Source organism: Gouania willdenowi, chromosome 18 (assembly GCF_900634775.1).
Source record: "Gouania willdenowi chromosome 18, fGouWil2.1, whole genome shotgun sequence".
Classification (NCBI taxonomy): domain Eukaryota; kingdom Metazoa; phylum Chordata; class Actinopteri; order Blenniiformes; family Gobiesocidae; genus Gouania; species Gouania willdenowi.
Window position 1 is genome coordinate 27,579,734 of NC_041061.1, and position 106,887 is coordinate 27,686,620.

The 106,887-nt window shown below is 37.2% G+C and overlaps 2 pseudogenes; both read right to left on the reverse strand.

Moving 5' to 3' along the window:
• Positions 1 to 42,166: 42,166 nt before the first annotated feature.
• On the reverse strand, positions 42,167 to 69,286 carry LOC114480397 (E3 ubiquitin-protein ligase TRIM21-like; annotated as a pseudogene).
• A 17,959-nt stretch (positions 69,287 to 87,245) lies between these two features.
• Positions 87,246 to 104,089, reverse strand: LOC114480186 (NLR family CARD domain-containing protein 3-like; annotated as a pseudogene).
• Positions 104,090 to 106,887: the final 2,798 nt, after the last annotated feature.

The window sequence follows — 106,887 nt, forward strand, 5'->3', positions numbered from 1 at the left end:
CAACAGTCCGATAATCTGAAACAATTTAAGGAGAAAACGAGGAGGACATTTCTACATGCATACAGATCTCAAGTCAACTCTCCATTGATTGGAGAGTTGGAGGAACGTAAACAACGACTGGAAAAGAAAGCTCGTGGAAATACGGAGGAAAAAGACTGTGAAGAGGAGTAACAGCAGGAACAATGACTGCAGACGAGAACACATCACAAAAAAAAAAAAAAAAAAAAAAAAAAAAAAGGGAAGAAACGAGGTTGGATGTAAAATTATCTGTGTTCAAATTAGGGGACAGATCTAGATAAGCATAATGCTTTTTTCCGTCGCCCTTTCCGGCATGAAAAAAGGACAAAAAAAACAAAAAAAAAACGATGTGATTTTGCTCTGAATGTCAAATGAATTTCTGTGAATGCAACCATGTCGGAAATGAACTGAATAAATAAAAATAAAAAATAAATAAATAAAATACATTGTTTGTGTAAAATGTTTTCCAAATATCATCAATTTGATACATATAAATTCCACATCCTTGTCCTTCAAAATAAAAGCAAATGTAACCAAATGCTAATCAAACCCAGGTATCACAGTGTGTGTGAGCAGCCAATCATCAACTCTTTCCTAAAACCTCTTCACCACAGAACAGGAAAAAAGACGTGTTGTTGAGTTTCATTATTAGTTTGACTAAACATGCAGCTGTAATCATCCATATTAAACCTAATCATTAAACATATATTTACATGGATAAACATTATTCATTGTTTTAAAATTAATCTAAAAAGTAAACTGCTGGATTAGTGAAAACTTCCTTCAACTAAACCATGACAGGATGGAGGTGATTGTCTTTGGTAACAAGGAAAAGAGGACTGCTGTCAGCAATTATCTTGTGTCTCGATCTTTAAAAGCTAAAGACCAAGTCAAAAACCTTGGTGTTCTGATTGACTCAGATCTTACATTCAGCAGTCAGATCAAATCTATCACAAAAACATCTTCTACCACCTAAACTACATCTCCAGAGTGAAAGGTTTAATGGCTCAGAAAGATCAGGAGAAACTGGTCCATGCTTTTATCTCCAGCAGACTGGACTATTGTAATGGTCTTCTGACAGGAATCCCCCAAAAGAGCATCAAACAGCTACAGCTGGTTCAGAACGCTGCAGCTCGGGTCTTAACCAGAACAAAGAGGTCAGAACACATTACTCCAGTTTTAAAGTCTTTACACTGGCTCCCAGTCAGCCTCAGAATAGACTTTAAAGTTCTGCTGCTGGTGTATAAATCTGTGAATGGGTTTGGTCCAGAATACATCAGTGAGATGTTAGTCAGGTATGAACCCAGCAGGTCTCTCAGATCTATGGACACAGATCAGATAGTGGAGCCCAGAGCTCACAGTAAACATGGTGATGCTGCTTTTAGTTGTTATGCTGCAAAGAAGTGGAACAAACTGTAGCAGAGCTGAAGTCAGCATCCAATGTGAACATTTTTAAATCAAAGTTAAAGGCACTTTTTTTTCTCTACTGCATATGATTGAGAGAGAGATTTTTTGTCATGTTGATATCATGATGATTTTACTGATGATTTTAATTGATTTTACTGATGATTTTAATTGATTTTACTGATGATTTTAATTGATTTTACTGATGATTTTAATTGATTTTACTGATGATTTTAAATGTTCTTATTGATTTTAAACAATTGAATGTTTTATCATGTAAAGCACAATGAGTTGCCTTGAGTATGAAACGCGCTACACAAATAAATTTGCCTTGCCTTGCCTCTTTCATTTTAGGAAATAAAATAAATGATTAATATCTGTCCTAATTTTGATAATATCTGTTTTTTAATAGTTTGAAGATAATATTTGTCTCTTTACTTGAAGATGAAAACATTGTTTAATAAATAACAGTGTCTAAAAAACAATAACTTCCAATGAACAGTTTATTGATCTTTGTGGATATTGATGAATACTGTAATATTCCTTTAATGAAATGAATCAAGGCAATAGGAATAGCCCTGACTACTAATGAATGTGGTTTCTGAGAACATTTATCTTTAAAATCACAATGATTGTAAATATTACCATTGTCATCCATTAAATGTATTATTGTCCCTTTTCAATTCAATCTTTAAAGAATAAAGTTTTCCTCTTGTATAAAATACAGCTGATTGTAGCTTTATGTGGACTGAAGTGGTGATTATAAAGCATTTTATAATATAATAACACCTGCATATGATCATGTGATCACTTAAAGGATGAAAATCACATGTTAGAAGAAAGTGATTGGTCCAACCCTTTGACTAAGATAAGCTGGTATAATGTAAAGCATATATCATTTTCATGTTTAACTAAAGTTTGTAAACACCTTCATGTGATTTCACCGTTTATTGTCTCACAGTCAATGACATTCATAACGTCCTCTTCTACTGACTTTATAATATCACTTTTTATTATAACATGTGTTTTATTATTACACATGAAATTAATAATAATTTGATTATTTTATTCTGGAACAGATAGAGAATATACTGGTAGATTCATCTGGAAATACCTTCAGTTTTTATTACCAATATTCTATCAAATATTTTATCTCATTTTTGACTGAAATATGATCAATTAAAGTGTGTGTTATTATGATTGATCCAAATTTCACATTTTCTAAATATTTAAATATAGTCCTGAAGCCTCTGAGAAAGTGGACACTGCTTTCAGGTCAATGGGAATTTGGACAGAATTAAAAATGATATAATGCTATGTCATCTGCTAATTATAAGATTATATATATGATATATGATATAATGATATTATATTATAATAGCATTACCCACAACATGTAATGGGTTCATATCATCATCATATTTAATATATAAAGCTAATTATTCTGCTGCTATGATAAACAACAGAGGACTGACTGGGTTTCCCTGGTGTAAACCTCTGTCTATATTAAATCATTTAGAGACACCAGATAGACATAAAACTGCATTTGTAATTACATTATATTGCATTGCAATAATCAATTATTATTATTATTATTATTTTTTACCAAATCCAAAATAATGCAGTGATAAAAGTAAAATAAATTGGTGTCTGTCTGTTTGGCAATAGCTTTAAAGAATTCTATAAAAAGTATAATACCATAATCTTCTACGAAATGTGCATAATCTAATAAATCTAATACAAGTCTGATATTATTATGAATTAATCTATTTTGCTGAAAGCAGATTGTGTTGATTCTGATGTAGCAGACACATGTTAAATTGTTTTCAAATATGTTTAACTCATTTAGAGAATGTGAAAACAGCTTTAAATATCTACTTTTGTGAATGAAAAATTTAGTTTTACAAAAATAAAAAATAAAACTTTACTTTTTTCCTTAAATTTGAAAAACAACTTAATCTGAAAACCAGAATCCAGACCCAGAATATAATCCTGTAATGAAATCTGTAACATATTTGTGTGCTTACATGTAAACAAAAACAAAACAAAGCTCTTACTATAAATATAAATATAAATACAGTATACCACTCCTGTCCTCCATGTTATATGTGATTGTGTTTTCATGATTCTTGGACGGGGATTTGATATAAGAAATCATTACATGTTTAGATATTATTCAACAGTTTAAATGACTTTCTTTAGCCTTCAGAAAACACAAATATATCATTAGAATATTTTTTTTTTTTTTACTAAAATCAGAGTTAATAACTTGTAAATATATATTTATTTTCAAATGAAGAAAAAAAACATTATGGTTCAATGTCTGCTTAAATAATTTATTTTCCTTTTAAATAAGGTAAATGAACAGTAGATTTAATGTGATCTACAGTGACTTTGCTTCCACTGCTCATTAAATATTTATCGACAATATCTATAGTTTCAGAGAACAAACCAATAACAATTTAATCATAAAATAATTTCTACCCAACAAATTTCCTCTGAAATCCATTAAATCATCCACAGACCAAATCCTTCAGGCTGTAACTACTTTATTCACTCTTAAATCACCATTAAACACATTTATTCTGACTGGTTTGTTTTAAAAGTTTATTTAAAAAGTTGGTTGTGACGTCAGCTCAAAAGTTGAGAGTAGTTGCCAGGTTGAATATTTTCACGCTGATTGTGAGATTATAAAATAACTAACTTAGTAAATGAAACAGTGTAAAGTTGGTTAAAGGTGATATTTCTGTTTTATTTGGGTGATAAACGGAAGGTTTTTAGGGCATTTCTGTGGATATTCAACATATTTCATGCGGGGAATCTTCGGTTGTATCTGGCAACCAGCTAGGGTCAGGAACAAAGCAGTGAAATGGCGGACGGACAGAGCTGGACGATGACTACCGTTAAACTAGAAGAAGAAGAAATGCTTCGTCATCCCGACCATGTGTGGGACGGAACGTTTGCTCCAAAGATGGAGAAAAGCGGAGAAGAAGAAACGGAGGAGTTTTCAGATGTGTGCTCTGTGAAGGAAGAGGTTAGAACACTCCGTGTGTTTCCATTCATTCACTCACTCACTCACCACATTCATCCGCTGTTACACACACACTGGAGACTAGTTTAACTGGTGACCCACTTCATTCACACTCACATTTCTCTATCAATATGTGACGATGTAAAGGTGGAACAACCTGTGTGTACTCAGTGGAACACAGAGAACAAACTACAGAAAAACACACTTTATGTTAATGAGCTAAGGAGTGGGCAGGGACCGTCTACAAAGTCACACACCCAAAGGAAGCGTCAACAATAACACCAATAACCCTGTGGACAGTCTTTATTAGGGCTCTCTATTTACTACAGCAATTATAGTTAAGAAGATACTTTATCTGATTTATGTTTTCATAAATATCCAGTATTAATGTCATTAATAAGCAATAGAGGGTTTTCATGGCGTCATCAACCCGAAATTGTCATCTTGGAGGTAAACAGCTGGTTTACAAATAGCACACAAACGAGCAAATCCCGAATTTTGAGAGGAAATTGTGAACTTTTGCCATGTTTTTGGCTGTGCTGCTCAGTCACAACGTGAAATACATGTGGAGTTTTATAGACTGCCAAAAGTTATAACAGATCATGGAAGAACAATGTCTGCATTTTATAGTCAGTAGATCTACATCAGAGGGGTATTCCATAAAGGCGGGTTAACAAACTCTGAGTCTATCCATAAACTCTGGGTCAACATACCCCGTGATGGGAAACTCTGGGTATCGGATTACATTAAAGCTGGTATGAAGTGGGTTAATCAACCCTGAGTATGTAAACCTTGGGTTACTTAAGTGCACGCGTGTGATAAAAAGCCATCATCAATGGATCAAAGAATACTCAAACTGCCATGACAACCAAACGGAAGATAGTGATTTATTCACCCCGATGGGTGAAATAAGCTGGTGTTTGATGAATATGAGCCTGTTCTAAAGGTGCGTTCAGTCTTCAGTGATTATAGTGGCCTAAATCACCCGTAATTAGTCACATTTTTGGTCGCTTCATCACTTTATTGCTTCAGTGACGTGACGAGCGGTGAATCATATGAATAAAATGTGTCTGAGGAGACGTGTCAGCAGCATAGGATGTCTGCATAGAGAGCCCTCCTGTTACACTGGATTTAAAGACAGTGACTGATGCTTGATATCGATCAATTATATTGATTTTTAATGTAATATTGTCGCCAGAGTCATCTCAACGTCCTAAAAAATGTCATAAAAAAACACTGAAGCGGGACGCGAACCCACGACCCAACGTTTTCAAGAGCAGCATCACTTCACTGCGCCATCATACCTTCAAGGATGTATAATCTACAGACTTAACTGTATAACAATATAAAACAACAATCGAGCCCTAAAAGTTTTTTTTAATTAAATTATCATCTCTTCCTTTATATTATCCACAGGTTTTTATCCAGTGAACTTTACTACAGACGTCAGTAGATGTTTTAATGTAGATCAACCTCTCAGTGACTTTCACTTAATGATCTACATCTACAATGTTATAAAGAAAACTACCGTTATCACAAAAAAAAACCAAAAAAAAAACGTAAAGCAACACAACATTAGTAATGATGTGAACACATCTGTGGTGTGTGATGTTACTAATGTGTTTCAGAGAAAAGTGTTAAGGTTTATTAAAGTGTTAAGAAACGGTGTTCAGGTGGGCGGAGCCAGGTTAGAAACCCAGGGTTTCTTTGATAAAACCTGCCAGCAACCAGGTTTAGTTCACCGACAATGTTGCCATGGTAACATACTCAGAGAAGAACATACCTCGCTTTTTGGAATGGGATACTCAGAGTTTCTCTCATTTGAGCTTGAACATACTCAGAGTTTGAACATAACCCGCTTTATGGAATACCACTCAGGAGAGCAGTGACATGAGACGAGCTCACCGTTGTTGCACCAGTTGTTATTGGTGTATATGCAAACACCGCCGCCCTCATCTCACGTCTCGCATTTAAATCCAGCTTCAGGTAGTCCAGTTTGTTCTCCAGGGAGCGTACATTAGAATGCAGGATGGAAGGAAGTGGTGTTCTTTGAGGATTAGCTTTTAGCTTGGTTGCTAGCCCCGCTCGGCATCCCCACTCTTGCTTCTGATCACACCGCTTACGTCTCCTCCGCCGACGGACACCGCTGGTACGAGGCTCATGCAAATAGTCTATGAAGTGCTGTTACTCAAAATATGAATCATGGACTCCTTATGGAAAATTAGCTTTTTATTCTACATCAAAGTTGAGTGAAATATCCTTAAATTTGTGATCTGTATATGATTTTGACAAAGGATTACTCAAAAAGTACACAGTAAAAGTACTCAATATTATTCATGCATGTGGTGTATGAAGTGTTCAGTTACTCAAAATATGAATCATGGGCTACTTATGGAAAATTTGTTTTTTATTCTACATCAAAGTTGGGTGAAATATCCAGAATTTGTGATCTGTATATGATTTTAACAGAGGATTACTCAAAAAGTACACAGTAAAAGTACTCAATATTATTCATGCAAGTGGTGTATGAAGTGTTAAGTAAATCAAAATATGAATCATGAACTACTTATGGGAAAAAAGTTTTTTATTTTATGTCAAAGTTGGGTAAAATATACTTAAATGTTTTTTTCTCTCGTCCAGCAGCTCTGCAGGGCGGTCTCATTGTGATTACCATAAGTGTTAGTATATTCGCGCACAAGAAAACAACGTGCGGCTGATTTGACCAGGCAAACGCGAACCACGGCTGGCTTGACCGCAGTTAAATCACGACCCACTTTTTTTTTTAGAATTCAACCAACCAAATTTAGTCTTTCAAAAATAGCTGTCGACAACACACATATATAATATTTTTAAAAATATAAATCTATATATTTTCCTGTGCAACATGCATTTCACAGCATGCCTATCAAAAGAAAAGTTTCTTTCAAAATAAAAGACATCATGAGAGACATTAACTTAAGTATTTATTTATGTTGACCAGCTGTCTGCAACCCACTTTTGGGTCCTGGCCCAGGGTTTCCCCCAGAAAACATGCAAAGTCTGAGAGTAATGAAGCTCACCGCCAGCCCACCGTGTTTTTGTAAAAAAAAAAAAAAGAGAGAGGAATTGTGAAATAATGAGTATTAAGTGATATTATAAGCCATTTATTAATGATACTTAAACGTAGAGTCTTACAAAAAGGCACACTCTTGAAATACGGTTTGAACAAACACAAAAAAATACAATTAAAATAAATAATTACAGTTGTTTTCACTGAAGTGAAATCCTAGTGAATCTTAAAAAAATAACTACAGCAGTGTTTTTATTGCTGCTGAATCTAGTTTCTTTTATATCTAATAATGATTTACATAAAGTTATGGTTAATAAATATCTCACTGATTTACTATAAATAAACTAAATAACACTTGATGATTTACTCCTTAATATACTGAGATTATTACTAATGAGATATTCTGGTGTAGTAATCACAATATTTACATTATTGTCTAATGGGACCAGCTTTGTCTGTAAACACGTGAAATATAATTAAAAACATTGCGTTTCAAGGTGGGACGGATGAATAGTGACGATAGTTTTATGCCAAAATTTATTTCACACAAAGTGTGACATGTTAGCTTTTATCCTTCCATACAAGTGTTAAATCTGACCATTAATAAATATGTGGCTCTCTGTGGTTTAATGACAGTAAGATGTGTAGTTTTTACTATAGTCTCTTCCTTTTATGAAGTGGTTAGCGTTAGCGCTTAGCCCAGTCTCATGTGTCGATCACATTGTTGTTACCGGGAGCTCCCGATAAGAGCGCTGAGCTCCCGTTAACAAGGACATATTCTTACCTAGGGTTGTCACAATACTAGATTTTCAAACTCGATATCGATACTCATTTCATTTCATTTTATTTGCACAAATAAGACAAAATGTATACAGTGGTTAAAAGAACGTAACTGTGCAGGAGAGAGTGAGAAGACCATTAGAGGTCTTATAAGACCACCTCCCCAAAGTCAATTTAAACAAAAACAGGCATGAGCCGGTAGGTCAATGTTTTAAATATATATACACATATTTAAAGATTACTTGTGTATTAATATTTTTTTTAGCTGTATTTTAAAAGAGTCAAAAGTGGATATAGACTTTAAAACAAGAGATAAATGATTCCAGAGTGAAGATCCTCTATATTTGAGTGTATTTTGTCTGGCTGAAGTTCTGCAGGTGGAATAGGCATGAACATCTGAAGTATATGTGAAAAACATGCTACAAGCCCTGGGCATAACATTGGACATATGCACATATGTATACATGAAGAGACAAATGCAATAAATATTAACATTATATATTGTCAAAACATCTATTTGAAAAATTCATAATTCTTAGAATTTTTTTTTGTATCAATAAAATCTTATTCAGATAAGTTTTACATGTAGCACCCAAATCATATTACAGTAAGTTATATGTGGATACATTAAACTATAATACCGTGTCATCATACATTTAGGATCTATTAAGGATCGAATTCTACTCAAGATACCTATAGATTTCATTATTTTTTTTGACAAACATTTGGAGTGTGAGATTTCCAGGTTAATTTTTGGTCTACAATGACGCCTAAAAATTTAGTTTGAGTCACCTGACTAATTTTGTTTCCATCAATTAATAGCTCTGCATCTTCTTCACTGAATATTTTGTTTTTTGTGCCGAATATCAAAAAATTAGTTTTTTGTATATTTAGACAGAGTTGATTTATTTTAAACCACTCAGAGATATTTGATAATTCTTCATTTGCTCCTCTTATTAAACTATTATAATTTGAATGAGATAATAAAAGACGTGTCGTCAGCAAACATAAGAGGCAGGAAAATACTTCATACAATTTCGATACCACGGGGCAAAAAAAGACACTTAGCCCAGTCTTATGTGTCGATCACATCGTTGTTACCGGGAGCTCCCGTTAAGTGCACTGAGCTCCCTTTAAGTGCGCTGAGCTCCCTTTAAGCGCGCTGAGCTCCCGGTAAGTGCTCTGAGCTCCTGGTAACAAGGACATATTCTTACCTAAATTAAGTGAAATGTAGTACAACATTTAACAACACGTAAACAACAAAAACTACACTTTTTTGAGAAAGTAGAACAAAATTTAGCAGCACCTATAAACAATAAAAACTATAAACAAACTTTTTTGAGAAAATATAACAAAATGTAGCAAATTTATCTTCTCATTTTTGACTAAAACTGGTTGCTCAGGCCCCCTAGCAGCAGCACTAGCCATGCTGCAGCCGTGCTGACATCAGCTAACTCAGTGTTATGATGAGTGCACTATACAAACCAAACAATATTAATTTTTTTTCAGAAAAAAGTATATAATACAAAATAAATACTAATAAAAAAAACATAATTAAAAAAATGTATATAAAAAATAAAGTCAGATATATTTAAAAGGGAGATTTAAGTTGTAATGACATTGATTATTCTGACTGCTCATTTTTAATTATTTATGTCATATAAAAATGTATGAGAACAACGTTATTGTCACAGTCACCATATTTCCCCTCAGGGATCAATGGTTTGCTGAATCTGATCAGGTTTAATGTTTAGGTTCATTTAAATTAAGATTATCAAAACTTAATTTAAGTGATGACATCATTCCAGACCATAATAATTACACAAAAACAAATGGATGCAAGGATGCATCAGTTATTTCACCACTAGGGGTCAGAATATTTTACAGTATCAGAAGTTATCATTAATCTACAATGTTTCAGACTCTACAATCCCTGGTATCGATGGTCTCGTCTACAACAACAGAACAACTTTATCCACAGATCGTCTGTAGCTCTGATGAGATGTTTAAACGCTGCAGCGCTACTTGAGAAATGGACGGAGTTTCACAGACACAGCAAAGTTAAACGGGCACTGGTGGCTCTGCGTTTAATAGTCAGTGATGAGATACGTAGTTTTTTTTTTGGCAATTTTTCACATTCTGTCCATTTCCATGTTTCACCGTTTTCATTGGTCGATTCCATGATTTATAGTTCCCTATTAGTGTTCAGCTGCAGCTGAGGGGAGGGGCTTCACGTGTGTCTGTTTGTGTCTGCAGCAGCAAATAAAATTGTCAATTGAAACAGGCGAGGAGGAAAAAACTAGAAATGAACCATAGATATATTAAGAGATGGACACGGTGCTGTTAGTATCGATATTTTTGCAAGAAAGTATAGTATCCGATACTAACTTTTTGGTATTGATATTTTATTCAGTATCAAGTTTTTTGACAACACTATTCTTACCAGTGGGAAAGTTCTTGATGATATATCTCTGCTAATCACGTCCGTAACGTGCATACAGCTCTGAGCACAGATATATAGAAGGTAGATGAGCCACTCCTCATGAAAAAACAATGTTCAGCTCCATCCACAGCTTGAAAAACATTATTGAACCATAAAAGAATTGCTGCTCTAAACAACTGACGGTCTGTAGTAGGTCTCCATCTACTACACCAAATATATTATATATTTTTGTGTTTTTTGAATAATTGTCATTATTGACGTCATTATTATTTATCATTAACTTATTCAAATATCATTCTCCTACATGAAAACAGCAGATCATCAGTATTAAGTCCGTCTCTAACTACTACAGATGAGATGGTAAGAAAATACTGTTTATTGGTTTTTAAATAGTTTTTATTTGTAAATAATCGTAAAAAATAGAATAACTTATCAATGATTTCTTTAAAGGGGACATATCATGGTTTTAAATCCTTCCTTTTTACATATAAATCATACAGTTGTGGTCTATATAAAGCAGAACTGCAATGCTTGGGTCTGAATTCCTCATTATTATAGCTCCACCCCTTTTCTACCCCTTTTCTGATGTTCTTCTGAGAGCAACTCGTTTTGGTGTGGTCTCTTTAAATGCAAATGAGACACTTCATACCCCGCCCCCTCTCGGTTCAACTCCACCCTGCTCGGCCATTTTTGTAGTTTGATAGAAGAGATACGGCTATGTAGCGGCGCATAAACTTTTTATTCAGAGGTTATTTGCAAAATGTCAACAACAGAAGACTTGTCCATCCAGCCTTACATGTTCCAGCCAGAGTCTGACCCAGTGGAGCGAGATGAAAATGAAGATGATGAACCTGCAGAACCCTAACAAGTGAGCTAACACAAGCACCGAGCTAACGCTAGCGCCAAGCTAACGTCACGAAATGCATTTTAATAGTCTTTTCGGAGACAAAAACGGCAAAATGAAATGACTAATGAAAACTTTAGACTTAAATTAAATCACGTAGGCCATATCATCAAGGATCTAAAACGAGCACACAGCTCTAACATATGAAGTCTGAAGACGGTGTAACTGCTAATGCTAACAAAACAATGACAGGGACGTCTTATCATCACACTTTTTAGCGTTATTTACAGCTTACTGAAGTGCTCTGTTCATCGTCTCCAAAGATAGAACGAATTGAACCCTCAATCAGACAAAGTCTTTCTGTAAATCCTTCTTTATACTGGCGGAGGTTGCAGAAGCTGTCATCCTTGAAGTGCTTAGCTCACACAAAAATGACCTTACCCACAGATGTGGGTACATTTGCATGAAAAACAAAACTCAACCGGGCACTTCGAAAAGGTTCTGATGCTGGGAGACGGCGTAATGAAGCGTGTGGGTTACTACATCCAACAACCGAACATTTTGACTTATCCTCTCGTAACTTCGGCATCCTTGAGCGAGAAATAAAAATGGCGGATTGCTCGAAGTGTTGGATCTGGAGTTGATGTACTAATTTGGCAGTTCCGCTGCAAATACTGTGATGTAATAGTTCAAAAAACGTATTAGAGAATAGAAAAATCGAAACAGATTGAAAAATATGACCAAAACAGAATATAAAGATATCTATGGAGCACCTGAAGAGACTAATTTGATTTTTTTCTGTACTTCTAAACACTCTAAATATACAACAAAATGCATTTAAGGGCTAAAAAAGTGGATTTAGCATGATATGTCCCCTTTAACAGTTACTGTGATATCCTGAAAACAACTGACAGTCTTTATTATGTCTCCCTCTATCCACTACAGCAAAGCTATTAATAATATTTATAAAAAATACTGATGGTTTTTATTTAATAAATAACCTTAAATATTGTCATTAATCAGCAAGGACTTCTTTTTTAAAAAAATTACTCTCGTAGCATGAAAATAACCAACAGTCTTTATTACATCTACATCTACACACACCTCTACTACACCAAATATATTCAGAAAAACCACTTAAATATGATAATAATAATTAATCAACTAAAAATATAATCTTTTTTTCATTTAAAAATTATCGTGTCAATGTTTTGAACCCAGTATATCGTATGGTATTCTGCAAATTAAATATGATTAAAAATTTGATTTATATTAATTAATTAATAAAAGAAGTATAGGAAACATCTCATTTTCTATATTCATAAAAAGATCATTTATGAAAAGATTTTTAGCTTGTGCTAGTAAGATAATTATTATCATTATGCAGATCTATCCTAGAATTTAATGTACTAGAGACAGACCTGATAAAGGTAGTTTATGGTTTTCATGTTAATAGAGTGACCTTTGAATAATTTATTGCTAATAATTATATTATTAATTAGTGATGCACCAAAAATCTGACCAAACATGATGTTATAAAGACGTGAGTAAACGACGCAGTCAGTGCACGCTTGTCTAGAAACAGACCAACTTGTCTGTGGACTCGTGGAGCGTCTGTATTTAATACATGTGAGCACTACAGAGTTGATGGAGCAGTAAGTGTGTTTTATGTGTGTGTGTCCCTTAGACACTGTAGTTACATGTAGCCCTCCATTAACACAGACCTTTAATACATCACAACTGTACTTGGTCCACGTTATAAACATCATTACTCTGATAGAATTAAACGGTGTAATCACAGCTTCAATGCATTTTGTGTTTTAATTAGGGCTGCACCATTTTCACAAAAAACCTAATTGTGATTTTTCTGACAGATATTGTGATTTTGATTAAATTTTACAATATTTAAAAATATTTCATACATTTAAAATGCATATGCGTTTTTTTTTTCCAAATTCTGTTTTCCACATCAATTTTTTTTAAATTTCGTTTTTTTTAGAAACGTAAATTAATTATTTCAGAAAATATTGGTTTTTAACTCCTGTAAGGAAACAAAATACTAATAAATTAAAAAAAATGTAATTGCTTTTGAGCACAATTATTTTAGTTTTGTTATTATGTAAAATAAGTTTGTAATATGCTGCTCAAATGAATAAATGAATGAAAAATAAAGTAGATATAATTAAAAGGAAGATATAAGTTGTACTGTGAGGAAACAAAATACTAATAAAAAAAGAAAATTATAATTAAACAAAAATGTATGTAAAAAATAAAAATGTAATTTTAAAATAATGAGTAAGATACAATTAAAAGGTATGTATTAGTTGTACTGACATGGATTATTCTGACTGCTCCTTTTTAATTATTCATGTAATATAAAGATGTATGAGAGCAGCATTAATGTCACTATATTTACTCTCAGGGATCAATGGTTTACTGAATCTGATGAGGTTTATTGATTAAGTTTTGATCAACTTAATTTAAATGAACCTAATTTAAATGATCCTGTTGACATCATTTCAGAACGTAATGATTAAACAAAGCTAAATGTGCAAGACATCACGTGTAAAATGTTTTTTTTACCACTAGAGGCTAGAATATTTTACAGTATCAGAAGATATCAATAATCTATGATGTTTCAGACTCTACAATCCCTAGTATTGATGGTCTAGTCCTCAACAACAGAACAACTTCATCCAGATCTTCTGTAGCTCTGATGAGATGTTTAAACGCTCTGAGCAGGTGAAGCTGATTAAAGGGGACATATCATGCTAAATCCACTTTTTTAGCCCTTAAATGCATTTTGTTGTATATTTAGAGTGCTTAGAAGTACAGAAAAAATCAAATTAGTCTCTTCAGGTTCTCCGTAGATATCTTTATATTCTGTTTTGGTCATATTTTTCAATCTGTTTCGATTTTTCTATTCTCTATTACGTTTTTTGAACTATTACATCACAGTATTTGCAGCGGAACTGCCAAATTAGGACATCAACTCCAGGCCCAACACTTCGAGCAATCCGCCATTTTTATTTCTTGCTGCGATTTTGTAGTCCAAGCTCAAGGATGCCGAAGTTACGAGAGGAGAAATCAAAATGTTTGGTTGTTGGATGTAGTAACCCACACGCTTCATTACACCATCTCCCAGCATCAGAACCTTTTCGAAGTGCCTGGTTGAGTTTTATTTTTTATGGAAATGTACCCACATCTGTGGGTAAGGTCATTTTTGTATGAGCTAAGCACTTCAAGGATGACTGCTCTCTGCAACCTCCGCCAGTATAAAGAAGGATTTGCCGAAAGACTTTGTCTGATTGAGGGTTCAATTCGTTCTATCTTTGGAGACGACGAACAGAGCACTTCGGTAAGCTGTAAATAACGCTAAAAAGTGTGATGATAAGACGTCCCTGTCATTGTTTTGTTAGCATTAGCAGTTACACCGTCTTCAGACTTCATATGTTAGCGCTGTGTGCTCGTTTTAGATCCTTGATGATATGGCCTACGTGATTTAATTTAAGTCTAAAGTTTTCATTAGTCATTTCATTTTGCCGTTTTTGTCTCAGAAAAGACTGTATTAAAATGCATTTCGTGACGTTAGCTTGGCGCTAGCGTTAGCTCGGTGCTTGTGTTAGCTCACTTGTTAGGGTTCTGCAGGTTCATCATTTTCATTTTTATCTCGCTCCGCTGGGTCAGACTCTGGCTCAAGCATGTAAGGCTGGATGGACAAGTCTTCTGTTGTTGACATTTTGTAAATAACCTCTGAATAAAAAGTTTATGCGCTGCTACATAGCCATATCTCTTCTATCAAACTACAAAAATGGCCGAGCAGGGTGGAGTTGAACCGAGTGTCACCTGAGGAGGGGGCGGGGTATGGGGTGTCTCATTTGCATTTAAAGAGACCACACCAAAACGAGTTGCTCTCAGAAGCACATCAGAAAAGGGGTAGAAAAGGGGCCTGTGGAGCTATAATAATGAGGAATTCAGACCCAAGCATTGCAGTTCCGCTTTATATAGACCACAACTGTATGATTTATATCTAAAAAGAAAGAATTTAAAACCATGATATGTCCACTTTAAAACTGAGTTATAGGGCGGGCCGGGCGGCTCTGGGCCGGCGAGCAGCGGGGGTCGCCTCCTGGACCGCTGGGGGATGTGGCTGGTGCCTGGCCGCGCCTGGGGGGTGGGGGGGTCCCGCCGTGCTCCGTGTGACCGGCATGGTTCAGGGGGGTTCTGTGGGGTGGGTCTCCGACTGTGCTGCTTGGCACGTACCTGGGGCCTGCAGTGCCGCGTGCCCGTCTGCGCCATCCACCCTCTCCGGTGGCCCGCCATGCGGACTGGCCGGGCTCATACCAGACAGGCCTCCTACATGGGCACTTCACGTCATTCACTCCCAGCTGGTCTGGCTCACCCACTTCTTGCACCACACTCACATACCCAACCCTTGGGGGGCTGGATGGTGGGGCTAGGGGTGGAGGGGGCCGCCGCCTGTGCTACTAAGTAGTGGTGCGGGAGCGGCACTGCCACCTCTGGCTGCCCTACTAATCCCTCCAATTTTAATTATACCTCAACACACCACCCCCCGGAGGGTGGGACCACCACTTCCACCCTCCGTAGCTTTTTCACCACATACACATATATACACATAGGTTGGATGGGGCGCACCACTCCCCTCCATCCACCTTTTTTTAGTAGCACTTCATACATTCACTAAACACTAGGGATGTAACGATGAATCGTAAGGCAGTTAAAAATTGATTCATAGGTATCATGGTTCATATCGATAGTCTGAAAACTCTTTCAAGCTGGACAAGCATTGTAGAAAATAATTTAATAAGTATCTCATATGGTATTCTGCAAATTAAATACGATTTAAATTTAGATTTTGATTAATTAATTGATAAAAGAAGTAAAGGAAGTTTCTCACTTTCTACATTCATAAAAAGATAATTTATAAAAAACGTGCGATTTCCCTGGTTTAATTTTATGGTAGGGCTTTTCCACCGGGCAGGAGCTGGTGCTAACTTGGAGCTAGCGTGTGTTTTGGCTCCGGGCCATTCTGTTTCCACCAACATAGCACCAGCTCTCGGAGCGAAAAACCAGCTGGCCCCACATAGCTTCTGGTCTACAGGCCAGCTCTGAAGTGGGCGGATGGTAGGCCGGGTTATCCACGGTCCTCCAAAAATGAAAAGCAGCCATTTTTTTAAGCTGGCGAGCGGCTGGTCACGTTAGCGCAAATCCGACAAAAAACATTTAAAAGTGAGTCCAAAGTAAGTCCAAGAAGACAGAGCAGTGGTCAGAGGAGGAGAACATTGTTTCCTGGTACTGTGCATGTCTGAAGAGATTCGGGGGAAAGAGGACGGAGCCCCACGGACCGAACAGAACTACAACCATGGAGGAGCTCGTCCTGTCGAACTGTTTCTAATCCTGGTAAGTTTTATTTCGCCCTGTTGTTAAACTACTACCAATATTAACTTGCTACAATATTCCCTCATCAATATTATGAATGTTACGTCTAACGTGGTGCAGGTTAGCCAGTTAGCCGCTGGTTAGCTAGGAAACCATAACAATGCTTTAATATTCCTGAAAGCAGCAGTAATATATCATTAACCTGTATTCAGAACTTCCCTTATTGTTACATAATGGTCATGTAATAATATTACTGAACTATGTGGTAACAACGGTTCTGCTAATTTCAGAGTTGGATTTGGAGGTTCATCTGTATCTCAGCTCGTCTTCATCGCAGAACAAATGCAGTTAGATTCATTCATTATATGCAAACATGTACAATATTATCTGTTGGTCCATCCTAAAATATAATTTGTTTATGAACAAATGAAACTATTATTATGAACTAATATTGTTTTCTATTCCTGGAAAAAAAGCAGGCACGTTCTTAATCAAAAAGCATTGCACACTCTTTATTGTACAATTGTTACTATATTTGAGTTACTATCTAGAGGTTTGGGGAGATACATACATGATGAACATCCAATCGTTATTCATAATGTAAAAAAGATCTATCAGACTCAGACATAACGCTGGATACAGAGAACACACACATGGATTATTGTTAAAAAAAACCAGATTTAAAACTCCAGATCTCATCCAACTCAAAACTGTCCAAATGATTTATAAAACAAGTAAAGGTTCACTTCGAAAAGGTTTGCAGAAAAGATTTTTAGAGAGATAAGGGAAAGTAATTTAAGAGAACTACCTTTCAAGATGAAAAATGCTAGAACAACAGTCAAAAGGATGAGTGTAACAATATCAGGGGTTAAATTGTGGAACTAAGGGATGAAATAAAACAACATAAATCAGTTTAAAAAGTTTTTTAAATCATATATTGTTAGTAAGTATAAGAAAGAAGAGTAACAATTTCACCAAGTACATGGCATATATACATTCTTGTGTATGTACTTATGTATATATGTTTGATGTGAATGTATACACTATATATAAAACTTGTGTAGAACATATAGTTAAAATAGTAATATATGCTAAAAAAAATTTGTGTGATTATCTAGAGAGCCTTGTTTAGTTTTATTGTTATAAGGTAGGTTTGTATAACTTTGCATCAACCTACACACTTTGGCTTAAGGATTACACAATTGAGTGTTTGTTTTTATATTTTCTTATTGTGGAGACTATAAATAAATTCAAATATTATTTTTAATGCTTCTATGCAGGAAAAAAAGGAGGAAGATGTTAATGCAGATTTTCTTCCACGGAGCAGTCAGCGACACTGTTCATGGACCAGAACCAGGACCAGGACTACGTCCATGGTCCATATCCAGCTCATGATGAACTCTACAGCACTGGTGTTGATTCTGGAGTAGATAGAATCAGGCTTTGGCCCTTTCTAATAGAAAACCCACAATCATTTTAAAGTAAATGTTAATATATATTGAGTTGATTTGTACATCTACAGTATTTTTATTTTTGTGTAAATAAAGTTACTTATTTTGTATTCTACAAGGACTTTGTTCATTGTTTGTTGCGTACTTGTAAGCACACACATGTATTTTATTTCTATTCAGTTAATTTAATTACTCTTTATATCCACTTTTTTGCCCTAAGATAGAAACATAACCTGCACACACTATTAGGTTTGTATTTTTTTTTTTATTTTGATACATTTATAGAATTGCAAAGTTCATATAATACTCACCTATTAAGTAGGACAATTAAATAGAATGCAATTAAGATTTCCTCAATTCAAAATGTATTGAAACAAATCAAACAGCAGCAATATGTATAAACAAATGTGGATCAATAAGGAGTCATTGATCATTAATAACACAAGTTGAACAACATGATGAGGACACAAACATTTTAATAAAGCATCTCTTCAGTCACACACACAGTAAGTCCTTGGTCCAAATATATATGAATGAAATGACATCAGGACGCGTTAGTTTGACAAACTTGAGCTGATTCTGGTTGTATTGAGTCCCAGCAGCAGCATGGTCACGGACGTGCACAGTCAGCATTAAGAGCATCTATAATGATAAACAAACATATCAAAATCAACTTATTGTCTTTATCTGCTGTACTTATGCAGGTGTAGTTGAAGCTAAGTAGCTTAGCAAATGCTAACACGGTCATTGTTAAGCAATAAAACGTCTTTGATAATTACCTGTGTTCACAAATGTTGTGTCGCAGATTCCTGTGACTCCAATGAAGATGGTTACATTTGTTCAGCAGAATCTTTACATAGGATAAGATAGCATTCATACGATGTCAACAGTCAAAACATGGGCTTCATTATGGCGCAAGTGCTCATGGGTAAACTGTTACGTAATCAGTGACATACTGATGTATTGTGGTGACGCAAGGACATGGCTCCAACTTGCCGCTGCTGCGGTGGAAAACCAAACCGGTTCTTCAGCGAAACAGGAGGAGCTCTGAAGTAGCACTGGCACCAACCCCAGCTCCGAAAAAAAACTCCGTGCTCTTGGTGGAAAAGCCCTATGGGACATGTGCTTGTTTTTTTTTTTGCTAGTTTTTATATTTTATTTTGTTTGGTGTATTTTTTTTGTAATGTATGTTTTTTGGAGTCGTGTATTTGACGCAAACACCATAAAAGTCCATGGATCACTTTTGGTGTCCCACTCCGTGCTAAAATAGGACATTTGTCTCATATTAAATTCTCTTCACTCTGTAGGGGGCACTGACGCGCCAATGTCCATTTTCCCGCATTGAGCTGGTTTAGGGCTGGGGGTTTAACAACTGATTCACAAATGTTTATTTGGTTCCTTCTCTGTGTTTAATCTCTAACTGTTCTACAGGACTCTGGAAGCCAGAACAAAGTGACACATCAACATTCTCAGGAAGATGAAGCTCAGCCACAACAAAGAAACAAATCTAAGAGAAAAACTTCAGAGCAAAGAGTTCAACAGCAGAGCCAAGCTGGAGTTAAAGCTAAACATACATGTGACCAGTGTGGAAGGACCTTTCGCTATAAATCAGACCTCATTAGACATCAAAGAATTCATTCTGGAGAAAAACTCTTCATCTGTGACGAGTGTGGAAAAGCTTTTACCTGGAAATCATCCCTCACTGAACATCAAAGAATCCATTCTGGATCAAAGCCATTTAACTGTGACCAGTGTGGAAAGAATTTTACCCAGAGTTCTACCTTAAAAAAACACAAAGTCGTTCATACTGGAGTTAAAAAATTTGAATGTGATGAATGTGGAAAGACTTTCAGTCGATCTGAACACCTGAGTCTACATGTCCTCATTCACCGTGGAATCAAAGCTCACAGATGTGAACAGTGTGGAAAGACTTTTACACATAGATCAAATTTAACGCTGCACATGAAGACTCACTCCAGAGCAGAGTTGTATCGCTGTGACCACTGTGGGAAAATATATAAACACAAACATACCCTCACTGAACACCTGAGATCTCACACTGGACATGAAGTGTGTCCCTGTGACCAGTGTGACAAAGTTTTTACAACATATCAACAGTTAAAACATCACCAATTCAGCCACTCATCAGAAAGACCTCATAAATGTGACACATGTGGAAAATCTTACAAGAGCAAATCTGACCTTAATGTCCACCAACGAGTTCATGAGAAGAATGTTTTCAGATGTGACGAGTGTGGGAAGACCTTCAGCACTTCATCTGTTCTCCACTCACATCTCTGTGTGGATGGAGACATGGAGCAGGAATCATCTTCAGATCCCAGTGACACACGGATGGTGACGACACCTTCTGGTTCCAGTGTTGGACTGAAGAACCCAGAGATCAGGCTGCACAGGATTCCAACATAAACCTGCTGCCAGCTGGAAAATGGACACCAACAGTTCAGGAAGTTGTTGATCTTTGAAGGTGTGGTCTGAAAGAAAAGATCAATACAATGATCAGTTGGAAAGGAAGCAGGAAGAAGTTTCCCTTTGTTCACTTTCTATACAGGATATACATTCTATAGCTTCTGTATTCATACATGATGTATATGAAGAATGATTCACATTATTATTATTATTATTATTATTATACACTAATGACAGATTCTATATCAGGGCTGTCAAACTCACTTTAGTTGATTGTTCAAATACAGACCAGTTTGGGTTCCAAAGGGCTGCAGGTTATAGGAAAAGCAGCCCTAGTTTATGAGTGACTTTGTTTTAATTTTCTCAAATGTTGTGGAATAATTTAGGAAAAATTGCATAACTTTTGAAAAATGAGAGTTCCTGCAACAATTTGAATTTAAAATAACTCCCATCATGTGTTATCAGCATGGGAAAACTCTGAGTTCTGCAAATATTGTGGAGTTCACTTAAAATTTTAGTTTTGAGAGGCTGAGATATCTACAACTGAATTAGTGAAAACATGAATAATTGTAGAAATTAACTGTCATTTTTACTTTCTCCTGCAGGCTGAATTAGATGCTCTAAAGGGCCAGATTTGGCCCCCGGTCCTTGACTTTAACACGGATTCTATATGAAAGACAGTCTATGATGTCCATCATGTGTTTGTATACTGTACATATTCATTAGTAGTTTTTTATAGAATGTAGAGAAGGTGACTAACATTCCAATAGATGTAATAATCAGATCCTAACTTGTAGATGAATATACATGCTGTGTTAATACAGAGCATCTTCATCATGTACCTTTGAATCTGTTTCTTTTCTCTGTGTTTATAAAGGATTCATATTTGTAATGAGTTTTAAATGAGTATCTAATACATCACATAATAGTATTTTCTTGATTTTAGATGTGATGTTTTATATAAAGTATGTTTTTCTACAGTTGAAGTGAATGTGATGAAATGGTTCCTGACAGGGAAACCCTGCCTAAAGCCTGTGAATGGATCATGCAGTGTGCTGAATGAATATCAGGGGAAGGGGAGCCCAAAGTGTCCAAACACTCCCATTTTATCACCATACTTACATTTCTATCAGCTCTGTGATTACAGCTCATAGATTTATTCTAACTCTGAAATGTTCTTTAATCTGTTCTTTAGCCTGTCCAGCCTTTCTTTAGAACTTACAATGTTCTATGTAACCATGATAAATCCTAAAGTTCTTCTTAAATCTTCCTTCTGACAAAGTTTGAATCAATGTAAATGTAATGATATCAAATGTCCAGTGAAGCTTTGTTCCTTTAAATAAAGACGTGTTATTGTCTGTGCTGGATTTCTTTGAACAGAGAAACATGTCAGAGAGAGGGAGAGCTTTTCATTGGATAGCACATAATCCTCCATCAAACACACATGGTTCCCATGAGAAGAACATCCACTGGATGGATCTAAGAACAGGAAGTGAAGGTTCCTCTGGAAACTGAGTGTTTAGTGAAACTGAAGGAGTTTAAAAATAGACTTTTAGAGTAACCGCTGCTTTCACATCTAGTCATGATGTCTTTCCAACAAATTCTGACAAAATGAGTCAAACAAGTGCAGAATTCTTTAGTTTGAGATTGTTTCTACATTAATAAGGCTTTTTATTTAAAATTAGTGTTGTATCAACATCTGAGACAGTGAAAGAGTTCCTGTTTTGGTTCTAGAAAGATATGAATTATTCCCAATGAACAGCACTGATTAAAAGGGGGCGGAGTCTCCCTGTATGTGGACTCAGAGTGGAGGTGTGTCCAGGTTAAGCACATGTCTAAGTGTAGAAATGAATATAATATAAAGTTGTATATACAGAACACCAGGGTGGTGCATTGACACACTGAAGAACACATTAGCTGACATGTTTCATAACTCTGATGATTCAATAAAATACAAAGTGTTTGGAGTGACTTCATTATTAATATTATGAATCCAAACAGACACATAAAGACTTGTGATGTTATACATCCAATGTACAGCTGTTGCCTGTTCTTAGTCATTCTAAAGCCAAGCAGAGTCACATTAGACACTGACACATCCATCATTAACATTTGGACACATTCAGCTGATTGGAAAGTAGATGGAGGATTATTTAGAAGTGATATCAGTGAACAGCTTCCAGTTACAAACCAGAGCTGGGCTTAGATCTATCAATGTGATCATCCAAACAATGTCCATGATGTCTTTATGTCCACATTAGTGATGCTACATGAGAAAACTGTCCTTTAAACAAAGAGCAGGAAGCAGATGCTTTGGAACAAGCCTTGGATTACTGAGGCCTTAGAGACTCTATGCACTAAGATAAATGTCCTGAATAAAAGCTTTATAAACCTAAAGAAGCAGAAGATAAGCATAAATGATATAAAAACCAATGAGTGAACATTATGACAACTTTAAAATAATATGATATTTATTAGGCAGTGGTTATCCGTACAGTTGACAAATCAATATACCGACATTCTATCCGTACACAGTGCCCCTCTTTGGCCAGTTTAGGTCATGTGACTAAGACTAAACTTAACACTAGCTCTAGAATTGTTGTGATATAGTGTTATAACCTTTTTTTTTTTTTTTTTTTTAAACGACATACAAGGACAAGACATACACATACAAACTCGAACCCCCACATCCTTACCCTAACATTCCCCGAGCACACCTCTTAAAGGGAAAAAAAAAACAAAAAAAAAACTAGATTGAATATAATAAAAAATTGACAGAATATTTAAAACAGGTTCTCAGTCAACATCAAGATGGCATTCTGTACTTTTGATATATGAAAAGAAAGGATTCCAAGTTTTTCCAAAGGACTTCTCAGATCCAGAGAGGGTCAGCCTGATTTTTTCCAATTTAAGGAAGTAGAGCACCTCTTTAATCCAATATACACTTGTAGGTGGAGCTGACGATTTCCACATCAGAAGAATCGCCCTCCTCGCCAAAAAGGATGAGAATGCTACCAGGTCCTTTTGGTTAGAGGAAAGGACCTGTGTGGCAACACACCAAAAAGAGCAGTTAAAGCATTTGGAACTATAAATTTCCCAGTGACCCTGGATAACACATCAAAAATTTCAGACCAGTACGTACTCAGAGAGGGGCAGTGCCAGAATGTATGTATATAATCAGCTGGAGCATGTTTGCACCTATCACAAAGAGAAGAAACTGTATTATATATTTTGGACAGCCTCACTTTAGTGTAGTGGGCTCGATGTAAAATCCTACACTGAGTGAAGCTATGCTTAGCACAAATTGAGGAATTGTGAACCCTCTGCAAAATTTTTTCCCAGGTCCCATCCGAAATATTATGTCCCAAATCAGTCTCCCAGACAGTTTTAAGAGTATTCAAAGAAGAATTTGAGCAGAGTTTATGAATATTAGCATATATGACAGATATTCCACCTTTCAATGAGGGAAGAGGCACCAAGAAAATCTCCAAATTTGATGATGAGGGGAGGATAGGAAAATTCAGACCCAAGTTACGAACAAAATGACGAACCTGGAGGTACCTGAAAAAGTGACTTTGAGGTAAAAAAATTTTTTCAACCAACTGATGAAAAGAGGCAAACGTCGAGTCTATATAAAGATCCCTAAAAGTTTTAATGCCGAGCCTACCCCACAATGAAAACACACCGTCTAACAGGGACGGGGGAAAGGCAGGGTTTGCTGAGATTGGAGCACGGACAGAAAAGGTTTGCATCCCAAAGAAGCGCCTAAATTGGTTCCAAATCTTGAGGCACGAGGCAACGATGACATTTTTTGAATAAGGGGAAGTGGAAGATAAAAGAGGAGTGTAAAGTAAGGATTTCAATGTCACCGGAAGTGCGGAATTTGCTTCGATAGCCAGCCATAATGGAGGGTTCTCAATATTATCAAAACAAAGCCAGTAGTTTAAGTTCCTTATGTTTGCTGCCCAATAATAAAATAAGACGTTTGGCAGAGCCATTCCACCTAGCTCTTTGGGACGCTGTAAGATCTGAAGTCGCAACCTGGGTGGTTTTTTATTCCAAATGAAGTTTGTCATAAGGCTATCTATCGATTTGAAAAAGGAAAGAGGAAGAAAGATTGGAACACACTGCAACAAATACAGGAAGCGTGGAAGAATATTCATCTTAATGGAATTAATTTTAGCAGCTATGGAAAGCTGAAGTAAGGACCATTTTTCAAAATCTAGCTTAATTTGTTCAAGTAGGGCGTCAAAGTTCCTCTTGCGAAGATTAATCAAAGTGTCAGCCACATATACTCCTAGATAAGTAAACCCTGATTTTGATGTCTTAAATGGAAACTTTCCCAGTGGATAATCCTTGGCTAATTTATTCACAGGAAAAATTTCACTCTTCTCCAAATTTAATTTATATCCTGAAATCTCACTAAAAGTTTTGAGGACTGAAAGAGCGGCGGGAATGGAGCGAGACAAGTCAGACAAGAACAGTAACAGGTCATCTGCATAAAGGGCGACCTTCAGCTCCACCCCGTTTCTTGTAATACCTTTGAGATCAGGATGGGACTTTAGAGTGGCTGACAAATGCTCCATAACCATGGCAAACAGAAGAGGGCTTAGTGGACAACCTTGTCTGGTGGAGCGAAATAACCGGAAGTATTCTGAGTTTGTACTATTTGTTCTAACAGAGGCTTGTGGAGATGAATACAATAACTTTACCCAAGAAATAAATTTTGCCCCAAATCCAAATTTTCCCAAAACAGAAAACAAGTAGTCCCACTCCACTCTATCAAAAGCCTTCTCAGCATCAAGTGCCAAGAAGGCTTCAGGGACAGTTTCTGAAGGAGGGTTATATACTACATTAAAAACCCTTCTAAGGTTAAAAAGGGAGTGTCTGTTACGAATGAATCCTGTTTGGTCTTGACAAATGATTGATGGTAGGACACCCTCCAAACGAAGGGCTAAAAGTTTAGCAAGCAGTTTAAAGTCCACATTTAGCAAGCTGATAGGACGATAAGAGCTGCAAAGTAGTGGATCTTTGCCTCTCTTCAAAAGCAGTGAAATAGACACCTGATTTAAAGTTTGAGGGAGCTCACCCAAAACAGAAGCCTCAATAAACATTTCTAACAAATGAGGGGCTAACTGCTTCCAAAATGTTCTATAAAACTCTGACGGAAAGCCGTCCGGACCCGGGATTTTGCCACCTTGTAAACATTTGGCGGCCATCTCAAGTTCGAGAGCTGTGATAGGACGCTCCAGCTCCTCACCCACAGTTGGATCCAAGACAGGCAAGGCAACCTTACTGAAGAAAGACTCAAGACCTTGAGGAACATGAGAATGGTCAGATGCATACAGTGATTTGTAAAACTCTGTAAACGATCTATTGATCTCTAATGGGTCTGATGTGACACCTGATGTTGTTTTCACCTGTGGAATTAATCGAGATAAGGATATTTGGCGCAAACGGTGAGCCAGTAATTTACTAGTTTTATCTCCCTGCTCATAAAACTTTGATCTTGAAAGAAGTAGAAGTCTGGACACATGGACTGTTGTAAATGAAATCATCAAAAAGAGCAACAGATTGTCCAAATAATTTAATCAAGAGTAATGATGTAGTGAAAGAATAACAGATATTAATCCTGAATTTAACAGGTATTTGGTGAATGTTGGATACGACCTCACTAAGGAGATTGTTGAGCCAAGAAACAAAGATGAATTCCAAATTAGTCGAGTCAGTAAATCTTTATATTCTTTGTTTGTTCATTCTGTAGATAAAAAAAAAATAGTTCACATTGTTAAAAAATACATCATGAAATGTCAACTATAATTGTGTCTTCAATAAATCATTCCAAAGTGGTTTATTTCTAATAAATAATCAAACAGTGAAAGTGTTCCATGTATTAGAGTGTTAATATAAGCAGCTCTAACTACAGACCAGTATCATTGCTTTATCAGCTTTCAAACATTAGAGAAAAAAGGCTTTGTTCATAGACTTGACAATCCATCCATTTTCTGACCCACTTCTTCCTTTTTCAGGGTCACGGGGAGACTTGATAAGTTGATTAAAAACACAAGTTGTTGAGCTATCACCAGTTTGGCTTCAGAATGTATCATAGTATGTGATTAAAAAGCTGTAAATGTGTGGTATCAGAGGAACAGCCCTCTTATTACAGTTTTTCTCGATTGTTTAAACACAAAAACTGGTACTTGAGACACAATGACCACAACATGTAACTCGTGCACCAACCCCCTGAACCAATTCTGCAAAACTACAAGCACAATTCCTGCTTTACACTCATTGCAATTCTAAAACACATTTTTTTCACAACACTACACACAATTCTCTGCATTTGGCACAATTTTCATGACGTAAATCTCTTGTTTCCACAAGGAACACACTACCATTCAAATTCTAAAGTTAAGTTGTCCTACTATGCACACTGACTCATCACATGGGTAAACACCTGTCACACAGGTTTACACTTAAAAATCAGAGCTTTAGCATAAAAAGGGCAACAGGTGAGCTCTGTTTTGGAGCAATGGATGCCAACATTGGAAACAGAGGGAGAGCCAGAGCCAGAGGAGTGAGAATAAGAGGAGGAGGATGAGAATGAGGACAAGGAAGGCCAAGGACTGTAAACTCTGATGAGATCCAAGCCACTTTGGTTGACCATGTGATCAACCATGGTCTAACAGTGAGGGAGGCTGGGCAAAGAGTACAGCCAAATTTGAGCAGGAACACTGTAGCATCCATTATCTGGAGCTTCCAAAATGAGAATAGGTAAGAAATCTACTCTCGATAGAAAATTACAGTACTGCATATCAATACAGTACTCAATGAGTACAGTAGTACAGAAATGCCTGTGGACTGTTCTATAAAAATAAGTATGTTTCAAGTATTTGGGAAATGTTGTTGAAGTCCCTGGCCAGCGCGTAGGGAACATCACAATGTGTGCAGCGATTACGCACCACGGTGTCATGCATCACCATGGTACCCTTAGCCCCTACAACACTGCCCATTTGATCACATTCCTGGACACGCTACACAACACACTCAATCCACCAGACCAGATAGATGGCCCATAGCAGCTCAGGTACGTTGTAATTTTAGACAACGTAAGTTTCCACCGGGCTGCTCTGGTTCATTGCCCACCCACGTTTTTTAGTTGTTTATCTCCCTCCATATTCCCCATTCCTAAATCCTATCGAGGAATTTTTTTCTGCCTGGAGATGGAAAGTGTATGACCGTAATCCACAAATGCGTATACCCCTTCTCCAAGCTATGGAAGATGCATGTAGAGATATAGCAGTTGATGCTTTTCATGGCTGGATTTGCCATGCTAGACGATATTGTGATGTGGATAAGGTGCTGTGGCCAGACCGAAATGGAAGACAGGATTTTTTTTTTTTTTTTACAGTAACTGTATACAGTAAATTCTTCTGTTTTGTATGTAGACCACTGTACAGTATGTGGAACCTTGTGTTGGTTGGTATGTACACTGTGTACATTGTTTTTGTGGGAAAAATAGAATATATTTATTACCGTGTATTTGTGTGTTCTGAGTATAAAAACAATATTCTAAAATATCCTACATTACAACATACTTATGTATATACTGTCTGTAGTAAGTGTAACACTGAACAAAAAAGGCCTAAGTCATTACGATGAATGTGTTTTACATTGAGCAAATGACACACACATTGGTTTGTGTGTCATTTGAAAATAAAATATCATTTTGAGAAGAAATAACATTGTTTTGAATGTGTTTAATTTAAGTTTAATTTTGCAGAAGAATTGAGAGGTTTTTGCCCATTGTGTGTGTGTTTTTGGATTTGTGTGTAGAGTTCTGAGAATATGAGGCATGCTTTCAGAAAATGTGTGTAAACAATCGAGAAAAACTGTAAAAGTGATCAGAATGAGTTTGCTGCGTGGCAGCAGCCTGAACTTGTTGCTAGTTCAGCATGGACATCACAAGCTGAGCTGCAGGAGGGAAAAGCTACCAAGACCTCCTGAAAACAGCAGTAGGTAGTGATCCAGCATTCTGTCCATCATCCATCAATAAACATTTCATTACTGCTAAACGTGTGTGTGTGTGTGTGTGTGTGTGTCTGTGTGTGTGTGTGTGTGTGTGTGTGTGTGTGTGTGTGTGTGTGTGTGTGTGTGTGCGTGCGTGCGTGCGTGTGTGTGTGTGTGTGTGTACAGTGGTTTGATCACAGGCTGACACAGGTTTAGTGTCTTTGTAGACGTATACACACCGTAAGCTCTGCTAACATCATGTGAACATCAGTAACAGTGGGTGCTGTTCTGCAGAGCCACAGTGCAGTGAGTGTGGAGCAGCCTTTGGAGCTCAGCTCATGTGTGGAACCCCTCAGCATGTTTCCACTGAACAGGAGAACAAGTCTGTTCGACTGAGGCTTTATTTGGATTCAATCCTTCACAAATCTGAAGATCACACGTTGTCTAAGACTCACCTACACACTGGAGACCATTCCTACAAAGCCTTTCCTCTTTCATCATCCACTGTTTGCTGAGATTTACATTAACACCACTTCAAATAACAAATATAGTCCATCAAAAGTGCTGACTCATGTTTTCTGGTGCTTTATCAGTGTGGAGTGTGAAGAACCAGGAGGGTATTTCAAACCCAGCTCGGGGATAAGTCCAGGTTAAACTTGAGAGTCAGACTCCGTTAAGCCAGGTTCTGACTGGAACGGCGGTTTCAACAACGAGAAAACACCTTGGTTACCATAGTAACACAGTCTGTGGGTCAAACCTGCTCCTGACCAGGTTTAATCTGCTGACTCATTCTCAAGAAACCACATCATCATGCTTTAAAACATTCAATAAAGATCTACAAAAGGAAAAAGGAGTCAAAAAAACTTGTTATACTTTTTTTTAAAATACCACTTTAATACGGTATTTTAAAAGGAAATTAAACAGAATATCATGGTAAATGTTTTAATATGATTTTAAATCCATACAAATGACAATATGATCATTGTCTTATTACATGTTTAATGTGTAACGTATTTTTAATGAAATATCTCCATGTGTTTAAACCATCAGTAATAATATATAAAGATATGTGCGTATCCATCGCCTCCGTTTACCACACGGAATAAATGTGTCCATTTATTGATCAGCAGAGATTAATAATGAGAAAGCTGTGGATATACAGAGAAGGAGGGGCTTCAGGGACAGTCACTGGGTGTGTGTGTGTGTGTGTGTGTGTGTGTGTGCGTGTGTGTGTGTGTGTGTGTGTGTGTGTGTGTGTGTGTGTGTGTATGTTCAGACAGTAGCAGTTTAATCCATTTTTTTGACTCAATGCAGAACTGAGCTAAACATTGACTTGACTTTCAAAACTCCAGGTGACACCAGATACCGAACAACACCTCATTTCCAAACATGGATCATCCAAATATTCCCTCAACTTCTGCTCTGTGAACTGCATGGTGCCATTCTCTCTACAACTATGTCATTAAATATACATCTCTGCAGGTCTAAGCTGGGCAGCTCACCGTTCCTGCTCATTGTGGTGGTGGTCTTTCCTTCATCCTCCCCCACTCTCACATGCGCCCCGATGTTTACCCTTACAGCAGGAACTCGAGGGGCCCCACATTCTCTGATCATGAACCCTCTTTTTCTTGTCCTGTGTCTCAATCTTTTAGGCAAAAAATTATCAAGTCCATCATTATCCTGTCATGATTTGGACATCTGCTGTGACGAGTGCAATAATTAGTTAGCTGTCAGAGCGAAGACAAACAAAGTGACTTGAACTGACATTCTGTTTATTAGGCATGTGCTTAAGTCTTATTTCGGGGGTCAAAGGTTATTTGGTCTCAGGCTCATCCTTTTTAAAGTGAGATCCAGGTGCTTGCGCTCAGTCCACCTGTGTGAGGTTACACAGGGAATAAATGCCTTCACAACATGCTGTAGGCCATGGGATGCGATAGCTATCCGTGCACAACCCCCGCCCCCAAACATGTCCGACACCATCTTTTTTTTTATGCTTTAGGGCAATGTTTCTCAAATGAGGGTACGTGTACCCCTAGGGGGACGCGATGGCAAAACAAGGGGAACTTAAGAGAGAGAGTGGGAAATGAACAAATAAAGTGTCAGTCATGAGTCATGAGATGACAAGAAATGATAAAAACTATAGAAATAAATCTACTGAGGAGCCACAAAATCAGTGTTTTTCAACCATGGGGTCAGGACCCCATGTGGAGTCACCTGGAGTTTAGAAGGGGTTGCCTGAAATTTCTGAAAAATTAAAATTGATTTTAGAAATTTGTTATTTATTTTTATTTTTTTTATTCTTAAACAACTGCATTTTCGAGACTCTCACTTCTTTGTTAGTATGAGTGTTGTTCATCAACAAAGTCTGTGACCACAGACCTCAACCCTTCTATTATTACATCAATGGAGGTGCAGGTACAGGAAAGTCACATCTGATCAAATGTATCCACGCTGAGGCATCAAAGATCCTGACCAGAATGTTGAGACACTGTGAGGACGTGGACCTGACTGAACCCTCTGTTCTTCTTACATCTTTTACTGGTACAGCTGCTTTTAACATTTCAGGAACAACTCTGCACTCTCTGCTCAAACTACCAAGAAGTCTGAAACCTCCATTTCATGGACTTGGAAACCAACTGGATGAGGTGAGGTGTGAACTTTTGAATGCTGAGATCATCATCATTGATGAAGTTTATATGGTGTCCAAGCCACTCTTTGTTTATGTGGATGCTAGACTGAGACAGATCAAAGGCATTCAGAGACCATTTGGAGGTATGTGTGTTATTGCTGTTGGTGATTTCTATCAGCTCCCACCAGTGTGTCAGTCTAAGCCTCTGTGTGTTCACGACCCATCTGACATTGACTTGTGGCAGGAACATTTTCAGATGATCACTCTGACTGAGATCATGCGGCAGAAGGATGACATCACCTTTGCAGAGATGCTGAACAGGATTCGAGTCAAACGTCGCTGTGATGACTTGTCTGATTCTGACAGATATTTGATTTCACAGGCTATTGCAGAACCAGCTCAATGTCCAAAAGATGTACTGCATATTTTTGCCACTAACAAACAGGTAGCAACACATAACTCTGCAGCACTGTCCCTAATGAATGTTGATGTGATTCAGATTGATGCAGATGACTTAAAAAAGGGCAAACAGACTGGCAGAATGACACGGCAGGACAAACCAGTGTGTGGAAGCAGAAATGACCTCCCTGATTCTCAAAAGGTTGCTGTGGGTGCTCGAGTCATGCTGTCCAGGAACATAGACATCAAAGCTGGTTTGGTTAATGGAGCTTTTGGTAAACTAATGAAAATAGTCACCTCTGACAGGGATCAACGTGTAACTAAGCTTGGTCTACAGATGGACAATCACTGCACTGCTGAGTCTTTGGTTTACATTAACAGAGAGGAGGACAACCTGAAGCAGAAAGGTGTGGTACGCAGACAATTCCCTATTAAGTTGGCTTTTGCTTGCACTATCCATAAGGTCCAAGGTATGACTTCACAAGCTGCTGTTGTGTCTCTGAAAAGCATCTTTGAACCAGGAATGGCGTATGTAGCTCTCTCCAGGGTCACGTCTCTCAGTGGACTGTACATCACAGACATGGATGAAAAGAAAATCTACTCTGACCAGGAGGTCACTGCATCACTTTCAGCTATGAGACAGCTCTGTTTGGATGATGTTATGCCTCTTTTACAGTTAAGAGAAACTCTGAGCCAGCCTGATGTTCTGACCATCATCCACCACAACACTGAGGGACTCACAGCTCACATCACTGACCTGAAAAGACATCACGAGTTGCTTCTTGCAAATGTTTTATGCCTGACTGAATCTCACCTGCAGAGCTCATTTGTTGCTGAGAGTCTCCACTTGGACGGTTACACCTTGTTCCAGCGTAACAGACACCTTTCTTATACCAACTTTCCTGAACTTGCAGGCAGACGTGGTGGAGGAGTTGCTGTTTATGTCAGACATCACATCCAAGTTGTTGAGAAGAAGTTTGTGCATAATGTGACTGACCTTGAGTTTCTGGTTTTAAAAGTTGTTGCTCCTGTGAGTTTTATCATTGCAGTAATTTACCGACCTCCAGATTATCATGTGACATCCTTCCTGTCTAACCTGAGAAGCCTGGTGGACTACCACAGACCTCAGACAGCCAGCCCATCATCATCTGTGGTGACTTTAATGAGAACCTGTTGTTGAAGCATCAAAGCCTATCTTTGAATTTTTCCAGTCCAGAGGGTTTGTACAGCTCATCTCTGCTTCAACTACTGATAAGAATACTGTGCTCGATCTGTTTTTTGTTTCTAAGCCACAACACTGTCTCCATTCTGGTGTCCTGAGGTCCTATTACAGCTACCACAACCCTGTGTACTGTGTTCTGTCCTTCGGTGACCCATAACAAGGTATGACTACTCACATTGTACAAATGGATGTAAATAACTTGTAAGGTAAATCATTCCAGTGAAGACAAGGTTTTAATGAAATACTGTAAATAGATGTAATGCTAAGTATTAGGTGTTACATTCCACTAACAGCTATACAATTCATATATGTTTTTGGTAAACAAACTTTAAGACAGAAATACTGCAAGTTCACATTTAAAGACACAATTTAGCATTTTTTCTCTATCTATATACATGTAAGGAACTTTTGAGTACTTTAACAAGGAATGTAAGCAGAGAAAGGAAACAGTGTATCCACAGGGTTCCTGAAGATCAACAATTGACACAGCAACTGTAGGAGAGCACGAATGTATCTGAGGTAAGATCTCCTCTCACATATCATACAGCCCATGTGTCTTATTACACTGTGGGATTTATCCTCTCTCTTTCTGGACTTTCCTGCAGGTATCCTGGAGTCAACTGCAGGAACAGTTCACTCCAGCTGATCAGCGTAATGTTATTTTGAATGTTCTTTGTCACTATCCTTTTCTGTTCTCTTCATTCTGTCCACTAACCCCAACCAGTAGAAGCAGATGACTGCCACCTCTGAGCCTGGTTCTGCTGGAGATTTCTTCCTGTTAAAAGGGAGTTGTTTCTTCCCACCGTCGCTGATGCTTGCTCATGTGGAAATGTTGGGTTTTTTGTCACAAATACAATTTAAATTTTTCTCAATTCAATATTTATGATACAAAAATTTAGAATGTAAATTGTATTAAATCCAGTGTGATGAGAAAAGTTTTTTGGCATTCATTCATTCCCTTTAATCTTGATATGTTTAAATATCATGTTATGCTATGATTTATCAATCCTGGTTTTGCAACCACAATACTCAAATAGATTGACAGAAATAATTTATCGACTACTTTTTACTACACGTTTATTGTCACATTACCTGTATTTGTTTACTTAAGGGAATTTGTAAAATGGTGTACATAGTTGTGTTGCTGCTGCTACCCTGTTTGTGGTAATGTAACCACCATGGCATGTCATTTGCATTATTCTCCTCTCTGAGTGAGACAAGGGGCTGCTACGGTGTTCGGGTGAATCTCCTCTTGGAAGGGCCGCTGCCTCAGGGAGCTGTTTGCAGATGAAGCCTGAAGCATGAAAAAGATCATCTTGTATATACTCCGACTACATGTGTTTCCGTCATCTGCTCAAGCATGTAGACTGTCCATGTATTTCCAAAGGATGAAAAAGAATAACACCTTTTAATAGTTAAAAGTTAGCTCAGTAACACAATTTAGTTTCATTTCTCATTACATAACCAGAAAGAGGAACATTGAAAGTAGCTCTGAAATTATTCAGCAAAAGCACAAACTGCAAAGTACACGAAGCAAGGTACACTGTGGGAATAATGACAGTAAAATAATACGTTTTATTTCTAATTTACTTTACATCAGCAGATCGCAAACATAAAGTGACATTGAATTGTCATTGGTGCTGAAGTTGTCATCTGCATTTGATAGCCGCGATGTGTTGTGTGTTCTTTCCGCTGCAACTACCAAGTTAAATTCCTTGTACAGTTCTAAATTGTACTTGATGAATAAAATCCTTGCTGATTCTGGTTCATCTAATTGATCTTAACTGTGCTGATTAAACACATTTCACTGAAGCATGTACATTTTGCACTGCTCATGATTTTAATGTTTTTTTGCTAAACACTTAGATACTAGCACTGATATAGATGTGGTGTTACTAGCAATATACTGTATGTACATGTCTACTGCCCTGGTGGTAGTTTTGCTGTTCTTTATTAATAACAGTAAAAATGTTGTCAAACAACTATTGTATTTGTAAGGTGCACTGATATTTCTTTATCAACTTGTCTGTAACACAAGTTTCCTCAAAAACATTTTAATTTAAGCGGTAAATAATAACATCAAATACCTTTCAAAATACAGTGTGCATTTAATAAAAATGAAAATAACCAGTTAGAAGTCCAATTTACACAGTACTATGTGTTAAAACCCAGTATGAAAGGAAAAACCAGTTAGAAGTCCAGTTTACACAGTATTATGTGTTAATATCTCAGTATGAAAAGAAAAACTAGTTAGAAGTCCAGTTTACACAGTATTGTGTTAATATCCCTGTATGAAATTAAAAACCAGTATTATAAGTTCAAATCTCAGTATGAAAGGAAAAACCAGAAAAAATCAGTTAGAAGTTCAGTTTACACAGTATTATGTGTTAAAATCCCTGTATGAAATTAAAAACCAGTAAAACCAGTTAGAAGTCCAGTTTACACAGTATTATAAGTTAAAATCTCAGTATGAAAGGAAAAACCAGAAAAAATCAGTTAGAAGTTCAGTTTACACAGTATTATGTGTTAAAATCCCAGTATGGAAGCAAAAACAGGTAAAACCGGTAAGAAGTCCAGTTTATACAGTATTATGTGTTAAAATCCCAGTATGAAAGAAAAAACCAGTTAAACCAGTTAGAAGTCCAGTTTATACAGTATTATGTGTTAAAATCCCAGTATGGAATGAAAAACCAGTTAAACCAGTTAGAAGTCCAGTTTATACCAGTATTATGTGTTAAATTCCCAGTGTGGAATGAAAAACCAGTTAAACCAGTTAGAAAGTTGAAATGGGTTGAAAAGATTAAAATGGGTTGAAAAGGTTGAAATGGGTTGAAAAAGTTGAAATGGGTTGAAGTGGTTGAAATGGGTTGAAAAGGGTTGAAAAGGTTCAAATGGGTTGAAATGGTTGAAATGGGTTGAGAAGGTTAAAAAGGTTGAAAAGGGTTAGCATTGGCATTGCGTTAGCATTAGCATTGAGTCAGCATTGGCATTAGCATTGCATTAGCATTAGCATTAGCATTAGCATTAGCATTAGCATTAGCATTAGCATTAGCATTAGCATTAATATTAGCATTGGCATTAGCATTAACATTAGCATTAGCATTGTTTTAGCATTAGCATTAGCATTACCATTACCATTAGCATTAGCATTACGTTAATATTGGCATTAACATTGCGTTAGCATTAGCATTGCGTTATCATTGTGCTAGCATTAGCATTGCGTTGACATTGTGTCAGCAATAGCATTACGCTAGCATTGTGTTAGCAATAGCATTGCGCAAGCATTAGCATTGCGTTAGCATTAGCATTGCGCTAGCATTAGCATTGACGTAGCATTAGCATTAGCAGTATGTTAGCATTAGCATTGCATTAGGATTGGCCTAGCGTTAGCATTAGCATTGATATAACATTAGCATTGCGTTAACATTAGCATTGCGTTAACATTAGCATTGCGTTAACATTAGCATTGCGTTATTATTATGTTAGCATTGCGTTAACATTAGCATTGGCATTGCGTTAGCATTAGCATTACGTTAGCATTAGCATAACGTTACCATAACGTAGCATTGGCATTAGCCTAGTATTAACATAGCGTTAGCAATAGCGTAGTGTGAGCATTAACCAAGCATTAGCATTAGCCTAGCATTAGCAATAGCCTTGCATTAGCATTACCCTAGCATTAGCATTACACTACCATTAACATTAGCCCAGTAAACAGTAACACCAGTAAAACCAGTACCACCAGTTAGAAGTCCAGTTTATACAGTAGTATGTGTAAAAATCCCAGTTTGAAGGGAAAAACCAGTTAAACCAGTTAGAAGTCCAGTTCACACAGTAGTGTGTTTAAATGAGCTGAAAGTGAACAAACAGCTGAACATGTCAAAGTTTGAAATGTTGAAATTGGTTGAAAAATGACTGAGCAATTAAAGATCTAAGTTGTAAGTGTTAAATGAGAACCTGCAAACCCCACACAAGAGGAGGTTTGGTGATGAAGAGGATGGGTGATGATGAAGAGTAGAATTTTTAAAACATTTCAAAGTTCAAATCCTTTGAAATGGTTTGAAAAAGTTGAAATGGTTGAAAACACTGCAAAGATTTTAAATGGGTTGAAATTGGTTAAAAAAGTTGAAAAGGTTTAAATGGGTTGAAAAGGTCGAAAAAAGTTAAAATGGGTTGGAGGTAGTAGCTGAACATGTGAAAGGTTGAATGGTTTGGATCAGTTACATATGGCCGACGATGAAGTGGTTAAAAGTTCCAGCAAGGGGAAAAATTGTTGGAACTTTTAATGTAAGTGGATGGGACCAAAAAGTTCCACGAGAAATAACTCAAAAAGTTGAAAGGTTACAAATTATAAAAGCGATAGCATACGAGTCCGGAATTTTCTGAACACTAATAATAATAAAGGACCGGGAATACAATAGTCAGGATGCCATTGCATCCTGACTAATAACAATATTAAGAATAATAAAGGACACGGAATACAAGACATAATTTTTTTAATAATGTTATCTGCTAATTACGATATTATGAAATAATTACCCACAACATTTAATGGGTTAATATCATCATCATATTTAATATATCAAGCTAATAACTCTGCTGCTATGATAAACAGCAAAGGACTGACTGGGTCTCCCTGGCGTAAACCTCTGTCTATATTAAATCATTTAGAGACACCAGATAAACATAAAACTGCACTCACAATTCCATTATAAAGCATTGGAATAATATTCATACTTTTTTTTTTTTTTTTCCAAATCCAAAATATTTTTGTTCTTGTTTCCGTGTTGTGTTACAGTAGAATAACATGTTTAGGCATTAGAACCGTTTCAGTTCTACACACGTTTTCAACTGAAGTTGACGATGAAATGTGAAAATGTTTGTATTCATTAGAGAAGTTATACATGGTCTAAGTTGCTGCTTAACATGCTAAATTATGTGCTACACAGGGCTACATAGTGTGTATGTGAGACACATCTTGCCACATTGTGTCCTAATCCTCACAACAACAAACATTATCAAAAGATAATTCTAGAAAGAAAAGAAAATGAAATGTGTGTCTTTCTAGTTTTTTCATTTCAGATGTGATTGATCCACTGAAGCAGAGGATGAAAGCTGTAACCATCACTGCTGTGTTACACATGGACCAAAGTTTCCTCTCAGCCTGTTGTTAATAGAAATAAAACACTTTCTCATCTGCTTTGCTTCACTTCATTTGGGGCCAACATTGTTGAATTGATTGATCACCACATTTGACTCTACACAGATATACAGTATGTATGAATAACGTGCTTCATTAGAGAAAATAACACACAGAGTATTAAGGAAATGAGTGTTTTTCTTCTTTTTTAATGTAATATCTTTATGTAGGTCAAACAGTCAAACATTGTTTTGGGTAGTACATGTGAGTGACATATATAACATTCTGTCAACTGGACCTTCCATGCTGTGGTGGGTGGGTGGGTGGGTGGGTGGGTGGGTGTGTGTGTGTGTGTGTGTGTGTGTGTGTGTGTGTGTGTGTGTGTGTGTGTGTGTGTGTGTGTGTGTGTGTGTGTGTGTGTGTGAGAAAGTCAGTTTGTGTGGGCCAAAATAATACTAATTTAGATCTACCTTGGTTGGTCACATGATTCACAAAGTGCTCTCACTCTGCCTTCACTGCACTGATGCTCCCAGACCATAGACATCCCCTGCTGCTAAATCATTGCTAAACTGTTGGGGGTGGGGGGTATTGCAAAACATCAGATAAATACATCAGGATTAAGGAGAATGTGTGGTTAGACAAAGTCTGGTCGCTGCTATTTTGTATAAATTGGTTGCACATTTTCCAGGGCAGGATAAAGAGACGAGGGTTAGTGAAGCTGGCTGTGAAGGTTTGCAATTGTGGTTTAGCTCAGTGGTTTAGCTCAGTGGTAGATTTTTTGCCTCCAGCGTGAATTTTCTCTCTGGGAGATTATACAATGTCTATTCTATTCTATTCTATTCTATTCAATGATAAACTTTTTAAAAAGTATGTCAGAATAATGTGAAACCTTTCAGTTCCAACAGTACAGTATCCATTTTCTTATTTTTAGGAGACACTTGAAAAAAATGTCTTCTATTAGTTCCATTGCAGTCATAATGAGTAAAGTCAGATTATTCTGTATCTTTTCTAACTTTTCAGTGTTGGTGTTTTATTAATAAGGAAAATATTTCTAATAAACCGTCTGCCTTCTCACTTTCATTGCTCAAATCTTGTCTTTTTAGGCCCGAAAAGAGGGCTGATCTGTGTTGGACACAGAGCTGGACTCTGGTGGCAGAATGACAGACCCTGGAGAAGACTCCATCCATCCTGGAGAAGATAAAGACCCTACTGCACTGGACCATGATCACACAGAACAACTGTTTAGTCTCTGAGCTGCTCCACAAACACTCAGGAAATATTTTTATCCCCCTGGACATAAAACTACAAGTGATCAATGTGTGACAGAGGGACATGATCACATTCACTATTCACTGTACAGTCTTATCTTAGTGCTGTATGTAACATTACTGGTGGTGTTATTTTGAGGGTCAGTAACTATCAAAGCTATTGTCTGCATCTGTAGGGACGAGGAAACGCTGAAAAACTCTAATAGAACCAGTGACGTGCCGTCAAGGTAGGCAAGGTAGGCAGTGCCTACCCAAGGGTGAATTGATATTTTGATTGTTTAATTAAATTTTTTTTTTTTTTAATTATCATATAATTATGTTATTTATTTTTCATTTCCAATAGCCTACAGTACCTACTGTATAAGTTTGAAAGTGTCCGCATTTTGTGTGTTTCAAAGCCCAAATTACTAAGCGCTATTTCCTGGAACAGCTGCACAGTCTTTTTTTTTTCGCTCTGCTGTAAGGCAGAGGGAGGCCACGCCCCCTCCCAAAGGCACGTTGCTCCTCTGCCTCCGTTCTCATCGCGTGATTTTACATGTTTGCGCATGCGCAGTCAGGTCCCCAAGATGAAAACCATTTACGTACAAAGGAAGCGTAGAGAGCTGCCTTTGCACGTAACCGCGCTATGCTAAATGCTATACGTAAGTTCACAGTACATTAGTGAATTGATATCACATGACCGCTGCTGCTACGTTCTCTAGCTAGTGGGCGGGATAACACTACAGTCATGATGACAGCGTAGAGATGATAGAGAAACTTTGTTTTGAGGAAAAACGACAGCTTTTAAAAGATGGAGACCAACACCTGAGTTACCAGAGCTTCAGCAAAGGTAAACATTTTTCATAATTTTCACAGTGAATGGAACAAAAGGAAGGATTGACTCTGTGGATGCTCCTCACTGAGGATGTTCTAAGTTGTTGTCATTTTCTCCATGTTTCTGTGTTTCCAACACAAACAACGGATGTGCTGCCGTGTCATGAGATATATCTTGTTGGGAGAGTATGGAGGCTATATTAAATAATTGTTTATGTTTCTTTAATGGCGTTTATGATGTTGATTTTGTTAGATGGCTAAACACTTGTTCATGTGGATCTTATTGGGTTTTTTCTTTCTTATTATGAATTTTATATTTTGATAAGCGCATTGAGATGACTTTGTTGGAAATTGCTTCATACAAATGAAATTGATTTGAATTGAATTAACACTTGACAGCAGAAACACATGAAATTGTCATTGGTGGTCTCGGTTTGCAACGTGCCTACCCAACCCTAGTGGTCACGGCACGTCACTGGATAGAACCATTTTCAAGTCCATGTACATCCATCGTATGAATGTAGTGTGTGAGAGAGTGTTGTTGGTGGTCAGAGGGACCGATGGTTCACTATGGTAGCCTCACTTCTGTCAGGCTGCCCCAGGGCAGCTGTGGCTACAATAGTAGCTTACCACCACTGTGTGTGGAGGGAAAGAATGATGCACATCAATGTAAAGAACTGAAACGGTTCTAGTGCATAAACATGCTATTCTACTGTAACACAACATGGAAACAAGAACGGAAATGATGGAAAGAGTTTTGAGTGTCTATGAAAAGCACTAAATAAAATCTAATGCATTAATATTATTATTATCCACCGGTATCTGTGAAGTTGCCCGTAGTATTGTAGTTGGTTGCTAAGGAATTCAACCAGGACTCTAAGCTATGCTTTACGACGACTGTGTCCTCTAGAACTAAAGAATCCTCTTTACCTGTCCGTCACTCATGTTAAAGTTGTGCCGACTGTAAATACTTAATATCTTTATATTCTAACTCAAAAAGTAAAAAATAATAATAAATGGATGAATATCCAGCACTGTGGATGACGCCATTGTGATGAACTCTGACCCAGAACTAGTCTCTGTGTTTAAAAAAAAAACAAAAACATGACGAGATAATCCCCACAGGAAAAAAAATAAAAAAATTAATTCGGAAAACGGATTTTTAAAAAAAATTAATTTGTAAAACGGATTAAAAAAAAAGAGTCAGAAAACGGATTTTAAAAAAAAATTGATTCGGAAAACAGATTGTTTTTGTTTTTTTACTGACTACAATGCTCCATCGTAGATTTCTGACACTTCTCAATCTTATTTCAATACCTATTCTGCACGTGATTCCACTTTCCAGACTTTTTCAGCCTATATAAACCCTTTCCACCACTTTTCCACCTATGTCACAAATGTTGACCAATTATTGTCACTTTTAACCTCTTTTCATCATTGTCCATGCTCATATTTTGCCAATTTAACCACATTCACCATTTGTCATTCCCATTATTAGCCAGTTTCAACTAAGTGTTCCAATATTGACAATTTGAACCCTTTTTAACACTTTTTATGTCAGTTTTTGCCCACTCTGGTTTGCTACTTTTAACCCTTAGATGAACTTACAAAAACTCCTTAGATAACCTGATCATCTTATTTTCATTACATTTCATAGAAAAATCATCATGTTCCTATTTTACTAGCCACTAACACCTTTTAACTGATCATAAAACATGTAACATGTTTGTACAATGAATAATTTTGTAAAATATTTTTTTTAATCCACTTTTATTTCAACACAATCCAAACACCAAATGTGAAACTTCTTTAATAAAATGTTTCCTCCCACTGTTGAGAAACATACATGTTAGGTTGGATGGAGTGTGTAACCAACCTGGAGAAGTGAATGGTTGCAGAGAACCATTGAATCTATTGTTGGTGAGACTTCATCATGACACTGATCATTCACTTTGATTGACAGGACAGATGATCAGAGGTGCTGAGTTTTTACCACCATAGTTTAAACAGGGACTAAAGAATGGGTGTAGTTTATGAGTGAAGCAGCAGTGAGTGAAGGAGTAGATCAGAGCTGCAGCATCTACATCATAAAAGGAGACCACACCCTCCTCATAGTCCACAAACACACCCACCTTCTCAGGAACACACTTCAGATGAAGAAAGACTGAAGGATCTTCACATGCTTTATACACATTTCCATATCTGAGTGCCACAGTCCATAAACCATTCTTAGGAGTCAGAGTAATATATCCCTTCCTGTTGATGGATTCTTTAGCCACTCCTAAATCCCAGCCAGTTTTTCCTTTAACCTGAACCTCAAAGTAAAATCTGCCTGAACTGAAACTCTGCTTCCCTAAAACACAGACACAAGGATAAAATCTCTCTTTGTTGTCTGGAAGTTTCTTCTTCACATCACTGTCATAAAATTGTTTTCCATCATCAGACAGGACGAGGTGATGATTAGCTGTAAGAGGATCAAGAGTCACATCTACTGCAAACTGCTGCTTCATCTTCATCATCTCGTCACTGAGTGTGTCCTCCAGCTGAGCCACAGCTCTCAGCACAGTCTCCTCATATGATGATGGATGGACCATGACCTCTGTCCAGTCCTTGGTGGCTGGAGGAGCTTTCAGGGAACAGATGTGTTGGAGGAGGTGGTCTTCAGAGTGGGGGAGCTGCTCCACCTCAGAGCTTCATCTGCTCAGAGAATACCTCCAGCTCTTTGATTAAGCCTTCAATCTCTCTCTCTTCTGCTTCCCATTGCTCCTCCACTGTCTCCATCAGCTCCTTCTGGCCTCTCTGATCAAGCTCCATCAGAGCAGTGAACACCTCCACACCTTCAGCTTTCTCTCTGTCTGCAGTAGCCTTCCTGATCTTCCCTGACTCTCTAATCTCCTCCAGCTTCTCTCATCTCTTCTGGGTCATCTGCTGAAGATAAACTTTCTTGTCTTCAAACAGATCTTCTCCCAGAGGGACTAACTGGTGATTCCTGTGCTCCAAAACAGAACACATCAAGCAGACACGTGTCTGATCGCGCTGACAGAACAGCTCCAGAGGTTTGCTGTGCTTTGGACACATCCTGGTTTCCAGGTTCTCCACAGGCTCCACCAGCTGATGTCTTCTCAGGCCTGATGCTGTCAGATGAGGCTCCAGGTGAGTCTCACAGTAGGAGAACACACAGTCCAGGCAGGACTTCAGGGCCTTTACTTTGGTTCCAGTGCAGACGTCACACAGAACTTCTCCTGGTGCTGCTGCTTTCTGCTCAGATTCACGTCTGAACTGAGAAATTATCTCACGCATCATAATATTGACCTTCAGCTGAGGTTTAGTGCTGAACACCTGATTACACATGGGACACCTGCTGGTGGTTCTGGTGTCCCAGTGTGTGCTGATGCATGTTTTGCAGAAGTTGTGTCCACATGGTGTGGTGACTGGATCAGTGAGCACCTCCAGACAGATGGAGCACAGGAAGGGATGTTCAGACGTCCCACTGCAGGCAGGAGACATGTCCACAAGCTGAGGGACAGAGACAAGCAGCACATTAACAGGACACTCTCATTGTTGTGGAACGTTCCTTTACTAATGTTTCTGAGTCCATCTCACTGAGATCACCTCTAGTATTTAGCATTGATTCAGTCATCCTGTAGTAATGTGGACAGTCGGCTGTGCCTCAGCAGCTGAATGTAAAAGTGCAATAGTTCGAATGTTTAAGGTTCAAATTAGTTCAAAGGTTCTCTTATATTGACACTGGAATTTTTCAAAATTATAGGTGAGATTTTTTGCGCACTTTATTTTAATGTACAATCTTGTTTTCTTTAAAATAACCAATATATTGTGTAATAACAGACTGAAGTTTAACATAGCACAAAACTTTAAAATCTGCATGGACCACACACTACATTTTACGGTGATTTTATTTGGGAAAACAAATGAAATTACGCATTCTGCTTCAAATGTAACTTACAAATACAAGTAATTTCTGTGCAACTTGCGATTGAAATTCGCAAGTTGTGATTAATTGTGATTATTTAGCCAGATTTGCAATTGATTGGTTATTTTTTTTTAATCCATTCACAGCTCATTTATATTTAAAAAAAAAAAAAAAAACGTTCCCCATGAGCAGTAGAGACCTTTCTTTGATGATATCACACATCACATGACTTTTAGTGGTGGGTGGTAAACCACTAACCACATTGGTAAACCAATGACAAACTGTTTACACATTTAATCTCTAACCCGAAAACTGTTTAGAAATATCTGCACTTCAATCCTGCTTTTTTTTTTCAAAATGAACATTACATTTATCTCAAACCTCATTTGGACTCGGTAGAATGAAAGTTAAAGATACAGAAATTGTCACGTCACCAAGTCTAAACTTTAGTTCGTTATTTTCACTGTTCCTCAAATAAAGATATCTATGTAGTTGTAGATATCTGAGAAGATGTTTCGACTTGGCAGAAGTAGAAAGTTGTTATTCTGTTTGTGTTTTATTCATTTTTATATTCACTAGTCACGTTTCCTGAGATGCAATTGCCGTTTGCTTAAAAGCAAAAGTGTTGATTGTCTAAAAAAGTTAAACAAATGGTTAATTCGTCCTTAAGTCAAATATGTTAGTTTCTAATGTATAATTATAATTTTTCTTTAACTAAAAAAATACGTTAATCGATGTAATTTTCAGTAGAATACTGTATTACAAAAATATTCAATAGCTACAGCCCTGAAACATATTGTATACAATTATATATAACATGTTGTTTGACATGAATCCCTGTTTTAAATGTTAACAAAGTGAGTTTAATGCTAAAAACAGCTAGAAAACCGTCACTTACCTTTGACATTGGACGTCCCATAATTAAGCCCTTCAATGTTAAAAGGTGTTGCCTTTCAGCAGCTCAATTCCAATGTCTCCTCAGTTGACAATCTATATCTTGGGATAAAACAAAATAATGATCACATGGTAAATGTGTCACATTAAAATGAATAAATACTTGATCCTGTTGATTTGAGGCCAGTGAAATATGGGCCTGTCATAATACGTAATAATAATAATATGTAGCTTTACATGCAGTGAGACATTCCATTATAGTTTCCGATGTATATATTACATGCCGCTAACACACACACACACACACACACACACACACACACACACACACACACACACACACACACACACACACACACACACACACACACACACACATACACACACAAACAGACAGGCACACACACATAAGTTACTTTTTGTAGGGAACCAAACCACATCAAGCCTAAAGACCCTCTTCCTTACAGGAATTAACCAAAGAGCCTGTTTCTTTATCACGAACTGTTTACAAAAAAGCTGCCCCAGCAATTTTGATGTGCATAGCTGACCCCACTATGCGACCTTTTGAACCCAGCCGAAAAGACTGGCCCAACACTTTGAAATGTTCAGTACGAACTCTTTTTACGACTCCACACGGGGGAAGAACATCCGTCTTCTCCCTCCTTTACAAACAGATACCTTTGGGATGCTGTAAGATCACAGAACTGTCCCACTGACCCCTGACCCCCTGTGGTGAAATGTCACAGGACACTTTCCAGGCCCCTTCTCTGAGATGTGTCCCAGTGAAGAAGTGAGAACAAAGAAATTGTATTATGTTTGAAAAGTCACAAATGAAAACATTATTGGAATGGTTTCTGCAGAAATTGAAATTGCAAATATTGTCTGTCCTATTCCACTCTTTTCAGATAATTTTATACCCACAGATAGCTATTTTAAATGTTTCATAATTTAAAAAGTGCTTAAAATACCAGAAAACATCACAAAAGTTAGTTTAAGGTATCTACTGCAACCATATAGTAAGGAAGAGGCATAACATGATTTTTGACATCTATGTTTACAAGTAATTACAAGTAAAATGAATTAACCGGTTCCTAAAGTAATACTAGCCTATTTTCCAGTCGTGTTTGGTATCAAACTCTTTCGTAATACATGATATTTCAAGATATGATGTCGAAAAGATTATTTGAACATGCTGAACTCATTATTATGGTTTATGTGCAAATCTAGGAATCATCTCTCCTGTTTGTCATTGTCTCACATATAGACACACCCCACACACACCCAAAGGCAGCCAGCTGAGATGCTGGCAACTTTAAACCAATCAACGAAGCTTCCTTCTTGGGAGGCGAGTCTCAAAGATAATCTTTTAAAAGGAAGAAAACCGCCCAAAATTTCAGTTTTGGGACGCTGGCGTTTCATTCTCAACGCGTTTCCCTTCCCCACCTTTTCATTTATTTTATTCTATTTTTAGTTGAAACAGTTAGATTTTTGGAACCAACAGCTGCTTGGTTCGGACGAATCCAGCATCTAGTGACGTGCGTAACAGCCAAAAAAGAAGCCCCGCCCGCGACCCATTGGGGTAAGCCACGAGCCATTCTCTAACCCAGCTGCGAAGGCCAGAACCGCTTGGATCGGCTGAAGGGCTATACTCTGTTGAAACGCAACAGAACTCAACAGTGGCAGGTCCGACTGCATTTCTACAATACAGAACCTCCAGGTCCAACCCTGACATCATCTTCAAGGTACCAGAACAAACTTTCATCAGCAAACTTCATCCACAATAGATCACATACATACTTCCATAACGGCACACTTACACACACTCACAACATGTTCCACACACAGTTCATCTCATTCACGTCTGTTCGTTCTCCCCTGTCAGTCTTCCTGTCTTTGTTTTATGAACTCTCTTTATGATTTTATTCTTTGATTTTATGATCTTATTATTCGAATATGTATCCTGCATTTTTATTCATTATTTAGTAGACTAGCATTCTCCTAGAATAGTGATTTCACTTACATATAATCCTCACTTTTATTAGCCTAGAAATGCATTTTATCATGATTTAATTATCCCATTTCAATTGATATTTTGACTGTGTTAATTGGTGAATTTTGAATAAATGGTTAAACGTAATCTTTGATTCCTCTGATTCATTAAAGCTGTGATTATGGTGTAGATGTTGCTGTTCGAATTCACTTTTCCCTGGTTTCACATTGATGGGTTTAGACATATTTCTCCTGTTAACAGGAGTGACACCCCGCAAAATTTGAAGTAATATTAATAATCATAATTAATATTCTTATTTATATAACCCATTATTAATAACTCATCCTCCTACATTTGAAACAGTGCAACTTACAGATGGGCAGAACAGAGTCAGTACGGAATCAGAATCCACAACAGTCAGTTTAGATGCACAGAAGATACACAGAACAAAAGAAAACTACTAAGTGCTCTATATTGTGCAGTATTGGATGCAAGACGGTGATCAAAGACAGAAAAGGCTCATCCACAGTAATGATGTCATCAGTTCTAACTCTACAGTGATGATGTCATCAGCTCTACAGTGATTGGCTCTTGCGTGCACGTGACTCTGCTGGGTCTGCTCCCCGGACAATTTTATGAAATAATTTACGAACGGTATCATTGCAGTCGAAAAAAATCTGACGTTGCACACCTTTGAATCAAGCAGCAGCCATGTTAAAATTCTCATGGCACCTTCAAGTGTCAATGGTACCGCACATGAGTGAACTCTGTCAGTCTCCAAGTCGGTAGTAAGGGTGTAGAACCACAGGCACAACACATCCAGGGTCTTCAGAACCTCAAGGTTCCCCAGCATGTCTCAGGCTTAAGAATCTTCCTTGGTATCTGTAACTACTCCAGGCAATTCATTGGCAATTACACCATTTAGCAAAGCCTCTTTACACATTCCTAAAGAAGGATGTCCCTTTCACTTGGGGTGAGCCCCAACAACACGCTATGTTGGCTTTAATTGATATGCTAACAAAGGCCCTGTGCCTCGCCTACCCAGACCACAACAGGGAATTCCATCTGGAAGTGGGCTTTTCAGCACGCTGCCTCATGGTCGGTGTTTACCAGATACATGACTCGGACAGACGAGTGGTTGTTTACGAAAGCAAAATCGTCGCCGACCCCAACCTCAAATACAATGATTGCGAAAAGGCTCCGTTAGCTACAGTATGTGCTGTGAAACATTTCTCCAACTATGTTGGAGGTCAAAAGGTCATTGTTGAAACACAACACCAACCAGTGGTGTTCTTCAACAGCCAGCGCCTAAAAGATGGCGTGGTTCCAAATGCTCAAGTTGCATCTTGGATGATGACCCTGCAAAGCGTCGACCTTGACGTCCATTATGGACAAAACCACAAGACGTGAATTTCTCTTGGAGATGAATAAAGTATCTATCTATCTATCTATCTATCTATCTAAGACGGTGTTAGGGATGGATTTGGCTGCATGCCAACTCTACCCCAGTGACTCCTCTGCTCAAGCCGCATCAGCTAGCACTCAGCCCTGTAGCACACACCTGCTTCCGATCCCAGCAGACCCTCTGTCTGACGTCCCCTCAAATCATAATTTCTTTATAATTATTTATCCATACCAAAACTAATTTTAGATTCAGTGCAGATAAAACAAGAGGCAACAACCGCAGAAATGCTCAGAAGTTGCGTTGGAGGCAGTGTCCAGCCTTTCACTGTTGGGGTCCCTATCCATAATCTGGACCCTCAGTGAAGGGGACGACATTATCTATTCAGCTTTGTCTTATTGTTTAGAAGGTCAACTGTACGCACCTTTAAAGCAGTAAGTGATTTGACTGTGTCTGTCGTATATTGTAAAGATTGGAGGAGAAGTCTGGTGATAACTTTTTTATTTCTGTGTAAAAGTGGAGTAAGAAAGCAGATAACACATGTGTTTGGTGGAACTTTTACAAGCCCAATCATATATATTAGTCAAAATCAGCATAAACAGTATATGTATCAGATCATTGAACAGATTTCTCCACTACCCCTGAACTAACATTCACACAAACACACATTCACTGTTAGAGTTTGTTCTGTTTCCTCTCCCCCTTGTTTTTTTGTTTCTCTGCAGGGCTGTTGGGTGACGGGGGCGTGGCTGGGACCTGCAGCAACGAGGCACACCTGATCCTTGTTGATGAGCCTGATACAAAAGCTCTGTTCAGTCCTCTCCACGCTGCCAGAAAATTCCGTCACGCTCGGTACTGTTAGAGCTGTTTTGTTTGATCACTAAGGATTTTTGATACTTACCTGTTTCCTCCTGTGCTCAGGATATCTTCTGTGCCTCACTGCGTTCCTGGGTCCGTCCGCTCCCAGCCAGCCTCCGTCACCTCAGCCACTTTGTTTTTTTTGTAAAATAAATTCTTAAAGCTTTCCTCTCTCCGTCTCCGCTTTGGGGTCCAACTTGAATCCTTAACAGATTTTTCTCGCCACTATGGACCCCGCAGAGATGGAAAGATTCAGGCAAGCTTTGGATTTGCAAGGGAGTCATGTTGGTCAACATGAAAAGACTCTTAATGAGATCGTGGATTCACTCTGTCAACTAAATACCAATTTCTCTGAGTTGAGTAGCCGTCTTGACCAAATTACAACTCACATTGCCGCAGCCAACCCTCCACCAGCTCAAGTTGAAGCTCCATCTGCTCCTGCACCTCCAGACAGTCACCATTCCGTACCTCATGAACCTTTCATCCCCACTCCTGCCAGATATTCAGGTGAAATAGGGTCATGTGGTCAGTTTATACACCAGTGTATGCTTGTTTTTAACCTACAGCCATTAACTTATTCCACTGATAAAGCTAAGGTTGCTTTTATTATGAGTTTGCTCGTGGGTAAAGCTTCAGCATGGGCTGTAGCTCTAGTTAATAGCAATTCTCCAGTATGTGATACTCTGGATTCATTCACTAATGAGATGCGTAGAGTGTTTGACCACCCACTTCAAGGAAAGGAAGCTAGTAGCCGGCTACTTTCATTACGTCAAGGTGCTGGTTCAGTTACCACCTACTCCATAGATTTCCGTATCCTAGCAGCTGAGACTGGGTGGGATGAAAGGGCCTTGCAGGGAGTATTCTTCCGGGGTTTGAGTGAAGAGATTAAGGACCAGCTAGCTGCCCGTGATGAGACCACCACTCTTGAGGAACTCATTTCCCTAGCCATACGTTTAGACAACCATTTAGCAGAGAGGCGTAGGGAGAGAGCAGCTAGGAGAAGCCAACCCCCTCCACTTCTCTACACCAATCAGCCTCGTTAGCCAACACCTGCAGCTCGTCCACCTCCACAATCATACTCCACTTGTGTTCCTGCTACTTCAACCCAGAGTACTGAAGAACCCATGCAGCTGGGCAGGATGACACTCAGTTCTCAAGAGCATCAGCGCCGTCTAAGCCTCGGACTATGCATGTATTGTGGACAAGCTGGACACATTGTTGCTTACTGTTCAGCTCGGCCAAAAAGACCAGGCTCATCTCCCTGAGCCTAAGAATGTCTATGCCCTAGATAGAAAACTGCTGGCAACTGTAACTCACCGCACCATTCCCATTTCTTTGCGACTTTCTGGCAATCATCATGAGACCATATCCTTGTACATCATGGGTTCGCCCTCCTCTCCATTAGTTTTAGGCCTTCCCTGGCTTAAACGTCACAACCCACATATAGACTGGTTAAAGCTGTCCATAGTAAATTGGAGTTTATTTTGTCACAATCATTGTCTCCATTCAGACATTCCTCCTAACGCAAGCACACCTGCAAGCCTCAAGCCCATAGATCTGACCTTGGTACCAGTTGAATATCATGACCTCCAGGAGGTTTTCTCTAAGGATCAGGCCTTATCACTACCTCCTCACAGACCATATGACTGCAGCATTGACTTGATCTCAGGTGCACCGTTGCCTACCAGTAAACTCTATAATTTGTCCAAGCCTGAGAGGGAGGCCATGGAAACGTAAATTTCTGATTCCCTAGCTTCTGGCCTCATTTGCCCTTCCTCTTCCCCTGTTGGAGCTGGTTTCTTTTTTGTTGACAAAAGGGACCGGACTCTACGCCCTTGCATTGACTACAGGGGGCTAAATGACATAATGGTCAAGAACAAGAATCCTCTTCCCCTAATTGATTCCGCTTTTAGCTCTCTCCAAGAAGCCACCATTTTTACTAAGCTTGATCTCCGGAATGCTTATCACCTGGTCCGCATTAAGGAAGGTGATGAGTGGAAGACAGCATTCAACACTCCTCTTGGACATTTTGAGTACCTAGTTATGCCATTTGGTTTAACTAATGCCCCAGCTGTTTTCCAGGCGCTCATTAATGATGTTTTACGTGACATGTTGAATCGCTTTGTTTTTGTATACATAGATGACATTTTGGTTTTTTCTCGCTCGTTAGAGGAACATGTCCAGCATGTACGACTGGTACTTCAACGTCTTCTGGAGAACAGACTTTATGTTAAGGCTGAAAAATGTGAGTTTCATGTACATTCTGTTGGTTTCCTTGGTTTTGTTGTCGAAGAGGGGCAGATTAAAGCAGATCCAGCAAAAGTAAAGGCCGTGGCTGATTGGCCAACTCCCACCAACAAAAAGCAACTCCAGAGCTTTTTGGGATTTGCCAACTTCTATAGGTGCTTTATCAGAGACTATAGTAAAGTGGCTGCACCTCTCAACAAACTTGGGAACGGAACGGAAGCTCTGGGAGTGCTGCAGGCACTCAAAGAGAAGCCTGCCTTACGGCTGCTGTTTTCTGGAGCCCCCCCTCCCCCGCTGACAGCAGAAACAGTCACAGAACTATTTAAAGTGACATTCAGTGTGGCAGGGAGCTCTCAGCGGTTGGAGGAGGAGAGAGCAGTTGGCCACTGGAGGGACTGGCTGATTGACGTAGAGGGTATGCACACACTGATAACTAGAAGGAAATAATTTTACACTGTAACAATGCAAAACAGATGATTAGTAATAAGCCAGAGAAAACCAAAGTATGAATGGTGTTGCAGTGTCTCCACAAAGAGCATTTCTATCTTGCACAAAAATATGTGAGCTGTCATATGTTGACATTGTACACAGGGTTTCCATGGGGTCTTGAAATCCTTGGTAATTTTTTAATTCGGAAAAAATTTTTGGAAAATAAGCTTTCAGATACATAGGTGATTCAAAGCGCTTTAATTCATACTTTGCCAAAGAGGTTTTGTGAATATTTTTTACATTACATTACATGACTCATTAGGTGACTTGATTACAAAGACAAACATTCGCAAGTCAAGGCAATTTTATTTTATAGCCATTTTGCCCTTAGACCCTCACATCGACTGAGGAAAAACTCCATAGAAAACAAAAAAATGGTGAAACAACAGAAGAGGATCCCTCACCCAGGATGGGCAGACATGCAATAGATGTCGTATACAGACAAGAAAACAAAAAAGAAATGTTAACAAGAGCTGATGGAGGGAGAAAAAGGCAGGGAGAGCAGGGCAGCTTAATGGGAGTACATTCATTAGAACAGGGAATGGCATTTAAGGAGTAAACATATGTTGTGACTCCCTTCATATCTAAATGTTCAGTGATAGCATTTATGTTGACATTGAGCATGACCACACCTTTAAACACTATGATAGTGGGAGGTGACCTGTGTAAAGCTGCAAGTTTCATCCATCGTGCTCTATGGACCCTCTGACAGCCTCGAGTTAAACATGCTGCATTGGAGCACCACATGCTCCTTATATTGGAGAGAACTGGACCTGGAAAGTCCTTGAAGTTGATGTTATCCCAACAGTGATAACCCTGTATACATTTAAAATTAGATAGTCAATTTTTGAGAACGTGGTTTCACAGCATCCAACATAGGTCCATTGCCAAAACGTAATCATAATAATTTTGCCTTCATTTGACTGAAGGGGCAGTTTTGATATTTCCACTTACAGATTTATTTGGGGAATATTTTGTTTATGCTTTGTTAATTGTAAAACAACACTAAACAGGAATCACTTGTTTTACACGTATCACATTATTTACATTGCAGGTGGAGATGCAGTGATGCTCCAGGATGGACTGGAGCCTGTCCAGGTCACACTGGAAGAGGTTCTCATGTTTGCCACTGGGACAGACAAAATCCCTCCTCTGGGCTTCAGGGTGGTCCCGTCACTGGCTTTCCTGCACGAGCCACTTAACAGCCAGAGGACGACATTTCCTGAGGCCAACACTTGCACCCTCATCCTGAGGATTCCTTTTCATGGCTCATACAAGGATTTCAGTGATGCAATGATATCAGGCATTAAGCAGTCCCCACAGTTCAGGACTGCTTAGTGCCTGAATTGTAAATATATAATTCTTGTTATGGTTATTAATGTTAGTTGATTAAGTGTTTACTGTTATTGTTCTTCCATCAAAGAGTGAGAGGGAAACCTCTTTTGTAGTGTCTACAGTTAGTAAAAGATAGTTAAATATTTGGTAAATATTGGTTTTCTGTTAAACGACAGTCCTTTCTCATAGTGTGCTTCCTTTGAGTTGATGTAAATGTAAACCAAGCCCCAGAAATCAACCAATTCATTATTTTATGTAGTGATATGTATTTTGTTAATTCACACTTTTCACAAAATAAAAGTTATACCATGTTGGATAATACTGATACATCTGTTATCAGCTAGGAGCTTTTTTCCAACATTTCTAATAATTTTAAAGTCAGTAAAGGAAAAAAAGCAGAAATAACAGAAAAATATACAAAATCACACACAATACAATAACAAAAGTACACATGACTCAAAGAACACAAAACTACAACAAAATAAAATGGGAAAAAAAGAAAATATACAAATGGCAACAGAAATACTGAAAATACACAAGTCAACTTCAGAAATAACAGAAACATTAAGATACAAAAAATAGACAATATTACTTATAACACACACAAAAAGAGCAAAAACATACAAAACAACAATAAAAATACTAAAAGAATTGAATGTATATTTACACAAAACAATAAAATCAAACAAACTGTTTTTGTGTAATAATGTTTTATTTGGTCATAATTCTTGTGGCCCTTGGATTAGACCATCAATTAGACATTACTAAACTATTTATCTCACCTGGTAAAAGTCTCATGACGTTTACACTGCTTGTTGTTGAGTACATTACAATCCATTCACACAGCAGACTTTCACCTCCATCACAACAAACCTTCAATTCATGAAACAAATATGGTAAAACAGGAAGATGTAGTCACTTATAATGGCTGCACTAACATGTTGAGTTGGAAAACACATTGTGAAGAAGCTTTGTTGGGTCTGATAGTATTTTAAAAAGGCAAAAAGGAGAAAAAGTTGTGGATCACCATGGTGACTCGCTGAGCTTCAGCGGTCTCAGTGAAAAAAAGCATTGAAGCTGGAGAAGTGAACATGAGGACAAACATGTCTGCTATGAGCTCCTTCTTTATTACCACTGTTATAGTTGTTTGATTGAGATTCCACTTGCACAGCAAATACATTTGTGCAAGGCATCAAACATGGGTGTACCCTGCCGGCTGAATTATATATATATATATATATATATATATATATATATAATTTTTTTTTTTTTTTTTGTTATTTTGCATTTCACGTGTTAAGTTATTTGTGGCAAATCAAACAACTAGAAAATTCTGTGAGTAGCAAATTGAATACACTTAGGTAAGCAATCTGCACCCTATTGCTAGTTATTATATTAAGACATTAACTTACACACAAACTGTCCACAAAGTTCAATAAACTAGACTCCATTTTTCCTCCTTAACTTTATTGCAGAAATTGATATACAAACGATGCAACAGTGCCATCAAGTGCTTAGAGAGCGCAGTACATTAGAAATGTTAACAAATGACATTTGACATGTTGTCTTGATCGTAACAGAATCAAAAGCAAACATTAGGCAGCTGGAAAGTCTTCCATAACATTTAACGGGAAGGTAAAAACAAACATTGACACACACACACACACAGTAAAATCCATCACTTTCCACAATCATGCAGCTTCTCTTTGGGCTTCACTCACAGTGTGACTTTCCAAATGTTTAGCAGTAATGAAATGTGTGTGTGTTTATTGATGGATGATGGACAGAATGCTGGATCACTACCTACTGCTGTTTTCAGGAGGTCTTGGTAGCTTTTCTTCTCCTGCAGCTCAGCTTGTGATGTCCATGCTGAACTAGCAACAAGTTCAGGCTGCTGCCATGCAGCAAACTCATTCTGATCACTTTTAATAAGAGGGCTGTTCCTCTGATACCACACATTTACAGCTTTTCAATCACATACTATGATACATTCAGAAGCCAAACTGGTGATAGCTCAACAACTTGTGTTTTTAATCAACTTATCAAGTCTCCCCGTGACCCTGAAAAAGGAAGAAGCGGGTCAGAAAATGGATGGATTATCAAGTCTATGAACAAAGCCTTTTTCTCTAAGGTTGGAAAGCTGATGAAGCAATGATACTGGTCTGTAGTTAGAGCTGCTTTTATTAGTTTTTTTGGATTGCTTGAGCACAATTTTCAAAACAGGGCCTGTGTTTTCAAAACACGACACACAATTACCACAACCACACACCCAATTAGCAAAACACTACAGATCATTTGCATATTCAAACACTTGTAAAAAATATACACTTCTTTTAAAAACCACACTTTGTTACCATATGAAACACACACGTTTCACATTACTGTACTCTGTTTGCACGAGTTACACTCTGCTGTGATAAACCTAAAACACTTATAGCACTTCTACTTCCCTATGATTAGAGTAGGCTACTATCAAAAAAGTACAAATATAATGTAAATTCACCAAACACTACACAAGACCAATGTTGCAGACTGAAGAAACTCATTTATTTCTTAACACACCCAAAATGTTGACATGGAGATTCATAATACTCAAACAAAATGTGACAAAAAACAAAAAAAAACAAAAACACAAAAAAAAAAAAAAAACTAGACTCTCGTCTAGACTCTTTGTCTAGCAGGATCTGGCCAGAGAATTTCATCTACATCGCAGGCAATGTCATCATTAGCAAGACACCTTGGAAAGAAACGCCTTGAATGATGAATCCACCCTTGCATTGCTGCTACCTCCATCTGGTCACAGGCCTCCTCCATGGATTGGATGAGGGGTACCTCAGCTTGGAAACGGAGGTCATGTACCTTCCACCGCCATGCAGAGAATAACTCTTCTATAGGGTTGAGGAATGGAGAGTATGGTGGAAGATATGACGGTGAAATGTGGATGTTGCTGAAACCAGTTCTGAACCAAAGCAGAGCGGTGGAAAGACACATTGTACCAGACAACAATGTATTGCATATGATTGATTTGATTTGCTGCTGTTATGTTGTGCAATTGGTCCAAGAATGTAAGTATGAGTGCTGTGTTGTACAGGCCCATATGTGCATGGCGGTGGAGGACCCCATTCTGTGTAATGGCTGCACAGTGTGTTATATTTCCCCCACGTTGCCCTGGGACATTGACTATAGCTCTGTGGCCAATGATGTTTCTGCCCCTCCTTCGTGTTCTCGTCAGGTTGAACCCAGACTCATCTACGTACATGAACTCATGCTGGATCTCCTCTCCATCCATTTGTAGAACTCTCTGAAGAACAGTATCAGGCAAAATTGTGTAGTTCAGTGTAGATCTAGTATACATATTACAAGGCAAGGCAAGTCAAATTTATTTGTATAGCGCATTTCATACACAAGGCAACTCAATGTGCTTTACATGATAAAACACTCAATTGTTTAAAATCAATAAGAACAATTAAAAACATCAATAAAATCAATTAAAATCATCAGTAAAATCAATTAAAATCATCAACAAACACATTACATCTACAACATCACCAAAAATCTCTCTCTCAATCATACGCAGTAGAAAAAAAAAGTGCCTTTAACTTTGATTTAAAAATGTTCACATTAGATACTGATTTCAGCTCTGCTGGCAGTTTGTTCCACTTCTTTGCAGCATAACAACTAAAAGCAGCATCACCATGTTTACTGTGAGCTCTGGGCTCCACTATCTGACCTGTGTCCATAGATCTGAGAGACCTGCTGGGTTCATACCTGACTAACATCTCACTGATATATTCTGGACCAAACCCATTCACAGATTTATACACCAGCAGCAGAACTTTAAAGTCTATTCTGAGGCTGACTGGGAGCCAGTGTAAAGACTTTAAAACTGGACTAATGACTAATGTGCTCTGACCTCTTTGTTCTGGTTAAGACCCGAGCTGCAGCGTTCTGAACCAGCTGTAGCTGTTTGATGCTCTTTTGGGGGATTCCTGTCAGAAGACCATTACAATAGTCCAGTCTGCTGGATATAAAAGCATGGACCAGTTTCTCCTAATCTTTCTGAGTCATTAAACCTTTCACTCTGGAGATGTTCTTTAAGTGGTAGAAGATGTTTTTGTGATAGATTTGATCTGACTGCTGAATGTAAGATCTGAGTCAATCAGAACACTAAGGTTTTTGACTTGGTCTTTAGCTTTTAAAGATCGAGACTCAAGATACTTGCTGACAGCAGTCCTCTTTTCCTTGTTACCAAAGACAATCACCTCCATCCTGTCATGGTTTAGTTGAAAAAAGTTTTCACTCATCCAGAAGTTTACTTTTTCTAAACAGTCACACAACACCTCAATGGGACCATAGTCATCTGGGTTCAGTGATAGATATAGTTGTGTGTCATCTGCGTAGCTCTGATAATCAACCTTACAGTTGTGTAAAATTTGCCTTAAAGGAAGCATATATAGGCTAAACAGAAGGGGTCCAAGAACAGATCCCTGAGGAACCCCACAGGACATTGGTAATCTGTCAGATTCAAAGTTTCCAATGCTTACAAAATAACTTCGCTCCTCCAAGTAGGACTTAAACCATTGCATTACTTTTCCATTTAGTCCAACCCATGTTTGCAATCTGTGCAACAAAATTGTATGATCTACAGTGTCAAATGCAGCACTGAGATCCAACAGAATGAGAACAGATGCTTTTCCTGAATCAGTGTTCAACCTTATGTCATTGATCACTTTGATAAGAGCAGTTTCAGTGCTGTGATGAAAACAAAAACCTGACTGAAATTTATCAAATATTTTGTTGAATGTTAAGAATTGACTTAGTTGGTTGAAGACCACCTTCTCAATGATCTTGGCCATGAATGGAAGGTTGCTGATTGGTCTATAGTTAGCGAGTATAGAGGCATCCAGTGTTCTCTTTTTTTAACAGAGGTTTCACAGCAGCTACTTTCAGGGATTTTGATACGGTGCCTGATTGGAATGAGCAGTTAGTTATCTGACACAAATTAGTGACAATTGACTTTACAACAGTTTTAAACAAGTTTGAGGGTATTGTGTCAAGGCAACACGTTGATGGATTCAGCTGCTGAACAGTCTCCTCTATTGTTTTTTGGGTTCACTGCAATAAACTCTAACATTGTAGTTGACTCATCCCTCAATGGTTGAAGCTGTTCAAGGTTTTTATTATTTTGCTGGTTTGTTCTGATGTTTGACCTTATTGATTTAATTTTTTCATTGAAATATACAGCAAATTCATTGCATTTTCCAGCTGACAGTAATTCAGGGGCTATCTGATCTGGGGGGGTTGTGAGCTCTTCAATTACAGAAAACAACGTGCGAGAGTTGTTGACATTTTTGGCAATAATTTCAGAAAAGTATTGCTGTCTTGCTTTGAATAAGCCATCATTGAATTTTCGCAGACTTATTTTGTACAGTTCTGGATGAATTTGGAGTTTTGTTGATCTCCATTTACGCTCAGCTCTTCTACAGTCAGATTTCAAATTCTGCATTATCTCAGTCCTCCTCCAAGGTGTTTTCTGTGTGTTTGGTTTTCTCTTAGTTTTGATTGGAGCCACCACATCTATGACATTACAGACTTTTGTATTAAACTCATCCAGAAGATCATCAACTGTCTCACCACTCAATGTTGGTGTCATTGCTATGGCTTCCATAAACTGTGCACTTGTGTTGTCATTTATGTACCTTTTCTTTAAACACACAGAAGTAGCTGTCCAGCTGACAGCAGGTTTATGTTGGAATCCTGTGCAGCCTGATCTCTGGGTTCTTCAGTCAAACACTGGAACCAGAAGGTGTCGTCACCATCCGTGTGTCGCTGGGATCTGAAGATGATTCCTGCTCCATGTCTCCATCCACACAGAGATGTGAGTGGAGAACAGATGAAGTGCTGAAGGTCTTCCCACACTCATCACATCTGAAAACATTCTTCTCATGAACTCGTTGGTGGTGATTAAGGTTATATTTCCACTTGTAAGATTTTCCACATGTGTCACATTTATGAGGTCTTTCTGATGAGTGACTGGTTCGGTGACGTTTCAAATCTTTATATCTTGTAAAAACTTTGTCACACTGGTCACAGGGACACACATCATGTCCAGTGTGAGATCTCAAGTGTTCAGTGAGGGTTTGTTTGTGTTTATATATTTTCCCACAGTGGCCACAGTGATAAAACTCTGCTCTGGAGTGAGTCTTCATGTGACTCGTTAAATTTGATCTTAGTGTAAAAGTCTTTCCACACTGTTCACATCTGTGAGCTTTGGTTCCACGGTGAATGAGGACATGATCTTTGAGGTGTCCAGAATGACTGAAAGTCTTTCCACATTCATCACATTCAAACTTTTTGACTCCAGTATGAATAACTTTGTGATTTATTAAGGTAGAACTCTGGGTAAAATTCTTTCCACACTGGTCACAGTTAAATGGCTTTGATCCAGAATGGATTCTTTGATGTACAGTGAGGTCTGGTTTCCTGGTAAAGGCCTTTCCACACTGGTCACATGTATGTTTAGCTTTAACTCCAGCTTGGCTCTGCTGTTGAACTCTTTGCTCTGAAGTTTTTTTCTTAGATGTGTTTCTTTGTTGTGGCTGAGCTTCATCATCCTGAGAATGTTGATGTGTCACTTCGTTCTGGCTTCCAGAGTCCTGTAGAACAGTTAGAGATTAAACACAGAGAATGAACCAAACAAACATTTGTGAATCAGTTGTTAAACTCCCAGCCCTAAACCAGCTCAATGTGGAAAAATGGGCATTGGCGCGTTAGCGCCCCCTACAGAGTGAAGAGAATTTAATATGAGACAAATGTCCTATTGTAGCACACTTTTCCTAGGGCATTTCACTGACAGGGCTCAAAGTTGCTGCAGATCATCTAAAGAAGTGGGACACCAAATGCGATCCATGGATTTTTGCTAACTTTTATGGTGTTTGCAGGGCAAGCCGTGAATCTTGGCCTATTTTTTTTTCTTTTTTTCAAATACACATAATGACTTCAAAAAACATACATTACAGAAAAATACACCAAACAAAAAAAAAAAAAAAACATTTATCATGCACATGTCCCATAGAATTAAACCAGGGAAATCGCACACGTTTTTTTTAAATGATCTTTTTATGAATATAGAAAGTGAGACACTTCCTTTACTTCTTCAATCAATTAATTAATTTAAATCTGATTTTAAATCATATTTAATTTGCAGAATACCATATGAGATACTTATCAAACTTATTTTCTACAATGCTTGTCCAGCTTGAAAGAACATGGATGGAGCACAAGTAAGACACGAGGTCAACTCGGCTTTTAAAAGTTTATTCAGTTTTGTAGCAGGTTGAAAACCTTAAAGAAAAGGGTGAAAAAGAGAGAAAGGAAGAATGAGTTCTAATCAAATGTTTTTAAACGAATGAACCACCTGAGCTTTTCATATTTTAAATATTTTATTTATTAAATAAATGAATATTCTGCTATTTAATGTTTTTAAATCAACCTACAATGTTTAACTATTTCTATTTGTAAAATTATATCATGTGCTTTGGTGTACAAATTTTAATCATTTTAATTAAAGTCTAACTTTTTAACAATGTATTTTACCCATAAACGTATTTATTAATTTTAGTATTTATGTAAATGTATTTATCTGAAACTCTTAACCAATATTTATTATTCTTAACATGTCTGTGATTTTATTCTTCATTGGTTTAACCTAAATTACACTATAAAATCACTATATATACCATACCTGTCAAATTTTGGATTTGAAAATAAAGGAAATTTTCAAGTGCCCACTACGAGACGTCACACCCGCCCACCCAAGCTCCAGTATCCCTTATATTTTAATATAGGTGTACAAGAAATCTAAAATACCCACTTGTCAACCACTTACTAAATACAATTATGTGATTAGAATCTGGTAGATCGACCTTTATTAACATTGAAATGCTGTGAACATTCCTACGAGGGCTGGGTGATATGGACCAAAACTCATACCTCAATATATTTTCTCTAAATGGTGATATACGAAAAAAATCTAGATAATTTTATCAAATAAAATCTGACCAGAAAGACAATTCTGGGTTAAATTTGCTGGTGCAAAATGCTACACAGGGACATTTATTAACAAACAGCTGCACAATATGTGCACACAGAAATTCATCTAACTGAGCTTTACATGTTGTTCTGAGAAGTAACAGCAGCGACTCCTAAAACTAGTATTTTGATACATAATGAGCTATAATATATATATGAAATATTATAGTTTTCTATATCACCAAAATAGAAAACTCGATACACCTTGAATCTCGATATATCGCCCAGTCCTAATTCCTAAATTATAAAACAGCTTAAATCAAAACATAAAGGTATATGAAGCACATGTGTTTATTTAATATACGTACAGTTTATATAAGTATATTTACAGTTAATTTCACATTGCTTGTCTTTAAGTTAGACATTAACATTTTATTTGATTACACATTTTCTTATAATTTCTCATGATCACTCATGTGGTTCTCTGGTATTCACTAATGACTTATTAGACACATTTGTTGCAGACTTTACATTCTTTAACACTTTTTAAAGCAGTGTATATCTGTGGCGCTTGTGATTGGCTGATTTTTCATGGTGACTTACGTGGTTCCTTCCGCTGTGGGAGACGTTAAAATCAGTTATTAATCTAACAGAACATGTAACTGTGTCACATCCTGCTGCTCTTTAGGAAGATAAACTCTCTGTAACATTTTACAAGGCATTTACACCAGTTCTTTGGTTTTTTCACCGGAACGTCTTCATTCATCATCTCTCTTCTGAGTTGTTTCCGGGTTTGTTGCTGCTGTCAGCACTAATCTCACGAGAACTGCCACTCAGGCCATTTCAGGTGGCAGTTCGTGCGAGGCTAGTGAAGGTGTTCAGTTTAGTAAGGCATCTTTTAATTATAATTACATTAAAATACGGGATAATTACGGGAAAATACTAATACGGGACAATGGTGGGAAAGAGGGGTAAAATACGGGATACTTGACAGGTATGCTACATATAGCAATTGGATCAAATAGTACCTTCATGTATTTTGACTAAGATGTCACTAAGCAATGTCACCACTCGGGAATGTTGTAATTAACAACTGTGCTTCAACATACTGAACTGAAAAAGTGAGTGTATTGTTCTGTATTTCATGTGTTAAACCTGAACAATGTTGAGAGTTATTGTTAATGAGTTGAATAAAGTTTGACTTATCTGACTATTTTATTTCGCTTAATGCGTCTTAATAATAATAATAATAATAATAATAATAATAACAACAAACCGGTGCGCCTTATAGTCCGGTGCGCCTTATGTATGAAAATAGACCCAGTCAGACCCATTCATTGATAGTGCGCCTTATAATCCGGTGCGCCTTATAGTCCGAAAAATACGGTATGTTGGGGCTCCATCGAGTGTCTAATTGTAGAACTACACCTACACCTGACCTCAGGTGGAGTGGACAGAACCAAGGGGTATTCCATAACAAACTCTGAGTCTATCCATAAACTCTGGGTCAACATACCCCGCGATGTGAAACTCTGGGTATCTGATTCCATTACAGCTGGTATGAAGTGGGTCAATCAACCCTGAGTATGTAAACCTTGGGTTACTTAAGTGCACGAGCGCGATAAAAAGCCATCTATGGATCAGAGAATACTCAAATTGCTATAACAACAAAACGGAAAATAGTGATTTATTCACCATAACAGGTGAATTAAGTCGGTGTTTGAGGAATATGAGCCTTTTCTAAAGGTGCGTTCAGTCTTCAGTGACTATAGTGGCTTAAATCACCCGTAATTAGTCACAGTTTTTGGTCACTTCATTACTTTATCACTTCAGTGACGTGACGAGCGGTGAATAATATGAATAAAATGTGTTTGAGGAGACGTGGCAGCAGCATAGGATGGCTGCATAGAGACCCCTCCCATTACACTGGATATAAAGACAGTGACTGCCGCTTGATATCGAATCATTTATATTGATTTTTAATGTAATACTGTCGCCAGAGTCATCTCAATGTCCTAAAAAATGTCATAAAAAAACACTGAAGCGGGACGCGAACCCGCGACCCACCGCTCCCAAGAGCAGCGTCACAATTCACTGCACCATCATACCTTCGAAGTTGCATGATCTACAGATTTAACTGTATAACAATATAAAACAACAATCAAGCCTTAAAAGTGGATTCATTTAAATTATCATCTCCACCTTTATATTATCGGCAGGTTTGTATTCAAAGAACTTTACTACAGACGTCAGTAGATGTTTTAATGCAGATCAACCTCTCAGTGACTTTCACTTAATGCTCTGTATCCACAATGTTATAAAGAAAACTACCGTTTGCACAAAAAAAAAAAAAAAAAAACCTAAAGCAACACAACATTAGTAATGATGTGAACACGTCTGTGGTGTGTGATGTTACTAATGTGTTTCAGAGAAAAGTGTTAAGGTTCAATAAAGTGTTCAGAAACGGTGTTCAGGTGGGCGGAGCCAGGTAGAAACCCAGGGTTTCTTTGATAAAACCTGCCAGCAACCAGGTTTAGTTCACGAACAATGTTGCCATGGAAACATAACTCGCGTTTAGGAATGAGATGCTCATTTGAGCCTAAACATACTCAGAGTTTGAACATAACCAGCTTTATGGAATACCCCTCAGGTGAGAAGTGAGAGAAGGTTGAGAGTGTTGGGAGAGGTGGTTTCTTCTGGAGTCTTGGAGCGTTTGGAGTGCCTTTGTCTCTGAGTGTGCTAACAACTACAAGAGGGTCCTATAAAATTCACTGTGATGGCACCAAGAAATTGAACAATAAAAACGGAATCTACTGTTGAACGCGGAAATGGACAGAATTGGGTTTAAATGTCGTCACCGTGAGGGAAAGGACATTTTTTATGCGGAACTGTCCTTCCAACTCTCTTCGTAGTCTTTTCAAACACCACCTAAACACCATCTAACCTGGCAAAAAACTACACATACTGTCAGAGCCACCAGTGCCTGTTTAACTTTAACATGTCTGTGAAGCTCTGTTTGTTTCTCATAGCGCTGCTGTGCTCCGTGAAAACATGACAGCTTTTTTTTTTCCACTTGTCTGCCAAAGGTCAACACTACAAGAAGTGCAATCATTATGAGACAGCAATGCATGTTTTGTTAAACTTAATTTAAATTAACCTAAACAATAAACCTGATCAGATTCAGCAAACCATTTTTTTTCTCTGGTCTTTGGAGAGAGCAGACGTGTTTTCATTCGCTCCGATAACACGACCTTGGCTACAGCTGGCTACAGCTGGCTACAGCTGTACAGCCTGAAAAATTGGGCCCAAGACTGAAGGAAAATGGTGAAAAAACCGCAGGGAGGCCCTTCAGAACCCAATTCGGGTTTGGAAGAGGTCAAGGAGATGATACGCGAGGGTCTACAAAACCTATCTACCGAGATAAAGTCGTTGGAAAAGACGCTGCAAAACTCACTGGAAAACCTACAAAGCGAAGCAAAGGTACTGAAAGAAAAGAATGAAAGAAATGCTGAAGAGATAAAATTGTTGAACGCCAGGGTTGAAGAGTTGGAACAAAAGGAAAGAGAGAAAGATGTCATCATTACAGGCCTAAAGATAAAACCCAGGAGTTACGCGAGTGACGAAGAAACAAAATCGATTGAACAACAGGTCATTGACTACCTGGAGTCGAAGGACATTGTCCTGAACCCTGACAACATCAACTCCTGCCATCTCCTGCCAAAGAAAAATGATAACAGAGCTGTAAAAATAACCTTCACGAATAAGAAATTCAAAGGAGAACTACTGAAGCAAGAAGAAAGCTGAAGGAAACGAAGGTTTTTATTAATGAAAGCCTGACAAAAAAAAATGCAAGCATCGCATGGAAGGCACGCCAAAAAAAAAAGGAGGAAAGATTCTAAAAACATGGACAAGGAACTGCAGGATTTACATCACACCACTGGGAGAAGAGAACGGAAAACCAATCCTCATCAAAACGATGGAAGACTTGGGAAAATACGAAGGATCCACCTAAACAACAACATTACTGATGGTAATCATGGATATGGACCCAGATCTATATAAACACTGAAACAAAACTCAGACTGTGATTATTTTACGGAGACTGAATTAAATGTGGAAACCAAGAGTAAAAAAAGGTCTGTCATTTATTCATTTCAATTGCTAGGTGGTGGGGTGATCAAGGATTACATTAAATTTAAATTCAAAATGTTTATTGTCATATGTGCAGTTAGAAACACGTTTTCCTGTACAATGAAATTACTACCTTGCTTATGAACTAAGATATAACAATGTGTTTATACAAGTTAAATCTAACAGTGGAAAATACAACACTGCCAATAGAACTAACAACAGCTGGATTAACCTTGATGTTGAGACAAAACAAGCTGCAAACTTGTGTGTCCAAAAGAGACATTCCCGAGTGGTGACATCATGGATGAAAAGGGAAAAACCTTCCAAACACCTTCGAAAGAGGAATTATTCTTGAACTGGAGGAATGCTAACAACGTCTGGCAGGGAACAAGGCCAACACGAACAACGATAGAGAGGAGGAGGAATAAAAAAAAAAAAAAAAAAGACAACACTTACGACAGATGAGAATACACAAAAAAGGACTGTTCAGAACAACTCAAGAATGTTTGACCAGAGAGACATGTAAACCCATGCAAACTTGCGATGGTAAAACAGGGGACGGGACCCAGATAAGCAAACTGCTTCTCTCGTCTCCTTTTTCGGCATGTACAAAAAAAAAAAAAAAAAAAAAAAAAAAAAAATGTAAAAAAAAAAAAAGTGAATGTAACCATGTCGGAAATAAACTGAATAAATAAAAATAAATAAAATTGATCCCTGAGGGGAAATATGGTGACTGTGACATTAATGCTGTTCCCATACATTTTTATATGACATAAATAATTCAAAATGAGCACTCAGAATAATCAATGTCACTACAACTTAAATCTACCTTACTTTATTTTTGACATACATTTTTTTTTTTAATTATGTTTTTTTTTTATTAGTATTTATTTTTTATTATATTTTTTTTTTTCTGAAAAAAAATAATATTTCTAAAAAAAAAAACAGAATTTGAAAAAATTAAAGTGGAAAACATGGAACTTGGAAAAAAATGAAACGGAATTTGGGAAAAAATAAAATGGATTGGATAGTGCCCTCATCGTGCTGCTGCTCGGGGGCCTGAGCAACCAGTTTTAGTCAAAAATGAGAAGGGAAAATTTGCTACATTTTGTTATACTTTCTCAAAAAAGTTTAATAGTTTTTATTTACAGGTGCTGCTAAATTTTGTTCTACTTTCTCAAAAAAGTGTAATAGTTTTTGTTGTTTACAAGTGTTGTTAAACGTTGCACTACATTTCACTTAATTTAAAAATACTTTGCATACAGTTCATTTGTATTCTCAACTTTATTAAAGGAAATTGCTTTAAATTTTTGTCTTTTGTTTGCCCCGTGGTATCAAAAATAGCATTGAGTTTTTTTTTTTCTCCTTTCTTTTTCTGAGTGTCGATATCGAGTTTGAAATTCTAGTATCGTGACAACCCTAGGTAAGAATATGTCCTTGTTACCGGGAGCTCAGCGCTCTTACCGAAAGGTCCTGGTAAGAGCGCTTTTTATTTATTTTCTAAAATAATTTTATTATAAATGAAGAAATAAATAGATGTTATACAAAAACACTAATAGAGAGACCCATATGTACAAACATGTTTCATGAAATATCAGCTCTATGAGTCAGCAGATATTGTAGCTTTTTTTAATGAGTAAATTAATGAAGCACATTCTAGTGATGATTTATTCAGTTTAATTTGTGTTTGTAAGGAACCTGTTTATACTTTAAGTTGGGAATTGTTTTATTCCCTTATGTGTTGTTGTTATTTGTCGTACTTTGACCCAAGGCAAAAGTAAAAGATTGTCGCAACATAGAGCAAATTAGTCGGTTAATTGTTTCAATAATCGATGACTAGTGGACTATTAAAATAGTCATTAGTTGCAGCCCTAGACTCTACACCATGGCACTAGCATTGAGATGGCATAAAGCAGAAGCAAAAGTAACCAATAAATAATGTAAATACAGTACACTGACTAAAATGAAATATATATATGATGAAAATAACTAATAACTTTCATGTTTTTCATGTTGTAGGCTGTCAATCACTGAAGCCTCTGAGTTTCCTGGTTTTACCCCTTGGCCATGTTTGCACTTTTTTATTTATGTTAAATTATTTTACTTTAAAATGTGACCAGCAATGGCTTGTTTTAAGATTCACTAGGATTGAACTTAAGTGAAAACAATTGTTATCATTTATTTATTTTTTAACTATTTGTTTTGTGTTTGTTAAAACTGTATTTCAAGATTGTGCCTTTTTGTAAGACTCTACGTTTAAGTATCGTAAATAAATGGCTTACAATAACATATAATAGTCATTATTTCACAATTCCTCTCAACTTTTAACATTTTTTTTTTTAAAACACGGTGGGCTTCAATACCCCTAGACTTAGCACATTTTCTGGGGCAAACCCTGGGTCAGGACCCAAAAGTGGGTCGCGGACAGCTGGTCAAAATAAATAAATAAATAAATAAATAAATAAAATGTCTCTCATGTTGGCTCGTATTTTATTTTATTTTGAAAGAAACTTTTCTTTTGATAGGCATGCTGTGAAATGCATGTTGCACAGGAAAATATATAGATTCATATTTTTAAAAATATTATATATGTGTGTTGTCGACAGCTATTTTTGAAAGATTAAATTTGGTTGGTTGAATTCTAAAAAAAGTGGGTTGTGATTTAATGACTGTGGCAAAATGTGGGTCCCAGGGTGAGACCAGTTGAAAACCTGGTTTAGAGGATAATAGACTAAATTACAATTAATTACAGTATTGGTTATTTACAAACTTTAAATAAAATAATAATAAATAAAAAATAATAAACAGTATTTTTGTTAATATTTCTTCTGTGGTAGTCAGATGTTGTTGTTTTCATGGCACTACAATTTCTTTAAGTTATTGCTAATTATTGACAGTAATACTGGATATTTATGAAAACATGAATCAGATAAAGTATCTTCTTAACTATAATTGCTGTAGTAAATGAGGAGCCCTAATAAAGACTGTTATTGTTGACGCTTCCTTTGGGGGTGTGACTTTGTAGACGGTCCCTGCCCACTCCTTAGCTCATTAACATAAAGTGTGTTTTTCTGTAGTTTGTTCTCTGTGTTCCACTGAGTACACACAGGTTGTTCCACCTTTACATCGTCACATATTGATAGAGAAATGTGAGTGTGAATGAAGTGGGTCACCAGTTAAACTAGTCTCCAGTGTGTGTGTAACAGCGGATGAATGTGGTGAGTGAGTGAGTGAATGAATGGAAACACACGGAGTGTTCTAACCTCTTCCTTCACAGAGCACACATCTGAAAACTCCTCCGTTTCTTCTTCTCCGCTTTTCTCCATCTTTGGAGCAAACATTCCGTCCCACACATGGTCGGGATGACGAAGCTCCTCCAGCACAGCTTTCCTCCTGCAGCCTTCATCATCATCATCACTGTCCGTCTTACTCATATTCAGCTTCATTTCCCTCCATAATATTTGTTCCTTTTCTTCTTCTTCTAGTTTAACGGTAGTCATCATCCAGCTCTGTCCGTCCTCCATTTCACTGCTTCGTTCCTGACCCTAGCTGGTTGCCAAATACCACCGACGATTCCCCGCATGAAGTATGTTGAATATCCACAGAAATTCCCCAAAAACCATCCGTTCATCATCCAATTAAAACATAAATATCACCTTTAACCAACGATAAACTGTTTCATCACTAAGTTAGTTATTTTATAATTTCACAATCAGCGGGAAATTACTCAACCTGGCAACCACTCAACTGTTACGCTGACGTCAAAATCAACTTTTTATAAACTTTATTGACATACAAGTCACAATAAATGTGTTTAATGGTAACTTAAGAGTGAATAAAATAGTTACAGCCTGAAGGATTTGGTCTGTAGACGATTTAATGGATTTCAGAGGAAATTTGTTGAGTGAAAGTAAAGTCACTGTAGATCACATTAAATCCAGTTTCTTTTACCTTATTTAAAAAAAAAGTTTTATTTATTTATTTATTTATTTTTTAAATCAATTATTTAAACAAGCAATGAACCATAATGTTTTTCTTCTTCCTTTGAAAATAAATTATATTTTAAAAGCTATTGCCTCTGATTTCAGTAAAAAAATATTCTGATGAGATATTTGTGTTTGCTGAAGGCTCAAGAAAGTCTTTTTTTAAATAATATCTACACATGTAGTGATTTCTTACATTAAATGTTTAACATTGAGTAACTGTTGGTTTTGTGATATTTATATTCATAGTAAGACATTTCAGTTTTTAGTTTTTTTTTTAGTACATATACTTACACAAATATGTTATGGATTTCATTATAGGATTATATTTTGGGGCTGGATTCTGGTTTTCAGATGTTTTTAGATTTTCTAAATGAGTTGAAAATATTTATAAACGATGTAAAATGTGTCTGCTCTAAACCTTTTGTTAAATTAATTATTTTAGTTTTAAGGATTGTTTTTTTTTTCTGTTTCTATCATGATTGTCAATGTTGTGTATTTGCCTTTGATCAGTCTGTACAGTGTTCATTCATATACAAACATCGCACCAATCCAATATCCAAGCAGCAAAAAATAATAATAAAATAAAATAAATAATAATAATAATAATAATAATAATAATAATAATAATAATAATAATAATAATATAATAATAATAATAATAATAATAATAATAATAATAATAATAATAATAATAATAATTGCAGGGGTACATTACAACTTTGAACAATCTAATAGCTCTTTTATTTTGTAATGTTTTCAATGACTTCAACACATTTTTAAGATCAATTTTAAAAGCTTTAACATATGGGATAATTTTAAAAATCTACATTTATGAATCAAATGTTTTCCAAATATCATCAAATTGCTACATATAAATTCCACATCCTTGTCCTTCAAAATAAAAGCAAATGTAACCAAATGCTAATCAAACCCAGGTATCACAGTGTGTGTGAGCAGCCAATCATCAACTCTTTCCTAAAACCTCTTCACCACAGAACAGGAAAAAAAGACGTGTTGTTGAGTTTCATTATTAGTTTGACTAAACATGCAGCTGTAATCATCCATATTAAACCTAATCATTAAAAATATATTTACATGGATAAACATCATTCATTGTTTTAAAATTAATCTATTTCATTTTAGGAAATAAAGGAAATGATAAATATTTGTCCTAATTTTGATAATATCTGTTTTTTAATAGTTTGAAGATAATATTTGTCTCTTTACTTGAAGACGAAAACATTGTTTAATAAATAACAGTGTCTAAAAAACAATAACTTCCAATGAACAGTTTATTGATCTTTGTGGATACTGATGAATACTGTAATATTCCTTTAATGAAATGAATCAAGGCAATAGGAATAGCCCTGACTACTAATGAATGTTGTTTCTGAGAACATTTATCTTTAAAATCACAATGATTGTAAATATTACCATTGTCATCCATTAAATGTATTATCGTCCCTTTTCAATCCAATCTTTAAAGAATAAAGTTTTCCTCTTGTATAAAATACAGCTGTTATTCCAGATTGTAGCTTTATGTGGACTGAAGTGGTGCTTATAAAGTATTTTATAATATAATAACACCTGCATATGATCATGTGATCACTTAAAGGATGAAAATCACATGTTAGAAGAAAGTGATTGGTCCAACCCTTTGACAAAGATAAGCTGGTATAATGTAAAGCATAAATCATTTTCATGTTTAACTAAAGTTTGTAAACACCTTCATGTGATTTCACCGTTTATTGTCTCACAGTCAATGACATTCATAACGTCCTCTTCTACTGACTTTATTATATCACTTTTTATTATAACATGTGTTTTATTATTACACATGAAATTAATAATAATTTGATTATTTTATAAATACATGTTTCTGGAACAGATAGAGAATATACTGGTAGATTCATCTGGAAATACCTTCAGTTTTTATTAACAATATTCTATCAAATACTGAAATGTTTCTTTGTAGTGTCAATTTTTTTTTTATTATAATTTTGGTAGAATAATTTCAATATAATAATTTTCCCTGTCCAAAAACATATTTACTCATAGTGATTCCCAAATATTTTATCCAATTTTTCACTGAAATATGATGAATTAAAGTGCGTGTTATTATGATTAGTCAAAATTTCACATTTTTAATATTTAAATATAGTCCTGAAGCCTCTGAGAAAGTGGACACTGCTTTTAGGTCAATGGGAATTTAGACAGAATGAAAAAATATATAATGTTGTGTCATCTAATGTAGTGGGTAATTATTTAATAATTATTACATAATCATAATATATTATCATAGGATTACCCACAACATTTAATGGGTTATTATCATCATCATATTTAATAAATAAAGCTAATAACTCTGCTGCTATGATAAACAACAGAGGACTGACTGGGTCTCCCTGGCGTATACCTCTGTCTATATTAAACCATTTAGAGACACCAGACAGACATAAAACTGCACTCATAATTTTATTATAAAGCACTGGAATAATATGAATAATTTTTTTTTTTTTTTTTACCAAATTCAAAATGATGAGGTGATTATGAAATGTTGGAGTTTAACTATGAGGCCATTATTGTAACAAAACTATGTGTGTGTGTGTGTGTTTCAATCCGTGTGTGTAGAATTTATAAACTAAGTTGTCTGTGTGTAATCCATTCTGTGTGTGTGTGTGTGTTAACATCTGTATGTGTGTCATCAAACCGGGACATTCTATTGGCTGTCTCTGTGCACTTGACTTTTGGAACAGATAGTTGAATGTGATGTGTATTTTAAACGTGCAACTAGTGCAATACCGCTAGAAACCACCAATTGTCGCTGGTACCACGTGACAGACCCTCCAATCAGAGGCTGAAAAATGTGTATTTCTGAAAAGTGCAAACACAGCAACTTGACATTACTGTAAACGTACACATTCTACACGGTGTAAAAACAGTGGCTCCCATTGTCAAAGAGCAACCGTAGCAGTGGAGGCAATCAATGAGGCAACCAGGCTCCAGAGTTTTGATGCATCAGGTTTTTGTCTTTTTATTTTCCATTGGCACCACAAGCACAGTGCATTTCAATCTCCACTCAACTCACTACTGACCAGACTGGAGGTCCCTATATACAGGTGCATTCTTAATTAGCCTGTACCAAGCATGGGGTGACATTTGATTTACATATTAAAAGTACAACATAAATATTTACACAAATAATTCTTAACAGACACCATCATAAACAATAACCCTTTATTAATATAATTACCCTTATTCAGATCCCCTAAATGATTAAACTAATTATTTACATTGATTTTTAAACATCAAGCTCCCCTGTTCCTTAGTCCCTCTTGGTCTCTCCCACCTGGAACTATAAAAAGGTGTCCACAGCCCCCGGGGAATACTTTCACCAGGACACCACAGGAAAGAGGAAGAGGCCATGCACAGGTAAGCATTGCTGTATATTGCATTTCAATCACACCCAGAATAAGAGAACATATTTAATGGTTTTATCTATCATGTCACTGCTAAGTTATTTATCAATTATCTTAAAATGTATTTTCTGTTTTTATCACTAGATGAATGCTGAAACCCTGTGGCCTGAACCATGTGCTTCATCACCTGTCCTCATGATGTCAATTTAAGCAAATTCATTAAATCAATACAACAGAATGTGTCTTCTTAATTTCATTAAGCACTGCCAGTCTGTTCACACAATTTACCATGTATACATTATAACAGTCCATGTGTAACGTCACCTCATCGTTACACCCGTGTTCACTCACACACTGTTCATCAACTTTTAAAAAAGGATTAGATGTACGACACACAACTGTTCATTAAAATAATTAGTATTAGATCAATGAAAAGAGTGAGAGAATGTTCATTTATGATCAAATGTGTGCAGCATATGATGGACTTCCTGTTGAATTTAAAGAAACTAAACATCAGTTTGTAAATGTGACTTTCAGTTTAATCACACCAGCTTTACCCCTAAACTTGGACTTCCTGATTTAACAAACTATAACTACATTAATAAAATATACACACACTGAGCAAAAAACAATACCTAACTAAAACTATATCTAACTAAAATTAAAATAATCAATTTAACAAAAGGTTTAGAGCAGACACATTTTACATTGTTTATACATATTTTCAACTCATTTAGAAAATGTGAGAACAGCTTCATTTTAAATATCTACAACATGTGTTTTACAAAAAAAACTTAAATTCCCTCCTTAAATTTCAAAACAAACTTAATCTGAAAACCAGAATCCAGAACCAAAATATTATCCTGTAATTAAATCTGTAACATATTTGTGTATTTATATGTACAAAAATAAAACAAAACAAAGCTCAACTGTCTTACTATAAATATAAATATCACAAATAGTCAAATCAGTGTTAAATATGTGATATAAAATCATTCCATATGTAGATATCATTTAACAGTTTAAAATGACTTTCAGCAAACACAAATATATCATCAGAATTTATTTATTTTTTACTAAAATCAGAGTTAATACCTTTTAAAATATAATTTGTTTTCAAAGGAAGAAGAAAAAACATTATGGTTCAATGCCTGCTTCAATGATGAACTTTCCCTTTTTTTTAATTAAAATTTTTTTTCAAACAAAGTAAAAACAACTGTTGATTAAATGTGATCTACAGAGACTTTACTCTCGGTGCTCATTAAATATTTCTACATTAGATTTTTTTCTATTGTTTCAGAGAACAAACTAGATAGCAAAATTATTTGGGCCACATCCGTTTTAAAGCCTGCAAATACGGCTGTAACACACACATGGTTTAAACTGACATGCCGGAACACAATGGATTTTAAAATGATCCTTAGGTTATGTATATATAAGGTCAACCAAAGCTGTGTCACAGTTTGCAGTGGATTGCGCTAAAATGCTTCATTTGCTATTTGAAATGGGACCTGGCCAAACCCGCATCACGGACCCTCGAACTTCTTTCTCAGGGCAGACTAAAATTAAATAAATAAAAATGAAATTTTTTTGTAACAATTTCAATATTAGAATGTTCTCTGTCTAAAAATATTTGTACTAATAGTGATTCCCAACTATTTGATCTGATTTTTGACTGAAATATGACTTTTAGTGTGTGGTATTATAATTGGTCAAAAGTTCAAATTTTAATATTTAAATATAGTCCTGAAGCCTCTGAGAAAGTGGACACTGCTTTTCGGTCAATAAGAATTTGGACAGAATTAAAAATTATATAATGCTGTGTCATCTGCTAAATATAAGAGTATATATTTGATATATGATATAATGATGTTATATTATAATAGCATTACCCACAACATTTAATGGGTTCATACCATCATCATATTTAATATATAAAGCTAATAATTCTGCTGCTATGATAAACAACAGAGGACTGACTGGGTTTCCCTGGTGTATACCTCTGTCTATATTAAATCATTTAATAACACCACATTGAAATAAAACTGCATTTGTAATTCCATTATATAGCATTGCAATAAATAATTATTATTTTTTTTTTTTTTTTTTTACCAAATCCAAAATAATGCAGTGATAAAAGTAAAAAAACTTTACTTTTTTCCTTAGATTTTAAAACAAACTTAATCTGAAAACCGCAATCCAGACCCAGAATGTAATCCTGTAATAAAATCTGTAACATATTTGTGTGCTTACATGTAAACAAAAACAAAAGCAAAACAAAGCTCAACTGTCTTACTATAAATATAAATATACCTCCTGTCCTCCATGTTATATGTGATTGTGTTTTCATGTTTCTTGGACGGGGATGAAACTGAAATGTAAATTTCCTCTTGTGGGACAAATAAAGGATCTAATCTCAATAAGGTAAAATGAACAGTAGATTTAATGTGATCTACAGTGACTTTACTTTCACTGCTTGTAGATTATTTATCTACAATATCTATAGTTTCAGAGAACAAATCAATCATAATTTAATCATAAAAATAATTTTTACTCAACAAATTTCCTCTGAAATCCATTAAATCAGGCTGTAGCTACTTTATTCACTCTTAAATCACCATTAAACACATTTATTCTGACTGGTTTGTTTTTAAAAGTTTATAAAAAGTTGATTGTGACGTCAGCATAACAGTTTAGTGGTTGGTAGGTTGAGTATTTTTTCGCTGATTGAGAGATTATAAAATAACTAACTTAGTGATCAAACAGTTTAACGTTGGTTAAAGGTGATATTTATGTTTTATTTGAATGATGAACGGATGGTTTTTGGGGCATTTGTGTGGATATTCAACATATTTCATGCGGGGAATCGTCGGTTGTATCTGGCAACCAGCTAGAGACAGGAACAAAGCAGTGAAATGGAGGATGAAGATGAAGAAGAAGAAGAAGAAGAAGAAGAAGAAGAAGAAGAAGAAGAAGAAGAAGAAGAAGAAGAAGAAGAAGAAGAAGAAGAAGAAGAAGAAGAAGAAGAAGAAGAAGAAGAAGAAGAAGAAGAAGAAGAAATGCTTCGTCATCCCGACCATGTGTGGGACGGAATGTTTGCTCCAAAGATGGAGAAAAGCGGAGAAGAAGAAACGGAGGAGTTTTCAGATGTGTGCTCTGTGAAGGAAGAGGTTAGAACACTCCGTGTGTTTCCATTCATTCACTCACTCACTCACTCACCACATTCATCCGCTGTTACACACACACTGGAGACTAGTTTAACTGGTGACCCACTTCATTCACACTCACATTTCTCTATCAATATGTGACGATGTAAAGGTGGAACAACCTGTGTGTACTCAGTGGAACACACTTTATGTTAATGAGCTAAGGAGTGGGCAGGGACCGTCTACAAAGTCACACCCCCAAAGGAAGTATCAACAATAACACCAATAGCCCTGTGGACAGTCTTTATTAGGGCTCTCTATTTACTACAGAAAATATAGTGAAGAAGATACTATATCTGATTTTTGTTTTCATAAATATCCAGTGTTAATGTCATTAATTAACAATAACTAAAAAATAACTGTAGTACCATGAAAACAACAACCTCTAAGTACTACAGATGAAATATTAACAAAAATACTGTTTATTATTTTTTATTTTTTTATTATTTTATTTAAAGTTTGTAAATAACCAATACTGTAATTAATAGTAATTTAATCTATTATCCTCTAAACCAGGTTCTCAACTGGTCTCACCCTGGGACCCACATTTTGCCACGTTCATTAAATCACGACCCACTTTTTTTAGAATTCAACAACCAAATTTAATCTTTCAAAAATAGCTGTCGACAACACACATATATAATATTTTTAAAAATATAAATCTATATATTTTCCTGTGCAACATGCATTTCACAGCATGCCTATCAAAAGAAAAGTTTCTTTCAAAATAAAAGACAAGTCCAACATGAGACATTTTAAGTATTAATTTTGACCAGCTGTCCGCGACCCACTTTTGGGTCCTAACCCAGGGTTTGCCCCAGAAAATGTGCTAAGTCTGGTGTAGTGAAGCCCACCGTGTTTAAAAAAAAAGAAAAAATGTTAAAAGTTGAGAGGAATTGTGAAATACTGACTATTATGTGATATTATAAGCCATTTATTAATGATACTTAAACGTAGAGTCTTACAAAAAGGCACAATCTTGAAATCTGGTTTTAACAAACACAAAAAAATACAATTAAAATAAATAATATCAATTGTTTTCACTTAAGTTAAATCTTAGTGAATCTTAAAACAAGCCATTACTGGTCACATTTCAAAGTAAAACAATTTAACATGAATAAAAAAGTGCAAACATGGCCAAGGGGTAAAGTCAGGAAACTCAGAGGCTTCAGTGATTGACAGCCTACAACATGAAAAACATGAAAGTTATTAGTTATTATCATCATATATATATTTAATTTTAGTCAGTGTACTGTATTTACATTATTTATTGGTTACTTTCGCTTTTGCTTGCTGCCATCTCAATGCTAGTGCCATGGTGTAGAGCAGTGGTTCTCAACTGGTCCCACCCTTGGACCCACATTTTGCCACTGATATTAAATCGCGAGCCATTTTTTTTTTTTTTTTTTTTAGAATTCGACCAACAAAATTTATTTTTTTAAAAATAGCTTTTGAAAACACATATATAATATTTTTTCCAACATAAATCTACATATTTTCCTGTGTAACATGCATTTCACAGAATGTCTATCAAAAAAAAAGTTTCTTTCAAGATAAAATACAACATGAGAGACATTAAGCATTTATTTCATTTTGACCAGCTGTCCGCGACCCACCCAGTAAACCCAGTATAATTTTGCAATTATTAGTAACATTGCATTTATGGTTATGCATGTGTACTAAACTCACTAAAATTATAGGTTAATGATGTGGATTTTCTTTTCCAGAAGACAATGACAGAATTGCACCCCAACATTTTGGCAAAGGCCGAGGCCCCTGGGATAAATAAAGTACTTCTGATTCTGATCTTATAATATTAAACATTTTATGTTTGACAGCAACTCAAACAACTGGTATTCTCTTGAATGCACTTGTTTTGTCTGTGATGTGACACAATTAGGGTTGCAAAGAGGTGGAAGATTTCCAGTAAATGTCCAAAGGAATTTAAAATTGGGAATATTCTAATATATATATATATATATATATATATATATATATATATATATATATATATAATTTATTTTAAATAATAATACCTTAGCCTAATGTTAATATCCATGCAAAATAATACATACAATAGTACATCTTGTTTTTTAGGACTTGCATAAAGTAATATGTTAGCATTAATTGGTCAAAGTTGTTGTCTGTTAACGGTTAAATAGTGAACCATGAACATCTCTGATTTAAAATAATATTTTTTAACTGTTTTAAAGATGTTTTTTTCCTCTGTTCTAGCAATGCATGTCTAAACGTTTTGATGGATCACAACAAGCTTTGGATCTGATCAGTATTCACACAGACACAGGTAACCACACCACATCTTTTGGCCTTAGATTATTCACAATGTCGGCCACTTCCTTTGACATCTCAAAGGAAACAATTTGGATTGAGGATGTGTTGCTTTATATAGTGGAAGTATTTATCAATCACTGCTTTTTAAAACACAATCTAAATGGTTTGTGTTACAGGCTGGAAGCACCAGGTGATATTTTTATATACAGTTTACATTGAAGTGGTTAGAATTATTATTCATTGATTACAGTTGGTTTCATACTGTATTATTATTATTTTTATTACTTAAAATGTGGTTTAAATATTTAAAATCTTCAGAACTGTGTGGTTTCTTGATCACTGTTTTTCACCGTCCTTGTGGATTCTTTCATAAGTGGTTGAAATTGTTGCTTGAAAGTTTATTTCATTCATATCAGGATTGCTGAGCTCGACTCCATTTATGTTGTGGTTTGCCCCCATGATATCACATCACTACGTGAGGTATTCAATTTCAGCTAGATACATAGAACTTTCCGTGTAAATACACTTCCACCACTGTTTTTACCACAACGTTCAGTCTGTGAAAACACCAGAATTGTCTATTTGACAGAGTTTTTAGGGACAAATGAGAAATCCCGATAAGAATTAAGTACACCTCTATCCTATTCTATGGGACTCCACATCCCACAATGTAATGTGCAAAACTCAGAACAAACTTTCAAGCTGCAATTTCAACTTTTTTTTTTCATTTTGTCGTTCAATTGATGTTTGAGTTATTGATCTATGGAGGCCTACACCATGTCTTTTATCTGATAGATAATTATTGTTCACAGCAGCTTTAACACAACTGAGAATTGACAAAAAGACTTTAAACACTAAGGTCCTCTAGTATCAACACTATGGTGGTAGAAATGAAGAGTGAGTGACCATAAACTGCTGATGAATGAATGAGTGAGTAGACCTACCAACTTCAGAAGCTGAGGAACCTTCTGGCACACAGCACTGGTATGTAAACTAAATAGAAAAGCAGAAGAATTAGTGTGAGAATTCAAAGTTTTCACAATAAGCTCATCACTGTAAAACTCAGTAAGACCTGCTGCTCCACTAACACATTCATTTTGTTCACTGCAACACTACGCTGTGCTGTGTAGAACAGCTGGGAGATCACATCTGCATTTAGAAACATCTGTTTCAATATGACCAGCGCCAGGAAGGATTTCAGCTTCCTTATTGTTGAGTATACGCTAACATACATGTCTGACCATGTCCCACGTTCACCTGAACGCCCACCCTGCAGTGTACTTACCAGCAGGTAAACTCACCCTCTGCCCCATTTTGGTGATACACACAGATTAGACGTGGCAAAGCAACACATACACAAACACGGTCGACCAGTTTGAGCTGAAAACTGCCAAACAAATGGTTTTTTCTAAAGAGAGAAGTGATACGCTGCTGGGAGAGAGGTGGTTACCACCAGTCTGGTCTTAACTCCTCCCACTCTGGTCAATATGCAGGACAATCAACGAGTCATCGTCACTCAAGAACAAAACAGAGTCTGGGTGGAAAAAATATCAAGTACATTTTACAGACACATTGTAAAAAAAAAAAAGAAGCTGGTCAGGATGTGTTGAAGGAGTGAGTCTGATTATCAGCAGAGAAACCTGAAGGCAGTGAAACCAGAAGGACAGGAGGTGTCTCCATGTGCTAAACCCACCACACATCCCAGTTACAGTTTCTGTTCAAAGAAGAGCTGAACCATTCATTGCATTTGTGATATTATCGCAATATCATAAAACATTTTCTAATCGCAAAGACTAGTTTTTTTTTTTCTTGTCCTGTTAAGTTCAGAGTGTTTAAGAAGTACAGTCCAAATGTTTACATGTTTCATGAAACATGAAATTAATTAGATATGTTGAAGAGGTAAAGTCACAGATTTGTTTGCTTTATTGTTGTAATCCGGGCTTTAAAATGTTTATTTGATATCTATTTTAAAGTTGCAATATTGAGGAAAAAAAAATTGCAATTAGATTATTTTCCTGAATTGTTCAGCCCTAGTTCAAAGCCATGGTAACTAGGTCAATACATCTTTTAAAATAAAATATTATATATATATATATATATATATATATATATATAATATTTATTCATTAGATCTTTCTCTATTGTTTCAGAGAACAAACCATCATAATTTAATCATAAATTAATTTCTACTCAACAAATTTCCTTGAAATCCATTAAATCATCCACAGATCAAATCCTTCAGGCTGTAACTATTTTATTCACTCTTAAATCACCATTAAACACATTTATTCTGACTGGTTTGTCATAAAGTTTATAAAAAGTTGGTTGTGACGTCAGCGCAAAAGTTGAGAGTGGTTGCCAGGTTGAGTATTTTCCCGCTAATTGTGAGATAATAAAATAACTACCTTAGTGATCAAACAGTTTAACGTTGGTTAAATGTGATATTTATGTTTTATTTGGATGATGAACGGATGATTTTTGAGGCATTTCTTTGGATATTCAACATATTTCATGCGGGGAATCGTCGGTTGTATCTGGCAACCAGCTAGAGTCAGGAACAAAGCAGTGAAATGGAGGATGGACAGAGCTGGATGATGACTACCGTTAAACTAGAAGAAGAAGAACAAATATTATGGAGGGAAGTGAAGCTGAGTGAGACGGACGGTGATGATGATGATGATGATGATGATGATGATGAAGGCTGAGCTACATCATCACGACCACCTGTGTAAAGGAATGTTTTCTCCAAACTTGGAGAAAAGTGGAGAAGAAGAAACGGAGGCGTGTCCGTCCAGCCCAAGTATATAAAGCAGCGGCAAAACCTTTTGTTTTTCAAAATAAGTTAAAATATCTGTCAATAAAAAATAAAATGTAAATAATTCCTCAAGTTCAACCAAACATCACTGGCTTTATTTAAATGGTGATATTTACTATTTATCACAAAGTCAGCATGTTACTGTTTTATTTCGAAAAGGTTTGTTTATAAAGAAAAAGGCTTGAAAAATCTCTTTATTTTTATAACTGGTAAACACTGGATAATCTACATCAGTGATTCTCAACAGGTGGGTCTGGAGCTCAAAGTAGGTCTTGAACCTGTACTGGTTGGGTCGCAGACAGCTAGTTAAAAATAAATAAATACCTAATGTCTCTCATTTGGACTTGTCTCTTGATTTGAAAGAAACTTTTTTTGACAGGCATTCTGTGAAATGCACGTTGCACATGATATAGATTTATATTTTAAATTTTTTTTATATATGTGTGTTTTCAGCTGCTATTTTTGAAAAAAATAAATTTGTTTGGTTGAATTCTAAAAAAAAAAAAAAAGTGGGTCACGATTTAATGACCGTGGTAAAATGTGGATCCCAGGGTGAGACCAGTTGAATTACAATTACCATTATAATTATGCCATAATTGTAATTAATTCTCAATCACAATTTTACTGAAACGTTTATGAATGTGTTGTTCCTTTAAAAAAAAAAAAAAAAACAGATCATTGAAATAACAAACATTGCCAGTTGAAGGAGTGTGTTAAATTTTTGAACGAAATATACTCTGTGATCTGTAGTGTTATGAAAGGTTTATTTGCAGGTGCAAAATAAAACAATTTCCCCGGTTTAATTATACGGGACATGAACATTATAAATGTGTTTGTTGTTGTTGTTTTTTTTAACTCACTTTTAAATTTTTTTGTTTGGTGTATTTTTCTGTGACGTATGTTTTTTGGAGTCAATATGTGTATTTGTGTATCTTTCTGTTGTCATTTTATGTATTTTTTGTATAAATATTAAGTTTTGTGCATTTCAGTCATTTTCATATTTTTGTTGTATTTTTCTGTAATGTATGTTTTTTGGAGTCATGTGTGTTTTTTATTCTTTCAGTTGTCTTTTTGTGCATTTGTTGTGTTTTATTTTACTTATTTAGTATTAGTATATTTAAATAAATACCGTGTGTGTTTGAGATGCTGATAACCAAACTCCACGGTGATTGTTGCGCCAATCAGAAAAACAACCAAACTGTGCAAAACAAAACGTAAAACTCCAAACTAGCTTCCATGCACGACACCACAGAGAATCTGCAGTTTTCCAGATGGAATATTGAACAGGTTGAGGTTAATACCGACTCTAGTGAAACAGCGCGTTATTGAGCAACAGTTATATGGTTTAAACAATGGTAAACTTGTCTGCAAAAGACTCAACAGTGGCTGATGGTTTCAAATGATCTATTCAGAGAGCTCCAGTGTCTGAGACGCTAACGATAGCATGGCACAGGAGGAAGTGAGTCGGCAGTGGCGCACACACACGAACATCAGTGACTAACATCAGGCCCAATAAGTGAGACTTAAGAGCTTTGCTAGTTTATCAGTGCAAGCACGGCTGCTTAGACACTCCTCTCCCCTCTCCGCGAGAAAACTATCTTCTTCTCTCTCACTCATGTGTTTACAGTCTGTGTCTGCTTGGCTGTGTGCACAGCGATTGGCTCTGGATGCACACGTGACTCTTGCTCGTGTGAGGAGCTGTGCAGTGAAGTAGATATAGATGGTGCGCTAGCGCCCCCTCACACCAGGCACTGGTATGGGTGTCTTTTATAAATAGGGTAATATCTTACTTGTCTGTGATTGTTCTGATATTTTTATACTGTTTTTAATCCTAGTTTTATGTATATATTCATGTTTTTTATGGACTCCTATGTCTGCTAGTAAAGATGATGATGAAACACAAAGCATGGCTGCTATTCAATTAGGAAAATCACTCATTAATAGTCTATATGCCACAGACTTCTGGTATGGTACTTCCAGGTTTTTCATCCAGCTGAATTACTTCCAGTGCACAGGTAACAGTGTTAGCAAACAATGGCGTTCTTCACCCGGTCGCTGCAAGATCTGCTGGTGATAACGGTGAATGATGTTATTCAGATCATTCAGACCATGTTGAAGACAAAAGGGTAAAGGGTTCAAATCATTTTTTATTTATTAGTGTTTATTTTGTTTAATCACAGGAGTTGAAAACTAATGTTTTATAAAGAAAAAATATTAATATTTCTGAAAAAAAACGGAATTAATTTATTTATTTTTTAATTTATTTGTCATTTTATTTCGTTTAAATTGATTGAATACTAACGAAATAAAATCAAAAAAATATAGAAAAAAAAAGAAGGAAAAAAATTATTTGTACTCACCAAAACAGCTAGCCCCGCTTATTTGAACACAAAATACATCCTCCTTTCTTTCCTCGAGAAGACTTCAATGACTCTGTTGTACAGCTTATCTGTCCGTTTCAGTTCCACCAATAAGTCTATTTCTATCGACATGGAGGCTAGTGCTGAAAGCCGAGTCTGTCCAGTCGTGTTTCTGGCGTATGTTTTGATTCGCTTTAGCGCAGAGAATGACCGCTCTACAGAAGCAGTGGACAGGGATAGTCACTGCCAAACTAGCCAGTGTGTAAAGCTGCCCCATGCTCTCACTCAGATTTTTCTTCTTAAGGAAATCAAAGAGATCGACTGGATTTTTCCCTGCAAAGTCAGTCATGGCATACATTACAGTGAGTTCTGTTTTTAGCCGGGACGAATCGAACAGTGTTCCGTGACTCTGTGTTAAGCTGGATAAGGCTGTTTGCAGTCATTTTCTCCTGTATGTCTGAAATTACTCGGGGTCAAGAAGAGAGAGAAACTGTAATTTTTTGTGGTCTTGAAATCTGTTCCGTATCTGACAAAGAATGTTGTCCAGAATGTTGCTGTGGAGTTGTTGGTAGTGTGTGCGAAGGTCTCCTTGTGCTGTGCCGCGTCCTCTGCGAAAGCTCGGAGCACTTGAGATGCGCGCAGTATCCTCGTAGATCTGGTTAAATCGGCTCGCTCAATTGTGTCACAAAACTCGTTCACCCTTGCCAGACAAAACTGTACATCCAAGGATTTTTTCTGTCGTATTCCAAAAAGCACATCAGCATGCTCAACAATCCCATTAAATGTGTCAAGCAAAAAACAAAATTTAAAATCATCCAGGCGTGCATTAAATCCATCAGCACAAAGCACAGTGTCCTTATCATACTCATCATGGTGTTCCAGTATGTGATCAAACAACTTATTTAGTACAGCTCTCTTCTCATAGACTGCATTGACCAATCTTTAAGCATATTGCCACCGCGTTGGTGCAACGTGAGGAAGACACCGCTTGCAAATGTCATCCAGTAGTTGGGTGCGCTTGGGGGATCTGGAGAAAAATGCAGCAAGGCCATTGAGGTTGGCAAAAAAGACTTTTCATTCTTTAAGCTTTGAGGCCCCTTGAGGCAGTACTAAATTTAGTTGATGTGCATAGCAGTGAATAAAAAGAGCCATTGGTGCCCTTTCCTTAACTTTAGCCTGCACCCCATTTAGTCCAGATGCCATGACTGCTGCGCCATCATAACACTGTTCCACAACTTTGTCCGAACAACATTCATATTCCTCAAAGAAACGTAAAATTTGAGCAGCAATGTCATCAGCTCGCTTGCCAGTACTAACATCTTCAAATTTGACAAAAAGCTCCTTGACACCTGTGTCCATCATGTAACGCAGGACGAGTGCGAGCTGTGCTACATTACCCACACCTGTCATCTTGTCCACCATTACAGCGACAAAGGGTGCTTTTTTAATCTCCATTTTGATCTCTTCTCCCATCACTTCAACGATAGCATGAATCAGGTCGTTTTGTATTTTGCCTGACGTCCCAGTAAACACTCTGTTAGTGGACAGGTGGTAGTGCAAGTCTGTGTTGTTTTCAGCGAGAAAAGAAAGAAGCTCCACGTAGTTGCCTCTGTTTGTGGACTTGGCACTTTCATTGTGTCCCCTAAATGAAAGTTCCTGTTTACCCAAAAACATGACACAATCTCTCAAGTCTTTTCAATATTTCCCTATTTTTCTTCACCTTTTCGTTGTGGAGCTCCGTTTCCCTGCAATAGATGTACCTTAAGTTTTTTACTTGGCCTTTGGTGTACCATGGGCACAAAAAGTTTGGGAACCACTTTCCTAAGGAACCGAGGTTTCATATTTAGAAATAATGTAAAATTAATGGCTCTCACAGAAACTAGATTGTGCTCTGGTTCCTAATAATTTCAAATAAACGTTTATTTTGTATTTTTCTTTGAAATAAGTAAAGTGAGATTACACATATATATTTTACATTGTTAACTACAAATAATTTTTTTTTATTAACAATTTCACTAAATTACAATTACAATTACACCTGTGTGGCAGGTACAGCCTTGTGCAGCCACGTGGCAGCTCTACCGTACCAGACGGCCCACTACTCCCAGCTGAGGATTACATCTGTTCTCCCAGTGTTCAGCTGTACAGAGACTGAACAGAAGTGGCACAAACCACTTGGATTTTTCTTTTTTTTAAATAAATATTTTTTTAAATACACAATCAATTATTTTGAGCACCATGTGTCTTTAAATTTGCAATAGCATGTCATATATAAGTTATAAATGATAATTTTCAAGGGAAATGGTTTCCTCAGTGCAGCAGCTTCCTGCTAATGGCTGCCTGGAGACGATCAGAGCCGTATCCTAATAGTCCCTCCTATCTCCTTTCCTATCCACTTTTCCTTAACCCCGTGGATGACGTCACAGGGTTATGGAAAGGTGTTAGGAGCTGAGTTAGGAAAAGGCCATCACGTTTGTTTAGACAATCAGACACACTTCCACTAGGTGACGTAATAATCTGATGGTGGTGAAGGTTAGTGACGTCTGTCGTTATGAAAAAACTACACATTTCCTGAAATGGAGTAAAAACACGTTTCTAACACTTTCCACTGATATAATGGCATAAATCACAGGTTTGAATGTAAATCAAAGGAAAAGAGGTTACAATGGCTACGAGGAACTAAAGGTAAACTAAAAGAACATTACATTGAGAATGGTTGATCACACTCACCTTCTACTCACCAATATGAATTATGTTGAATAAAACATCATGTGGATAAAAATGTCTCTGATCCTTTTTCAAGAACCACAGAGTGTCTGTTTTATGTCAGTTATAATCTGATAATATGTCTATATATAATAATATATGGGTTTTAGATGATTTATTTAGAGTTGTTCATATTATTGCATTGGTAACTTACATGATCTCTGTTACTTGTCAGCACTCAGGTGTGCGTGTCCCTTTAAATGTTGTCGGTGCAAGGAATTGTGGGTCAGCATTTTCTCGTCTCCTTTGGTAAAGGATGTATCAGTGTTTCCTAGGCTAAAGGAGGTTATAAAGGAAGCATTGAGCCTGTTTTCCTGAGCTTAAAGAGAACTTGGACGCTCTTTATCATGGCCACCACTTAAACACTTCCGGGGGTGAAGGAACAGTGGATAGGAAAAAAGATAGAATGGACTATTTTAAATTACTTTGAACACGTTGACTTTGGGGGAATATTAAAAAATGTTAAGTTTATTAGAATTATCTTCTTTAAGGTTTGTTGAAAAATACAATGAAATAGTTAATTATAACTGAATGTTAGGAGGCTACTTCATTTTATGTCTAAGGAATATTAACATTGAATTAATTCCAATAAAGTGAAGATGGTCCATTTGCTTCTCCTTCTATTTAAATGTTGTTTAGTCTTGAAACTTAAATAAAGTAAATATAAGGTTTGTGAGAAAATAATGTTGAACTCAAATGTTTAAGTTCTGACATTTATTTGTTTTTCTGTTACAATTCAATGTTTTTCACCTGAGAATCCTCCTCTGTTCAATGTTCTAATCAATAATTCATCATCTCAGAAATAAAACCACTTTATTATAGGAATCACCCGTTCCATTTCTCATAGAACAATATTGTCTGTCTGTCTGTCTGTCTCACAGAGGACTCAGAGACACTGAGGTACCATCCCAGAACCCAAACCCAGGATACAGAGTGTCAGTGAAGGAGGTACAGACGGTGTGAATGATTGTCAGAGAGTCAGAGGAGACTTCATAGAAGGACAGACGTCCACCAGGACAGTCCACATACACTCCTACTCTACCAGAGGAACCACAGGGACAGAAGGTGGGTGTTTCTATGTTATTGTGTCTGATGGAGTAAAAACCTTTGTAGCATCTCAGACTCCAGGACTGATTATTATGTCCAAACAAACAATCATTACTGTTTTCTTTCCTACTGATTCCTCTGTAACTCACTGCTATAGTAACATCTCCATTCCACTCCACCTCCCAGTAACAGCGACCAGTCAGACCAGTACTACACAGAACCTGACAGTGATCAAATCTGTCCTGATGATCAGGATAAAGCTCCTCCTCCCACACACGTGTCACCGTCCTGTTGTTGTCAGACAGTCTGAGGTTTCTGTTGATGGAGTTTGTGTCGAGGTGAATGTGACAGAAATCTGATGAGACACAAAGAAACAACAGATGATCATGTGATGCTTCATTCTCTCTGTATCACTGACATGTTCATTCACTCAGAGCTTCATGAGGACACTTTGAATGAACACACACACACACTTACACTTCCTCACACCAGCTTTGATCCTCTGCTCTCCTCCATGGTCCGCCCTGCAGGAGCAAACACAGGCAGTGATTTACACACCTAAAGAGTCCAAAGTGCTGCTCAGAAACCTGATGCCATCTCCATCAAGCTCTCCATGTTTCTACTGGTTTGTCTTCAACAGCTTCACCTTCTTCATCTCCTTCAAAGTGTTCCTCTCTTCATCCTCACTGATTGGTTCCACCTCCTCTGATCTTAACTATACACTACTATATATATGTATATATACACTAGTTGGTCACCTAGGCTGAAATCCAATCAGAACTCATGTGATCATGTGATCTAACGTATTGATCACATCTAATCTGTCTGTGTTTACAAACATTAATACCATCATAAATCAGGTTGATCAACAGTAACTGAATATTCAGCAGGGCCACAGGAAGTAGGGGTGCTGCAGTGCCCCCTATTGGTGAGAATGTAGGTGTTTAAATGTAGCCTATGAACAATATTTAGCACAATTTATTAATTCCTTATGAATATTTAGGGAAATGATTTTGACACACGTAGGCTATTACGTGTATTTTGTATTTGAATATAATTATTTTTAGGCCTAATCAACACAGATTCATGTTGACTTTTGAAGACATGGGTACGCAGCACCATGACCCAGAAAAGACTCACACACCTTTCTCTGATGCACGCCCACACACAGATTCTGAACTCCCTGGACATTCGTCCCCTCATGAGACACTTTATCTCCACGCCCCCAGAGCGCACCTCCACATTTGGACACCTGTAACCATGGCAACCCTGCCTGGAGCTCAAAGTAAAAGCATGGTGCCACCGTACACTTTCATATCTATTCATGCAGTTTAACATCACACTACAGTATTTTTACAAGGTGGTGGGGATGGAGATGGAGTGTGTTATTATGATTGTGTGTTCTGTTAGGGTTTTTCCACCGGGCAGGAGCCGGAGCTAACTTGGTGCTAGCGCGTGTTTTGGCTCCGGGCCATTCTGTTTCCACCAACATAGCTCCAGCTCTCGGAGCCAAAAACCGGGGCTACGCTGGCCCCACATAGCTTCTGGTCTACAGGCCAGCTCTGAAGTGGGCGGGAGGAAGGGACCCTCCGAAGGCGGGGCTATAAATGTCTTGCAAGAAACGAAGGTCAGCCATTTTCTTTCGACTCGACTGGAGTTCATACCGCGTGATACCAAGAAAAGCCGAAATGGATAATTAACATCTTGAGCAGCAATGGCCCGAGGCAGAAACACAGTGCTTTGTGGTGCTGTGGAGTAACGTGGAGGTACAGGAGAAGCTGAACTCTGCCAAGCGGAACAAGCCGATCTTTGAGGGTCTGCAGCGGGAGATGGCGGCCGCTGGGTACACCCGGACAGTCGACCAACTTTTAAATAAGTTGAAGAAACTCAAAAAGGACTTCCATGACCAGAAGCGAGAGCTTGGGCGCAGCGGCAGTGGAAGGGTGGTCAGCCCACATTTCGAAATGTTGAATGCTGTGCTTGGGGACCGCCCGGCCAACACGTCGTCCAGGGCACTGTGCTCGGCTGTGCTCGAGGAAACGGCAACAGAACCTGGTAAGTTTTAATGCTGTTAGCTAGTTGTGAGAACGTTTATTATTACATTCCCTCAAGTTGTGAACGTGACGTCAGCTATAATGGTGCTAACCATTGTGTGCTTGCCAGCTGAACAGTAATGCCTAAACCATATGGTAAACAACGTTCTATGTTTTTTTCAGATGTGTCCTCTGTGCACATGGAGTGTTCCACGCCTTGGGTAGTATCTCCCAGACCGTCGTGCAGTTCGCCGCAGCGGTCATGCAGCACGCCCCTCCCCAGCCCCTCTACTAGCTCGTCTATAGCTTTGTCAGCGGCTGCCATGGGTAAGATACTGATGTAAACAAACTAACAATGCTGTATTGTAACTAATCCTGAAATATACTGGTAATGACAAACAGTAATGTCTTACTTGTTTATGTCTGTTGTGTTCTGTCTGCATGGACCTATCACTATGTGTCTGAAATAAAGTTTTGATGATGATGGTTTCACATATGCTTTTTGTTTAGTTAAGAGGAACAGGGACTCGATTGGGGAAGTCCTCCAATACATGGAGAAGTCTGACGAGGTGTTTCTGTTGGAAGGCAGGGAGGACCGTCAACTCTCAAAGGCGATTCTGGAGAGCCTAACGAACATGGACGCCCAGGGAGCAAACATGATCGCTCTCATGGGCCGCATGGTGACCCTGATGGAGGAGCAGGGCAAGAAGTAATGTGCTTCTTACCCCTGAGAACATGTACATATTGTAAATAAAAGTTTGTTTGAAGTGATGCGAGTATCCTCTCTAATTTCTAAGGACATTTTTTATATTTAGTTTTACTAGTCTTCTTCACATGTAGAAAATGCAGATACATTTATGAACAAACATACAAATGAATGTTACTTACAAGCCATATATGTAGTTTTCAAACCGTTGCTGAATATTAACCAATTCCCACAATATAATGCAAGATATAGAGACAGTAGTTTAGTAAATATTAACTTTAAATGCACACATGTCATTACTACCACTCCTTCCTTGTGAATGATATGGTTTTATTAATTTTGCTGTGATCACATTGACCCACATATGGTAAATTGTGTCTAGGTCTGCATCAGCTGGATTATGTTTAGAATTTCTTTCAACCCGACATTCAAAGTGTTCCATATATTCACAGATGTATATTATAGTAATAAATGTACGTACCGGTCAGTTAAAAATGTAGTTGTAGCTTACAGTACAATCACAAATCTATGGTAACCAGATTTTCTTTCTCAGAAATTAGTTTTAGATGTTGTTATACTGTCACATACACAACTAAACAATATGCACCAGCTCAGATATATTGTCACTGTTGTTTTTTATGTGTATATAATGTTATTGCTCTTACTTTTTTATTCTGTCACTCTTTAGTCCCTGTACTCTAATCTTTAAGGCCCTGATGGAAAGCTTAAATGTTTGTTACAACATATAGCAAGTGTAATTTTAATCAGCAATGTCTTTGCATTTTATTTGTGGACATTTCAGGCGACCCCCCACATGAGGTCCCAACCCTAATGTTGAATAAAACAGTATTGGATTTTCATTTTAAATGTATTGAAAAACAGCTAGCCCCGCTTATTTGAACACAAAATACATCCTCCTTTCTTTCCTCAAGAAGACTTCAATGACTCTGTTGTACAGTTTATCTGTCCGTTTCAGTTCCACCAATAAGTCTATTTCTATCGACATGGAGGCTGGTGCTGAAAGCCGAGTCTGTCCAGTCGTGTTTCTGGCGAATGTTTTGATTCGCTTTAGCGCAGAGAATGACCGCTCTACAGAAGCAGTGGACAGGGATAGTCACTGCCAAACGAGCCAGTGTGTAAAGCTGCCCCATGCTCTCACTCAGATTTTTCTTCTTAAGGAAATCAAAGAGATCGACTGGACTTTTCCCTTCAAAATCAGTCATGGCATACATTACAGTGAGTTCTGTTTTCAGCCAGGACAGATCGAACAGTGTTCCGTGACTCTGTGTTAAGCTGGAGAAGGCTGTTTGCAGTAATTTTCTCCTGTATGTCTGAAATTGCTGGGGGTCAAGAAGAGAGAGAAACTGTAATTTTTTGTGGTCTTGAAATCTGTTCCGTATCTGACAAAGAATGTTGTCCAGAATGTTGCTGTGGAGTTGTTGGTAGTGTGTGCAAAGGGCTCCTTGTGCTGTGCCCCGTCCTCTGCGAGCGCTCGGACCACTTGAGATGCGCGCAGTATCCTCGTAGATCTGGTTAAATCGGCTCGCTCAATTGTGTCACAAAACTCGTTCACCCTTGCCAGACAAAACTGTACATCCAAGGCTTTATTACAAAAAGCACATCAGCATGCTCAACAATCCCATTAAATGTGTCAAGCAAAAAACTAAATTTAAAATCATCCAGGCGTGCATTAAATCCATCAGCACAAAGCACAGTGTCCTCATCATACTCATCATGGTGTTCCAGTATGTGATCAAACAACTTATTTAGTGCAGCTCTCTTCTCATAGACTGCATTGACCAATCTTTAAGCATATTGCCACCGCGTTGGTGCAACGTGAGGAAGACGCCGCTTGCAAATGTCATCCAGTAGTTGGGTGCGCTTGGGGGATCTGGAGAAAAATGCAGCAAGGCCATTGAGGTTGGCAAAAAAGACCTTTCATTCTTTAAGCTTTGAGGCCCCTTGAGTCAGTACTGAATTTAGTCGATGTGCATAGCAGTGAATAAAAAGAGCCATTGGTGCCCTTTCCTTAACTTTAGCCTGCACCCCATTTAGTCCAGATGCCATGACTGCTGCGCCATCAAAACACTGTGCCACAACTTTGTCCGAACAACATTCATATTCCTCAAAGAAATGTAAAATTTAAGCAGCAATGTCATCAGCTCGCTTGCCAGTACTAACATCTTCAAATTTGACAAAAAGCTCCTTGACACCTGTGTCCATCAAGTAACGCAGGACGAGTGCGAGCTGTGCTACATTACCCACACCTGTCATCTTGTCCACCATAACAGCGACAAAGGGTGCTTTTTTAATCTCCATTTTGATCTCTTCTCCCATCACTTCAGCGATAGCATGAATCAGGTTGTTTTGTATTTTGCCTTACGTCCCAGTAAACACTTTGTTAGTGGACAGGTGGTAGTGCAAGTCTGTGTTGTTTTCAGCGAGAAAAGAAAGAAGCTCCACGTAGTTGCCTCTGTTTGTGGACTTGGCGCTTTCATCGTGTCCCCTAAATGAAAGTTCCTGTTTACCCAAAAACATGACACAATCTATCAGTCTTTTCAATATTTCCCTATTTTTCTTCACCTTTTCGTTGTGGAGCTCCGTTTCCCTGCGCACTTGTTCATTGAGCTGTAGATCCACTTGGGTGTCCCCAAATGTTTTTAAATGCACCGTGGCTTGTAAGTGCCCAGCCGTGATTTGGTGTCTCGTTGCTGCCTTGCTTAAACAACTCAAGTTTGCAAACCTAGTGTGGCTCCAAACACCAAATTGATCTGTTGCAAACAGCAGGCATACCCAGCAGTACAATTTGCAGTTCCTCTCTGAACCTGTGAGCCAGGGAAACCGCTCGTAGTTTCTGCTTTGAAAGTGGCGCACAAACCCTTTTCCCGGCTGGGACAGGTTAGCTAGCTAGTTGGACGACCTATCCTCACAATATCAAGTTGTTCTTGAAAGGACAGTCTTGAAAATGGCATTGCATGTACAGTATATCAGAGACCAGATCAATTTCTTCTCCTAATTCAGCCATTGTGGGTTGAAAAAAACAGCGAAATTAACGCGAATTAACGTTTTAGCTCGTTCGAGTTGCTAATGGGACACCAGCTTCCATTTGGTTAACGGCACTGTACTTTGCATAGCGCTGCCTCTCACTAGTGCGTATCCAATCAGAGGACGTGAACGTGTCACGTTCAACTATGAGGAATAATTTAATACATTTTTATGAAAAAAATATATTCAAATAAAATTTATTTTCTGATGATGTTTAGGCCAGCAGAGAAGATCTTGCTGGCCCTGATGGCCCACCACTGATTTATACATACCCACACACATACATAAGTACAGGCTTACACACATACCAGTTTGTGTTTAATTCTTTGAATATTTTTAATTTAAGATGGGTTAGGATCTTTCTTTTTAAGGAATTACTGAAAACTTTTCCTTGTTGGTCATACGTTGATATTTTTGAAATGACAGATAGAATAACTTTTGGATATCATACTTACAGATTTCATACCGTTTTCTTTCTCTTGATGATTAGAGTTGATTGACTTCATTTTTTTTGTAGCACTCCACAACACTTTACAGTTGTAGCTTGAATAAAAGTCATATTTTTTAGTTAAAAGGTTAATGAACAAATGATCTTACTAACAAAAATGGATAACATTATTTCATATATTGAGGAATCCTATATACTGTATAGACCCTGGCCCAGAATGCAGAACAGTGACTGATCACCTGAGTTTATAAAAACAACCTCACCACCTAAAACGTCTAATCAAGGTGGGGCTGAACTGTACATGGTACGTGGTCTATAGATTTAACTAGGACTCTTTAGAGAGATAATAAAGACATAAATAGAATCACAAATCTGTTCCCTTGTAATCTATAGAAATATTTGTAGAGGCATAAGTTAACAGCACCTGGTTACATTTCTGTTTGGTTCTAATTACTGTTTTATACTAATGATTTGATTTACTTTTCAGTTCTTTGGGTTATTTTCTTACTTTTTTATTCACTTACTTCTTTAATAATTTCTGTCAGTTTGAATATTCTGTTACAACTGTGTAGAATATTGTCATTTTCCTCTCTTTATGTTCTAAAAATCTCACAATTAAAACTTTTATGTGTATTTATATCCTCAGATAGATAAATAAATATGTAGACATGGATAGAATTAGATAGAATTTATAACTTGAAATATTTAAAAAATCATAATCAACCATTGAAATGTATATAAATGTTGTAGTTTTTTGTTCACAGGATACAGACATCACCAGCTGAGAACAGAGTATTTGATTTAGTCTAAGATATATATGTTTAATTTCAATCATGATTTATTTATTTTTAATAAATATAATAAGTTACAAGAAAGGGCAATGATAAATTACTTTAAATATAAATTAAAATAATCTGAAACATACCACCTGCTCAGTTAGGAAATAGAACAGCCGATAGAATAACAATAATTAACTAATATGATTCATATAATTGTAATTTAAATGAGTAAGCGATATCACTGTGCTTCAATTAATTTTTATTCAACAAAAGTTTCTATATTATATTGATAGATTATTTCTGATTATTTATTATATTAGAGGGTGATCACATTTTTTGTCGTTTGTGCTTCAAAAGTTTCCATATGAACTTTATAAAGATTGATAGTAATTTCTGAAAGTCATTTCCTGACTGGTCGCTGTGGGCAGGCAGGACCGTGAATGCATTTTTCCTCACTAAGAAACAAGAATCAATCAATCAATCAGTTAAGGTTCCTGCTGTGGGTTTTCACATTCACATGGAAAGAGAAGTGATATTAAAATAGATACACACACACTACATAGCAATCATAGACTCACCACACTATGTGGTTGTATGTAATAAAGAAATTGTAAAATCTGTATTGAATAATTCTTACAACACCTTTTGTAATCATGTGATGTTTTATAAGATTGATTTTGATGAGCATGTATTCCAGTTATTAATTATAAGTGGCTAATTTCAAGTTTACTACGTATATTGAATTTAAACACAAATCATGTTTGTATTCTGTTCTGTTCTACTTATAACTTTTTTCTTATATTAAAACATAGTCTAACAGTAAATCCAAATAAATGTAATAAAGTTAAATAAAAGTTTTTGTCCCACTCTAACAATGGTAAACAAAATAGGAATTTAACTTGAAATTAAATTAAAGGAAAAATAACGTTGAAAAAAATTAACAAGCTTACTTTAAGTAACCTGATATTATAATTTCCAAATAACATTAATAAAACATTTTAAAATGTAGTCTGAATTAAATATTTTGTTTTATTCATAATTTAACATTGTCACACTAAGAGAGGGAATGTTAGAATAGATTATTATTCATGGTTTCTTTGTGTGTGTAATACTGTAATTATATATATTTATACTCAATAAATCTGTTCATAAAATATATTCACGTCAACTTGTTATCTGTCATTTTCAGGAAAAGGACAAACAGTTTCAGAACAGCTGAACTTAATAATTTCTTCATAAATATTGGAATGGAGACCGGGAGAGGAATCTATCAACATCCAACACTTAAATGGAACTATTTTGACAATGGGAATATAGAGAATGATAAGTATTTAACACTTGAAGAAGTAACTGAAGCAGAGGTGAAAGCAAATATTACAAACTGTAATTGAAAAAAATCCAGAGACTTTAATAATCTAACTATGAGTCTACTAAAAACTATAACAGCTGAAATAACCCCACCGTTAACATATATCAGCAATCTCTCATTCAAAAATGGTATTTTCCCAGACCGAGTGAAAATCGCAAAAATCAGACCAATCCACAAGAGTGGAGACAAACGAGATTTCACCAATTATCGACCTATTCCAATATTACCGCAATTATCGAAAATTCTAGAAAAAATGTTCATAGAAGAGGATAATATATTACATGAAGGCCAATATGGGTTCAGAAAAGGACGTTCAACAGCAATGGCTATAACTGACACCACGGAAAATATAAGAAATGCATTAGAAAATAATTTATTTGTATTCTGCATTTTTTTGGACATTAAAAAAGCATTTGACACAATAAACCATGGCATTCTTGGAGGCTCTGGTCTTTTGGAGAGAGCAGACATGTTTTCACTCGCTCCGATAACACGACCTTGGCTACAGCTGGCTTACAGCTGAACAGCCTGAAAAATTGGGCCCAAGACGAAAAGAAAAATGGTTAAGAAACCGCATGGAGGCCCTCCAGAACCTGATCCGGGTTTGGAAGAGGTCAAGGAGATGATACGCGAGGGTCTACGAAACCTCAAAGACGGTCTATCTGCCGAGATGAAGTCGTTGGAAAAGATGGAAAAATCACTGGAAAACCTTCAAAGTGAAGCAAAGGTACTGAAACAGCAGAATGAGAGGAATGCTGAAGAGATAAAACTGTTGAACGCGAGGTTTGAAGAGCTGGAACAAAAGGAAAGAGAGAAAGAAGTCACCATCCCAGGCCTAAAGATAATACCCAGGAGTTACGCGAGTGACGAAGAAACAAACTTGATTGAACAACAGGTCATTGACTACTTGGAGTCGAAGGACATTGTCCTGAACCCTGACAACATCAACTCCTGCCATCTCCTGCCAAAGAGAAATGATAACAGAGCTGTAAAAATCACCTTCACGAATGTGAAATTTAAAGGAGAACTACTGAAGCAAGGCAAAAAACTGAAGGAAACGAAGGTATTTATTAATGAAAACTTGGCAAAACGAAACGAAAGCATTGCATGGAAGGCACGCCAAATAAAAAAAAGGAGGAATAATTCTAAAGACGTGGACGAAAAACTGCAGGATTTATATCACACCACTGGGAGAAGAGAACGGAAAACCAATATTCATCAAAACGATGGAAGACTTGGGAAAATACGAAGGATCCACCTAAACAACAACATTACTGATGGTAATCACGGACATGGACCCAAATCTATATAAACACTGGAAACAAAACTCAGACTGTGATTATTTCACTGACACTGAATTCAATGTGGAAACCAAGAGTAAAAAAGGTCTGTCACTTATTCATTTCAATAGCTAGGTGGTGGGGTGATCAAGGATTACATTACTACCTTGCTTATGAACTAAGACATAGTAATGTGTTTATACAAGAAAGGGTTGAATCTAACAGAGGAAAATACAACACTGCCAATAGAACTAACAACAGCTGGAATAACCTTGATGTAGAGACAAAACAAGCTGCAAACTTGTGTGTCCAAAAGAGACATTCCCAAGTGGTGACGTCATGGATGGAAAGGGAAAAACCTTTCGAACAACTTCGAAAGAAGATGAACTTTTCTTGAACTGGAGGAATGCAAACAACATCTGGCAGGGAACAAGGCTGACACGAACAATGATAGAGAGGAGGAGGAATTTAAAAAAAAAAAAAAAAAACAACACTGACTACAGATGAAAATGAATCCTACACAAAAAAGGACTGTCCAGAACAACCTAAGAACGTTTGACCAGAGAGACAAGCTTTGATGTAAATTTTCGGTGTACAAAATAGGGGACGGGACCGAGATAAGCAAACTGCTTCTCTCGTCTCCTTTTTCGGCATGTACAAAAAAAAAAAAAAAAAAAAAAAAGTAAAAGAAAGTGAATGTAACCATGTCAGAAATAAACCGAATAAAAAAAAAAAAGAAAAAAAAAATTCTGGAAGAAAAACTTCAAAACTGCAGCATTAGGCACAATGCCCTAAACTGGATTAAAAGTTATATGAGAAATAGGAGACATTATGTTGACTTTGAACAAAACATATCAATATGCGAAACCATACAATGTGGTGTGCCACAGGGTTCGATTTTAGGGCCAAAACTGTACATTCTATTTATAAACAACATTTTCAAAGTCTCAAATTGCCTCAAACTAACACTGTTTGCAGACGACACAACCATCCTATGTTCAGGTAAAGACATTAGAAACGACGAATGAGGAACTATCAAAAATCCAAACATGGCTTAATGTAAATAAACTAGCCCTAAACGTCAGCAAAACAAAATTCATCAGTTTTGGAAAATAAAAAAATAACAGAAAACATTAGACTGAAACTAGACATGGACATAATTGAACAAGTAAAAGAATATAGAGCACTAGGAGTGTGGATAGATGAGAAACTGACCTGGAAAAAGCACAAACAAGTAGTTAAAAACAAAGTTGCCGATAGCAGCTACATCCTATGGAAAATACAACAAATACTACATACCAAATCACTGAAGACAATCTATTGTTCCCTTATTGGGTCACATTTAAATTACTGCTCAGAAATCTGGGGAAACATCTACAAAACGTATCTTGAACCTTGATTTAAACTTTAAAAAAAAAGCAAGTAGAATTTTATATAAAGCACCACACAACGCACACACAAACGAACTATTTGAAAAGGCCAAATACCTAAAACTGCAAGAAATAATACACTACAACACACAAATTCTTGAATTTAGGGCCTCACTTAAAACACTCCCACATCAAATACAAAAACGTTTCACATACAAACAAACTGCTTATGAACTAAGACATAGTAGTGTTTATACAAGAAAGGGTTAAATCTAACATTGGAAAATACAGCACTGTCAATAGAGCTATCACCAGCTGGAATAACCTTGATGCAGAGACAAAACAAGCTGCAAACTTGACTAGATTTAAAGAAAAAACTCGGAACACATTCTTACACAAATATGAGATCAACACATCAACGAGATGGAACTTATCAACTGGTCAATGAACACAATCGACTCAATCTTCACGGACAGAAGATCACAACAACACGAACCTGCGTGTCCAAAAGAGGCATTCCCAAGTGGTTACATCATGGATGGAAAGGGAAAAACCCAAATGCTGTGCCTCTCAATCCTCTCAGTGGAAGATGTGGAGGACCTCTACCTGTTTGGGGTCATGATCATTGGCCTGCTAATGATGGGGGTATGTGCCTTTCTAATCCTTCGTATGCTAAGAAATCTATCTGAAGATAACAAGAAACTTCGAAAGAAGATGAACTTTTCTTTTGAACTGGAGGAACGCAAACAATGTCTGGGGATGAAATCTGCAGGGAACAAGGATGACACGAAGAACGATGGAGAGAAGGAGGAATGAAAAAAAGACAAAACTGACTACAGATGAGAATAAATCCTACATAAAAAAAGGACAAAAAAAAAAAAAAGAAATTGTGTTCAGTACAACCTAAGACTGTTTGACCAGAGAGACAAGCTTTGATGTAAATTTTCGGTGTTCAAAACAGGGGATGGGACTTGGATAAGCAAACTGCTTCTCTCGTCTCCTAGGAATAACAAAACTGTGAATGCAACCATGTCGGAAATAAACTGAATAAATGAAAAATAAAAAAATAAATAAAAAATTTCAACTTAATCTAAATCTATAAAAAACAACCATGTACGTAAACGAAGAGACAAATCAGATATAAACAAGACAATCAGATTAACACTAAAACGTCAGTTTGACCCAAAATGCACAAAGTCTAAATCATTAACAAATAAAAATAATTATAATTTAAAATTAAACTTAATACACGTTAAACAACTCATGTTCTATATACCTAAATAAATCAAATAAACAGACACAATAGACCCGTAAATGATCAATAATAAAGAATAAATCAATAAATCTTAAACATAATTTGGATTGCTTTAAAACACCAGCAAATGACATCTTTAACTAATTACAAGGAGCTGATTATTTTATTTCTCTAAATGTATAAAAATGCTGAGAAATCTATGTTCAGGGCCCAGGGAGTGAGCAGACCCCAAGGACCACAGCTGTGTTTTAGATGAGTGTCTGTTCTTCTATTGACTTGTTCTGACTCATTGATTAATTTTCTGTTCATCTCTAATAAATTGATTGATTGATTCAGCAAAACCTCTGACTATGTCTCTCTGTATGAAATCTCAGGCACTGAACACTAGAGTTAGCTCGAAAAAACTCTAACAATTGATATTTGTAACATAAGTCTACAGTTTGAAATAGATTTAAAACATTTTAAAAGCATACATATTTCTGTTTTAATAATTGTATGAGTGGGTCAAGTTAAACATTTTATTGTTTTATTTTATATTATGCATTGTTGGAATGTCAGTGCTAAATAAATATTTTCATATTTCAAAGGCAGGGTAGGTGATTTTTGAAAGCTGGCATGATTTTGAATGTAGCTTACCCCCCTCCCCTCTGTGCTCCGTCTCACTCACATGCATTAGCATCGCTGCTGCAGAAGTGGAACTAAGCTCATCACTTGTATTGTGTAGAAACTACGTTGTCTCATTCAGCAATAAGTAAACACTAAACTTTATCATTATATACTGTATGTGAGAAAATGTGACTAAAAACTCTGTTTTAAGTCCGTCACCAATGACGTACTTTGAGTGTGGGCTTGTGCACGCGAGGGGTGAAGAACAAGCAGTGAGACAGAGAGACATGATTAGTTAATAAGAAAACGAACCGTCTTTTTTCATTGGTCAAAGTTTTTCCAGATTTGCAGCTGCTACAGATGATGGATTTTCTTTGTTCCTTTTTCAGAGCACATGAGATCTTAATTTCTGTCAGAACATTAAGACAATTTCAACCAAAAACTTCAAAAGTGTATCTGGAAAAAATCCCCTACCCTACCTTTAATTGATTTATTATTTGAAACATTGGTATTAATTTATTCAATTGCAATGTTTTAATTTTAGTGGTTAGTAACATTCAGAGCTGGAAATGCAATAATTTATTTTGATTTTCGGCCAGTAATTTACATTTCGGTTCATCCTTATTTTTTCTACTTGATAACTTGTGTCAGAGAAAAGATTTAAATATAATTTCACAAGATATATTTATATTTTTGTATGAACACAATCCTCACTGATTGGTTCCACTTCCTCTGATCTTCTCTGTCATTCCTTCATCAGCTCCTCATAGTTCTCCATCAACCTCTCCTCACTCTTCACTACCTTCTTATCTCTGTCCTTCATCCCGCTAACCTGTCCCAGTCCTCCTCCTTTAGTGTCCCACCTCTCACACCTTCATCACATTCCTCTGATACAGCTCTCTGTCACACATGTGATGGGGATTGATGTGAACATGTGATGAGCTGCTGTGATGTGTCTCACCTCAGAGTGTGCAGTTTCTGAGAGAGCAGCTTCACTGCTGAGTCTCCTGGATGGTTGTAGCTCAGGTCCAGCTCTCTCACACTGGAGGAGTTGGAGCTCAAAGCTGCTGCCAGAGAAGCCCCGCCCACCTCTGTGATGACACAACCTGACAGACTGGATTCAGAAAAGCATCAACAACTCAGGAAACAAGTGAGGAGACGAGGAACAGGACAGTGTTGATGGAACATGTGATCCCACTGACCTGAGAGAGTCCAGTTTACAGTGAGGACTCTTCAGTCCTTCACACAGCAGCTTCACTTCTGAATCCTGCAGATCATTGTTACTTAGGTCCAGATGTTTCACACTGGAGGACTGAGAGCTGAGGACTGAGGACAGAGCTGCACAGCTTCTCTCTGACAGACCACAGAAACTCAACCTGATGAAGAATCAGAGAAACCTTACAGATGTTTGTCTGTGAGAGAATTAAAGACATGTTCTTCTAAAGTCACATACTCAGCTTTCTTGGAGGCTTTAACCACTGGGAGCAGCTTCAGAAAAGCTTCCTCAGAAGGAGAGAATTTCTTCAGTTCAAAGACATCCAGATGTTCTTGTGATGACAGTAAGATGAAGACCAGAGCTGACCACTGAGCAGGAGACAGTATCTCTGTGGAGAGACATCCTGATCTCATGTACCATTGGATCTCCTCCAGCAGAGAGCGATCATTCACTTCATTCAGACAGTGGAACAGGTTGATGCTTCTCTCTGTGGACAAACTCTCACTCAGCTTCTCCTTGATGTATTTAACTGTTCTCTGATTGGTCTGTGAGTCACTTCCTGTTTGTGTCAGCAGGCCTTGTAGGAGCCTCTGATTGGTCGGCAGTGAAAGACCCAGCAGGAAGCGGAGAAACAAGTCCAAGTGTCCGTTTGGACTCCGTAAGGCCTCGTCGACAGCGCTCTGATGGAGAAGGTTTAAGTCAGGCTGACCTCCACTATGGAGAAGGTTCTGTGGTTGATGTTCCATCAGGTTGACTTCAGAGCTGATGAAGGTCTGATGGACATGAAGAGCAGCCAGAAACTCCTGAAGGCTCAGGTGGATGAAGGTGAACACCTTGTCCTGGTACAGGCCGCTTTCCTCTCTGAAGACCTGTGTGAACACTCCTGAGTACACTGATGCTGCTTTGAGGTCCATGCCGCACTCTGTCAGATCACTCTCATAGAAGATCAGCTTTCCTTTCTGCAGCTGCTCAAAAGCTAGTTTTCCCAGAGACTCCATCATCTCCTTGCTCTGTGGACTCCAGTGTGGATCTGTGGCAGCTCCTCCATCAAACTTCACCATCTTGACTTTGTTCTGAAGGACCACATAGTGGCTGTAGATCTGAGTCAGAGTCCTGGGAAGCTCACCCTCCTCTCTGCTCTTCAACATGTCCTCCAGAACTGTAGCAGTGATCCAGCAGAAGAGCGGGATGTGGCACATGATGTGGAGGCTACGACACGTCCTGATGTGGGACATGATCCTGCTGACCTGCTCCTCATCTGTGGACCTCCTCCTGAAGTACTCGTCCTTCTGAGGGTCAGTGAACCCTCTGACCTCTGTCACCATGTCCACAAACTCAGGAGGGATCTGATTGGCTGCTGCAGGCCGTGTGGTTATCCAGAGGCGGGCTGATGGAAGCAGTTCTCCTCTGATGAGGTTTATCAGCAGAACCTCCACTGAGGTGGACTCTGAGACATCAGTCAGGGTCTGAGTGCTGAGGAAGTCCAGAGGGAGCCGACACTCATCCAGACCATCCAAGATGAACAAAACCAGGAAGTCCTGGAAGCTGCAGATTCCTGTTTCTTTGCTTCCAGAGAAGAAGTGATCAACAAGTCCCACCAAGCTGAAGCTCCTCCCCCTTAGCACATTCAGCTCCCTGAAGGTCAGTGGAAATGTGAAGTGAACCTCCTGCTGGGCTTTGTCTTCAGCCCAGTCCACAGTGAACTTGTGTGTTAAGAGTGTTTTCCCAATGCCAGCCACGCCCTTTGTCATCACTGTCCTGATTGGTCGAGGTCTTCCAAGAGGGGCTTTAAAGAGCTCCTCTAGTGTGATGGCTCTTTCTGCTGCGTCTGATCTCCTGGATGCTGTTTCTATCTGTATGACCTCGTGTTCCTGGTTGACCTCTCCACTCCCTCCCTCTGTGATGTAGAGCTCTGTGAAGATATCCTTCAGGAGGGTTGGACTTCCTGCTTTAGCCACGCCCTCAGACACACACTGGAACTTCTTCTTCAGCTTGGATTTCAGCTCACGTTGGTATTGATGAGCCTTTGTTCCTGAATAAAGACAAACATAATGTTAGAGTGGAGTAGTCAGAGCAGGTTTGAACATTGGAGATCAAAGTGTGTGATGTTCTCAGTCTGGATGGTTCCTCAGATTAAATGTGACTGATTGAATCATGCTTTGGAAAAGAAAAGCCAGCTTAGTCCTTCATGTGATGTTCCTCACAGTGAAGATGTTCACATGCTCTTACTGCTCTGCAGACGCTCAGCCAGCTCCTCCTGCTTCATCCTCTTCAGGAAATACAGTGTGATGTTCAGAAAGGCCTCCCTGTTCCTCCTCTGCTCCTCATCTCCACCCTCCATCTGACTCTCTGAGCACTCTGGATCATCTCCATCCACAATCTTCTGCATGTGTTTGAGTTCAGCTTTAACAAAGCTGATGATGTTGTCCTCCAGCAGCTGGAACACAAACACATTAAAGGTGATGAGTGAAGGCCTGCTCCAATCATCTGTGTGTGTGCGTGCGTGTGTGTGTGTACAGTGGTTTGATCACAGGCTGACACAGCTTTAGTGTCTTTGTAGACGTATACACACCGTAAAGATGGAGTCAAGCTCAGCTCCAGAGGAACCATCCACACCCTCCAAGCTGCTGTGGAGAAGACACAGACACTCAGACATGCTGAGGAGCAGCTGGATGAAAGCACAGGAAGCTCTGCTAACATCATGTGAACATCAGTAATAGTGGGTGCTGTTCTGCAGAGCCACATTGCAGTGAGTGTGGAGCAGCCTTTGGAGCTCAGCTCATGTGTGGAACATCTCAGCATGTTTCCACTGAACAGGAGAACAAGTCTGTTGGACTGAGACTTTATTTGGATTCAATCCTTCACAAATCTGAAGATCACACGTTGTCTAAGACTCACCTACACACTGGAGACCATTCCTACAAAGCCTTTCCTCTTTCACCTTCCACTGTTTGTTGAGATTTACATTAACACCACTTCAAATAACAAATATAGTCCATCAAAAGTGCTGAGTCATGTTTACTGGTCTTTTATCAGTGTGGAGTGTGAAGAACCTGGACCATCAGGAAGAAAACAAACCTTCTTGATGTTGACTCACCGTGGGTCAGTAGATGGACCTACTTTGAAGTCAAAAGGTTTGCCCATGGACTCATTACTTCTAAAGGACACACAGCTGGGTTCAGGTCCTGGTCCAGGTCCACTTAGTCTGGGTTCGGTTCTGGTTCAAACACATACAGAGCTGTGACTGTGAAGAACCTGAAGCCTCATTTATGACATGTTCATAAGCACAGATCATTCCAATCAAAATATGTTATCGATAAAGTTGTATGTGAGAGTAGAAGTTGGGTATATGTTTCATAGTACTCTAAGTCACAATGATAAAGTTCCCCGGGAAAATCCGGGTTCAAGACTGTCCTGTTCCACACCGGGCCAGCCATCAGTTGTTGTGTGCGGATGAAAGAAAAATACAAAAAATGGCGTCCCTCTTCCACTTACTCTCCATAACCGTTTTGAAGCCCTCTCATACGACAATGGAGACAAACTCATTCCAATTGAGCAGACTGAAACAACCACCAGTTAAACGCCTCCACCACTGCTGGGACTGAATTCCCATCAGTCCAAATCCTCCATAGCCCATTTTTAGAGAGAGAAGGGGAATTTAATTTAAGACGAAAACTACATTTAAACATACAATATGCTAGAACAACATTGAAAAATATAAGTATAACAATATCAGGGGTTCAATTATGGAACTGTCTAATGGATGAAATAAAACAAATCAACATAAACCAGTTGAAGAAGCTTTTTAAATCATATATTGTTAGTAAGTATAAGAAAGAAGAAGCAACAATTTTACCTAGGACAGCAGTAATATATAATATGTAGATAATGGTAAAACATATTAATACATAATATGTAATTATATAAAAGGTTTTTTAATGAATTTATATATTGCCACTCTAAATTTATTTGATGAAATTTGTGTTGTGATGATATAATGAAATAGTTTCATATTAATATGATGTACATGTCATACATTCATGTGTTTGTATGTACAGTATATATGTTTGATGTGAATGTATAAACTGTATATAAAACTTGCGCAGAATTTATGTTGAATGTTTTTTGTGTAAATAGTAATATAGGCAAAATATTATGTGTGTGATATTATGTAGAGAACCTTTTGTAGTTTTATTGTGATAGGGTAGGTACTGTATATATAAGCTTTACTTCAACCTACACACTTTCAGATGAATAATTACACAATTGTGCAATTTATAGCTTTGGTTTTGTCAGAATCCACAAGACAAACTCTGTTCATTCATTCATTCTTAAAGGGATGCTGCTACCATATATGGTCAATTGGAGGCGTGTCTTATTGCTAACAATCATTGGTGCAAAGTGAGGGTCACATGATCTAAACTCTAACACGTGCCCATCATGATCTCAGATCAACAGTTAATCTCATCATCAACTACACACTTCATACACGTCTCAACAGAAACTCATTGAACCACAACACTTACACATAGTGTTACCATGGAAACACACACTGAACTGCACAATACTAACAACAAAGAGCATTACATTAAATACATCTGATCTTTAACTTTGGATGATTTATGTCAGGTTTGATTATAAAATAAGATCTTTGATGGTTCTAAATGATTGTATATGATGTAATAAAGACTAAATCAGTCATTTACAGTAATTAACAACATTTGTGCTTTGGACAGATGGACATGTGTTAGAGTTTAGATCATGTGACTTCACTTTCCACCAATGATTGTTAGCAATAAAAAAAACTGTAAAGTATCCTGTACTTTTTATTGAGATGATCCCAGTCTCCATGTGTTTAAACCATCAGTAATAATATGTTTATATAAATATACGTGTTTATCTCCTCTGTTTACCACACAGTATATGATCCATTCATTGATCAGAGATTAAAACAGTTTATTTTATATTGTTAACAAGCATTGGTCCTAAAGTGTGTTAGTGTTTGAAAAATGTGATGTAAAAGTTTAGTGTTTATCAGGTGTGAACTAATTATAATAATCTATAATTATTATTAATAATAACTAGTGACTGAGGAAATAGTTGGTGACTGTATATAGTGTGAAAACAAAGAAAAGTGATTGACACTTTAGTCCACATGGACTGAGAGATGAAACAACACTGCTGTGTGTACGACCTCTGTCCACACGCTTCATAAATACTGATTCTTTTTGTACTGGTGCACATTCTATATTT